Below are 144,179 nucleotides of genomic sequence, written 5' to 3'. Positions count from 1 at the left end.
ATTTGCAACATAGAGTTTTGAGAACAGGTACTAAAATCACACTCGCACCTTACCAAGGGAAATAAAGTTTCAGATTTTTATTAGAATATATTTCCCGGCAATAATAAGATTTATTCTTTGGTGCAAAGTAAGACCCAGACATATAAAGACGGTATGTACATATACAGTAGCTACAAATATGGATGAGCAGAAAATTTGGTCTCGTATAGGGGTTCTCAACTGGTCAGTACAGATCCAAAACTGGGTCCATTTCCAGTGGACCGCAGGCATGTACGTCCACTTTGTCAAAGCAATTAAATGTTTTCCCTGCTATTTTCCTGATGTACCCATAACACCTAGTAGCATTTCATTGCTTTTTTTAGATAAAACAAGATTTTGGAAGCTCAGGAAATTAGTTGCTGGTTGTTTCTATTTGTTTTTTAAATTGGACTTTCAGCCCTTATTGCACGGTTTGTTTTATATTTTTAACCTCGAACAAAATCATTGTTGATATTTGCACCATTGGTTTTGTGAAGTAAATTGGATGGATGTCCTAAATGGATGTTAGAAGTCCTTAATTTGGTTTGGCTTGTGACTTAATGACTGATGACAAATCTGGATCCTGAGGTTGTATCAGTTGCTCGAGTAGAAATTATTTTAAATAGTTTTGAGTGTGTCAAAGATACAAAGAAAGTACAAAATCTAGTGCAAAAACATACAAAAAGCCATGGGGTCAAGAAAAGTATATTAGAATGAATTACATTGATCACTAATCAATTAATAGTTAATGCCTAATTATTCATGAATTAATGATAACTGCTCTAAAAATCCATCCAAATGGTTTATTTGAAGTCAGATAACAAGCATGTGGGAATGTTACATTATCACCACAATACAGTATAAACACAAAAAAACAATACATTACATTAAATTGAACATTCAATTAAACTTATATCTGTAACTTAAATTCTGGCATTTTTTTAACCTAACTCTAACCTAACTGTGTAGGCAATCGTGCTTGCCGAAGATCGTGGTCGTGATTGCCCCATTGTCCTAGGTATTCAGGAGTCGGCTGAAGTTATTCTCTCGGTACTGAATCAATTCAAAAGTTTGGGTTGACTACTAATGACTACAAAAAATAAAGTTTCGCTTAAAAATAGCAAACTTTTCCTTTAACCTTTCATGTGACATAAGCAAATGAGCCAGCTTTTTCACACACATTTTAGATAAGTGAGCTTTGGATGTACACAGTTCTACTGTGTCTGCCAAATTTTGAAATGAAGTACCATGAGACAGATGACAGGTATTATAAATGTCCTTCTAAGCAACATCACTCAGCCTCACAACCCATACCTGTACTTGCGATTTTCAAATTCCCTACCGCTACTCCCTTGGGGAGATGAGCAACGAGAAAGTTGCAGTGTTCAATCGGGACGTGATAACTTTCACGTCAAGCTGTCTGTCCTGTCCTTCAGCCAATCAAATTTGTCACGCACCATTCTGAGTAAATGCACTGTTATAATCTGCTCCGTACAAACAGGGAACACATTTACATTTGTGAGCGAGCACCCTTCGAGCCGAGACGGCGGCGTCAGAAGTGGATGAAAGTCCTGGATTTTTTCACTGGAAAAACATTTCCAAAATCCTCCTGGCACGGCTGATTTGGCGGGGGGTATAAGCGGCCTCTCTTATCTCCCGCAGAATTTAGGTAGAACATCCCTAGTGGAGTGGTAGCGGTTGCGCTGACTTTCAAGGGGGTTTGGACAAAAGCCTTGGTCCTGATCTCCTCCTCAGACTCTGAGTACTGTAATTCGCTACATAGATTTTTTGGGGGGAAAAAAACCCTCTGTTCCTATCCGTACAAGACCATCAATATTTGACAGACAAGTGAGACAGAAACAAATGGAGGTGTTCATTTTAGCTCTGAAGGGTAAGGGCTGAACAATTAATCAAATTCAAACAGACATAGCATTTTAATAGAATGCAATTTAAAAATCGCACAGGGTGTGATTAAAAAAAGTTGCTGTTTTTTTCATGTTACACAATCCAACCAAATTGGGCTGTCAACATTGGCCAAATACCCAGTTTGAATATTTCTTCTGAAAAAAACACATAGGTTTGACTATATTAAAATATCTATATATAATATCTAACACATTTCATTTTAAAAAGCTAACATTTTTTGGGCGGTGACCACTACCTCTGCCTGCGCCTCCTCCAAATGAGACCCGGTGCTTGGTCCAGCAGCGCGGTGCGCTGTGCAGGGCATGTGCTGCTGGCAGAGCACAGAACACCAATAAAGTCCAGACGGAGCCTCTTCTAGAATAGTGTTTTTTTTTTTGTTGTTTTTCAAATGTAATGAGCATAAAGCTGTCCCAGAGTGCACGCAGTGGCATGTGGATGTATGCGACCAACATTTTTATAATTCATAATACATCTCTGCTAAAACACTGAACATCAAATGTTTTAATTTTCAGATTTGAACAATTACAAGGCTTGAAGTCAAATCAATCAGTTAATATTCTACTGTGATTGAAGGTTTTTCTTTTTACAATTCAATAGTTAAATAAAGATACGTTATTCATATCAATTAATTTATCAATTCACATTGTTTTATTATAACACGTAGACCTTGCCTACAGGAAAGAGCAGTTTGTATCCAATGTAGTGTTTGTCAATATTGTAGAATGATTTATTGCTTGTGTTTAGTGAATAATACAGAAGATAAGGAACAAAAATAAATTGCTTACTAAATCACACAATATAAACCAATTTTAAAATTTCAATTTTCTTTGGACAACTTTTGGTCAACTCAGCTTAAGAATCTTAACATTTTGAAAGGTCGGCAAAAGTGCGTGAATCTGTCCCTTCAATATGATAAGATGAATATGAAGTAAAAGTGCAAAAGCAATGCCCCTGTACCTCCTTTCCCCTCTTTACTCCTCCTTCTTACCCCTGCTGTCGGCATGCGGTTTTCATACTTTAGCCCTCCATTTCCCTTCCGGTCTTTCAGGTTTCCTGTTGCCATTTCGGCGCAGGGTCCCGGGCTATCAGACACGCATACCAAGTGGAAATCGGGGTCCCAGATGGAACACCAGCAGGGCATCCAGCACTTCCATCAGCCTCCGGAGCCAAGACCTATTCTCCAGACCCCCCACCGGAGAGAGAGCGCTGCAACCTCTACAGGGGCCCCGTCCGCCAAGCCCCCAGGTGGCCTACACAGGGGCGCGGGGGGCAATTCCGTCACAGCTTAGTCATCCAGGAACCTACCTCCTCTGAGACTTTAATCATTATTTCCTATTTTTGCCTGATCGCGGGGATTGTCCCAGTGCTCCTTGAGAGAGAAACCCCTCTGATTGGAGTGGCTGCTGGCAAAGAGGATGGCCTTGGCGCAAGGGTTCTTAAGGTAATCATCCGCGGCGCTCACACACCTGGGCTGGAAATCACTTGAGACATCGGGTTTTGCAGCTGAGGTCATGCGTCGCACGTTTGCCGGTTTCATCTATCTGTCTAAAAAGAAAAAGAAGAAAACTGAACAAAGATTGAAAGAAAGAAAAGCTCTTTGGTTTTCTGAGGTGAAAATACAACCTGATTAACTGCTAGCTAGCTAACCTGAACAGGAACAGAGCATGGAAAACAGCTAATGGCTAAGACACCCGAGATCTATGGTTTAAGATTATTATACGGACAGTTCTAGGAATTGCCGTTACAGTGACAGGCCACGGTATCACATGTTTTTGTGCTTATAGTCAGCCAATGGGGTCCCCAAAGCAGGGGACTATCCTTAAAATGTAGCCCAAATTGGTGCCCCCGATGCAGGCCTTTCCTGTGGACCAATATCGTCAACCAAGACACTGTTGGAATCAGCTTCATCTTATTTAAATTTAAATTAAAAAATTTTTTTTACCCATTTTACAATAAAAATGATCTATTAACTATCTCAGTTTTTTTAACACACACACACACACACACACACACACAAGATCCCCATTTGTTACATTTTACATGCCGCACTGGCTGATGGGTATTTTCAAATAATCTTCATACCCATACTTTGAAATTATAGATTCTAATAACTACTAGAGGCTGCAAAATGTATTGGTTTAAATTTTATTCTGTGTAACACGAAAAAAGTCAGACAATCGTGCTCCTGGACACGATTCAATAGATACATTTTCGTGACAAGGAGCATGAAAACGCATGATACCGCATGATACGCATGATTACACGAAAGTTGAGAGTAAAATACCAGTTGTTCACCACAATGCAACACAACGAAACTGACCTGTTACCGCTCTCCCAAACAGAGTGTCGCTGGCTGGCAAGAGTGGAGGCGGATACAATATTTCGATGTAATGAGATAATTAGTTAATCGAAACATCTGGTAGGGGCAGCGCTGGCCATTAACAAACGCACTCAGCTGAGCTACAAGGCGGGACTGGGCTCTTTCCAGTGCGTTAAATCGCAGGTGGGAGAATTGGCGGAGAGAGAGGGGCAGAGGACGGGGGGCAGGGGGGGGGGGGGGGGGCATTTGGCAATTAACAGAACTAAATACAGATTTTTAAATGCAAATGACTTGCTAAAACTACATTTATTAGCAGTGGTTGAACTGTGACTGCAAATTGCCATTGTCGTCAGCAAATTATAACAAGTAGCATCAGAAGAGTCAGCCAGGAAAAAGAAAAGATAGATAGACAGACAGACAGACAGACGGACTCATAGATTTTATAGAAATAGAAATCCATTGAAATTTCAACCCCGGAGAGAAAATGTTGAATACAGTATGTTGAATATTTAACGGTATAGCAACCTTGTTTAAAACAAAGTGTCTTACTTATCTATTTATTTAGTTAGTTTTGGCCCTATCTGTTTGTTATGGCCTTGCCTTCACAAACTTACCATCAATTAAAGCGGAATTGCATGAAATTGTCCATGTCGGGTGATAGTCCCAGAATTCCATTTGAAACTACTAAAGGATAGGAAGGATACGTAGGAGCATTCATATATGCAGTGAAATGTCATTGCAACGAACCTGGAGATTTTGCACAATAAGTACTAAATGGTCAATAACTAACTGGCACAATAACCCGCTAATTAACTAACTAAACTTACTAAACTAACTGAACTAACTTGATTCCTCAATTGTAATTCAGTAAGTAAATAGAATAAGAGTAAAAAGGTAATATACTGAATGGGAATACAGTATAAAAATAAGAGGAATAGACTGAATATACAGTAAAGTGCAGTAAAGTGGCATGTGACTAAAGTGAGTGTGTGTGTTGAGATATACAGGACAGTTTTACAACAGTACGGCACAGCAATATAGTAACAGTACAGAATGCAGTATACTATGCAAAATATGGTACAGTAAGGCAGTGAGGCCTGTGTGTGTCTCAGTGAGGGCCCCTGGTGAGTTCAGCATTGACAATCCTTATGGCTTGCGGGAAGAAAACTCCGTCTCAGTTTTTCTGTTCTCACTGTGTGACTGCGGAGGCGCTTGCCCGACCACAGCAGCTGGAACAGTCCGTTTTTGGTGTGGTGAGGATTGTGAGAGAAAAATGCAGATGATCAATTCTTTGAATGATGTTTCAAATGTTTTATTTAGGACAATAGCCTTTTTGTATGTTATGTAGCTTTTAAAACACATTGCCTTGGGGTTTAATTAGTCTCTCAAAGCTCATATGAAGATATACTGTTCTTTCATGATGCTATACTGTATTGTAAAGACCAGAACACATTCGATCTTCACTCAACATTGTTTTAAGATAAGGATAACCCCAGGGGGCTTGACAGAGCATTGTGGTTTGTTTTATAGCACAGTAAGATTGTATCTGTGACTGGAGTTTGACTGTTAAATCCTTGTATGAGAGAAACGCCCGGGGATATGATTGGGGGCCATAATCTTGTAAATAACAACTGACCAATGGTACACAACCTTTCATCGGTGTAGGGCCCTCTTCAACAGAAGTAGGGGCAGACTGATTATACCACTGTTTTGAAGCATGGTTGTGTCTTTCTCTTTATTCTGCACAATAAATATCTTGAGGCGATGAGATTCTCTGATTGACTCTGATGGACCTGCGTCCAGTTTGAGTGCACAACGGCAGTAAAGAGTCGTCTGGAAGTGAAGGCACATCCAGAAAAGGCAACATGAGATCCTGAGCAAATTAAATGTGAGGACTTACTGAGATATTGTACCGATCAGGGATGATCATGGGAAAAAGCTTTGAGTGACCTTAGATATTGTGCCGATCAGAGACGATCGAAAGAAATAGCTTTGAGTAAACTTCAAGATTTTATCGATCTAGAGGATCGTTGAAGAAGCTTGTGTTAAGCTTAGAAACCCCGGAGGACCGTGGACGAATTGGCCAATTTGGCATCGATCAAGAGAGACTGTGTTTTTTGTTTGTTAATGTTAATCAATAACAAAGTCGACATTATTGAATACATAATTATTAAACTATAGTGTTGGTGAGGAACTTCTGGTGTTGTCAGAATAAAAGAAAATCAATAAAAAACTAAATTAAAATTGATAATAATAATAATAAATAAAGCCACCTGTCGGTCATGCAGTGTAATGGGGCACAGGTTTGGAAATAAAGACAACACTGTCATGTGATTAAAAAGGAAAAAAAAATACTGATAAAATAAATACATATACACACACACACACACACACATATATATATATACACACACACACACACACACACACACACACACACACACACACACACACACACACACACACACACACACACAGACACACACACGTATATATATATATATATATATATATATATATATATATATCCTTTTTAATTTTTTATTGATTCTTTTTCTTTTTTGTGGTACTGGTAGTCCAGCTATGCGACTTACTTTCTAACTAGTTTTAGTAAGTTTTGAATAGTTAGGGAAAGGACGGAGTTCAAAGGCCCATTGTGTGGTTGGCTTTTGTATTTATTCTATTTGCAGTGATACACTTCACATGAATCCTGGGTGATCTCATTGGTGTCTGGGGTGTGTGACTACCTGGCCAATGGATCACACTGGAGCACATATAGATGACATAATTTCAGAGTGATTTTATTTGTGTCTTGGGGTATGTTTGCTACCTGGCTGATAAAATTCTCGATGAAACGAGCGAATGCATATACACAAGATAAGCGTGTGTGTCAATAAACTCAAGATAAGCATGGTATGTGTGTTGTACATAACATGTTAAAGTAGTTTCACACGTCCTTGGTGTAACAGTAGCGTTATAATTTTAAAAATCTGGTGGGATTGCTGGAAAGGATTCTGCAAGGCTTTCAATTAATTTGAAAAAAAAAATCTAACAAGGCAAGAAAGAGCTGTAAAGTTAGTGGACAGACTGAAAGGATTATGGAAGTTGGTGAGAAGGAAGAAAAGTTAGCACATGATGCATTTGGGATTCTTTGTATAGGATAGAGGTTGGAGCAAAGAGAGTTGGAAAAGTCATTTTAGTAAGATATTGGTTCAGCAGAGGAAGCTGCAGGACTGGATGATTTAACTAATAGTCAAATGGAGCACTGCATGATTATGATTAACTAATGGTGTTTAGCAGATTAAATGAAAATCAAATTGAATTTAAGTGCATTTTAACAACAGGAGTCGAAACAGTTTGAACTGTTGGATTGTGTTTAGAGGATGATTGTGATGTTGATCATTTTGGTGTGGTGAGTTGTAGCAGATATTAAGTTGCTGGAAAAAAAGTGTCTGTTGGTTCACTAATGCAACTTTGGTAAAGGTGTATGATGAGTGTTTGTTTTCAGAACTGGGAACTTTTGTTCGTTTGTGATTTGTTAATAGATTTATCGCTGATCTATATTGATCAATATAAATTGGGAAAAATTGCTTACAAAATATGTTTTTGTGGCGTCACGGAGAGCAGATATGATGCATAACAGCAGCAGAATTGCATTAGTTTTGGTTTATGAAGTTTGAGTAATTTATTTTCTCTTTGAGTTTTTTTTTGTTTTGTGTTGTGTCTTGTGTCAAAGTGATCTGCTGGTGGAGATAAGATAATCCTTTATCTATCCCACAGTGGGATAGTTTGCAGTGGTACAGAAGCAACTGGTTGGAACAAATAGGATGAAGTATTAGTAAATTGGTAATTCTAAATGAAAGGATATGATAAATAAGTAAACAGTATAGATTAGACACTATACATAAAATAGTAATACTGTATGAGTGAATTGAGTTTTGGTGTGATATACAGTAGTGTTTGTTGTGGTCACTTTTTTTCGGTAAGGATGGTAATTGTCTAAGTATAATTGAACAGCATTATTATTTTTATTTTTTATTCTAGAAGGGATCTCGATTTGACATTGAAGAAGGTAGCTGTTGATATACAGTATAAAACTTCGCAAGTAGATTAACAAAGAGGAATAATTTTTTTGTACATTAGAGGGGTAATGGAATGTGTACATTGGTTACTAAAAATTGAATAACTAAGGTAAATGTCAAATACATTGGCCGTTTCAATAGCTTTTAATTTAGGCATTCCATAATTTTAAGTTTGAATTTGAAAATAAATGGTGAATCGATCAATGTTGTAATTGTGTTTTGATGAATATTATCCCGTCGATTCAGTGTTCTATTCCTGCAGTTTTAAGCACTTGATCAGGAATGGACTGCAGTTTGACCAGTGTCAATGTGACTGCGTCTGATTGGGAAGACCTAAAGGATTGACAACAGGACTGATCAAAGAGAATTGCTCTACAATTGAGTAAGGCCATAACATGTCCAACATTCAAAGGTCCTTGTAAATTGTTGATATTATTGCTTTTTGTATTGAACTGATTTGCAAATACGATTACTTAATAGGTTCAATTGGAATTATTGTGAGATGAAATGCATGCAAAAATATAAATGGAAAGACCTTGATTGAATTTAGTTCATATGGATGGAGAATATTGAGCTCCATCATTAAAATTATTGTCAGCTGAGAGAGTGCCCTGTAGAACCAGAATCATTTTGATTTGTTCTTATTTAAATGTGAAACTCCCCGAAATTTACCTCGTTGTTGAAGCAAAGTTCAGTAGCCGAGTTATTGATTGTGTTATCACTCTGGGACACTTATCAGAGAACCCTGGAGTGATTGTCTTTATGACACTGCCCATTACTGTGGTAGACCTCTTCTCCATCACCCCATCACCATGGGGGTTGCTTCTGTGTGTGTTCGCAGCTGTTGTTTTATCAATCTGTCTATCCTCATAGTACACAGATTAAATGACCTCTAAGAAAAACTACATTGTAGTATTGGCAAATTTAAATGAAATAATTTTCCAAATTTTAACAAATGGTAAGAATAGTAAGTAAATTGAATGATTAAGTAGAAACAGAATTAGGCACAGATTATAGACGAAAGTGATTGCTTCATTGATTATGTTTTCTACAATAATAATAGCTCTTCTAGGTTTTAGATGGTCTCAATTTTAATGCTGGCTATGTCACTGTCATATATCTTTTTTAAAGTAATGAAGTTAACTTGAATGGAAATGCCAAATAACCTTTACATTTTTCTCTAACCAGACTGCAGAATGATGTGATTTATAGTTGTATACTCCCTGGCCAACAGCTAAGACTAGCAGTTCAAAGTTTAACACATAACTCATGTGATATTTTAGGAGTTAGATAACATAATTTGACCATGAGAGAATGGGTAGTTGATCAAATGTTATTGATCAATGCCAGTCAGGCTTCTATTAGCTTGATGACTGCTGAGATCTTAGGCTTATTGTTTGCAGTTATAAGTTGTACCTTTAAGGGTATAAGTAAAAATTATATAAATTAATTAGGAATATAGTATTGCACGCTCTATTTTAAGTGAGAATTCTCCATCAGGATCCTTCATGAGTGTGCAGGTGTAACTCCAATTAGTCTACGAGCTAGCCGTGTTGTTGCCAGCCTCAAACCACACATAAAATTAGTTCAGTTCATTGGCGCGTAGTTAGTAATAGTCCCCTGCCACAAGCCTCTGGTTTCCGGTTGCTTCATCTGTAGCTCCACTGTGTCCCTTTATGTCTGTCTGGCATCCTTCACCGCCCTCCGCAGTTTGTATGACGCTGCTTTGTAATTGTCCATATTTCCGGATACAAGACCTTCGTCGTAAGCGGCCGTGTGAGCATTCAGAGTGCCGCGGCTGGATGCGGAGCTGCTGGCTGCAGCAACACTCCCACACACTGAACCCCACACCGGAGCATCACAGCACTGCAGCGTGTCAGCAGTGATGCGGCCTCCCCCACAACCTTGGGCTCCCGCCACCTGTCGCAGTGCATGCTAAGCATGCGTAGCATCCCGGTTGTATTTTGACTATTGTTTATGTGTTATTACGGAAAGTTTTGCACTCCGAGTTGAGCTGATTGCAGTACGCCAGACTTGTATCTTGCACACGGACTTTTGGATTTAAATAATTAAAAAAATACACACACACACACACACACACACACACACACACACACACACACACACACACACACACACACACACAATTTTGTTGGACAGTAATTATATATTATATAAATGGCGATATATGGAAAATGGCGATAGTGGCGTCGCCCCCTGCGGTCGCCTACACCGGCGCTCCGGTCGTATTACATTTCACTGCATATATGTATGAAAGTATGTATATGTATGTGACGAATAAACCTCTTGAATCTTGAATCTTGAATCTTATATATTCTTTAGAATTTGTGATTTATTATTTCATTATTGTTAGATTATTATGTAATTTGTTACATAACATTATACAATACATATTTTTCTTTAGCTGTAGATATTAGATTTAACATTTAGATTTAACATTTTGATATAACATTTGTGTTTTACATATAAACTTATTGTTAACAATTACATATAACATGTAACATGTTTTACATACATTTCTGTCTCAAATGTGAGGGAAATGAGCGATATGTGAGGAAAGTGACCAACATTTTCAAAATATATTATATATTTATATTATATTTATTTTAAATATATATAGAAAATTGTAACCAAATTCTACATTCCACACCTCATAAACATTACTATACATGTGTCTAAATGCCTGCTTCCGAGCTGTGGGGGCCACATTGTTATTAAACACAAGGTTGCGTACTCGGGAGAGACTCCAACAGTGGACTCTCAGAGCTCGTAGCAAAATATATAAAGATATTTTTAATCTGATTAAAAAAACAAAAAACAAAAAAAACAAAACAGAAATTGTTGCTTGTGTATCCCAAACTAGTCTTTAGGGCTTGTTTGATTTTTCCTAAACAAACAACAAACCGTTTGTTATTCCTTTCCTCTCTATTAATCAAAAGGCAAGTAAGTACTGAATACACAGGAGAGACTTCCTGTGTATTCAGTACTTGTCATCTCTGGGCCACCTTAAATAAAGCAAAAGAAAAGGTTGCTGGTAATTAACGCAAGGCTCGGTTCCAAACACTTGTGCTCACACATAGGTTGAATAGTCAATCAGGTTAAATTGCTTAATTTTTTTCATCACGGGTTATCCGCCTACTTTCCACTATCACCATCACAAGCCTCTCTCAACTCTCTGAGCGATCGCCAGGGGATTTTGTGGCATCGTGCCGATTCCGAGTCGGGGAGCGATCCATTCGCATCGAACAAAGGTTTTGAAATGACAGGGGAGTCGGGGGTCGTCTATTAACAAACGGAAAATAATTACCCGGTAATTGATATTGAATGCAACTATTTTACCTTGCACTTCTACTGCATTCCATAGGAAGTCCTCCCTATGGAATGTCGGGAAATGGAACGACTGTTTTCGCTCAAATGACTCGTCATGAACTGAATCGCAGAAAAGAGTCGAAAGTTTCATCGCTGTAAATTGTTTTCACTTTCAGAGTGAAATTCGAGCTCGTTCTGATGAGCACAGATCTGCTATTCCAGATGGAGGGGATGAATTAGACGAAATTACTGCAGTCTTGCAATTTTGGTCTTGCGCCACAAAAATGCCCATTTCCATTATTTTATTCATTTTTAAGTGGAATTGGAAAAAGTTTCCATGACGCACCTGTCCTTCTGAGAGGGTTTTCCTCAGGGGCGAGTAAACAACATACACTCGCTGTTGTTGGCGGAGCCGTCGCAAACGAGATGTCAGGCAAAAAGGAAGAAGAAGAAGAATCCTCCTCCCACCTCGCTTTGTCCCGCAGGCAAAGCCTCTTCCCCAACGACTTGCGGCTGCTCTGATTTATGACACGCTCTATATGAAACCTGAGGAGATGAAACAACAACAACAACAACAACTGAGCAGTCTCTCACTCTCTCTCTCCCTCCATCATTCTGATCTGTTCTTTCCCGAGCGGGAGGCAGCTAGTTAGCCCAGAGCGAAGGCGGAACGTACTTCCGACGCTTTCGAGTGCGAGAGAAAGAACAGATTTTTTTTACCCCGTCTTCATTTCTTCTTCCCTCTATGTCCCATTTATAGAGCGATGAATAATGGATGTAGGAACCACGAGAGCTTAAGTACAGAATGACAGGGAGTGACACCTGGCTTAAAAAGTACTGCATCGATACAAACCGCTCATTGCACTTAATGCTAAATTATGTTGTAATGACACGATAATAACGCAGTAATAGTTATGACAACCACAACTTCCTGCTTTTGAGTGTGAATTGTTGATGCAGAGGTTTGTCGCATATTCCCAAAAGCTTCTTGCTTGGTTTTTATTGCTTATTTTTCAATTTAGTTTCGTTAATTCTATGATGCAGATTTTTCTCAAGTTTTCTTGAATGTTTACTTCATTTTTAGGTATATTGTATATTGTCATTTGTATGTTAGGGATTTTTTTTTTTTTATTGGTTAAAGTCGATTTCCATTTTACTTAGGTAAGGTTTATTGTATATTGACAATTATTCAACATGGGTTACTGTTTTGGATTTTTTTGGCATATTGCAATTGTTTTTCTTGTTTTCCTGTTCATTTTTAGTTTTATCGCCATTTTTAATTGTTATTTAGGTTTGTTGTAAGTTGCATTTTTTCTCGTGTCTTTTAACCTAATTTTTTGTTGTTATTAAGTTTGTTCTTAATTACCAATCATTACATTTTTTGGTTAATCTGCATATTGCAATTTCTTGTCTATTTTTATACCTATTACTTTATTATTATCGCCTATTGCTTTGATGTGAGCTGCTGTTACACCACAATTTTACTCCTCCGGGGTTGAATCTCTCTCTCTCTCTCTGGGGAAAAATCTTTCACACAACCCTCCATCCCTCTCCCTTTTTCACCTCCCCCCTGCCTCCCCCCCCCTCAGAGTGAAGCAGATGAAGAGTGAGGGAGGGTGGGCTGACAACCCATCACTCCGTCGGAACAATGTCAAAATCCCGGGCCCATCGCAATTTCCTCTCCTTTTTGTTTGTTTATTTACCTCCTTTGATTCTTTTAACAAAATCTTGACAAAATCATCGTCAATGGGGGGGGTGTATGCAGTGTCTGACATTATTTTCCCTTTGCCATCAATATTTCCCTGGGGTTTTTTGCTCTTTTTTAGAAACAGCAGCGATGCAATCATTAAAGTGTGAATCCATAACATTTGTCTCTGTTTGGTGAATTCCACTCAAAACCGGAAATCTTGGTTTACCCTCTCAGATGGTCAACTTCCTTGTTCCTAAATTTTTGGGATTGTTAGATTTCTTTGGTTTTCTTTGTCACTTCAGATGGTGGGGACAAAGGACAAAAGTGGAAACAGCATATGAAGGAGCACATAACACAAATACATTGAATGGCTGATTATTACGAAGTGCCAGCTAAATTAAGTATCAAATATGGGATCTTTTAATTCTTACGGATTATTGCTTTTAACCTGCAAAAATGTGTCAGTTACTGAGCAATCCTTTAAGTATAAATCCACAAGATCATTAGTGTTGGGTGGATTGCACTACATTTCCCAGAACTCCATCCAAAACTTTGTTTTGTGTTTACCCTTGTCTTCATCTAAAAGGGTAAACCTTGTCACTTGAGGTGGTGGGGATAAGGCTGAGAACGCAGATCCCGCCACCAACAATGGAAACAGTATATCGAGGAGCACATGCAATAACACAAATACATTGAATGGCTGATTCTTACATAGTGCCAGTTAAAACGGCAGCCGTTTCTCAATACCGAGTATGCGAAGTCCGGACTTGCGGACTTGGTAGTTCAGACTTGGCGAGTTGGACTCGGGAGTCCAGACTCCTGGGGATGGGAGGAGGCAGGACGGTCATTCTGCGACATGCATTCTGGGATACTTGGCTGTCCCAAGTCCACACAAGTCACCACCGAGGCATCCTGGATAAAATGGGCAGAGCAAGTCCACATCCGGGCGTTTGGACTGGACTTGGCTTGATGCGGACTTTGAATTGGAACAGTACTTGGGCTGCGACTGATGACGTTTCACAAGTCCACAAGAACACCAGTACGGACAAGAACGCCAATTGAGAAAGGGCCAATATTGATTTTCAAGATTTCCAAGCATGCTTTGTTTGTGTGTTTTGGGGTTGTCGGGGATGGGATTGTTTGATGTAATGTGAATTGTTATGCTGTTGTTTGTGTTAGTTAGCCATGTTACATCTGTTATGATAGATTGTTATTACTTTCATGTGTTAAGATTGTTACACCAGGAGTGAGAGTGTGTGTGCCATTAGTAACACGCCACCCATGATCACACCATGGTGAATGAATGTAGAGTGCTCTCAGTGGTAAACATTATGCTTGGTTGCAAAATTAAATCGCTTGCTTGCTATAATATCAAATATGGGACTTTTGGAAAAAAAATAAAATAAATCTTACAGTGCATCAATTTAAGTCACTGAGTTCACAGCTTTTCAGAGGTCCAACTCAGTGTGGGCCGGCGCTTCAGGGAGCAGGTTTGAAATGGGGAACTGCAACACTGTCCATTAGCCAAGGACAAAGAGAGAGGATGTAAATTCTAGGGCAGCAACGCCCGACAGTTTGGAGTGTGATCGCTCAAGGGTTTGGTTTGCACTTTCGAAACACTTTTGTGTTGTTTTCCAATAACGTTCATCAGCATTACATGGAGAGCCATTTTGAAGACGGGATCCGCAGAAATCCACAGAGGGAAACATTTCGCCCACGCAGTTTTTTGTTTTTCTCAATCCCGCAGCTAGAGGCTTTGGCTGATAAGCGCACGGCACCATTTCCCTGGCACTTATCAAACGTTTAGTGTTAGCGTTAGCCGTCAGCAACGTTCCCCGACATCAACCGGAGGAAGGACAAAAGTTAATGTGATTACTTCTACACATAAACTGTGCTTATTATTACGGCCTACCGATAGACCATAATAGGGTAATGGAAGAGTCGCAAAACAATTCATTCGTAGCAAACAAATCTTTTAAATGAGCCAGGAGAATGGAGTTACTCTGGTGAGAGCGTGATTTTCAACCCACAAACTGAAAGTAATCACATAACAAAAGAAGGACATGGCGTTTAACGTGATTCATAATATATGTGAACGATTTACACGTTGCAGTCCACCGAAATAAAACGTATTTTGACAATGATTGTTGCCGAATTCCATTCGCAACTCGGAGACAAATCGACTCTTCTGACTGCCCTCCATGATTCTGTGGTCGAAAACAATTAACAAGCCTTTTATTATTTCAAGTTCAAGCATTTCGTTGGCTTACTGATGTGCTGAGTCCTTTGTCGGAGAATGCTGATGCTGCGTTTCATTGGAACTTGGAAATTGGTGATTCAGTGGAAAACACTTTGGGCAATTTTGGATTTTCGACGGCTGGTGATGAACGCCAGCCACGTTCAGTCAGCCGTCCTTGAATTTTTGATGACCCTCTTTTTTTTTTTTGGAAGAGTCACAGCAAGTTTGGTTTGAATGGCGAATCAAAAGGAAAAGCATAAATTCCTTGTAAATAAATCATAAATAAATCCTTGGTGAGCTCTTCTTTGCGAGTGATATCAGCCACTCCAAAGAAAATCATTGTGAGCACTGTCAAAAATGTGGATATTGGAGAAGAAAGTAAAACTGTAATAACTATGCAATATATTGTAATAACACTGTAATAAGTTAGAGTAACACTATAATGAAACTTTAATAAAACTGTAATTAGTTAGATTAATACCATTGTAATAACTCTGTAATTAGTTCGTCTAATAACACTGTAATAAAACTATAATTTATTTATTACTATTTACTATTTATTATTATTATTTATTTTAATTATAATATTACCACTGTAATAACTCTGTGATAACACTGTAATAACACTGTTATTAGTTAGACTTTTTCTTCTTCTTCTTTCGGCTGCTTAGGGGTTGCCACAGCGGATCATCTGCCTCCAATACCTTCTGTTCTGCGCATCTTCCTCCCTTACACCAACCGCCTGCATGTCCTCCCTCACCACATCCATAAACCTTCTCTTTGGCCTTCCTCTTTTCCTCTTGCCTGGCAGCTCCATCCTCAGCATCCTTCTCCCAATGTAACGCTCATCTCTCCTACACACAGTCCCTCCTCTCTCACTTTTCCACCAAACTGTCCAACCTGAGCTGTCCCTCTAATGTACTCATTCTTAATCCTGTCCATTCTTGTCACTCCCAATGAAAATCTCAACATCTTCAACTCTGCCACCTCCAGTTCAGCCACCTGCCTTTTTGTCAGTGCCACCGCCTCTAAACCCTCTGGATCCACTATCCCCACATCATCCACTCTTCCCTCCCTCTCATTTTCTTCATTCATCAACTCCTCAAATACTCCTTCCACCTTCTCAACACACTCTCCTCACTAGTCAGCACATTCCCATCATTATCCTCCATCACCCTAACCTTCCCAGCTTGGTCCCTTTGTCTTGCCAGTCGGTACAAGACCTTTTCTCCTTCCTTACTGCCCAACCTCTAATACAACTCGTCGTATGCCTTTCCTTTGCCTTTGCCACTTCTTTTTTCGCCTTGCGCCGCATCAGTTTGTACTTCTGTCTACTTTCTTCATCTCTCTGACTATCCCATTTCTCCTTCGCCAATGTTTTCTGCTCTATGCTCTCCTGTACTTCCTCATTCCACCACCAAGAGTCCTTGTCTTTCTTCCTCTTCCCGAATGATACACAGAGTACCTTCTTGGCCGTCTCCCTCACCACTTCTGCAGTTGTTTCCCAGTCATCTGGTAACCCGTTCATTCCCACTGCCTTAGCTCTTCCCTAAATTGCATGCAACACTCCTACTACTTTTTTAACTTCCACCATTTTATCTTTGGCTCTTCTTTAACTCTCTTCCTCTTCTTGGCCCCCAGCGTCATCCTACAGACCACCATCCGATGCTGCCTTGCAACACACTCCCCTACCACCACTTTGCAGTCACTAATCTCTTTCAGATCGCACCTGCATAAGATGTGGTCCAACTGTGTGCACCTTCCTCCACTCTTGTACGTCACCCTGTGTTCCTCCCTCTTCTTGACATATGTATTCAAAGCAGCCAATTCCATCCTTTTGGCGAAATCCACCACCATCTGTCCTTCCACATTCCTCTCCTTGACACCATACCTACCCATCACCTTCTCATCACCTATGTCTCTGATCCCTTCGCCGACATGCCCATTGAGATCTGCTCCAACTACCTCTCTCTCTGTCCCTGGGGACGCTCTCCACCACTACATCCAACTCAATAATGAATTCTTCTTTCTCTTCCATCTCACACCCAACTTGGGGAGCATATGCACTGACCACCTCACATATTCTTCCTTCAAGACTATCCCTACCCCATTTCTCCTGCCATCCACTCCATGGTAGAACAGTTTGTACCCAGCTCCGATACTCCTGGCCTTACTCCCCTTCCACCTGGTTTCTTGTACACATAATACATCTACCTTCCTTCTCTCCATCATGTCAGCCAGCTCTCTCTCTTTACCCTTCATTGTGACAACGTTCAAAGTTCCTACTCTTCTTCCTCTCCTGCTGGCTAACAGCACCAGTGGCCGTCGTTGTTAACCCGGGCCTCCACCGATCCGGTATGGAAATCAGATTTGATGTCCGCATGTTTGATTTGGCATGGTTTTTACACCGGCTGCCCTTCCTGTGGGAACCCTCTCTATTCCTCCGGGCTTGGGACCGGCACTGATGCTACACTGGCTTGTGCACCCCAGTGGCTAGATTCACTAATACCATTGTAATAACTCTGTAATTAGTTAGACTGATAACACTGTAATAATTTAGACTAATAACACCGTAATAAAACAATAACAAACCTGTAATAACAATGTTTTAACACTTTCATAACACTAATAAGTCAGACTGATAACACTGTAATAACACTGTAATAACACTGTAATAAGTGAGAGTAATAACACTGAAATTATATTGTAGTAATTTAGACCAACACATCCGTTATCAGCCATGTCCATATTGTACATATCATGTACAGAAATATCCTGCTTCATTCATATTTATATTCATAGCAAGTACTTGCATCCTAGGTGACACGTTTGCCATCCAATATTGTTAAAATGTTTTTATGAGTTGTTGCGTTATAATTAAAATGCTAGATCAATGCTCTAGCTAACTATTTGGGAACTTTTAATGTGCTAAACACATACTCTATTTGTGACCCACCACATGCTGTCCCGGCGCATTTCAGGGCAGCCTACTTTTGGCGAGACATCAAAAACATCGGAAATTCCTTTTTCATTGAAACTCGGAAATTGGTGATTCAGTGGAAAACTTTTTTGGCAATTTTGGATTTTCGACAGCTGGTGATGAGCGCCAGCAACGTTCAGTCGGCCGCCTTGGGATTACAGCTGAATAATATTCCTAAAGTGGTTTTCTATCTCTAAATGTTATTTCAAAACTGAGTTTGATTTCTAAATATTAGATAAATATTAGATGGCTGAGGCTACCTGATCCACCATCACTTATTTCACAGGGAAAAAAAGTAACTCACTAACTTGCTGAACAGTGCAAACGGCGATCTTACGGTTCCCTTTGATGCAAACATGCAGATCATTATCATCCTTCCATATTCAGTGTGATGTCAAGTCAGAATGTGAAACCGTTTTGATAAAATAAGGTTATAAATGAACCCGGGTCTTCTTTGTGTGATAAAAATATGTTGCACTGCAACGCCTCAGAGGACACAAAGAAGAAGACCTGACATCACTTCAGTAAACAATGTTTTAAAGAAGCAACGACAAATAAACGCCAGAAGCCAGAAATGTCATGGGCTGCTCCCATGCAAATGGCTGGGAGGACCCCGTCATCTGCATTCTGTGAATTGTTGTCTGGTGGTAGGTTTGCATGTACACGATCTATAACAGGCCACTTTCTTAAGACATATCATTCTTATTAAACAATAAATTCAGGAAATGGGAATCTTTTGAAGTTACATACTGTAATATTAGAGGGGTCAAGCTAGGGGTCATGTTCACTATGAGCATGAACGTAGAATGAAAAAACAAATTAAAATTAAAATTAAAGGATTAAGTTAAATTGTGCATTTTCCAATATTTTTATAAATGACTGATTCAAATATTATTTCAGAAAAACTAATTCAACATTATCTCATCAAAGGAGAACAGCACTATCTAAATGTAACCACTTAAAACACTAATTGCGTTTCTAAATGTGTATTGCAAAAGTAAAAGTAACGTTAAATTTTTTTCTTAATCTTAATCTCTACTCAAAAAAGTCACACAGTAGCTTCCAAAATATTTGCTTCATTCCCACAAGTGATACCTTGTTTGAAGTCTTGATTCTAGACTTTCATATTATCTGAAAAACAAAAATGTCAAATTTCAAAATGTGTCCCTAAAATATGTGGTGTGTCACGTTTGCTTTGTCAAGTTAATTTCCTTGCTTCGAGCGGTGGCTCTGAACATGAGGTCCGGGGATCCCCTGGGGGTCCAAAAGGTTCCAGGGGGTCCCCAGCAAAAATTTGAATAGTTGTAATCAGCGGGGGGGCACATCAATTCACAGTTTTTAAAGACAGAGAAATGTGGAATTCAACAACTAAAGGCAAGCAAAGAACAAGCAATGAAAAGATTCAGGACCTCCTGAATACAATTGACAATTAATTCACTGACCCTCATTTCCTGCGGCGCATGCTTTAGGATGTAAGAAGCTTAACAGCGCTAAGCTCGGCGTCGCAACATGGAAGGTCTATATACTCCATGTTTATGTTGCGATGCATTCCAAATATGCAATAATAATATAAAATAAATAATTTAGACAGAATTAAATGATTCTTGAGATTCTTATTCTTGAGAGAATTCCATTCCTACTCAACAGCGCAGCGACTCTTCTGAGTTACACCAATTGAATCAAATGAACGAGGAGTCGGGAAAAGTCGAGCGACTCTTTTCAACGAGTGCAGGCCAAGAACTGAATCTGAAAGCTTTTCATCAATAGCTCTGGGTGGGATCCATTTGTGAAGCTACCTTGGTGCCTTGAAAATAGTGGTAATGTCACAGACTATTGCTATCTATTGAGTCTGATAATGAATGGTTATGTTAGTGAAGTTAGAGGAAGCGACAACTATACACTTGGATGAAGAGATATTTTTGCCAACTTCCGCTACATGTGTTTTTCGGCTAACGTTGCTCACATGGATTTCCCCATTTAAAGTAACTTTTAATTCCTGCTCTGCTGGCTAACTGTTGGGTGCCAGATTCCGTGCCCTCTGAAAAGGACAGGAAGGAGCTTTAAAGGTGTCGGGTAATGCTTTTGGTCTTATTAGCGGGACCGTCGGCTCCTCGGCTCAGACCCCATCTCATCTCAGACCCTTATAATGCTCCAGCTTTCTTTGAGAAATTTAGTCAGAGCAACATTTCGGAGAGGATTCATTACGAGAGGCCACCTTCCACAAGCAGCAACATAGTAACATAAAACTGATCCCACACAGTCACCTACCTTGAAATACATGCAGTATTCTTAGAATTAAGTATATATTGTGAAACACTGAATTTATACCTTCTTTTGTCACTATGCTACCAACTGTAAAAAGCTATAGGACATACTCTACTTACACAAATGTCTACCATTTATTATCTATGTTATTATCTATGAATAGCAGGGTGACGAGTATATTGTATCAAATGAAGATTGCTGTCCATTTACACTACAAGGGCTGTTCAACCAGTGGCTGTTCGACCCTAACCCTAACTAACCCTAACTCTAAAAAAGGGTTATTTCATTTTGGAAAATTAAAGCATTTTTCAAAAGTTCATCAGATAACACACATTTTTAGTTTACCTCCTCACTTCGCTGTCATTTGTACTTTAATTCTCAAACCACCTTTTTCCATCTCAGATTAAATAAATGAAAACGAGCCGGAACAAAACGTGAATGATTCACGGGGGCCTGATCGCAGCTTGTCGCACGATGTCTGGTTTGGCCTCGGTATACTAATTGAATTGTATTTATTCTTGCCTAAGCTACGTTGTCAACGGGATGCTCACGATGTGGGGAAAAGTATAGATTTTCTGGAGTTGATAGAGACATAATGTGCTTGCTTGATGTGATGTAATTTAACCCAGAGTGATCCTTTAGTGGAGTGTTTCCCAAACTTTTCTCTGCCACTGCAAACTTTTTACAATTAAATCATCCCACAGCGCTATACTATCCTCCACTAAAAAATGTTAAAGACATTGATCTGTGCTTATTGTGACCCACTAATAGTTAGCGATGCAAGACTGGCGAACGATTCGTTTGTAGCGAACAAATATTTTGAATGACTCAGGAGTTCGGTCACTTTGCATTCCACCAAAATAAATAATTTGGACAAAATTAAATAATTCTTGTGAGAACTCCATTCACAACTCAGAGCTGAACCGACTCTGACTCTTGTTCACCAGTTCTTGTTTACAGGAAGTCTTCCCTTGCTCACCGTGTGTTACGCCAACTGAACCAAACGATCAAAGTCAGAAAATTGATCGATTTTACTTGCCTGACTCTTAAAGAACGATTCTCAATAATGAGTCGAACCTTACATCACTGCTAATATTAGTTATGTTCAATGTGAAACTGGAGCTTGTTCTGATGAACACAGAGCCACTGTCCTGCTGAAACTAATGAATTAACCTTCTTGCAATTTGGATCTTGCAACACAAGAGATAATTGCCATTACTCTATGTATTTTAAGTTGGATTTAAATAATTTTCAGGGCACGCCTGGCAAGCTCTCACTGTTACAACCAGGGCTAGGAGGGACTCAAACGCACCACACAGAGGCAGCTGGTAAACAAAGGAGTTTTATTAAGAGTCACTGGGGTGACGACGGGAGAGATCCGGTCAGGCGAGAGGACAGGGACAGTGTGGACGGGAAAGGAGGGATCCAGGTTCTTTAATCTAAGATGGTTCGAGAATTAAAGTACAAATGACAGCGAAGTGAGGAGGAAAACTTGAAGATCCAAAACATAATTTGGTCACTTTCAATCAATCATCAGTCTTCAATAATGCCCGGTGACCGTGCCTAGAAGACTGGATCTCCACTTCGGCGGTCGCTTCTCATCTTTTGACTGCCCGCCTGAGCGTAACTAAACAAAAGGCAAAGACGAATGGCTCGCCGGGGTCAGCTCTGATGAAATCGCGATGCCGCATCTCAGCTCTTTTATTTTTCTGACTTCGGAAGGGAGGGAGGGCTGGAACAGTAAGCCTGGGAAAACAAACAGACCCCACCCCTATCCCCAAACCATGAAAGCCTACCTATTATACCTGCAGAACACCCAGTGACAGATGCTGCGATAACGGACGTTCATGGCCGGTGACATAGGGAAACACAGGCTGATACTGAAAATGCGTCCAATCCACATTCCTCCATTCTTTGTGTTTGTGTAACCACAAGAAAAAAACACCAAACCAAAAACGTCAAAAGCTTGGCGGGTCAATATGCTCTCTCTCGAGCTGATGTGTATATCAGGGCGCGCTTGTCTCTGAGCCAAACTCCGAAATCAATATAGCAATTAGCGCATCCTGGAGCCCACACACCCAAACTCTCAGCCAGGAAGATTTATTGGCTGCGACAGGAGCCACACGGGGGGGACCTCATGGGTTCCAGCGACGAAGATTGGGTCTTCATCAGTAACCCCCAACTTGCCATACATCTGACAGATTCGTTCAGATTCGAAACTGATTACACAGACAAGACTTAAGATAGAGCTTTGACTAAATCTGTAAATATACATGCATTTTCAGCTTTAAGACGGCCTGAAACCATTTCAGGATATAGTTCTAACACGTATTCTTCAAGCCCACTTGTAGTGATACCTAAACAGCTTAAAATGTAGTGCAAGCAACACGTTTACCAAGATGCACTATTTGAAACCAATATTTACACTTACTGTGCACTTTTTATTGTTATGAATTAACCTTTCACTACACATGTCTTTCCAGTTTTAAAATGCCAATTTACTAAAAGTAGTGATAACTTCAAAAATACAAGTTGGAACTATCTAAAACTGTGGTGCAAACAACACTTACTGACACTCAGCACGTTTACATGCACTTCAATAAGCCAATCACAGTCGGCTGAAGGGAACATTCTGAATATTGAAACTTTCATTTAAAAACCTTACCCAGATTATCTTAAACAAGTGAAACCCAAATGGGTGCAAGCACGACCCGATTAATAGACCTGGATTTCTCCTCAACCATTCCATTTATGGTGGTATGAAAACAACTTAACCCTGCGGGGCGTGGGTGGGCATGGGGGTCCTGACGTCTTGTGCCTGCACTTGGGGGTGGGTTGTATATGTGCGCCCCTGGGGGCACAAATAAATAAATAAAATTAAAGAAAACAACTTAACCTGGATATGTTCAGTGCTTCCAAACTGTGCGTGCGCCCCAAACCCAGAAATTCTACCACATTGATTTGACTCGGAAAGAGTTGTTCGGGCAGATAGACAATGGACGCTGTGGAGCTGCCAGTAAACACACACACTTTTGGATGTAAAGTGAGATTGTTCTTGTGTTGAGTTTGATGAGAGAGGCAAATATATTCAGATATTTGGCGCAAGAACTCAAATGGGGACGTACTCAAGAAAGTGTCCAAGTACGAGGTTTTTTCTGGAGGCCGAGCAAGTATTTCCCGTCAATAACCCGACCAGGCTACTCAAGTAGTGGAGTGATTTCGATAAGGGAGGGCCCATCTCTGGATTTTTTCCGCAGTGGCTTCCTGTACACTCTTTCCAGTGCTGTTTTCCTCTGGGTGCCGCGTGCAGGGCTGTTGACCGGGGGCATCATTGAACACAGGGGACACAAAGGGGAAGATAAAATGAGCAAAGGCACGAGATTCAAAGGCAAAGTCAAGGAGACCCCCCCCCCCCCCCCCCCCCGCACCCATCCTCCCCACCCCACCCTCCTTACAGAGAGAACTTAGAGGCTGACGCGAGTGCTTACTGGAATTCCAAAAAGCTGCCATTGAAGTATTTATTTCTCCCAAGAGAGCAACGTACGGGCCTGGGTTGCGACTGTATGCCTAGCTTTAAGGAAACCTCCACCCACCCCCCACCCCAGCCCTCCAAAAAAAAAACCTCCATCCTCCACCTCCACCTCCACCGTTCGCCCCCCCGTGGTGGTGGTGTCAGTTGGCACCTGAGGATTGTTTAATGGATGATACAATTAATATGTATCACCATTACCGACTTCTCTGAGAAAATGGCCAATAATACCGCGCGGCACGTCGGGAATCTTTAATTAAGGCCACCGGAATAAATAACATGTGTTTGTGGCTGACCACCCACCCCCAGAGAGAGAGAGAAAGCTATTTATACCATCCCATGCACATTCAAGGTCTTTGTGTTTAAATTGTGGCTTAATTCCTTTTTCATTAATGTCACTCACCCAGGTGGTGGTAGAATTTATGCTATGGGTGGAAGATTTATTTTTTAAATGGATGGGGAAAAAAAATATTATTTGAAACAAATCAAACCTTAATTAATCTCCTCCATGGCGTCCATCCGCATGTGAACCACTACATGAACTTAATTAATTACTTAATTAATTAAAAAAGATAAATAAATAAAACAATTAATGACAAAGTAAAGACGGTATACACTTACTACTTACTTACTTACTTACTTACTTAAATACATACAATACATAAATACATAATTAAATAACACAATAAATATACAATATATACATAACATACATAGATCAGTAGATAATAGATAAACAAGTAAATTAATAGATAAATAAATCAATAAATAGGTAGATAAATAAAGAGATACATAAAAGAGCACTAATAAATAAATACATAAATAACTAACTAAATGTTGACTCGAGAACTGAACAAATAATTAAATAAATTGATAAAATTGATTATTAATGAGATACATAAATGAGCAGATATTAAATAGATAGAATAATAAATGACAAAATACATTTATAAGTAAATAATTTACTTACGTACTCAAAAGCCATGCTTGAGTAAAAGTAGAGGTATCTGATATTTAATGTACTTGAGTATCAAAGGTAAAACTAAAAGTAAATACTGTCGATGAAAAAAGTCTAACATTTTCCTGCAGATTGCCCATTGTTCTGACGTGAAGTTTGGGTAAAAGATTAGAGATGGTAAAATTTAAGTATAATGTCAGAGATGGTTAAGTTATGTATAATGTGAGAGACTATTAAGTTAACGTAGTTATAAGGTTAGAGGTGTTAAAGTTTAGATATAGTTTAGAAATGGTAAAGTTTTGGTATGTTGTTAGAGATGGTTAAGTTTACGTATAAGGTAAGAGATGGTAATGTTTAGGTATAAAGTTAGAGATGGTAAAGTTTAGGTACAAGGTTAGAGATGGTGAAGAAATCGTTAAGTTTAGCTATAATGTTAAAGATGAATAAGTTTAGGTATAGGATGAGAGATGGTAAAGTTGAGGTATAATGTTAGAGATGGATAAGTTTAAGTATAATGATAGCTGTGAATAAGTTTGGGTATAAGGTGAGAGATGGTAAAGTTTAGGTATAATGGTAGAGATGGTAAAATTTAGGCATAAGGTTAGAAAGGGGAAAGTTTCGATATAACGTAAGAGTCGGTAAAGTTAAGGTATAATGTCAGAGATTAATAAGTTTAGGTCGTAGGTTAGAGATGGTAAAGTTTAGGTATAAGCTTGGAGATGGTTAAGTTTAGGTATATGGTTAGAGATGGTAAAGTTTAGAAATAATGTTCAAGATGGTTCTGTTTAGGTATAATGTTAGAGATGGATAAGTTTAGGTGTAAGTTTAGAGATGTTTAAGTTTAGGTATAAGGTTTAGAGATGGTAAAGTTTAGGTATGATGTCAGAGATGGTTAAGTTTAGGTATAAGGTTAGAGATGGTTAAGTTAAGGTATAAGGTTAGAGATGGTTATGTTTAGGTATAAGGTTAGAGATGGTTACGTTTAGGTATAAGGTTAGAGATGGTTACGTTTAGGTATAAGGTTAGAGATGGTTAAGTTTAGGTATAAGGTTAGAGATGGTTACGTTTAGGTATAAGGTCAAGGATGGTTATGTTTAGGTATAAGGGTAGAGATGGTTATGTTTAGGTATAAGGTTAGAGATGGTTACGTTTAGGTATAAGGTTAGAGATGGTTATGTTTAGGTATAAGGTTAGAGATGATTATGTTTAGGTATAAGGTTAGAGATGGTTACGTTTAGGTATAAGGTTAGAGATGGTTAAGTTTAGGTATAAGGTTAGAGATGGTTATGTTTAGGTATAAGGTTAGAGATGGTTATGTTTAGGTATAAGGTTAGAGATGGTTAAGTTAAGGTATAAGGTTAGAGATGGTTAAGTTTAGGTATAAGGTTAGACATGGTTATGTTTAGGTATAAGGTTAGAGATGGTTATGTTTAGGTATAAGGTTAGAGATGGTTAAGTTTAGGTATAAGGTTAGAGATGATTATGTTTAGGTATAAGGTTAGAGATGATTATGTTTAGGTATAAGGTTAGAGATGATTATGTTTAGGTATAAGGTTAGAGATGGTTACGTTTAGGTATAAGGTTAGAGATGGTTACGTTTAGGTAAGAGGTCAGAGATGATTTTGTTTAGGTATAAGGTTAGAGATGGTTAAGTTAAGGTATAAGGTTAGAGATGGTTATGTTTAGGTATAAGGGTAGAGATGGTTATGTTTAGATGGTCTAACCTGTCGCAATGTAGCTGAATGTTATTCTCCCTTGTAAGTCGCTTTGGATAAAAGCGTCTGCCAAATGACTAAATGTAAATGTAAATGTTAGGTATAAGGTTAGAGATGGTTACGTTTAGGTATAAGGTTAGAGATGGTTACGTTTAGGTATAAGGTTAGAGATGGTTACGTTTAGGTAAGAGGTCAGAGATGATTATGTTTAGGTATAAGGTTAGAGATGGTTAAGTTAAGGTATAAGGTTAGAGATGGTTACGTTTAGGTATAAGGTTAGAGATGGTTACGTTTAGGTATAAGGTTAGAGATGGTTACGTTTAGGTATAAGGTTAGAGATGGTTACGTTTAGGTATAAGGTTAGAGATGGTTATGTTTAGGTATAAGGATAGAGATGGTTATGTTTAGGTATAAGGTTAGAGATGGTTAAGTTTAGGTATAAGGTTAGAGATGATTATGTTTAGGTATAAGGTTAGAGATGATTATGTTTAGGTATAAGGTTAGAGATGATTATGTTTAGGTATAAGGTTAGAGATGGTTACGTTTAGGTAAGAGGTCAGAGATGATTATGTTTAGGTATAAGGTTAGAGATGGTTAAGTTAAGGTATAAGGTTAGAGATGGTTATGTTTAGGTATAAGGATAGAGATGGTTATGTTTAGGTATAAGGTTAGAGATGGTTAAGTTTAGGTATAAGGTTAGAGATGATTATGTTTAGGTATAAGGTTAGAGATGATTATGTTTAGGTATAAGGTTAGAGATGATTATGTTTAGGTATAAGGTTAGAGATGGTTACGTTTAGGTAAGAGGTCAGAGATGATTATGTTTAGGTATAAGGTTAGAGATGGTTAAGTTAAGGTATAAGGTTAGAGATGGTTATGTTTAGGTATAAGGATAGAGATGGTTATGTTTAGGTATAAGGTTAGAGATGGTTAAGTTTAGGTATAAGGTTAGAGATGATTATGTTTAGGTATAAGGTTAGAGATGATTATGTTTAGGTATAAGGTTAGAGATGGTTACGTTTAGGTAAAATGGGAGAGATGAATAATAAGGTATGATGTTAGAGATGGTAAAGTTTTGGTTTAAGGTTAGAGATGGATAATTTTAGGTATAATGGTAGGGATGAATAAGTTTAGGTATAAGGTTTAGAGATGGTAAAGTTTAGGTATGATGTCAGAGATGGTTAAGTTTAGGTATAAGGTTAGAGATGAATAAGTTTAGGTATAATGTTAGGAATTAATAAGTTTAGGTGAAAGGTTAGAGATGGTAAAGTTTAGGCATCAGGTTAGGGATGGTAATGTTTATGTTCAAGTTTAGAGATGGTTAAGTTTAGGTATAATGTTAGGGATTAAAACCTTTAGGTATAAGGTTAGAGATGGTAAAGTTTAGGTATGATGTCAGAGATGGTTAAGTTAAGGTATAAGGTTAGAGATGGTTATGTTAAGGTATAAGGTTAGAGATGGTTATGTTTAGGTATAAGGTTAGAGATGGTTATGTTTAGGTATAAGGTTAGATATGGTTAAGTTTAGGTATAAGGTTAGGGCTATACTACATTTAGGTGTAAGGTTAGAGATGGTAAAGTTTAGGTATGATGTCAGAGATGGTTTAGTTTAGGTAAAAGGATAGAGATGCTTAAGTTTAGGTTTAAGGTTAGAGGTGGTTAAAGGTACTACCCTGGGAACATAGGAATAACCGTGATTCACAGCTCTGGATAGAGTCCTCCGCTCTGCTGGGTTTGCTCTTCCAGCCCCTTCCCAGTTGGACACCGGAGCTCATTTGTTTGCCAGCCATCCATGGCCAGCCCGCTTTTCTTGTACAAAAATGACATGATTGAATATAAAATATTGAATTGAGTTGCAGTTGATCCTTTGGTCTGTGTGGATTGAAAATGTCTGCTGCAAGACACGCAAAGAATGAGCAACCGAAAAAAAACCCAGACTAATTATAAAACTTTATTGATCTAGATTGATGAATGGATGATAGATAGATAGATAGATAGATAGATAGATAGATAGATAGATAGATAGATAGATAGATAGATAGATAGATAGATAGATAGATAGATAGATAGATGGATAGATAGATAGATAGACAGATAGATAGATAGATAGATAGATAGATAGACAGATAGATAGATAGATAGATAGATAGATAGATAGATAGATAGATAGATAGATAGAGAGATAGATAGATAGACAGATAGATAGATAGATAGATAGATAGATAGATAGATAGATAGATAGATAGATAGATAGATAGATAGATAGATAGATAGATAGATAGATAGATAGATAGATAGATAGATAGATAGATAGAAAGATAGGTGTACGCAGATAGATAGATAATCATTCTATGCATATGACATAATAATCCACAAATAATTTTATTGCTATGCAGACAATGCACAGAACAATGTTTCTATGCTAACTGTGTGATAACGCACATATCATTTTCTTTTGATGCAGGTCGCCCTAATAATGCACAATAATATTTCTTCGCAAATACTATTTTGAACACTTGTGGTCTGTTGCCAATTTTGGTTTGGAAAAGCGTCTATTGGGTGGATCAAAAAGAAATCCAGCTGGACATTTTGGGATTTGTGGGCAACAGTATTTCAACTTAAAGAAAAGCAGATAACTTTTATCTGACGGGGGAGCACCAAACTACTGGCAAGGGTCAGCGGATGATGACGGAGAAAAAGAGCACTTAGCCTCTTGACAGGGGGAGCAGCCACGTTATCCATAATTGGGGCATCGCCAGAGTTTTTGTCATTTTTCTCAGCTTTCCTCAGAAGCCGAAGGAGGCAGAAAGTGACACCTCGGACATTCCTCTTCTGTCAGGTTTTGGTTCTCATTACACTCAACCTCTACCTTCTTCCCAGTCCTTCCATATAGCCCACCTCGATAAGATGATGATAAAGTAATGCCTGTAAATTAGCGTCAGCTTTCATCCTATTATCCTCCATCTGGCTTCCTTCCTGTCTTTGCGTTAGGGTAAGGCGTAACCTTTCTCAAGCCAAACTTGATTAAAGAGGTTTCAAGGTGCGCTGGAGAAATCTAGGGTTTAATCGACCCATGATTCCTGACATTTGCCTTGCTTTGCGCTGTCATAAAAATAAATGGAGACATTGCATGAAAAATAACGACCTTGTAGTTAAGGGTGTTGCCATTTTGGGAAGTGGTATTTCAACAGGAACACTTTAAAAAGGTTAGACTGGTCTTCAGATCTACACCATGGCCATTACTTTCTTCACTGTGCCTGGGATATCCAGGGATTGATCAGATCGCATGTCTCAACGAGTGTAAAACTAGTATACTAGTATAACGCTTTGTACAGTATATTGGACTTAAGAAGTTAGCTGCCTCCCGCTCACATTCCGTCTTATCCTATTGATAAGAAGGAACGCTAACGTGTCATTTTCATTTTTCAAATGCCGCCGAACCTCCCTTTGGAAAGTCGTACTTTCAACAACCGCTGACCAAACTATTGTGTCCTCTGCGAGTCCAACAAGGGTTCTTTTCTATCACTTTGCCAGAGATGAATGGAAGGGTCCGGGCGCGTGCCAGAGTCCTTATGCCAAGGAGGACTCGGGAGGAGAACTGCCTCGCAAAGTGTAAAATCAATAGCACCACATTATGTGCGCACAGAGATCAGAGTCAATCCATCAAACCGAGCAATCCATCCGGAGCGTTTGACCGTCACTGTCTCCGAGTGAGTGAGAAAGACTGAGGTTCGAGTTTATATTAGAAGAAAAACTCCTTGGCCTTGAGACCACTTTCCACCCTCTCTATCACAGGCTCTACAATGGATTTACCTATGTGAAAAGGTGCAATTTGGGCTAACAGTCTGTGTTACATAAGGTCTGATTTGCGAAGGCAACAACTAATTGGGCAATCACTTAATTCGACCACCTTCCAGTCGCATTTTCGCTTAGAAGGTAGAATTTGTGCAACGTGAAGGCCTACACTATCTCTGGAACAAAAGGAAAAACTGAATTGTTGCAATGTATTATTTATTTAACCTATATTTTATGGGTATGTCTGATCATGACTCAGAATCTATTTTACAAGAGAGACCATGCCAGGAAGGTGTCAGTCAATGTTACTGAATATAAAACATAAAAACACTCAAAAGGCAAAGCAGTGCAGTAAAACACTACATTCACACTTTGAAACATAGTAATCTAGTCTAATCTATGGTAATCTCTCCTACTTCATCAGAGTTTTAACCCTCGTTTGGAATATACTGTATTCAAAGAGACAATCACGTTCAGTATTAGGGATATAATGTTAAAGTTATGAGGAATATAAGTACTGTAAGTTAAATAAGTTAATACTGGCAGATGAAGTTAGAGAGCGCCGAAACCATTTGGATTGGAAAGCTCGATAATTAAATGCATTAGGAGCCTCTGGATAGCATGAAAAAGAGATGGCATGACATGAAGAGAGACAAAAACCAAGGGCCTGATGGGGCCCGTTGTCCCCGTGGCTGGTCGCTGTAGTTTGGGGCCCTCGGGAACGGGAGGTGGGTCTGCTATGCCGTGGTCGGGTCCGGGGGAGGTTCCGGGTGGCCGGTCCCCGGTCGCTGCGCCCCTGCGTTGCAATGCAATTGCTGTTTGAGTTTTCCTGGACCTAATTACCTCTGTTTTTTCAATACATGTTGTCGTCCAATGTTTATGTTTTTCCGTGTAAATGTTGTTTGGTTCTTTATTTATTTGTCTCGCCCGTGGTGATTCTCCCCCTGTTGGAGTAGTGATTAGTTGTTTATAGATGCAAACAAAGTAAAACTGTTCACCAAAGAGGGGGATTGGTGGTGGTTCTGTGTAACAGAAAACTGTGCTCTTGTCATCCTACAGGTCATCCACAGGACAGAGTGATTGCAGCAGTTCTTGATGATTCAAGAATTAATAAAGAGTTGCACTGCACAGGTTGAGAAGTTGAACAGCACTTGCAGACTAACTCTGTCCTACATACAAAAGCATACAAATACTCTGTGTTGTATGCCCAGCATGCTGACAGCACAGGTAAAAAAAAAGAAGAAGAAGAAGAAGAAGAGAGACAAAAAACAGAAACGGTTACTCATAATAAAATACCGACCAGAGCAACTGGTGTCTCCACAAGAGACAGTTTATTTCCATAGCTCTTAATCGCAGTACAATCTCAAAGGGCTTCACAGGCTTCACGTTTCAAATGGAAATCAACGGCATCCCCTCCTCTTGAACCCCCAGCCAGGCAAGGAGAAAGCCTTTAAGGAAAAAAAGGGAGAAAACTCGAGGAGGGGTCACAGAAGGAGGAATACTCCTTCCGGAATGACCAGGCTGAAGTGGGTGCTGAGTGGGCAACATTAATAGCATAATATGAGAAATATTGGAAAGAGCAGACCCAGACCTAACGAGTCAACCAGAGGACGCTCGTATCAGAGCAGATGGAGATGAATCCCCAGGAAATCACTGCCTTATAGAAAGTCATCCCCATCACAAGTGCCCTTCATTTTACCTGTGCTACATCGAGATTTGAGACTCCGATTTGAGTCTTTGATATTCAAGGAATTTGTCGTGGTGATGATTGGTGTGTTGCTGTACAGACAAAGCAGTCTGGAAAAAAAAAATATATATCAGTATACAAAGAAATTCCCAAAAGTTAAGAAATTTTTTAAAATAAATTGCCCCCCAAAAAAATACAAATAAAAAACGGAAAAAATGCTGAATATACAATAAATAGCCAAAGAGAAGAGATTGTGAATTGTACAAATGTCGAAAAAGACTAGCTCAATCCGTAGTCGGTATCATCACATCACCTTATCACATGGTATCTAATCCGGTTAGCTGCGCGGTCCTCCATTAAATGAGCAATCAAAGTAGAGCGGTGCACTTTGCGATAACAGTCGTTATCGTGTTCGGTAAATTCCAAGCGTGTTTCACGGAGTGATGCAAGACTTGTGAATGATTTGTTCATCCTAATTAATCTTTTAAATGACTCGGGAGTGTGGAGTCACTCCGCCAAAAGAGTCATTGGCTTGTGACTCTGTACCTGCAACATGGCACACAGGCGTTCACTGAGAGTGGACTCTCAAATGAAATGAATGTGAAAAAAGGGTGAAGGCTTTTGGCATGATTCATATTGAATGTGACTGATTTACACTTTGCATTTGACCCAAATAAATAATTTTCCATTCCATTCACAACTCAGAGCAGAACCCACTCATCTGACTGTCCTTACACTGGCCGAATTGAACGAACGAAGAGTCGGAAGAAACGAATGACCGAGTCGCTCGTCAAGAGCCAAATCTCCAAAAAGGGATAAACCTTTCATTTCTAGTTTCATGGCATCTAAATGTGTTAAGCCGCCTGTTGTCATCGTCGTTGCTTGCCTTTGGACTCCCTCTATTTGAATTTAAGATTTCAAAGATATCCTATTGCAGTCTGGTGAAGAGCAGCATTTTGAGGCCGACCAAAGGAAAGAAGGTTCTGCATTGATGTCGTTCTCCGCCACTGTGTCAAGTTGGAGGACGAGTCTAATCCTTTTGCAACAGAACCTTGGATTTCACAGCTCCCCCTTCGCTCGAGACAGTGGTTTCCAGCGAGCGCCAGAGCCTAATGGAAGCGTAATGGACTGGAAGGGCCTTGCCTGTGCCAGCGTCCACAAAGCATGAAGATGAATAATGGGGAAGGGGGAATGTGGCGTGTGGCTAGCGTGAATTGTCACCCAGACCCGGCAGTGCGACGCAGGGGCCAAATCTGTCCGTCCTGGGGGAGGCAGAAAGAGAGAGGCTTTTAATCGTTTAACCCTCTGTCAAAAATGGTGCGACCCCGCTCCACTTCCATTCCGTTGGTTCTGTTTCATGGCTCGATTACATAAACATTGAGTGAAGTGTCACATTCAAAATCCATATTTTGGTTGGGGGAAGAAATTATTTGGGTTCTGCTCGGAAACAAAATGGACTCCTGGGAAATTTGGCGACTCCAAAAACCGGCTCCAAACAAATTCACTGCGTTTGAAACACCTGGGTGGTTCGGAACGGACTGAACGCAACGAACTGAAGAAATCTGGGTTTAAGCGGAACCAAATAGCCATGTCATTACGCCGGGGCACTTTTTCCTGGCTAAGACCCCTCCACCGCTCATCCCTCCATCATCCTGGTTTTCCTGCTTCTGAACGCGTTCTCCACCTGTCACTCCCCGCAGGCCAGGGATCTAATTTAATGGATGTATTCACATATGAATATATATTTTTTCACCAGCGATGAGAGGGGGGAATGCAGCCATGTAAAGGAAAAGGAAGGTACCCCTGCTTCATCTTAATGAAGATCCGCTGGGTTCCTTTGGGTGTAGTGGGGAATTGGGGGTTGGTGTGAAAGGGGTGGAGGTCACAGGCCTACAGATATCGCCTCAAGCTGCTTTGGTGGGATCCACCAGCACTTAATAAGAAAAGATGTTGAAGATCTCATATCAAGGGGTTATGCATTTATACTAGTGCTGGAGACACAGATGTGTGTTTATACAGTTATATGTGGTTACAAATACACTTTCGTTGTATAGGAAGAATGTTTTAATTTTGATTTAAACATTTCTTTGGGTTTGGTTTTCTTCAGTATTTCTATTTTGTTGTATTCTAATTTAATTTAGTAGTTATTTTATATGTATATGTATATACACATATGTTTATGTGTGTATATGTGTGTATCTGTATATATGTATATATGTGTGTATGTGTATGTGTATATATGTATGTATATATGTATATTTGTGTGTGTGTATATACAATATATAGTAATTAATTCAAAAACAACATGTGTTTTTTTTAATTATGTGTCTTTTGTCTTGTATGTAATTGCTGCACTGCAATTTCCCTTTGGGGATTAATAAAGTATCTTTATCTTTATCTTGAATTTATTGTATTCAATTTTATTTATTTTGATCCAATTGTATTGTATTGTACTGTATTTAATTTTGAATCCTTGTATTTACTTTTTTTTATTTTATTAACTACACTGAATAAATAGACAGATCTTCCTTTCATAGTAAAATTGACGAAAAATACAAGCTTCACTTAGAGGGAGAAAAAGCCATTCACAATCCTAATAATGACCCCAAAAATCCCCAAATCTGCTTTTATGTGTTGGATAAAAACATGGACAATTTTTGGTAACGCTTTTTATTAAGTGTTAGTTAATAGTTACAAAGGTCCTTATTAGATGGTTATTAACATTATTATTGTATTAATGACACTTTATAAGTGTTAATAATAACATTTATCATGTTAACACTTATTAACAGTTAACTATGCACTTATTTACAGTAAACTTTGCATTAATTAAGTGGAAATAAAAGTTTTTAAAAAAGTGTTAATTGCGGCATTTATTAGCAGTTAACTATGCAGTTAACTATGCTTACTATGCAGCACCAGATCAAAAGCGAGAACAGTGCCTTATTAAGGTTAATACATTTTTTTTATTATTATTTTTTTTTAACTTATTTTTATTTTATAACTTTATCATGCACTTATTAGCAGCTAACTATGCTTTTCACAGCTCCCACATCTGCAATGAGCAGGTTGATAAAATATCAATTAAAAAAAAAATATATATATATATATATATATATATATATATATTTAAATGCAATATTTTAGCACTGAAGCACAACAGCACATTTTAAGACAGCTCTTTTGAGATGTTTTTATGTTTTCATCACTGTCATGTAAATTGCAGCCACACATTTCCACAAAGAGAAATGTTCTATAAAACATAGCCTCAAGCAGGCCCTTGAATAACAATAGTACAATAATATTACAATTAATAGTACAATTACAGAATCTTTCAACATTGAGGTAAATTGTATATTGTAAAAGATATTCTGAAAATGTCAAAACAACACTAATCACATCAACACAAGTTGGAACAAGCAACCAACAACCAGTTCGATATGATAATAATAATAATAATAATAATAATAATAAGAAGAAGAAGAAGAAGAAGAAGAAGAAGAAGAATAGTTTAATAAAGGCATCCGCTATCCTGTTTTTTTTCCACAGAGCCCAGTGTGTTGGACGGGGCTTCACTTCTGCGATGTGCAGCATCAGCGACAGCGACGCCTCTTTGGCAAAGAATATTTTGGTCCAAAAATAACTGCTGGAACCATTCCTCTAATTGCCTAAACAAGCCCTGAAGTTTAAAACACTGGAGAAAAAGATGCTGAATCGTTTCCCTGACTTAGCAGAAAGGACATCCATCCCCAGTGCTTGGATATTGCTGGATATCGAAATTGTAGCTATTGCTCCGTGTAAAATATTCCTCTTGAGGTCAACCGTCCATTTATCAACGGGTGGCTTGTACAGGCACCGCCAGCTGCCTTTCGGTGAAGAGCCTAGACCAAAATACTCAGTCCACTTGGATGCCTTCATCCCTGCCGGAGAGCGGAAGTGTGACACTTTAATGCAGGTGTACTGACTCCGAATGACTGCAACTCCCCAAGCACTGGCGTTGTGAGGGAAAGATACAACCAGCCTGGAGCAGGCTTGACCTCAGGCTTGACCAAAGTCTGAGATATGATGAATGTGTTGAAAAACAACGGTTCTTCAAACAGCCACATTCCTGCTGTTGCAACAGGATCCTGGTGGATCTTAAAGACCTGCCAGGCCTTCAAGACTGAAAGATTAAAAAAAAAAGTGTCAAGCCTGTAAAGTCCACCTCTTGAGGCTGCAGAAGGAAGTGTTTATCTAGAGCAAGATGTCCAGCTTTCCTCAACAGAAGATGAGCTGTATCCTGCCGGCGTCTATGAGGCCTTCTCCTTCTTCTTCCACTGACAGGTACAGAGCAGATGTCTTGATCCAGACCAGAAAAAATCAACAATTGTCCTCTGAATATCCTTGGTGAGGCCCCTAAGTGGAGGTAGTATTATCAGTCTGTGCCACATAAACGGGGCAAGTTGTTGGCAAAACTCTCCACCTCTATGACAACTGGGGCAACAAAAATTTCCATTTAGTGAATCAGGCACACACCTTCTCCGCTACACCCTCCCAGTTCTTCATTTAAAATTCATCACAAGGACTCTCAACCATTCCCTCCCCCGCCTGAGACCACCTGTCAGACTAGGAGCTGCCCTGACCTGCCATCGTGCTATCAAAAAACAGTTGTTGCGGTCAACATGATCTAAAGCCTTTTCTTGGTCCAAAGACCAAACACCAACATCTAATTTATATCCATTACAATTTTCTATTAAATCTCAAATTAAAAACAAATTGTCCATCATTGATCTATCTGGGAGGCATGATTGAGGCATGATTTGGCATGATTTGTCCGTTTTAATTAAAATCCCCAAGTTATCTTTATGTCTGCTGGCCAGGACCTTGGACAGCAACTTGTAGTCTGCACATAGCAGGACCACTGGTCTCCAGTTCTTAATGAGAGCCAAATCTCCCTTCTTGGGCAGAAGATAGAGGACCGCAAGCCGGCAGTGAACCCGTCTCACCACACTCCAGCAGCACGTCTAACAGGTCAGACCCCGAACAGCTCCAGAAGTGCTTAAAAAGGTCTTCAGATAAGCCGTCTATGCCTGGCGATTTCCCTGGTATTGGTTGCATTAGTGCAACTGTTAACTCCTCCATGGTGATGGGAGCATCCATGGCCAGACCCTCTTCCCTGGTCAGTTAAGGCCTTGAAGCAGCACATTCCTCATCATACTCCTCCGCCCGTAGAGGGTGGTGTATAAATTTGCTGCGTGCCTCCTCATCTGAGCTGGGATGGTCATTACAGTCCCATCTGGCAGGGGTCTGTGTCTGTTTCCTCTCAGACACAGTCCTCTCCAGATTAAAAAAGGAGGAGCTAGGTGCATCCACATCTTTAATACTTAAAAACCCTGCCCTCACCATTGCACCCTTTACCCTCTCATTTTAAATTAAACTTAACTCCTGTCTTTTGTCCTTCAGTTTGTCATTGTCAGTCACAATTCACATTTAGTTTATTCTCAATGTCCCTTATTTTCTGCTCTGGATTATGAATGGTTTCCCTAACCCTGGCGGTGGAGTGAGCAGTATACTGCTGGCAGAAAAGTCGAATTTGAGTCTTCCCTGGCTCCCTCCATTGGCTCACAGAAATAAAAGCCCCTTTCCTCCCTTTCCCAACCTGCCAGAAATACATAAATTTATCACAGAAGACCTTGTCCTGCTGCCACTTTGTCTTAAAATGCGAGTTTTAAAATGTACTTTGTGCTCGGTGAGAGATATACATTTACGGTGACTGAAAATCCTACCGAAAAATATAAATCCTGTCTAATCTGGCCACACTGACCCTGCCAGCCAAAACTTTGACCCATGTGTGTTGCCTGGTATTTTTTTTACCCTCCATGCATCAATATCTCAGTGAGTTATTCATTTGGATTTAATAAAACAAAAAATGACATTATTCATCTCAGCCCTCACTGTGTATAACCTGGCTTCCACTAACTCCCTGCTGGGTAAGATGGGAACATCGAACCCTGGAGAGAACAGAATGATGGTCCCTGCCCCAAAGTTGGTCCCATGACTAAGGGAAAATTTCCCCTTCTATCACAAACCCCAGTCTACCTCATTTGCTGTGTCACTGTGCGTTTCTTGTAGAAAGACCATCTTAATTTTTTTTAGACCGCATAATTCAGATACTACAGCCCTCTTGTGCATATCCCTCCCACCATTGATATTAAGAGTCTCAACATTCAAACTGTGCATGAAGATTGGAAACAAACCACCGGAAAGAAGTTACAGAAAGAGAAAAAACACCCAGTGAAACTAATTTCAGTCACTTATTTATTTTTTGCATTTTCCATTCTTGAATATTTCTGACACACCTGCTTTTCTGAGACATGTTTCCTTAACTAATACTTTACCAACAGATTTTCCAAAAGTTTCATCACAAAAGTTCTTAACCTCCTCTAACCTGGAGAGATCTCCGCTCACAGGTTGTGAGTCTGTTAGTGACAAGTCATCTGAATCAGAATCATAATCCATATAATGGTCATGTTCAGGGACTTGGCGCTGGGGAACCGGTGGTGTTCTCACCGCCTCCTGGCCGCCCGCCTGCTCCTCTGCGTCAAGGTTCTGTCTCCGCTCCGCCCCGCTGATCAGAAGCATCCTTCTCCACACTCACACCGCTCGGACTGGCCTCGTTTTCACTTGTTTTATTATTATCAGCGTCCTCGTCACTTCTGATCACCTGGGAGTTAGATCGCGGTGTCTGATTTCTGAGGCCACCGCATTCAAAACATTTGAAACTTCCAGGATTCACATACACCATACAGTATGATACCCCTCCCCGTGTTAAACCCGAAATGACACCCCCCGTGACTGTTCTCGACTCTGCAGCCCAGCCCCACTGTGCGGATCGGACCGGCCAACTCCCAGAAGAGCTGCAGCTCTCACTCCAGCGCCTCTTTGGGGATGAACGGGGGGAGACCTTAGATCGTGACTCGGGTGGAAGACACGGCGAGGGGGGAAACGGGCAAATAAACATCGTGTTGAAAAACACTGTTCTCGATCAGCTGAGATACGAATCGTTCTTCCTTCGGAGAAGCCACATCCGCTTTGTTCATCCTCGCTGCGAATGATAGGTTGCTGTGTCCGACCCACGGCCAGGGGAACCTCCTCCACCGTGACTCATGGGTCTGGTTTGACTCCCAGAGAGATTGACGGCGCCTGACACCATCCCCTCCACCACCCGACAACAAACACAAAAACTACAAACAAATACAACAACAACAACTAGATATAAACGGTACTACATACAGTATAACACACACACACACACACACACACACACACACAAACGGTGATAAGAGCAGAAAGCAGAAACTGTTTGTTGGGGGGTAAAAACAGTATGGCTCTCAGCAGCCAAACGCCCTCACCACACACTCTCTGACACACCCAACACCTAGTGTGCACCGAGAGAGAGAGAGAGAGAGAGAGAAAGAGAGCGAGAGGGATAGAGCAATCACCTTTCCCCTTCATTAAAGCCTCACACCTTTCCCGCAGGAATGGGGTGATAACAGTCTCTTTCAACACGGTGCTCACCGTAATTATGATGCTGTCATTTCAGCTCCAGTCAGGAGTCCGACAGTGACAATCGCTAAGCTCGGCCGTGAGGTGGTGGACTATGCCTGACATCTCTGATTCCACGGTCCATCGGCGATTCAAAGCAAAGAGAGAGATTGTGTGGCGTGTCACATGCTAAATCCATATTTTTTGGAGGGAGGGAATAATTTGGGTGTTGCTCAAAAACAAAACGGACTCCTGGGAAATTTGGAGACTCCAAAAACCGGCTCCAAAGAAATAGACTGCGTCCGAAACACATGGGTGGCTCGGAACGGACTGAATGGAACGAACTGAAGAAATCTGGGTTAAAGCGGAACCAAATAGCCATGTCATTACGCCGGGGATGGTTTTCCTGGCTGAACACCCTCAACCGCCCATCCCTCCATCATCCTGGTTTTCCTGGTTCTGAGCACGTTCTCCACCTGTCACTCGCAGCAGGCCAGGGAGCCAATTTAATGGATGTATTCACACATGAATATATCTTTTTTCGCCAGCGACGAGATGGGGGAATGCAGCCATGTAAAGGAAAAGGAAGGTACCCCTGCTTCATCTTAATGAAGATCCGCTGGGTTCCTTTAGGTGTAGTGGGGAATTCGGGGTTGGTGTGGAAAGGGTGGAGGTCACAGGCCTACAGATATCGCTGCAAGATGCTTTGGTGGGATCCGCCAGAATTTAATAAGGAAAGATGTTGAAGATCTCATATCAAGGGGTTATGCATTTATGCTAGTGCTGGAGACACAGATGTATGTTTATACAGTAATATGTGGTTACACTTTTGCTGTATAGGAAGAATGTTCTTATTTTGATTGAAACATTTCTTTGGGTTTGATTTTTATTTAGAAAAGTATAATTTTAGAACAATAATTAAGTATTTTTTTGTATTTTAATTTAATGAATTGTATTCTATTTTATTTATTTTCATTTCATTGCATTGCATTGTACTTTATTTAATTTAAAATCATTGCATTTACTTTATTTTGTTTTATTAACTACATTGAATAAATATACAGATCATAAAAAGATTTTCATTGTAAAATCAACAATAAAAAGCTTCACTTATGGGTAGAAAAAGCCATTCACAATCCTAATAGTGTTGTTTTTTTTTTACAGTTTTCTAACAAATGCGTAATTTTTTTAACATATATTTTTTCATTTTTAATACTGCTACTTTTTAACAAAATCATGGCTCTGCGTTTTGTATATAGTTACTTTACAAAACAAATATGTGTCATCGAGGAGGTGTCGTCTGAGATATAGTAACTAGGAGAGAGAGAGAGAAAGAGAGAGAAAGAGAGAGCGAGAGAGAAAGAGCAATCACCTTTCCCCTTCATTACAGCCTCCTTTTTTCTGTAGGAATGGGGTGATTACAGTCTCTTTCAGCATGGTGCTCAGAGGTAATAATGATGCTGTCATTTCAGCTCCACAGACAGTGACAATTGCTAAGCTCACGGTGAGGTGGTGGACTATGCAAGAAATCTCTCCTTCCACGGTCCATCAGCGATTAGATGTGACAGGGCGAGTTCAGGGACCCTTTTGAGACGTTTCTTTCTTTTCTTTACTGAGTCAGCCAATTTGACAAATGAAAAAATATGACTGTCAAATGTAGGATGCTGCTCCCAGATAATCGCTTGGTTGACCCCCACGAATGAAAAGCTCTCTCTTTATTTCCAGTTGTGGTGTTGGGGTGGTGTGGTTTAAGCAGCCACACCTGTCTTGGGCCCAAGAGAAGGTGGTGGTGGCTGTTTGCCCGTTGCTCCTCAGAGCAATCAACGAGCAGCAGGTAAATCCCCCCATCTCCCCACACACACAGGGAGAGCCCCTGTCATGACATGTGTCCATCTGCTCCTGGCTTGTTACATCTTGTCAACTCTCGACAATATACTGGTGTGTTTGTAACATCTCGGATGGTCTCGTATCTCGGCCGGGCCTCAAAACACCACTCAGGTAGCGCATGGTAGGCGCAACTGCCGCACCTGTAAATACGTTTTTTATTTTTTGTTGTTTTTTTTTTTTAAACCTGTACAGCAAAGGCTAGAGCAACAAAATGACAAATGTTTTGCTACCTACGCTGGAGCTGCTCTGATTGCTGGTTGTTCATCCACTTCTTATCAACAGTGAAACAGCGAATCACCGGAGCACCTTCTGTTGGGTGCATCCCAAATATCCTAAAAATGAATTCTACTACCGACGCTTCAGATGTCGTCCACTGACACATGCTCAATAATCCCGTAGGTGATGAGAGGAGTGGCAGGTGGCCAACAGCCAAGGCGTCCTCAGCGTAGGATACAGGAAGTGATTTTTGTTTTCCAGCGACATCATTGGATTTATGCTCAGAAACAAAGGCTCTTCTGGCGTCACCGCAAAAAAAAAATGGTTAATACCAACAAAATGGAAAATACGCAGACATTTGAGCATGGAGGCGCCAACTCACACACTCAACCAAGTTACCCTTTGAGTATTACTCAGAATGTCCGTGGCCAGCTAATGTGATTGGCTGGGGGCCTTGGCGCAGCTTCTCAGGCTCTTACTCTCAGAACCTCAACCACAGAGCTCCTCGTTTGAGATGCGGTCCTGCCGCTTGACACCAAGGGCTGCCCGCAGCATCCGCGTCTAGCATCCGTCCAACGTTTCCGTAGCATGTAGGGAGAGTCCAGAACTCTCAACCACAACAAAACGGACTCAACTGTGGCGAAGAAGAAGCTGAACCGCGCCCTTCTAGACAGTTTGATGGCGGCCCCACCTCAATGCTGCTACTTTCCTAACCTCTACTGATGCTACCTCCACTCCCTCAAGGATCTGAGGGGGTAGAGGTAGCGATCACGACCCTACAGTCTTCCTCAAGCCATGACGTTAAAACGCATCTTAAAGCATCAGCGCCACAATGCACACATTCAGTGATGAAAATCTCAGCTTCTTTTGGAGCCGCGGCTCTCAACAAGTGACTTAGTCAAACGTTTTTGTTTTTTTTCATTTTTCAGATTCGCTTGATTCCGTCGGTGTAACAAGGGTTAGAAGAGACGGTTCGGCTCTGAGTTGTGAATGGAAGAATAATCCTCACAGGAATCCTTAATTCTGTCAAAATGATCAATTTAAGTGGAGTGCCACGTGTAAATCAGTTGTATTAAACATGAGTCTTTTGGCAGAGGGACTCCCGACGCCCGACTCATTTAAAAGATTTGTTTCGCTACGACAAATCGCTCACAAGTTTTGCAGCACTACATTGCAGCAGCATCACATTTTTCGTGTTTTTCTCTTGTTCCACAACTGACAACAATAATGGACAGATTTCAACAACGTCTTCATGTCACTTGAATGTCTGCTAGCTCTGCTGGCATGGACGCACGTCTTGAGATTGATCCTTTTTGCTGAGTAACGCTACATACAGACACACTACAGAGACGGAAAAAAGCCTTTTCAGACAGTTCAGCGTCTTCTCCTTTGCTTTTTCTCCCCGCTTCTTTTCCTTTTCCTGTGTTTGACCTCTCTCTGAGAGATTTGAGCCACCTTGTCGTTTCAATGATTGAGGAGATATGAAAGATTAAGGGGAGAACGAAAATCCGTGTTTGGCGAACACCTTGAAACGAGGCTGTTACCTGAGCAGCTTCTTTTTTTTTTTTTTTTTTTTTTTTTTCAATCCGTTTTGTTTTGTTGTATTCTAACAACCGATCGAGGCTGTAGAGCTGAAGTATGGCTTCATTAAAAGCGAAGGATGATCCATTCCGGCACAAAGGCAAAGTCATCGCGTTGTAGATTTGACACATTACTCAAATATTGTGTCTAAGTTTGGACATTATTAAGCCGGCTCATTTAAACCTCGACAATGGCTCATTTGAAACATTTGTTAGTCTGGAAGTAAGTAATGCGGTTGTCATAACATAACATAAGATTTCTCGGAATGCCGCCACCGCTTATGGGCAAACGCGGTTGGAAACAATAGAGTGGATTATCATTTTAGAGTTACGCTTTTGAAATGGCTCAATATGTGTTTTTCGGCCTTGGGACATTCTCCAGCTCTCTCTCTCTCTCCCTCCCTCGATCTGTCCCTCTCGCTCTCCCCCTCTCTCTCTCTCTCTCTCTCTCTCTCTTTCTCTCTCTCTATCTGTTGTTTTATGGATAGACAGTGGTAGAGCACAATTTAAACCAACGTGGATTTTTCTATTAACCTTTTTGTTCGGCTGTTTATTTCAGGAACACACGTACTTTTGAAATCGATGGTTTCTGCCACAGCTAACGCGCTTTCATTGGCGTAACCGCAATGATTGCCGAGAAACATTCATATCCGTGCCGGAGCTCTTCGGGTAATTACTCGTCGACACCCCTGTACACGATAATCCGCAAAACAATTTAAAGAAAGGCTTGATTTGTTCTCAACAAATAATCGTTTTCAAAGATGGAGTTGTTGCACAGCTGCTCCGCAATCTTACAGTTGAATCAGTTCAGAAGAATCAGAATGTGTTTATTTCAGCAAGTACATTTCTTTATATGTGAGGAATTTGTCGTGGTGAGGATTGGTGCATTGCTCAACAGACAGCATGAAAAAGGGAAAGCAAAAATGTCCAATATATAAAATATACAGAATACACAAAATGTGACTCTACGCAGAAGAACAATTCAGTTAAATGCTATGACTAAGGACTTAGTGGTAATATGGTTGCTACTATTGGCTGTGGGTATTATATATGTGTGTGTGTGTGTGTGTGTGTGTGTGTGTGTGTGTGTGTGTGTGTGTGTGTGGGTGTGTGTGGGTGTGGGTATATATATAAATATAGATGATATAACGTACAGGACGAATATGAATACAATGATTATAGCATGGATAACAATGGATAATAAATAGTGAGTTATTACTATGTTATTACTAAGTTATTACAGTGTTGTAAAATATTGCATAGTTATTGCACAAGGATGAAATAACTGTGCAATGTAGTGCAGTGCAGTTGAACTCTCTGATGCAGCTCTGAACTACATCTGGAATATATATCTGGGTGAGGGTGAAATCGGATATTAGTATAAGACTTTTGCCGGCTCGGAACGACCGTGGAGGTCGTTCCGAGCCGGCAAAAGAGTGGGTTGTTTGTCTTGTTTGCGACTGGATAACTGCAGCCAGGCAACACGGGCCTTTACTTGGACCCGAACCTTGAATCGTGGGCAAAACGAGCAACGTTCCCAAACAAGCTCCTTGACTTTCAATACAGCGTGGGCGAATGTAACTGATTTATACTTTGCATTCAACCAAAAAAAAAGGATTTTGACAGAAGTAAATTACTTTTCCAATTCACACGTTTCATTTCTGTGGCATACATACAATTTTAGAAGAATGAGGCAAAACAATTTTTGACACTTTGACACTTCCTTTGCATTCTTCCGCATAATTCAAACATTTTGACCGGAGTATTATTATTTTTTGCGAACATTCCGACTTAGACACATGACTCTAGAACTGAATCAAACAAACTGAATGAAGCGAACAAAGAGAAGGTAAATCTAATGACTCTATTTACCGAGTGACTTACCTGGAACCAAATCTAAAAGTAGAGGTCGAACCTTTGCGTCGGATAATTCATACTGGATCTTCCTGAAGTCATCAGGTTGAGAGTCTGCCTTTTATCCGTTAAGCATTAAGAAGGTTAAGAGAAAGTCATCTACTGTATATATGTAAGGGTCCAGCTTTCAACGACCCATCCGAGACGATGGATGAACACCGTAGCCAGGCTTCCTGACCCTGTGTTAATTATCCATCTGGCATTAATTTAAGTGACATACCCCCCACCCCCCACCACCCCCTGGCCCTTCTTTAATGGTGCCATGATCTTAATGTGCCTCGATTTTCATAATAGCTATAACCGCTTCAGGGAAGCCCCTTTGCCGGAGCGTTCTCCCGTTGCTTCAACCCATTAGGGCCCCAATAAACATACGGCCCTCTGAAGACACATCACTTACAAACCCCAAACCTGTTTACACGGAGCCAATGTGCCATGCATCTTGTTAACTGCGATGCCCCGCGGGTACCAAAGCCGCATCTTCACCAGCATTACCCGCGCTTCTCATTAGTCACCACAACAGCTCATGTTTGTGTTTTATTTTGCGGGGTGTTTTTTTTTTTCCACGCATTGCGCGTTAAAAGGCATCCGTTTGGTTTCTCGCCGCGCCTCGTCTTCTTTGCATACTTCACACGAGGGCTTTGAAGCGTGAAGTCTCTCAACACGAGAACAGACCGGTCCCGTTTACATCGAGAGGAGGTTCTTCTTCCATCCAAAAAAAAAACAAAACAAAAGGCAACAGCCGTTTGAAAAAAAGTCCTCAAAGACGATGGGAAGTCAGGATAAGGGAGGAGCCTGGCAATTACCGCCGCTGCGGGTTGCAGGTTTTGACGGGTTCTCGTCTTGGAGTCTAGTGGTCTTTTTTCCACAAAATTAATTATGGCGGAAAACGAGCTTGCTTGACATTACAATGTTTTTTTGAAGGTCTGCTTTCCCGGGATGGTTGACCTCTCTGGAACTCTCTCTATCCTTTCCTTGACAAGTCGCTAATTACTAGATGTATTTTCGTAAACTCAGAGTTCGGTCTGAACAATATCAATATTTTGAGCCGAATGGAGACAAAAGAGAACAACAGTCGACCATCGACAATGGCCTCTTTCTGGCCGCATGACTTCCTTCAGGGAAATGTCAAAGCCGTCCAATTATACAAGTAGCAAAAATTAATTTGGCAACTGGGATATGCCGCGTTGAAATAAAACTCCATCATGAGAGCCCGCGCAAGTTGGGGACACAGCTTTTCAGTGTGAGTTCAGCCCCATACAAAGCATCCATTTATTCTCAATGTGGGTTACGGGGATCGACAGGGGTCCTCCCAGCGGTTCCAGGGGGTCTCCAGCAAAGTTCCCTATTTCATCTAATAGAAGAAGCAGAACAGAAGAACAATCTTTAATCGTCACACAGCACTACAACACATGCACGCAGACACACGCTTTGGATGGTGGCCGGTGAAATGAGGCCTCTGCATTTAATCCATCCTGGCTTGTCCTTCCTCCAGGGGCACAGCCAGGAGCAGTGGGCAGCATTCGTGGACGCGCCCGGGGACCTGGTGACGAGTGTCCAACGCTGGTCAGACGATGATGTGTGCATGTTTTTGGGGGTGGGGTCCTTACTGACGTTAGGTGGAGGAAACCCCATGTGAGCACGGGGAGAACATGCAAACTCCACACAGAAAGGCTCCTATTTGGGAGTGCAATGCACTGCGCCACCGTTCCACGTAATAGACGTTAGCGCCCTTAGAGAGCATACAGTTAGGACCGTCTTGATCACAGTTTCAGCGTGACTTGCTATAGGATGTACAGTACAGGTGGGAAAGTTTGGAGTAAAACACATCTATCAATAAAAATCATCTTCTCAGATTTGCGGTCCCAGAGACAAAATCATATCAAATGGGGTCTTTGGCCTGATGCGTATCAAATGGAGGGCATTAGTCACATCGCCGAGTCAGCCGTTTGAGAAGTTCCACTTTTCACAGTGTGCAATACTTCTGCTTCAAAACTCCCAGCCATCATTACCAAAACCGTATAAATGCGATCACTTTCATCTCCGGTGACGCAAAGTCGTAGCAGAACCCCCAAAATATGCACCGCGGCAAACCCGCCTCGATGCACCTTCCACAACAACAGCAGCGGTGGCACCGCTGTCCAAACTGCGGCGGGGGAGAAAAAAAAGCCCCGCGCGCGCCCATGTGTGACCAGCCGAGACCTTAACAGAGCGCTGTAATAATCATGAGTGTGTGAGCACCGGCAGGAACCCCAACCGCCGCGGTAACGGTGTGTGAAGAGAGCCGGGGACGGGCTTGGCAGCGGGGCGGCGGCCTCGGCGCAGTCAGTGTCAAGAGAGATTTCAAGCTCCGTGAAACATGCACAGACAAGATTTACTGGCAGGCGGATAGCGCGGACACACGAACACGCCCGCCCACTAGCGGCGAAACGCTCTGACCTTTTGTTTGAAACCCCAGCGGCTCAGTCGAGAAGGTTTGTTTGAATCTTCCTTTTTTTTTATTCAGCTGGTGTAATAGATGGGGCTAACGAGGGGGAGGAGGACTTACTGTTGAACGTTGATAGAGAGCCGGAAGAGTCGGGCGGTTGATTCGTGAGCGAAACGATGGGATGACTCATTTGAAAGCCTTGCATTTTTGGCCGGGGCGGGAGAAGGAACCATATGAGATTCAGATTATGCGAAGGAAAATCACATTTTCATCTGCAAAATGAATGTTTTATGAACTTTGGAAATCTGTGTTCATAAAGTGATCTTATTACCCCTCAGGACCCCACCCCAAATGTTTTCCATATTTCATAAGAAATCGTTATTTTTGTAAAGCCATTGACACCCTAGGTGAAACTGACGTTAGTGGGCAATTAGCCAGCTGCATTATTATTAGCTTATGAGCTCATTGGCTAATTGATCAGCAGCTGCCGTCTTCGAAAAATGTGCTTTTGCTTCGCTTTTCACAAACCTGTCCATACTTACGACTTACGTATGACTTTGACTTTAACTTCTGAAGTTACAACGCTAACAAGCTACCTAGCTCGCCCGGCAAACTCAGCCAAGCTCCACATAAATACATACGGCTATATCACCAGTATACATTTCATTTCACATGTTGAAGAGTTCCAGAGCATTGCATATATAGCTGTTGTTGAATGCTAGACATTTAGAATGTACATTTATAGACCAGTATTGTACAGTATTCAATACGGTTTTCAACTATTTAAGCTTCCTCCACCTGTGATGTCATCAGGTCCACTGGCTTTTTTTTAACATTTACAAACTTCTCTAATTTTAACAGATTTCCATGTAATTATATACACAGAAAGCGATTGATAATGCTCTCTAGATATAGTCAAATTTGTATATATATATCAAGGCATCCGTTATCTGTTGCTTATTACACGGCCCTGTGGGATACTCCATTCTGAATGGTCAATAGCGGCAATCAGCGGTCAGTTATTTCGTAATAATGACCGTTGTCATGGACAACCACTTCTCTCTCTGCCTTAAGGGCAAGACAAGGAGGGGGCATCTTACAGTTGTTACAGACAAAAATTAAATGCCATTAACCGAATCTCCAGAAAGAAAGCGGAAAGTTGAAAAAGTGCTCAAATGAAACGCATCCGAAACAAAGTCTCACTGTGAAATTCCAAAAATGAACCCGGGAGAGGTAAGGATGGAGGAGGGGTGGATGTCATTGTCTTCCATTCAAAATGATTGCCTGCCAAGACCGAAAATGGAACTCCGCGGCCTTTGTTGACAGACACCATTGAAGGGGGGAGAGAGAGAGAGAGAGAGAGAGAGAGAGAGAGATGAATCTGCCTTTACTCCGGTAAGGCAGATACAGAGCAGGCTTTCATGCCAAAGTTTGGGCGCCGTTGCATGGCGTCGGTTTTATCACAGTTCCCCCTCGCTCGAAGTTCGGGTAGAAGAGGAATAAGAATAAGCTAAGGTCCCCGGGGACGGAACAACCTGAGTCTCAGGCAATTTGAAGCCTTGTCAAACCACCTGGAAATAAACCTGTGCAGGCTTTTCTGCCCAGTCTGACGTGTTTTCACACCGAGAACACCCAAATCCATTTGCAAATTCCAAAAAGGAAAGCGGCACGACGACTCTGCACTTGGGAAATGATGCTGTGATTTGTGTTCTTATGGTTTTCACGTGTCTCCTCTGGGTTCTGACTCTTCTGGAATCTGGTCAATGCCATTAACTCCACCTATATGCCGATGATGTGACGGATCAATTGTGCGATAGAAAAGGCAGAGAGTGGTCTTTCTACGGTCTCACTTTGATGTGACTGAATTAAAGCACGACCGTCATCTTTGAGCCGCTTACATGGAAAACGGTTTGGGTGCAGCGGCGCTGCAGTCAAAACAGGCAAATTGAAGCCTCGACTTGAGGGACATTCAAACTGAACGACAAAAGAGGAACATTCAGTGACGGTGATTGGTTCAGACGTAAGTCCACGGTGATTGGTCGAAAAACATGAAATGTTGACGTGAAAAGATTACGGAAACTCGGAAAAGTGTACCTCACAACTAAACTGGATCATGTGTATTGCTGCCTGCAGCTGTATTTACTATTGTTATTAATAACAAAAGATATGTTTTATATATAAAAATATAATAATAATAATAATAATAATAATAATAATAATAATAATAATATAATCGACATTCACTTTCACAAGACGATATTTTTTAATTGATGCGTTCTGAACATTAAAAGTTCCGTTCTACAGCTTTCCAAACTCATTCATAAGCTCTCGGAGAATATGAATAACAACCAATGTGCCAGGAGTCATAAAGTGCTAGCTTTTAACAGGACTAGATTTCCCCACATAATGGTTCAGTCCACAAATTATAAAACTGAAGTAATACATTTGTTCTCATGTTATGGATGTTACAGAGCTCTGTTCCACCATCGTTACTTCATTCAAAATCCTACATTTAGATCAGTATTGATGATCTGTTTTTGTAATTTTTTTTCCCATCAATAACTGTTGACTTTTTACTTACTTTGTTGACACAGAACTTCATTTAATCAAAGAATTGAATAAATCATTTCATCTAATTGTTTAGTTATGTGATTACTGTGCACTCGTCAATTTAACGAAGAGGATGGTTTATTTGATTATTTAAATTAACTAACACATTTGGATGCGTACGACGCGTTGGGGCTTGAGGGTTGTGTATTGTAGAACTCGGTAAGTAGGAGAAGAGGAGACGGAAAGGTGGGAACCACAGGATGACTGAAAAAGGGTGTGACTGGAGTCACACAGGCTTTCACTGGGAATCTTCAGCTTGCAAACAATACGATTTCTGAGATCCACACAAAAAAATGTTTTGGGGAGGATTTCCAAAGAGGAAAGTACAGACTCTCAGAAAATAGTCAAACCTTTCATCACCACTAATAATGAAACTTTTTGGTATTCTGGCTGAAATTGAATGGATGATTAAGTGCAACCTTGCAATTTTGATCTTGCAACACAAGAGCTAATTTCCATCATTTATGTTTGCCGATGTCTCATGTCGGTTGAAAAAAGTTTGATTAGTGCAGAAATAAAACTACGATAATTAACTACTTCATTAAAGTAGAATTTAATACCATAAGTGTTGGTGATGGTTCGGCAATGGCGCCTTGATAAATAAAAAAGGCTGACTTGGGGGACGAATGTTCGCTGGCATCTATGAAAAGAAAAAATTCATGAATAAAGAAAGAAAAATTCTCATTCATTTGTTTTTATTCCGCGGGGAGAACATCCAGCGCAGGTTTTTTCCTTCCAGCTGCTGCGGTGAAAGAAAGAAAGAAAGAAGACTCAGGAGGATAAACAAGATCAGATTGCACAGCCAGACGGTGGGTTGAGACGTTACCATGGCAACACCCCCCCCCCCCCCCCCACCCACCCCCGAAGAATAAAAACCGCCAAGACAAGACCCTGTGGTGACAGCCGAGGCAGCCCGCTGGCCGGTGGTAGTATTGCGAATTAAAATCTACCTTTTCAGTATAATTTTTAACAGCACCAGAGGTGGATGGACAGTCTAGGACACTCTACATCAGGGGTGGGCAAACTTTTTGGCTCAAGGGCCACATTTACTTTTAAAATTTGACAGGCGGGCCGGGTCAGCACAAGATGCATACATATCAAACATAAACAGAAAAAAAGCATTACAGTGTTAATACACTTACCTTTTAGTGGGAACAGTGTTGTTGATCACCCATTTTTGCCAGCGCATCCAAGTCTGGTGTTAGTTTTGTTGTGGCAATTCTCAGAACAGATCTGAGGTGTTCATCACTCATCTGGGATCTGTGGGGTGCTTTGTTGGTGTTCATCACACTAAAAGTCTGTTCACACACATACGTAGGGCCCAACAACACCAGCATCCTCTGTGCCATCTTCTGGATGCTTGGAAATTTGGCTGCGCTTAATGAAGCATAAAACTCATCCAGTTTAAGAGGGTTGAACTTCTCCTTTAAGACGGTGTCACAATGGAGATCAATCAGTTCCAACTGCCACTCCTGTGGCGCCGTTTCAGGGTCGCGTGAGAAGGGACATGACACCAGTTGAAGTGACTTGTCAATTTTTCCAAAATCAGAGAACCGACAGCAGAATTCTTCATGCAGGTCATCCAGTGATTTCCTGTATTTTTTCACATGTTACTTTTCACTCTTTCAACGTAGCCAGTGTGGGGAAATGAGCGGATGACTTGTTTGGCATTTGCTTTGAGAGTAAAGCTGGCTTGGTTTTGAAGGCTCTGACGTTTGTATGCATTTCATGCACAAACTGGTCTTTCCCTTGTAGCTTCACGTTCAGCTCATTCACGTGTGTCAGTATGTCCACAGCAAAAGCGAAATCACAAATCCAATCTGTGTCACTCAGCTCAGGAAACTTGTCAGCGTTCTCAAGTAGCTCCAAAAATGAGATAATCTCCTGTTTGAGCTCCCACACTCGTTGACATACTTTCCCCAAACTTAACCAGCGGACATTAGAATGGTAGAGCAAGTCCCTGTGATCAGCGTCAGTTTCACTGTCATACAAGTCCTCTCCCCGTGTTTTCCCTTTTAGGGATTCCATGGGCAAAAACTCCTCCGTTTTCTCGAAATTGTCATTAATCCCTCTGATAAAAATTAAAAGCTGAGCGGTGTCCTTTATGTTCGTCCAGTGTCAAAGAATATAATGTAAATGACCCCGCTTTTTTGTTGATCTTGCTAGCTAAGTCTTCATCAATTAATTCAACACGGCGAGTCACCGTCCTGCGTGATAAGCTAATTTTTTCAAATTTGTTCTTGCTCCCAGGACCCAAGGTACCGGCTGTCTCTACCATGCACTCTTTGAGAAACTCCCCTTCGGAGAAAGGCTTGCTGGCTTTTGCTAATTTGAATGCCAGCAAATAACTTGCCTTTGTGCTTGATTCTTGGGTGTCACTTTGTCAGATAAAGGTGTTTAGCTGAGCCTGCAAGCCAGCTGCCAACCTCTGAGCAGTAGCCGTCCGTTATGCGTTGATTGGTTGTTAGCGTAATTAGCACGCTTGGTGGAAAAGTGAGGGCTGATGTATTCCTTTAAAACCGCAATCATTTCTTGGCAAATAAGACATACAGCCTTTGACCAGACTTAGGTAAAAAAGTATTTAGTTGTCCATTCCTTATTAAACACTCGGCACTCACTGTCGACTTTTCTTTTCTTTGGCCCACTCATTGTTGCAGATGGGTTCAGAGTAGTAGCAGAGTAATAACAGAGAGTAGCTCGGGCTCCGCAAAATGAAGTCACTGCACCTAATGTGCCACCTGGTGAAACGCCAGGCATTACAGGTCAAGGTGAAATGAATGCATTCATAATTATGAATTCTGTACCAATCTTTGGCGGGCCGGATTAAAAAGACCAACGGGCCTGATGTGGCCCACGGGCTGTAGTTTTCCCACTCCTGGTCTAGATGGACAAAGTTCCAATGGAAATATTTATTTTGGTGGACTGTGAAAGTGTCAATCAGTCACATTCAATATGAATTATGGCAAATGCCTTGGACTTTTTTCGCCTTTAATTTAGTCATCAGTCTTTCGCGGGGTCGAAGATCCGCGAAAAACAATTTGTTTACTACGAACCATTTGTTCGCTATGAACGATTCTTTTGCGAGTCTTGCATCAATAGAGTGCATCTGGATCTCTTTTTCGAGATTTGGATTCTTTACGAGTCACCCAGTACAGAGAGAAGAATGGTTACGTTTTCGGAATCTTCATTTGTCCCCGAGTTGAGTTGCGGTGGGATGTGCCGGATTGGTTTGCTCTGAACGATTTGTCCGATAAGCACGATTCGTTTAGAGATACAATACGATACGAGTCTTGCATCACTGGAGTGCATCTGCATCTCCTTTTTAAGATTCAGTTCTGATGAGTCACTCACTAAAGAGAAAAGAGTTGTTCATAGAGAATGCTGGGTGGCGTACGTGTGTTGGTTGGGGGCGGGGGGTGTGGGTCGTTGGTTCGGGTCTTGGCCCTGTGGTTGGCGGGTCAGCGTGCCGCTGGGGAGGTGGCTGTGCTTGTGTGCCCTTCTGCGTCCCGTGGGGGGGGGGGGGGGGGGGGGGGGGGGGGGGGCGTCGTTCCGTCTGCCCCCCCCCGTGTTCCGTCTGGTCCTGAACCTGGCTGGCTGTGCTAGGCGTGGGGCTCAGCATGTGACCTCCTTCGGTGGGGGGCGGTCTCCTGTCGTCACACCGAGCTGCCAGTCTACCTGTCCTCTGACGCTCTTGGTGCGCGGGGCACTCGTTGCTGGGGGGTCGGGCTGCGGGTGGTGGGGCCGTCTGCCGCCCTCTGTTCTGTGGTCCGCATGCTTGGCGGCTGGGGTGTGACCAGGGGCCTTATGGGGGCGCAGAGCTGCCCGGCATGGCGGAGGCGCATGGCCGACCGCTCTGCGCGCGTGGCTGATCGCTGTAGGTTGGCTGCCACCAAGTACGGGAGGTGGGCGCCCTGGGGCGCGGTTGGGTCCGGGGGGACGGCGTCCACGTGGTTGCTCCCCGACCTGGTGCGCCCCTGGATCGATCCGGTCCCGATTTGCATATCTCTCAGAGTGCCATAACTCAGCACATACACCCCACAATAGACCGAGGCCTTGCGGGATGGGCGGGGTGCAAGCTATGTGGGTGGGGATGCGGCAGGCAGCTGCCATCTTGCCTGTCACTCTTCTGCCGAAGCGTGCTTCTCGTCCGTCCCGAAATTTTAATCCCACTCATATTAGTTTAGAACACATACACTAGCACACCAATCTTAATCTGAACAACACTCCACTGGACCAGGGTCTGCGGGGAAGGAGGGGTGCGAATGACTGGGGTTCGACTTGTCTGGAGGACTCGAACCCCCAACCCCACAATTTTAACAGCAATTTCCAACAGCACACATTAAGCACTGGGGTTTTCCAGGGTGGATGGTCGCTGGCGGGTCAGTGTGGAGGCGTGGTTGGCGGGGGGCGGGCTGGGCTGGAGTCCTGGTGGCTTGCACCTGGTGGCTTAGGATGTGCTGCGACCTGACGAGGCTGCGGAGAGCGCCGCCGGGTGCCTTCCAGGGCCCCTGGGGGGATTGCTTGCCGTTGTGGGTGTGGGTCGGGGTGTGGGGGGTGGCTGTTGGCCTTTTGCTTCTGCTGCGCAGCTTCTGCTGCGCAGCTTCTGCTGCGCGGCTTCTCTGCGGCGGGCACCCCGGGTGCTGGGGGTGGTGGAGGGCCTGTATATCTGGCGGCCTGCTTGCATCGGCAGGGGTGGTAACATTGAGGTGCCTCGAACTGGGCACACGCTGCTACGCTGATGGGCACTTGGCACTCACAGGTGGGGCGTCTGGTCGGTTGAAGTGGGGCGGGCCTCCCCCTTGCGCAGGCCATGGGTGGGCATGGGAGTCCTGCCAGCTCGCCCGTGGGGCGGGCGGCTTGGGCGGGGTGTCGGTCTGTCGCCGTGGGCCCGGGATCCGGTCCTGTGGTCCGTGCCTTGGCCCGCGGCCCGGATTCTGTGCCTGTGGTTGCGTCTTTTGCCTGCACCTGGGGGTTGGTTGTATGTGTGTGCCCCTGGGGTGCGGGGTCTCCTTGTGCTCCCTGGGACTGGGTCATGATCCTCGGGGCTGGGCGTGGGGGTTATTCCACAGCCCTCTGGCTTCTCTGGGGGCCCGTGGGTCTTCTGTGGCCGCAGGGCAGGGTACTCAGGGCTTTCCTGCAGCCGTAGGGTGTCCACAGGACTGCGGAGTTCGGGGGGCTTCGGGGCCCTTTCCACTGCTTGGAGGTGCTGCGACATAATACTGATCTTCTACACCATTACCAATGGGGATAAGTCATGTACACTCACTGGTGGACAACACACACACACACACACACACACACACACACACACACACAAACACATACAGGCAGTCCCATCACACACACCTGCTTCAAGTGCACCCCAGCACCCTCCTGGTTGTATTCCTCTCCTTTCCTCCCTCATTTACTGTCATAACTATGACAGGAAGAGGCCACGTGACCAGTTGTAGTTCCAGTTTTCCTGGACCTAATTCACTGTTTTTCAACACATGTTGTCGTCCAATGTTTATGTTTTTGTGTAAATGTTGTTTGTTTCTGTGTTTATTTGTCTCAACCGTGGTGATTCTCCCCCTCTTGGAGTAGTGATCAGTTGTTTATAGACCCAAAAATGATAAATAGTTTTCCAAAGAGGGGGGTTGATGGTGGTTCTCTATAACCAAAAGCTGTGCTCTTGTCATTCTACAGGTCGTCCACAGGACAGAGTTATTGCAGCAGTTCCTGATGATTTAAGAATTAATAAAGAGTTGCATTTCAGGTTGAGAACTTGAACTCCACTTGCAGATTAACTCTGTCCAAATGCAATGGCATACAAATACTATGTGTTGTATGCCCAGCATGCTGACAGCACAGGTTAAAAAAAAAAAAGAGAATTTCAGCTGCCCTCCGCGCTAGTCTGCGCCTACACGCTACCGATTATCCTTCAATCCAGTCAGACACTTTCACTAGATCCTCCTCTGGCTGGGAACCCGCGGCCCCTTCCACCTCTCATGATATTACTGTATGTGAGTCCAGCGGATCTCTATCATCCCCGCCCTCCCCATCACGCATACCCAGGCGATCCTCTTGCCGCACAACTTTCCGCTCAAAACTAAACTTCCCCCCAGATCGGCAGGGCTCTTCTTCTGCCGTCTCCTCTGACAATCCACCTTGATCTGCTTCCTAACCGAGAGTGAAATCTGCAGCACTACCAGCTGCTAAGGTGGCTGACATCCTGGACAAGATCCCCTGCCTCCTGGCGAACCACACCAGAGCTCGTAATGTTATCATCCATATAGGCTGCAATGACATCTCCAACTAAACCTTGGAAATTTTTAAACAGGATTTTAGCAGGCTCTTTCACTCGCTTAATTACTCCGCCAAGCGTATTTTTATCTACAGACCCATCCCTCCACTTGCTCGAGGCGTCACTTGTTTTTGCCAGGTCCTTAGCCTCCATGCATGGCTCCAGTTTGTCTGTACAGTGCACAGCATGGTTTTTATTGATAATTTTAACTTCTTCTGGAATCGTCCATCCTTTTTTCTGAGGGATAGTTTCCATCCTAGCAGACTGGGTGCCCATATTTAAACACACACACAACATATTTTATTGACCATTTAATACTCCTATAGTCTGAATATCCCCTGCCTGTCCAGACAGCCAAGAAGGCTCGACATCAGTCACTTCCGGTCTCCAATTGCAAGCCGACTTCTTCCCCACCCCGCTGCCATCATCTCATTCAGGCATAGACTAACAGCTAACCCTTGTACCCAGATGCGCTCAATGCCCATAATTCCAATTATTAGTCAGAAATCACAGAATAGGACAAGATTGCGCAGACAGAATAGTCCAAGAAACCCAAATAATATTACTGCTGTATCTCGCCAAATGTAGCCGGTTATTATAAATCCAAATCCTACTTTTGGCCTCTCTTTTAACATTGGTCTGCTTAACATAAGGTCCCAAATCATCTCTAAAATAATTGACTTTTTTTATGATATCAAAAACCTGGCAAACCTGGCTATTGGTGACTCTGTCCCCATAATAGAACCCCCCCCCCCCCCCCACTCTGTTGTAATGGCAAACTATGACAGAGCTCTGATTGTAGGATATTTTAACATACATGTTTGCTGTCCTGATAATCATTTAGCCATGGAGTTTTGAAACATAGTTGAATCTTTTAACTTACATCTGGTACATCTGTCACAGGGCCTACTCACAACAAGGGCCACACCCTTGATCTTGTCCTTTCACATGGTATTACAATAGGCAAGATGCTAGTGTCTCTGACCACAAATGCATAATGTTCACATCTGTGATCTAACATATTCTGTCCAATAATAAGCCAAACCCTGTATGCTTTCGCATTTTTAATACTTGCTCCGCAGTAAAATTCACAGATGCTCACCTGTCTTCCTCAGTTGACATTGGCTCATGTCAAGATGTTGATACAGTCCCAAATAATTTTAATAATATTTGCACCCAGATCTTGGACCAAATTGCACCATTTAAACAAAAAAAACCTCAAAAGTTTCCCTGCCATGGATAACTGACACCATACGTCGTAAGGCAGAGCGAATGTGGAAAGCTTCAAAACTAACACTGCACCTTGACACTTTGAAAGACTCTATCACAAATTATAATACAGAGATTTAAAATGCCGGAGCACGGTATTTTTTGGACCTTATCAAAATGAACCGGCTCAACTTTGGACTTTGCTCAAGGTAATTAACCGTGCCACAGGGGCTCCTCCAAAAGTCAATATGCACTTCTCCCCTGAGAAATGGGACTTTTGAAACCTTTTTCATCCATAAAGTCTCGAGCATCACAATAAACATTCCCCCTTCTGCTCCGGAAACAATGATTTATTTTAAAACTACTGCACTCATTGAGTCCTTTGATACAATATCTACTGACAATCTCATTGAGGTTGTCATTAAGATGAAGCTATCTTCGTGTGCTCTTGACATCCTGCCTGTGAGATTTCTAAAAGAAGTCTATGGATCTGTTTGCCTATCTATTCCCTCCATGATTCACATATCTCTACTGTCTGGTTATGTCCCTGCTTATTTTAAGAATGCAATTGTTCAACCCCTTCTGAAAAAAACCTCTTTAAACCCCAACTCCCTGGATAACTTGAGACCAATTTCCAAGGTTTTAGAAAAAGTTGTTGCTGAACAATTGATTGCTTTTTTAAACAGGGACTCTTTGAGACATTCAGTCAGGACTTAAACCACAGGATGGAGACTGCGCTCCTTAAAGTGATGAATGATCTGCTGGTTGCCTGTGATGGAAAATCTTCAGTTTTAGTTCTGCTAGATCTAAGTGCTGCATTTGACACTGTTGATCACCATATTTTACAAGATAGATTTTTAAGTGTATCCTTTGGCCAGTCACGGTCATTCTCTGTGAAGATGACCTGCGGGGTACCTCAGGGGTCTGTTCTTGGACCACTCCTGTTCTCTCTCTACATGTTACCCCAGGGGCATGTCATCTGCAGGCATAAGGAGAGCTTCCATTCCTATGCGGATGACACTCAACTGTACCTCTCTTTTAACCCCAATGATTTTTATCAAATTAATACACTCAACGACTGTATCCTTGACCTCAAATGCTTGATGGCCCAGAACTTTCTACAGCAAAATATTGATTAAACTGAGGTAATTATTATCGTCCCAGGTACAGCTTATTCTTATACTTCAAAACATCTGGGCTATCTGTCCCAAAACATAGGCCAAAACTGTCACCTTTGATAATCATCTCAGCTTGAACATGCATATCAACACAGTTGTCCAGTCTTGTTTTTTGCAACTCAGGAGACTCTCCAGGATCAGTTAAATTTTATCCAGTGGAAATCTAGAGACTGTCATACATGCTTTTCTTTCCTCTCGTTTGGACTATTATAACTCTCTCTACACATGTCTGAGCCAAAAGTCATATACACCAAAACCAAAAAAAAGAGAGCACATTACGCCTATTTTAGCTTCTATTTTGACTTCCAGTAAATTTTGCAATTGATTTTAAGATACTACCCAAGCACATCTCAGATCTTCTCACACCATACGTGCCCGGTCGCAACCTGAGGTCCCCTGCCAAGTCTTTGCTAACCATTCCACAACCTTGGCTGAGGACCAAGGGTGACAGGGCCTTTTCTGTTAGGGCCCCGACTCTCTTAAACTATGTGAGCTCCTTATCCTCTTTAAATCCCTCTCGTATTTTTATATGTGTGCTTTCTCAATTCATAAGGCTCACAGGCTGGTAGCCCCTCAAGGCTACCGTTCCTCCTCACCGGATTGTTTGGTGTCCTGCCACTGTTAAGCTGTGGATTATCCCGTGGATACTCCTGGGGTGCACATCGCTTCTCTTTCCCCAGACACCCAGCTCTTGGTCACAAGCTAATACTAGCACCAGACCATGCCCCCGTGGTACTCCACCTCAGATCTTCATAATCTCAATAATCGCCTGCTTCCGTGATAACCTTTCGCAAAGCAACGTCACGTGAAACTGGCTTTGCTCAACACTCCCTCACTCAACAATAAAATGTATTAAAAAGATTTCCTCTGCCTCACTTAACCCTGGCACAAACCCCTGGACTAATTCTCATTCAACAAGACCACTCTCACAGGATTCACATACATTGATAAACCTTGTCTTGAGGGAGGGGAGGTGATGTTGCTGCTGTTTACAGGAAGAACATTAAAATAAACACCATTTCCATTCCTGCCGCTCAATCTTTCAAACACATCACCTTCAAACTCTCTGGTCTCACTCATTTTTGGTCACTGCTGTTATCTACCGTGCCCCCAAGCCAAATCACTCCTTTCTCTCTGACTCCTCTGATTTTCTGACCCAGCTTTGTGCCATCTCACCTTCCGCTCTCCTCCTGGGTGATTTTAATATCCACATTTATGAAACTGACTGTAAATGTGCCATAGAATTCCTGGAACCACTACAATGCTTAAATTCCACACAACATATCAACTTCCCCACTCACAGCTGTGGTCAAATCCTGGATTTGGTCTGCTCCACTGGTCTTACAATACATCAAGTCTCCAGCCTCAACCTCAATATCTCTGATCACATGGCAATCACTATGATTGGTGACATCCCCATCCCGATCCCAAAAGAAAATGCAAAATATCCTTCTGAAATCTCATATCTATCTCCCCCTCAGCTCAGCTAAGCGCCGGCTTGAAAGTCTCTGCCAGAAAGCTGATTTAACAGTACATCTCCAAGCCTACACAGACTACCTCCAACAATACAAAGACGCTCTCATCACAGCCACCTTCACCATCTTCTTACACCTCACACACTCCGGCTCGACCAACCCCAAAGACTCTCTTTCCACAATAAACTCATTTCTCAAACCCAGTGACAATGCCTCCAAATCCTTCAAAGTTAACAAGTGCAATTATTTCCTTTCATTTTCAACAATTATTGATTCCATCGACAGCACCTGACTTCCTCGTCCGCCCTCTCAACCTCACAACCTGCCCCCCCCTCCCTTTAACACTCTCTGTCTCAGTTCTTTCCTGTGTCCCCAATGGCGCTGTCCAACTTCATGGTAGGAACGAAAAGCTCCACTTGTGTTCTGGATCCCAACCCATCCAATCTTGTTCAGGACTGTCTCCCATCTCTTCACTCATCACAGAAATTATTAACTCCTCTTCAGCTCTTGCTCAGTCCCACAAACACTGATATTATTATTATTATTATTATTATTATTATTATTATTATTATATATCTGCATAATATTATGAGCAATTTCCGGCCCATCTCCGATCTCCCCATTCTGTCAAAAATACTGGAACGTATTGTCACCTCCCATCTCAAAGGCCACGTCATCGCCAACGTCCTGTTTGAACAATTTCAATCTGGTTTCCATTCACAGCACAGCACAGAAATGGCCCTCCTCAAAGTCACTAACGATCCCCTCTCCTCAGACTCTGGTCACCTCAGCATTCTCATCCTCCTCGACTTCACTGTAGCATTCTTCTCTCCCACTTCAAATCCTCCCTCAACATCACTGTTACTGCCCTCCCCTGGCAAAAGTCATATCTCACAAACGGACAACATGTTCATCAACAACAACCCTCAGGGTTCGGTGCTTGGTCCTCTCCTGTTCATCCTCTACATGCTCCCTCTTGGCAACATCAAATGTCGTCATGGTCTCCACTTCCACTGCTCTGCCGATGACATGCAGCTCTATATCTCCACTAAATCCATCACTACTGCAACTCACTCCACTCTGACCAACTCCCTCACTGAAATTTAATTATGGATGCAAGCCAACTTCCTCAAACTAAAATGTGACAGATCAAACCAAACCATCATCAGTCCCAAATCCCTCACCAAAACCACTCACAACTTCTGTCTCGTCATCGATTACTCCACTCCGTATCCCTCCTCACACAGCCGCAACCTCTGAGTTATTTTCATAGCAACCTCTCTAAACACCACGTCAGTCAAATCACCAGAACTGCCTTTTTCACCTAAAAAAAACGTAGCTTGTCTCAGCCCATCGCTCTCCTTCTCTACTGCCGAAACTTTGATCCAAGCCTGGAATTGGACTACTGCAACAGCATCCTTTATGGCACATCATCTAGAGTGTTAAATCAACTTCAGTCCACGCAGAACTCTGCTGCTAGCCTGCTCACCCACTCCCGCTCCTGTAACCACAGCAGAGGTCGTCCGGAACCTCCACTGGCTCCCTGTCCCACAACGGATCCAATTCATAGTCCTTCTCACTCTTAAAGCCCTACATAACCAAGCCCCCTCCTACCTCACCGACCTGCTCCACCACCACACTCCTTCGCGCAGCCTTTGCTCCTCTGACGCCAACCTCCTGTCTCCACCACTTCGGAACCAAGCACTGGGCCTGGGGCAACAGAGCCCTTCACCATAGGTGCCCACTCCCTCTGGAACTCTCTCCCCAAACATATCCTCAAATCACAAATCAAAATTAACCCCTTCAGAACTGCATTTAGTGTGTGTTGCGTTTTGCATTTGGGTTACTGCAAATGTTGCGTGTTATACGTTTTAAGTGTGTTACTTTCTATGATCATTTAAACTTTTGAAAAAATGTCTTTGAGTACCCTCTATAAATAAAATGTATTATTATTATAATTATTATTAGTAGTAGTAGTATTATTGTCATCGTTACATTTTTGGCATATTCTGTATTTGGTGGCACGTTGGGCGAAGGAGGACTTCCTGAACTATGAACGAGAGTCAGTCGTGAATGCAATTGTCACTAGAATCGTTTCATTCTGTCACAATTATTTATTTTGGTGGACCATGAAAATGTAAATCAGTCACATTCATTATGAATTACAGCAAATGCCCTGGTCTTGTATTTTTTTGCCTTGGACTTTCAATGAATCCTTAGCAATTATTTAAAATTTTCAGGCCGTGGAGTCAGCGATTCACACCCTCATCCACTCTTTTACCAGTGACTCCCTCACTCCGGTCACTTAAAAGATTTGTTTGACACGAATGAGTCGTTCACAAGTGTTGCATCACGAATATTCGTAGGCCATAATAATAATTACAGTTCTACCTGTTTGTGGCGTTTTTAGTTAACAGGATAGTCTTCCTCCCCTTCACAGATAGTGCCGTGGGATGATTTCATCATAAGAAGTGTGTCATGGTAGGAAAGAGGTTGCAGAACACTGACGTAGTAGGTTTGGGTAAAAGACGATAAAACGTCCCGAAATGCCGATGCACAGATATACGTGCACTGTACATCGGGCTCACTATATGTCTATGTCTCTCTCTCTCCTTAACACACACACATACACATACACAAACACACACACACACACACACACACACACACACACACACACAAAACTCCATCTTCTGTGGTGCCGTAATTGGGCGAGGCACTGGCCTTCCCTCTAATTGAGTTGTGTGATACATATCCATGTTCCAAAAAAGAAAAAAAGAAAAAAAACAACAACAGTGACAATTCAGTCTTCATTCAGGCTTCATTAAGTTCCATTCTTTTGTTACACACACACACGCACACACACACACACACACACTGAAACACACACAAAGAAACGCAGCACTATCACACAGCTGCCTTTAAAGACAGCTTATCTGTGGCCCAGCAGCGTAGGGCCCTATCAGGAAAGGATTTCATATTAACAAATAATGTCGATGCTGCCTGCACTCGGGAACGAACGTCGGAGTAATTTATGTAATTCTATTACGCCGGGAGACGCGAGGGCCATGGCGACGCCGGAGCGCGCATCTACCGCATTGACAAGGGGAATTATGGGATTTCAGTTGGATGCAATTACAACAACTCCCCCCGCCCCCCGAGTGCGAGTACTGGCCGTGGAAAATTAATGAGTTGTGCGTACCGATACTGTCGCGGATTTCAAGGGCAAATTCTGTGTTGCAAGTACCAATCCGGTCCATTGTTTTTAAGGGAAGTTGACAACTGGGGCTCATTTGAACGAAATGGTTGATCTTCTACATGAGCTGAGTACATTTTCATAGACAAGGAATTTGTCGTGGTAAGGAATGGTCCATTACTATACAGAAAAACTGAATATTAATAAAATTGCCAAATATACGAAAACAGCCAAATAAATAATGAAAATATAAAAACAGCCAAACATATACAAATATACAGAATGTACAAAATGAGATTCTATGCATTGGATAAATCAAGTGAAATAAGGCAAGTTAAGTCAAATTAAGCTGTGGCTCTTGGATTTCTTTGTATTTAAACATATTCTCCGGTTCCAATTTCCCTATTCCGACAAAGAGTCAGAAAGGCCCTTTTTACTGAGTTACCCGTCAAGAACCGAGTCAAGCCTTCCATCCCGACGAACAGTTTTCACTTTCAGCGTGAAACTTGTTCTGATGAACACAGAGCTGCCATTCTGGCTGGAACTGATTCATTAGATGAATCAGTGCGGCCTTGCCAACCTTAGTTGCAATTTGTATCTTGCAACACGGTTACGCCAGTTTCCATTACTTCTGTAGTATAAGTGGAATTTGTAACATTTTTCGCGAGCTGTCAAGGGCACAGTTGGGAATAAGAGATCTTCTACCTCCACAACTTCTGACTAGATGCGAGCCCCGGCCGTTTGTTACCCTGACGGCCTACGGCGTTGCAGTGGAAGCATCATCTGTCAAACCCTCCTGCGGGGCACAAGAAGAGAAAAGGGAGAGCGGGGATGGAAGAAGGAGGACCCTCTGACAGGAGCGCAGGAAGGTGGGGGGCGGGGGGGGGGGGGGGGGGGGGGCTTCCGGGGATGCAGCCCCCCCTAGTGGTGGCTGCGGCCCCTGCATCTTTCACTCAGCAATAAACCTTAAACTTTGAGAATCAAAAAGAGAAAAAAAAAAAACTGTTTTGGAATCATGGGTAGAATGTGTTCAAAAATGTGTCCGTGTGTCAGATCAAAAACAGATGGAGGGGAGTCCCCTTCAAGCCTCCACCTATTTTGGATCTGACACATGGACCCGTTCACAAATTATTGTTCTCCAAATAATGAAGATGGAGGGGAAAACAAGGAACACCCCCCCCCCGCCCGTGTGGAAATACAAAGGTAGGAGCGCTTCACATCCCTCCATCCGAGAGTTGGCGGGTGTCTGAGAGTTTGAATGTCGTGACTTGTTTTCCTTGACAGGCTGTGAGGGACGCGCTTGATGCAGCGATGTGCAGATGCGTTGCACAGTGGAGTTAAAACCCAGTTGAGTTTGGAGCGTGTGTTCCCTTTCCATCCGAACAAAGCTTCCGGCAGAGCGAGATGCTGAGTAGCGCAGATGAGTCTGAGTCCATCCACGCCCTGACGGACGTCCAAGACACCCTGACGGCACCTGAGATCTGACTCCGGTCTGACTCTCTGGTCTGGTCTGACTCTCAGCTGCCACAAAGGTGCAGCATGTGCTCGCTGAAATGAGTTTACTATCAATATCCCCATACCGTCCTCCCTGCCTCCTTATCCATCACCACGAAGCGGCAGCCTTTATTGAAATGCACCCAACCAGCGACGTAATGCAATGAGCAGTCAGGATCTCCCAGCCTAAATCTCCATATGACAGTAATTTATGGGTTGGTTGATGAGATTGATTCATATGTCAGTTTTCTGTTGGGTTTGGGAAAACAAAAACGCTTTTTTTTTTTTTTTAATTAAGCTGCTACCCACCAGAGCTGCAAGTCTCATGCTTGGACCGTACAGACTCATGCATATCAACCAGTTCATACACTCACGGACCAGACCTTGTATTTCTCACGCCGGGACTCCCAAAACACGTAAAACAGCTTTTTTTTTTCTCCATATATATTTCTTCCTTTCTTCCTAATCTCACTCCAAACTTTGGGCAGCCATGCTGTCCACTGATTACTATCCACCACAGTCCACCAATCAGAGGAGAGATTATTGGACAGATCCGATCAGCTTCGAGCCATGTGCAGCTTTTGGATTGCGTTGACGCTTTAGACCAACGTGATAGTTGCAAAGAATTGTCTAAGGCCAAGTGGAGATGGACATAGGAGACTTTCTCCATCAGCGCAAAACATATATATATATATAAACACAAATATATCCACAATCGCCAGTTGTTGGGCTGACGGTGGACGGTAGGAAAATTTGGACATATCGCCCAACCCTAGAGTACAGCAGCTATTTCTCACAAATGTAAAAAGTCTGATTCCGATTCGACGTGCGGAGCCTCCTCGCCATTTCTCCTCCTCAGTTCCTCTCTAGTTCAAGCATTCCGAGGAGCGGCCCTGCTTCTGTGTTATTAGGGGATATTTTCTACCAAGCGGCACGGCAACGCAGAACATGAATGCTAATTGTCGACCGAGCGGGATGGCGTATCGTTTATGTTTTCACTACGTCTACGTTCCTTGTTTGGTTTGAACAGTATAGGGTGCGGCTGGAGGGACGTAATCGGCTTTTTAACACATTCACCTTCAGGGCTCGTCAATTTCCTGAACCTGAAGAAGTTGAGTCGACTCACTGAGTCCCCCTTTCCCCCTGTGGAAGTGGTGCTTTTCCCCTTGTGGAAGTGGTGAACGCATACTCTGTAACTTTGCTTTATCCTATATTGTTGATTGTGATCGATCCAGCATAAGCCGTTGATAGTTAAACCAATGTAGGCTGTCGAAACGATTAAAATATTTGAAACGCGTGATATTGGCATCGTTAATCGCGATTAATCGCAATTTTTGAGTGTTTGACCTGAAAGTACGCATTTCTATCATTTTGCCGAGGACCCCCTGCGGTTTTAATTACGGGGGTCCGTTTAATAGAAGTCCAATAGAAATTCATAGTGTAAGTGTCGAGGGCCACGGAAAGTTTGTGGAGGTTAATTTCATTCTTTCCCTCCTTCCTTTTCTGGCAGCACCAGCGCTATCTCTTCTTGCACACTTTAAAGGAGGAGTAATTGAATCATTTGTGTGGCAAAGGCATTTGAAGGCCAGAAATGTAACGAAGCAAGAGAGCATGGAAACTTCAGAGGAAGACACTGGGAATTCATTTAAGCGTTTTGACAGTGGGCCGCATTTAAGCGGGGGGTGGGTGGTAGATTAATTGAGCTTTGATTTGGTGCCTGTGTGTGTGTGTGTGTGTGTGTGTGTGTGTGTGTGTGTGTGTGTGTGTGTGTGTGTGTGTGTGTGTGTGTGTGTGTGTGTGTGTGTGTGTGTGTGTGTGTGTGTGTGTGTGTGTGTGTGTGTGTGTGTGTGTGTGTGTGTGTGTGGAGTAATGGCAACTGGCAGGCAAAGCCCCAACATCACCCGAGTGCTATCTTGCCTTCAGTCGTAGTATCCAACCACGAAAACGTATTGTAGGAATTTATTTGCCTCTTCTATTTTTTGAAGCCGGGTTGCCGTACAAAAAAAAAGGAAATGTCATTAAATTCATGACATGATATTGGTCAAATTGGCAATCAACTCTTTTAGAACGTTCCTTTATCAAGCGATACTCTATTTTTGGCGAGGAAATTCATCCGGGCGGGTGGATAACACACATGCGACAAAAAAAGGTTTCAGAATGTGGCTTATTTTTACTTACCATAAAGACACAAGACGTATGACTTAAAGGGGCATTGGACAACTTTTTTGCTGTTACTTATCATCATGAAGTTAATGTTGATTGCACAGTGTAATGGTTATAGAATAATCACACCAATGACAGCGTTTAGATTGCTTCCCTATAAGCCTCTATATCTCTATGCACTCGGACTTCCACCGGGTACGATCTCCCGGGAAAATGATGGATTTACGGCAGTGCGTGACAGAAAGTGCGTCAACCAATGCACAAGCATTAGTGGAAACGGCGGACGGAGAAATCTACTCCATGCAGATCATAAACCCTTGAATATAAAAAGTACTCACCGAAATCGACTGAGAAATATAAACGTTACAGGACGTTCCAATATGGCGGCGACGTTGACGTACCACAGCGACGAGCTGAAGCAGTCAATGCAGCGTCTGCGTGAACATGTCTATGATTGCGCAACAAGAAGAAAGGAAATCAAACTCATTGTTGAAATGTTGTCATTTTGCCCCGTTAAATAACTCATCTTTTGAGATGCTGGAAGGCTGTACTTCCCTAATTTGACTGGAGCTGCGCTACTCGATTCCCTCTGCTGCCATGCATTGAGCGAACACAGTGAGCATGCAGCCCATCAATATCTCAGTCCTGGGCACACAGGGATGAATTATTGTAAGAATTACTTTTTTTTTCTAGCGAGGTTGCCATGTTGCCATACAAAAATAATATGTCATCAAAGACATATCATAACATTTTTCACAAATTTTGTCATTGCAGCTGCATGTCAAATTTTACCTCAGCAAATCACCTCTAGTGGGTTCCTTTAAAGATTTTTGGGCAGGAAATTCAAATGAATTGGTAACCTCACGCCAAACAACTGAGATCTCATTATTATGAGATTCATTTTTAGTCATTGTTAAGACTCAGCTTTTGAGATGCTTGAGGGCTGCATTCCCCTAATTTCAGAGGAGCTGTTCTAGTCGATTCCCTCCGCGGCCCCGCGTCGAGCTAACAGAGTTAGCACGGAGGCCGCCATTATCTCAGCTCTGGACACGCAGGAATAAAATTGGTATCGACTTTCTTGTCTGATTCAGGGTGAGATGGAGAAAAATACAGAGGAAAATTTCCTTTAACAGTGAGCGTAGGTAACACGTATATGGAATAACCGACAAACCGTGACCCGTGAATGTCTAATCGAATATTTGTAGCGAGGTTGGTGAACAAATGTCCAATATCTATAAGAGTAGGACATTGTGAGTAATGACATCCATGCGAAATTACAACTAAATCTGTGTCTCTCAATTCAACGGAACAAAATGTGTCCCACTGGATGAGGCGTTGGGTATGGATAGTTAATGGAGTATCAATCCCGATTTAAACCCTTAAATCGACGCCATTATTAGCGGTGTAGCATCTCAAGTCCCAAAATATTGACATGACATATCCACCTATTTACCATTCATTCGACATGAACAAGCATCAATCCGAACCCCAAACCAACCCAACGTTTACCTCCTTACATGCACAGTCTATACAGTATGTCCGATGCGTCATGTCAGTGCAGTGAGGAGGCCGTGTAAAGACGGGCAGGCGAAGGAGAACTACACGCAGCGAGGCGTCCTTGACAAGAGCTCGGCGAACCGACGATCGAGGCCGACGCTCGTTCACTATGGGGTGGGTTGTTTTTTTTGTTGCTTCATTTCGGAAAAGAAATATCTGCCGGCGGAAGATGTGTTTGCCTCCTGCCACTTGCCGCCCGCGTCTCCCGAAAGCACGGCATTGTCGAACGACGAGAGGGAGTTTGTGCTGACGTCTCCTTTGTTGGAGATGAAAGATGGAAATAAAGGTTAACGATGTCCCGGCAAGCTGGAGCTCTCGTGGGTTTCAAAACTTTGTAACAGGTGGACGAAAAACATACTAGTACAAAGTAAATACAAAGAACAAAGGCCGTAAGTAAGTAAGTAACTAAGTAAGTAAGTAAGTACACAAAGGCCCATGGTACTATTTTGTCAAAAATGAAGGTGAAATTCCAAAAATAAAAATAATAACTAGAAAATCCCTCCGGAAATTCTGGAAAGTGAGTGGAGTGCAGAGCAGTTTGAGGCACCATTTTGTCCAAATCGAGCAATTATTGAGGAAATTACATCCACTTCCTGCCTGCCCACCTGGCCCCTCCTCTTCCTGTCCACACCTGTCAGTCACCGAGAACATCCACCCCAAAGGCTCTTTTAACAGCCACTCATATCAATTCATGTATATACAGTGAATATACTTTTTTTTAAATAAAATAATTATTATCGTGAATATTTTTTTATTGTCATTATTATTGTTATTATATTTATGTAATTATGCATCCCACACCACTCACCGATAAAAACAATTTATATAATGTATTGTTCGCCTTAAAACCTTGCTATCTCTACGATGAAAATATAACCAATTCAGACAAAAGTGAACCGCTAGTGAATGCATGAAACACAAAGAATAAATGTATTGTGTCATTTATATGTAGGGGTCTCGGAGGACAGAAGGTTGGGAACCCCTGGGAAGAATGAACCATTCAAACTGTACGACTCGCAAGGAGCACTTACCTTGAGCCAGTCGTCCCCAGCTCTGCTATCTGAACTCATGATCATTAATGTTTAACTGGTTTGAAGATGTTAGATATGCAGGTTATCTAGCAAAGGAAAAACAAAAAAGGGATATCAGAGGGAGTTGTTCCCTTTACTGGACTTACTGGCCACTGGTTGTGGTTGCCAGTTGTGCACCATCGAAGAGTCCTCCCTGTTAGTCGGTCAGTGGTATTTCCACGACTCCGACGTGTTGTGACAATTTTCTTCTCGGGAAAACGTGTCTGACGGGGACGCAGACGTGATGGAGCGGTGTCATAAACTCTGTGCAGACGAGCAGACGCACAGAGCCGATCAAAGACGTCGGAGTCTTCCCCGTGAGACTCAAACAAGCTTCAAATTGTCATAGACTTCACCCAGGGAGATTTTTCTGGCAACGAATCACAGATGTTGTTGTAGTTTGTTTGTTTCATTTTATTTATTTTTTGTCCTGTTCAGGACAGTTGCTGTTTGTCAGGACGCTCCCATGTGCCCTGGGAAGGCAAATGTAACCAGGTCTCAGCTGTTCGTGGCGTAAAATGGGGCGGAATCGGCGACATTGATCGAACAGGAACAGGTGCACGGTGACGGCTGGTCGCCCATAATAACTGTTTGACTCCATTTATTTCCATATTTTGAGTCGTTGTCAGTTTTACAAAGTCACAATTATTTGCTTGGATGCTCAAATGATACGCACACATGCCTAAAAAAAATACATACATAATCAAATAAAACCGAAAATGTGTGTAACTATAATGTAACTAATGTTTTTAAATGTATACTGTATATGCATTCCAAATAATAATCAAAATAACTAAATAAAAATTAATAAATATATACTGAAATAAATATAACATAAGGAATAAATGCAAAACAAATGACAAACTATACAGGATATACATTGTAAAATGACTAAGTGAATAAATGCAAAATGAAATAATACGAGCAATACTTAAAAGTGAAGAACGAGCTGATCATCTTGAACAGAACACAACACTTCTTGTAGAGGCAGAGAGAGGGGGAGAAAGGGGAGAGAGAGAGAGAGAGAGAGAGGGGGAGAGGGAGTAGGAGAAAGAGGGGGATAGAGAGGGAGAGAGGGGGTGGAGGGAGGGGGAGAGAGAGGGAGAGTGGGGAGGGGAGAGAGAGAGAGAGAGAGAGGGAGAGAGACAGATAGAAGGAAAGACAGACGGGGGGGGGGGAGACAGACAGACCACCACCCCCCCACCTCTCTCACTCTCTTCCCCTCCTGCTCCCCTCTCTCTCAAAGTGCATTCAATTTCCAGGAGTCATTAAATGGAGGGATGACTATGTGAGGGAGGAGAGGGGGAGGGAGGAGGGATGTAAGGGCTTATCATATCAATGCCATGATCTCAAATTCTGCCACTTCTTGATATGAACATATCACGACCAAAAGAATCCCATCTATTACTTATGAGAAGATGCTGATGGGATTTTATTTTTGTTGGTATTATTATTATTATTATTATTATTATTATTATTATTATTATTATTATTAGGCATGCCATTCATATCCACAGGTATGAAATGCAATCCATTAGGAGGCTGCCTTGCTTGACAACCAATAAAGAACAACAAAAATAATATATAAATATATATTTATTTAAACATATTAAAGCTGCATCTCAGTGTTGATCAGGGGAGTGTTTTGATATACAGTGTTTATATATATATATATACACTGACATATATATATATGAAACGCTTAATAGACATTTGTCTGCAGCACAACACTGCCATCTAAAGGATTGAGGAGGATTTTGGAAAGTTAATCCAGTGTGGAGTTAACCTATACAGTAATTATAAAAATTAATATAAAAAAAAAAAAAAAAGGGAGTTTTGTCATAGCAGTGTGTGATGGTCGTCCAAAATCCAGGGAAGGAATATTACTGCAACAGTATAAGGCTTACTGCAATAACCATTGAAAGTAGTGGTCACGCGTTGAAAATAATATTTATATTTATGCATACACACATACAATTCCTGCCTGAATTGAATTGTTGATACAGAGCTTTGCTCGTTTACTGTGCATTCTTTATTTTCAGTTTTATTGATTTTTTTCCTTTCCAACATTTTTTCCGCCCAAATAATTTTTTTATGGGTGAATAAAGCAAGTATCTGTCAGGATCCTGCCTTGCCTTGGCGTTCTCTGTCTCTCCCTGTCTCCTTCTAGCCCCCTCTGGCTCCCTCTGCCTGTATCTGGTGTCACATCCCTGTCACTGCACACCTGTCCCCAGTCGGTAACCACCTGTCTTCATCTTCCTCGTCACTCCATTTGTTTTTAACCTGGTCCCCATTCACTCTGTCGGTGTCCGATTGTCGCATGTGTTCCTGCATGTGTTTCTTGAACTCTCGGTCCTGTCTAAAAGCCTCATTCCTTTTTCCGGACTCTCTGCCTGATCCTGTTCCTGGTCCTGGTCCCGAGTCCCTGCCTGTTCCTGGTCATGAGTCCCTGCCTGTTCCTGATCCCCCAGCTGTTTGCTGTTCTTGATTCCCTGTCTGTCTGCACACTAAAACCCTGTACCTACTCCCAAAACTGTGTGTGTCCTGCGTTTGGGTTCACCTGACCGTATTCCTAACAGTATCTGTCTGTCTACCCATGAAAAAAAGTAAACATATTTATATTTATATTATGCATAGATAAATATCAATATATTATTGAGAATACATATATATGAATATATTATTTTTATTACACTTTTGATTTACCTTATATCGGATTCCATCAATTTTACTGTTAGTCGAGTATCTGCACCGCATACATGCATACACTAACATGTACAGTAACATCAACTGAAGGAGCCTGGATGTTCCTCCTCTTTTCTCCCTTTTCCACCCTCTCAATCCAATCCCCCGAAAGGAACGTATGATTTATTGATCACAGCCTTTCTAACGATCCGCTCATTAATCTCCGTGAAACCCTGCGAAGGCGACGCATGAACCATCACATCCCATATCTGCAGCCATTCATCTTTCCTCTGATATCATCTCTTCATATTGCTCATTAGACATCTCTGCAGCACCATAATACTTTGAGAATATCAGTCAAAAAAAAAAAACAAAAAAAAAAACCTCTGGGAAGTCATCAACTCAAGTTGATTTTCCGAGTAGTACGGATGTTCCAACCGCTCTACATATGCGATTCTTTTGAGAAGTAAAGCCACCGCATCGTGTAAATGTTTTTATGACGGTTCCCGGAACTGCTCATTTCGGGATGATTTTCCCCCGAAATAGAGCGAGAGAGAGAGGGAGGGAGAGAGCGAGAGAGAGAGACTTAAATTAAAGCCAAACGCCGGAAAGATGAGATTGTGGCGGTGCATGTTAAGGCCTTTTCCAATCAATCATTTATGGGATTTATTTTTTTTTGTTTGTTTTTGTTTTTTGGAATTACACCTTTCTCCACCGGGCTGAGAAGCGTGGCTGTCGAGGAAGTAAAAAACGGTTTCCGCCGCCGGAGAAAAGGAAATTGGCTCCGCGTTAGAGGAGGTTAATGTGATCGCTGAAACAAACAAAACAAGCTGGGAAAAAAATCGAAGGGAATTGTCTTGGAGGTATCCAACAGGCGGCAAGACAAAATAACAAAATAACAAAAACGGCGGCGGTGTTTCCGGAACTTTGATGTTAACCACTTAAAACTGTCCTTGTTATTATGGCAGACTAACAGTTAGTGATGCAGGACTCACAAACGATTCAGTCGCGGCGAACAACTGTTGTAAATGAGAAGAAGAAGAATCTTTAATCGTCACACAGCACACCACACTACAACAAATGCACACACACACACACACACATGTGCATGCTTTGGATGGTGGCCGGTGAAATGAGGCCTCTGCATTTAACCCATCCTGGCTTGTCCTTCCTCCGGGGCCACAGCCAGGAGCAGTGGGCAGCATTTGTGGACGCGCCCGGGGACCTGGTGACGAGTGTCCATCGCTGGTCAGACGATGATGTGTGCATGTTTTTTGGGGGATGTCCTTACTGACGTGAGGTGGAGGAAACCCCATGTGAGCAAGGGGAGAACATGCAAACTCCACACAGAAAGGCTCCTATTTGGGAGATACCCCGCCCGGAGCACAGTGCCAACAGCGCCCCAGACGGAAATCGAACCCAGGACCTTCTTGCTGTGAGGCAGCAGTGCAATGCACTGCGCCATGCCAAGAGCCCAACGAAAGAGTGACTCTCCGATTCACAAACCGAAAATTCGGGAAAAACTCACCTTCATCATTCTCTGGAGGTCCTCCCTAACCCGCCGTGGGATAAAAAAAACCAACTGTGTCGAACGAACAAAGAGTCTGAAAACGGAACGACTCTTTTTACCGAGTGAGTCGTAAAGAACTGAAACTCAAAAAAAAAAAAAAAAAAAAAAAAAAAATCAAACCTTTGATTGCTACAAGTCCCTTTCAGAGTGAAAGCAGTTCTGGAGAACACAGAGCTGCCACTCTGGCTGGAACTGATGAAATACATGAGTGAGTGCTGCCTTGCACTTTTGATCTTGCAGCGCCAGAGACTCAGGATACTTTCTCAAAAATGGACTCCGGCTCCCCAGCCCGATTGCAAGAACTATAAAAGGGGAAGTGTACGTCTTCGCGCAGCTTGCTCATCTGGCATGCAGAGCGGACGCGCGCTGTAATTAATTTGCCAGGAAGGCAGAATGGATGTCGCCTGAATCATGCAGACAACGGAGCTCTAATTGCCCCTGGCATCGCTCTTGCAGCTTCGCCACATTATTGAAACAGATGCCAGTTTAGCAAAGCTCCTGCAGGCAGTCAGGTGTGTGGAGCAGATCAGGTCGCTGTAATAATAATAATAATAGCAATAATAATAAATATAGCTGCAGGCAGCAATACACGTGGTCCAGCAGATTTGTTTTAGTTAGGTCTTAAAGTTTTAATGATTTTTCGCTGCAATGAATCACAATTTACTTAACGTGCAAACATCAAACATTGTGGAGCAACGTCGTGTAGTTACATACATAGAATATTTTATGAGAATTTTGTAACTGACCCTCAGACTGACCTGGACATGTAAACATAATGTAGTTACGTCCATGGAATTGGATGAATGTAACATTTATGGCCTCACGTATGAGAAAGATCCAGTTCATCATTTAAATGTATGATTTTGACATAGATGTATGAGGAAGGCCCTTTGTAATTGTTTGTAATTGCAAAATAGATTAATAAATTAATAATTAACAACAAAAGACAAAACAAGTCAGATAATTGTTTTATTAAACAGTTGTCCAAAACAGCTGGAAAAAAGTAAACAAATATCACAGTATTTATTGAGATCACATGTAGTATTGCAGTACTTTTTTTTTTATATTGTGACTGACCTTGATGACTGGAATTTTGAACAATGGCTTCTTTATTGTCTGAGATTTTCCGTTATTTTTCGGCATCTGTAAGAATAACAGAAAGAATTTTTGTAATTACTTTTCCTAACAATAACAACAAATACATTTCATTTTAAAAATATATAAATACATACACAATTATTTGCAATTATTACTTTATTGTACATTTTATGTTAGTAAAATTCTGTTTGATAGATTATTTGTCTATATTGTAATTTAGACAACTTTTATAATATTTAAACATTCATTTGTAATTAGAATTATTATGAAATAATTTGTCAAGATCACAAACTTTCTGCCTTTTCATTACAGTTTGTTAAGTGTAGTTAGAGGACAATGTTTATACATGACGTTTATTACCAGAACAATACTTTTAATTTTATTTTTAATTATATGTTTTCATTGTTAAAATTTACCTTGTTGCATTGAAGTACATCCAGAGTTTCTGTGATGGTGTATGTTATGTGTCATATACATAAATTATGACTTATTTACATCGATTTACAATAGCAGTGTAATCTACGATTTTTTTTTTTGTAAAGTTGAGTTCAACTTTTTTACTTGGATTACAATTCAGTAAGTTCCGTTTCTATGAAATACGACAAATGTTGTGATATTTCTGTGGGTATTTATCGTTGCACGGCTTCTATTTTTCCGACATCTCGCTGGAGCTGGAACTCATCATTGAGTCGGACATTTCAGTGTTTTCGAGGGACACTCAGACGACATTGAAAGGATTATTTTCTATTCTATTTTTCATTCATCTGGCAAAGTAATGTGACCACGGATTTAAAATATTAATCGAACAGAACTACGGACATCTACCAGGTAAGAAGCTATAATAATATATAATAATAGTAATAATAATAATATAAATACACACAAAACACCACAAAGTGACCGATTCAATGCCGCACATTGGACACAGTCCAACCGCACATTCTCATTTGGAATCTGTACATTTATCGTAAATAATATGATGACGTCATAAAGCATCTTACTGTAAATCTCATCTCATTCATTTTGGAATGAGACGTGTGACGTGTGCATAGCAGTTTAAACTACACCGCAACCGTGTTTGGAGCTTATTCTGTATGTTAAGTACTGTAATGTGTTCCAGATAGTTTTAGCCAGGTTGGACATTTCAGCATCAGACGTACTGGCTTGCTGTCTTAAAGTTGCTGATATCTGCTCCTTATGTGGATTGCTTTGGATTAAACTTAAACCACAAGGTCTTTGTGACAGCATGGATCAATCAAGACATAAACCGTGTGATGCTGAAGTTGGTTTTCCAGATAGTTTCAAAATTCAGAGAATTTTACCTCTTACCATAACAATAAGAGGCTGCTGAACAATTACACCTAGGGCTGGATCACAAATAATAATAATAATAATAATAATAATAATAATAATAATAATAATATAATAAGAGAACCAGAGTTCCCCAATGTGAGGCAAGGGACATGATGTGTTTAAAATGGAACTTGATGATGGGTTTTATGAACACACCAACAAGGCTTTGTTTTGAAAGAGCTTTAAAATTGAATGATTCGGTGGACTTCAAATGATGTAAAAAGCAAGAAATGATTTTACTTCCAGGCAATATATGTAAAGAAAACAGGAAAAAAAAGGGATAACAGGCCAGGTCATTATCGCAAAATAACCCCCACGAGGCTTATTTTGTGATAATGTCCACCTGACTGCACATTAGCTCATTACAGGGCTACTCACTAAATAAAATGAATACATTTAGACGGAATATTGATTTGAATTGATTGCATAACTATTATCATCATCAGTTGTCAAGTAGCAACTAAACTATTTATTGTCTAACCTGTTTTATCTATTTCTAACCCATATCCACATTCATGCCTCCAAGTCTTCCACTGAAGTTTCTATGTAAGGCCACAGGAGGGCGCCACAAGCTAGTGTTCGAGCAGCACGTAGGCAAAATTAAACGCGGGAGCCGAATACAGGCAGGAAAGAAGTGATGGCCCTTGACAGCGGCCGCTATTCAGAAATAACTGGCAGGAGAATCGAGGACTCCGCGGAGCCGCGCAATAACTCTCCCTTCACAACCTTGACCCGTTGGGAGGCCGTACCGTACATCTCATCTCGAATCGCGTCGATGACATTATTCCCCTGACCTACCCCGCCTTGGAGTTCGCCCATGTTAGCGCATGCATTCTTTATGAGCCTTAACACGGGAAACGGAGCAAGGACCTCGGGCGGGGGGGGACCAGAGACAGGGGGAGCATTCGAATTGAGGCACGTGCACAGGCCTGCCGGTCCATCCCTGGAGAGAGTCACGTCCGTGGGAACAGTCATAACTGTAAAACAGGGCCGGTGCTTAAGAGTTGCAAGTTATAGAGGTTAGAGCAAAAATGAAGTTATGGAAAAAACTGAAAGTTATCAAAGTCACCATTCAGCCTCACGTACTCTAAAAAGGCCATTGAAGAGAAACAAAATGACTAAGAAATGTACACTAACACTACAAATTTTTCCATTCTTGCATTTTAATTTTTCAAGTATATGTTTGGATACTAGTATTTTTGGAGTACTGGTTGAATAAATGTCATAAAAAGAGAAAATCATGCTCTGTTACAGGAAAGGCACTGCCCCATACCAGCCTTCTACAACACTCTAATATCATCAAATAGAAACAGATTTTGGGATAGGATTGAATATTGATTTGGAGGAAATTACTTCTCGCACTGAACGAGCCGGAGCTTCCCGACCCGCGTTCTGAGGACTTTTCTATAAATCGAATGTCCTCGTCGGGCGAAGATGAGAACATCTGATTTGATACACGTTGGAGAAATCCATCGTGTCCCTCTACAGTGTAACATGGTAATCGACAAACCTGAAAAAACGGAAACAGCCAAAAAGTGTCCATCATGAAATGTGTTCATGTCGTCAGTGTTTTGAATTCGAAGTTGGGTCAAAAAGTAGAAGTGTCGTTTACGATGCACGTCGTCTTCCAACATCTCAGCTTCACTATAAACTCACTTTTGATGTTATGAAAACCTGCCATCTTGCGAAATTTGTTTTAATTGCGCATTTTAGGTTCATTCTCATCGTTTATCATTAGTTTGGATGTATATTGCCGAATTGTCTGATTATTTTGAGTTTACTTCTCTGGTTTATTGTTCATTTTTCGGCTTATTGAAGATTCATCCAAGACCAGCCTGTGACAGAAATTAAAGGGTCACTTCAATCTGCAGTTTGTCAGTCGGTTGTTTTAAATGAGGAGGCAGACAGACGTTGGTTTTAGCTTGTACAAGGGCCCGGATCAGAGATGTGCTCAAGAGCAGCTGTTCCGAGAGAACGAAAGCAACGACAGCCGGCGGCAGGAGTCCAAGGCTGACCGCAAGCACCAACACGTGTGTGTGAGAATTAACACAGTGCGCTGAAATAAAGGTATGTGGCTGAGGCTATAGGAGGTTGTGTTCATCATTATGTGTGTGCATATATGTTTCTGTGATAACATCGATTTAGATATATTGTTAGAAGCCAACGATCAGTCCCAGAATCACCCAAACTCTGCCCAAAATCAGTCCGAGAATTGTCGAAGCTCAGTCCAAGCTCGGTTGACGATCAGTCCAGGATTATTCCCGTGAATCGTTCGAGCTCTTTCCAAGAAACATCCCAGCTTAGTCCAAGCTTGGTGGTCAGTGCAAGTTAATCTACAACTGAGGAAAACGCACAGTATATACTTTATAGTTTTTGCTTTTTGATGTGTTCCTTTATGACACTGTCTTCCTGAGCCATTATTTCCTACACAAGACATTAGCCCTATTAGAGGATGTACAATATTAACTGATTTGATCCTAGTTTCACCGTTATTTCCTGAAATATAGTATAGCCCACTATGGAAGTTCATAATACTCTTAAGACTTGTGTATTGTATGAACGAAAAAAAAATCCATAGAAATCAATAAAATAAAGACACTTAGAAGGAAAATATTTATTTACTTATTCCTCTGACTTGCCCTTCATTTTGGAAGTTACAAAACTTAACTAAAGTCATTACAATAATAAACAATACTGAAAAAGTGGGAAGTACTCAAATGTTTCTTTTATCCATCAGTCCATTTCTTCCATCTGTTGGGAGAGAGGGTGAAAGAGAGAGAGGGTGTCATTCTCCTTGGCTTTACTAAATAGTATAGAATTGGTGACAAGAATCGAGGTCCACGACCTTTCTGCTTCATTGAGTTTAGACTTTTGCAAGTCCCAAGGACTGCCATCACTTAAAAAGTAAGTACTTTTCACTAACTGTCCATAGTTCACAGCTCTGCAAGTCACACAGAGGATTCTAGTGTTTTTGTACTGTAGCATGACGAACTGGGAAGTACTTGGATGGGATCTCACAGAACACTATGGATTATCCACCAGTTTGACGGATCACATATACCAGTGCCAAATTGAGTTTTAGCCGTTATACTTGTTGCAACACATTTTATATTACCTCTGACCATTCCTTATGTTAGATCCGAGGTTCAGATTTAGTATTTATTTTTTAATAGTGTCTATATTCACCTTTCTAACACATTATAACTGAGAGATGTTGAAAAACTCACTCACGCTTTCATTACGAGCCATTTAGACATTTTAATTCCCTTTTTACTGGATTTCCCAGAAAGCCTATAAGAAAGTTTCCTAATGGGCTATTAAGGAACAGCTAGTTCAGAACTGCAGCCAGAGTCGTAACTAAAATAAAGAAAATCGATCACATTACCCCACTGCTTAAGACACTGCATTGACTAGCTGTATCTTTAAGAATTGATTAAAAAAATGTTTCATTTATAAAGCTTTAAATGACCCTGCCCATCTCTATATCAGAGATTTTCTCTTATTTTATGCTCCAGCCGGATCACTAAGGTCTTCCGCTGATTTTCTTTTAAATGTTCCTTATGTATCCCATAAAAGAGCTGGTGAGTTTGCCTTCTGTTTTTATGCCCCTAAACTGTGGAACTCACTGCCTCATGATATTAGAATGGCACGCGCTAACTGTATTTTTAAAATAAATTAAAGACCTATCATTTTAATGTGGCTTTTAACTTGAAGTAATGTATGCCTTGGTTTTTAAGTTCCAATCATTGTTTTTTACATAATTTGTATCCATGGTGTATTTTATTCTATACATATATCACCAGTGATGATGATCAGTGATGTGTATTAAAAAACTCAATTTCACACCGGTCCTGTAAAATTAAGGTCCTGTAATGACCATCCCTCGCCACTAGGGCAGCGCATCACATCTTCTTCTGCCGCTTCCTGGGCCTCTGGTTGAAGACGGGTGAGGCGCCCATCAGTGAGTCGGGTGAGTGCGAGGCGTAGCTGGCGTCCGACGCACCGCCGGCCGGGGACGGGGCGATGGCTCCGCCCGACTCGCTCATGGCCGACATGGGCCCGCCGCCCCCCTCCTCAAACACGTCGCCCCCCAGGACAGCGTGGTGCTGGTGGTGGTGGTGCGGGTGGTGGTGGTGATGACCCGCGCCCTGGCCCTCGTCCCCGTCCTGAGGCTCCATTTTCACCTGCGGCCACAGGGGGGGGCTGCTGCCTCCGCCACTCCCTGCAGTGGGCAGCAAATAGATTATAGGATTACTGTGCTGTCGAGGTATTTTCCATGACTGTCCACTGAGGACACTAATTCCTTTGTGTGTCTTGGTTAGAGATCAGTCATTAATTGATTATTCAATCGTTTGCCATGATGACAAAAAATATATTTTGGGGCAATGACTTTTGTGTGGGTAGTTTCCACTGAAAATAAACATTTTATTAATTTTATTTAATGTAAAAAAGTATTTTGTTTCAAGTATTTGTGTTCATTTCTGATCCTGTTGGCCCATCTGAAGAAGCAATTACTCGCACAACCCGCCGATTAATCGACCATGAAAAAATACTGCAAAGTTGACGGAACTGGTGCTAAAGCTATGAGTAGTTGTCTTGCTGTCTGTTTTTGCGTAAAAATGTATTTTCCCCGGCAGTGCAGAATTAATAATAATAAAGAAATACTATGCTTTGTCACAGCTAATATAATAGCTAATAAGGTATAGTAGCAAACCACTCATGTAATGGCTTGCAATATTAACGACTATTTTGGTTGCTTTGCCGCGACTTTGCATTTTAAAGTTTACTCAGGTTGAACCCTGTGCTAAAAACGACGCAATGACTTCACCTCCCAAAATCCACAAATTGCGATAATTGCAAAGAAAATAATTTCATTTGGTGTAAAATATCGCTGGTGTGACTAGGGACTTAATCATCATCATCATCAGGACATGGGTTTGTATGTCATTCTATCAATTTGTGTTCTGGACAGATTGACAGCATGAATAAATTATTGCATTAAAAAGAGCTTTTGATTGAAGTGCTTCACAGTCATTTACAGCTGTGAAATCCTCATTTCACTAGAGAGAAGACTATAGTCTTGTGTTTGTTTTTGCTGGTTTCACTGTTTTACAAACAAACAAAAAATAATTATTGTTCGTTGTTTTCTTACACGTCTGTCAGTTTCCATGTTATTGTGTATAATAAAGTCACACCCCTCCCCCACCTTGGTCAGTCCGATCACATTTCTCTGTTTCTCACGCCAAAATACTCCCCTCGCATTAAACGTGTAAAATAAACAACAAAGACCGTTGAAGTCTGGATGGAAGATGCAGATCCCACTCTCCAAGACCAGCTCCAACACACTGACTGGAAATGGGTTTTTTTGCTGATGCCACCAGGGACTCTCATACCAACATTCGCACAGTAGCCAAATCTGTCATGGATTACCTCAACGAGTGTGCAGAGGGAGTGACGACACATAAAACAGTGAAATTATTCCCTAACCAGAAAACCCTGGATGAACAAAGAAGTTCGCCTTCTCCTGAAGGCCAAGGACGCAGCCTTCAGGAGGAGCCATAAAACCAATTTTAAGGAGCCTTCGTCAGGAGACCAAGAGGCCTACAGCTCTGCCAGATCCAATCTGAGGAAAGGAATACCCAGGGCCAAACACAACTACAAGCAAAGGATTGAAGAGCACTTCAACTCCTCCGGCCCACGGCGCATGTGGCAAGGCCTACATACACTCACCAACAAATCCCCATGCAGCTCTCCCCCACCCTCCTCCACTTCCCTCCCAGATGAGCTGAACCACTTCTACGCTCGATTTGAGCGGGAAAACAAGGAGGCGACCTTCAAGTCACCTGTTTCAGCCCGAGGACACACTCCGATTCTCCACCTCAGAGGTCGGCGACATCCTGAGCAGGGTGAACGCTCGGAAAGCTGCTGGCCCTGATGGCGCCCCCGGACGTGTGATGCGAGCCTGAGCAGAGCAGTTGGCCGGTGTCTTCACTGACATCTTCAACATGTCACTAGCCCAATCAACTCAATCTGCCACAATTGTTCCGGTGCCTAAACACTCTACAGCCAAGGAACTGAACGATTTCCGCTCTGTTGCACTGACACCCATCATTGCAAAATGTCTTGAGAGGCTGCTCCACTCACATCTGAAAGCCTGCCTGCCCCCTTCACTGAACCCGTACCAATTCGCCTACCGACGCAACCGACCAACAGAGGATGCTATCTCCACAGTGCTCCATCTAGCACTCCCCCACCTGGACAGCCCCAAAACATATGTTAGAATGCTGTTTATTGACTTTAGTTCTGCATTCAACACTGTGATCCCCTCCAAGCTGATCTCCAAGCTCAGCCAGCTTGGTATCAGCAACTCACTCTGCAACTGGATTATGGACTTCCTTACTAACAGACCCCAGGCTGATAAATTGGGGAGTCTCTCCTCCTCCACTATGACCCTGAACACTGGCGTGCCGCAGGGTTGTGTGTTGAGCCCTCTGCTCCTCTCTCTCTTCACTCACGACTGCGCCGCTGTTAATGGCTCCAATGCCATAATCAAGATGACACCACTGTGGTGGGCCTGATCAGAGATGAGGATGAAACAGCATATAGGGATGAGGTTCAACATCTAACTACGTGGTGTAAAAACAATAACCTGGAACTCAACACCAAGAAGACCAAGGAGATCATTGTGGACTTCAGGAGAACCAGGAGCAGGGCACACACCCCCCTCCATATCAGCGGTGCTGAGGTGGAGCGTGTGTCTAGCTTTAAGTTCCTTGGGGTCCACATCACAGAAAATCTCTCTTGGTATCAGCGCCTTCACTTCCTACGGACCCTTAAGAAAGCACAGCTTTGTCCTAGGATTCTATCGGACTTCTACCGCTGTACCACTGAGAGCATACTTACAAACTGCATCTCTGTCTGGTACGGTAACTGCAACGTTGCCGACCGCAAGGCATTACAAAGAGTAGAGAACTCTGCCCAGAGGACTATTGGCTGTATACTCCCCCCCCATCCACAACACATACCATGACCGCTGCTTAAACAAAGCCAAATCCATTGTCAAGGATGACACTCACCCTAACCATGGACTTTTCACCCTTCTCCCATCTGGCAAGCGATACAGGAGCCTGCGCTCCCGCACCAGCAGGCTCAAGTACAGCTTCTTTCCAAAGGCTGTAACACTGTTGAATAAACCCCACCCCCCCTCTAGCACTGGACTTTTAAATGGTTACCTGCTTACCTGTTGTTACCTGCTTACCTGTTGCATCTTTCTGCAATGTTCACCTGTTTACATCTACTGCCTTGCACTGTATAACTGTTTACACTCATTACTGCACTGTCTAGCACTGGACCTTTAAATGGCTACCTGCTTACCTGTTGTTACCTGCTTACCTGTTGTTACCTGCTTACCTGTTGCATTTCACTCTCTGCAATGTCTACCTGTTTACATTTACTGCTTTGCACTGTATTACTGTTTACACTCATTACTGAACTGTTTCATCAATTGCCCTTGCACTGCTATCACCTAAATACTTTTTTTTTATATTCCATAACCTGACCAAAACCTGCACAATATACATAGATATACTACATGTATATATATAGTATTTATATAAAATGTCTATTTATACTCTCTGTACATAATCCCCCCTATACTCCTGACAAACCTGTATTTATAACCTTACACTGTTATACATAATACATCTCTTTTGCTACATTACTGCAGAGACACTGTACTCAAATAGCATTACATTACATTACATTTAGCAGACGCTTTTATCCAAAGCGACTTACAATTATTCAACCACCGACGGACGCAGCCATCAGGAGCAATTAGGGGTTAAGTGTCTTGCTCAAGGACACTACAGCATGCAAGCAGGAGGAGCCTGGGATCAAACCAGCGACCTTTAGATCACTAGACCACCAGCTCTACCTCCTGAGCTACCATCTACCTGTACCATGTACCTGTACTCTGCTAGTGACAATAAAGTTGAATCTAATCTAATCTAATCTAATGTTGACTCCTGGAAGACTAGCTGGTCGCCTTGTGGGCTAATGCTAATGGGAATCTAAAAATAAGCAACTAAACATATATAAAAGTTATATGCATATATGTACGACTGTATGTGTATGTATGTGACAAATAATCTCTTGAACTTGAATTATATTTAAAGTTATAAATACACAAACAAACACAAAATTTATACGGTTCAAGTACCAGGCTGACCTGCGGCATGTGGGGAGTGGTCCCCATCCAGCCTCTCTCCATGGGCCCCCAGGACCCCCATGGGCAGGGTCTGGTCCCCAGAGGCCGGGTCGGCCTCGGGCTCATCGCTGACGGGGAAGGAGATGTCGCTCATGGGCTCCTCCTTGATGCGGAGCGGCTTGGAGTCCTCCAGAGCCTTCTCCGGGTTCACCAGCCGCTCGTACTCCTCCGACAGCTCCCTGCTCACCTGGAGGGGAGAGGTTCGTAAAGGATAAGGAAACAAGAGTCAAGTTGGTTTTTTTTTAAACACACGCTATTCATCCTTCTCATAGGGGGAAATATGGACGATCACAGAACGCATTTGTAGGGGATTTATCATGTTTGTTTTTTCCTAATAGACTAGTTCAAACCACTTCAATATTATAGATTTTTTTTCTTTCAACAACTTATCTTTTTGAGTTTTAAAAAGTTCAGAAAAGACGTTTAAATGTGGTATTTGAAGTAATTATATAGTGTATTTATTGTAGAATAGGGTGCTTGGATAATGACATTATTTCATATTACATTACGTCATTTTACGAGGCTTTTGTCCAAAATGACTTATAATTAGTACATTTTAGCAGATAACACATATTCATGTTGTCATTCTATTTGAGTATTTGATTGCCTTATTTTACAAATAAATGTTATTATTGTTAAAAAATAAAGGTTATTATTCATATATATGTATATATTCTGTCATATGAAACTAATATGAAAAAAATCCTTTCTGGTCATGGATCTGTCCTGCTTTGTTCTTTGTTCTAGCTTAAGAGAAAGCAAGAAAGAAAGAAAGAAAGCTTCATCTGGACATTCTCAGAGTCTACGAAATTAAAAATAAGGACAAACATTTGAGAGCAAAAAAAAAAAAAAATTCCACATTTCTAATCTAGCTTCAAAACAGAATCTGGCTTAATTGGCCAAGTACACTCACACACACGAGGAATCTGTCTCGTACAGAACTCGTATTTCGTACAGAACATACAGTAAAAAGTGTACAAAATGAAAAAACTATAAGAATGAGAGCAACAATATAAGCAAAAATATGTCCCTAAACTAAGCAGGCCATATTAAACAGTAAGATACTTCTAATTTGACAGTGTTTTTTATTATTACTATTATTATTATTATTATTATTATTATTATTATTATTTTAAGTTATACATTTTATTTGTATAGCACTATTCAAGGTACTCAAAGACACTTCACAACACATAAACAAAAATAAATCACATAGTAAAATACAGCAATGCATAAAAATAAGATTACAGGAAAAGGTGAAAGTAAAAGTAGAGATGTGTTTTTTTTCTATAGTGCATACAGAACAGAACCAAGCCTCCTCACCTGCAGCATGTAGCTGTGGTAGTCCTTGATGCGGAGCTGCCAGAAGCGCTGCAGCGCCAGCACGCTGCCGACGCCCACCTCGTGGAACACCTGCTCCACCACGTCGGGGAAGGGGGAGGCACCCACGCGTGCCTCCCGGTCGGCTGCCACACGCAGCAGCCGGCTGAGGCGTAGGTAGTGCTCATGCACCAGGTCAGTCAGTGTCTCCAGCACGCTCTCCTGCGCCGTCTCGAAGCCGGCATGCGCCAGAACCGTGGCCACCGACTGGTAGAGGAGCTGCCGGCACGAGGGCCAGCTCAGCTCAGTGACCGGCTCGCCTTTACCCCTGAGAGGGGGAAGGGGAAATGAACCAGTATGAAGAGTAAAGCAATAAGGAACGATAGATAGACAGAGCGACAGACAGACAATAAAGCAGTGGAATAAAAAAATATAAACAAAGAAAATGGCAATATATGGAAAAATACAACAAAACCCAAAGGTTAAAAACAGCAAAAAACAGTACAGTCGAAAAAAAGATACAAAGAAATAAAACATCTGAGTAACTCAACAAATAAACACATCTTTTAAAAGAGAAACAAATGAATACCAACTGTCGGTGAAGAAACTGCAGACAATTGAAATGTAAGTATTTAAAAAATAATTCTGCTGTGCGTTTCTTTCTATATATATAGTGATGCGGTAGATAGACTGTAGGCTGCAGCACGTGATCCACTGTGCACTTCTCCAAACAAAACCAATTTTAAAAAGTGTGTTTTTATTTGGTGTGTTTTTATTTGTGTGGTGTCCCGGTGCGGTGTCCGTGTGCCCCACAAGTTTGGAGAACGGCAACAAAAGTTGGAACTAACCTTTAAATTCGGTATTGTAGATCTAATAAGAGTGAAGATTTAGCAACTTGATTGCTTATTTCTCGTCCTCCGAGGTGTTCAGAAACAACAGATTTTGGTGGACTGATAAGGTGAAATCAGTGAAACGTTTACATACTAAATGCAATGGTTGCCCTATTGGCTCACAGAACCCAGAACTTGTGCTCAAACCCCATTGGCTCACAGAACTAGGGGCCTCAGGAGGGTGGCTCCACCCAGAAAAAACAGCCCGTTTTGGAAAACAATGGTTTAATGGTCCCCATTAAAATGACTCAGGAGTCATAGTCAATCAGGCAAAATAACTTGTTCGCGAACAAGGATCATCGTGAGTCATCAGTCGAAGTTACACCGACTAATACGAACGCCTCACCAGAACAACTCCAAAAATTTTTACCAAGTCACTTGTAGAGTCGAATCTCTGAAGAGTCAAACTAGTCATCACTCACATGAAGTAGCGCCATGCGAACTAGTAGCACCATGCTAACAAGGGACAAATGATAGTGAGCGATCTTGATGATATGTATCACATAGGGCTGTACCCGACCCAGAATTTTGTCACTTAGTCAAAAATGCCTGTTCGGAACTGGCTGCATGTGGACATAAGTGACTCAGTCGCAGAGCCCGGGAGCCCCGGCCCACTGTTGCACTGGCTCACTGTTTTGCGAAGCCCCGCCCTGCAAGCTGAGTGGCTCGCCGTTCGCTTGTTTATTCAAAGTTAATTAATATAACGCATGCCGCGTGTCCAAATTGTACCAAATTCTACACTGCTCATCCTTGGGGTCCCTAGCAGTACACCTGCTAAGTGTGAAATAGATCGAATGAACAGCTGTCGAGATAATCGAAGGAAACACAGACAAAGATTCCATCCTTTTATCGTATTTTTACTTCACTTCATGTGATATTTTAGTTATGTATATTTTTCAGACAGTTTTTCCCCATATGTAATTGTACACAAATTAAAAAAACAATTCTGATTCTGAAAAAAGAGCGTTGTGCTAAATCACTCAAGTCTACCCATATAATTGGCTTTGTACCAGAGCTTACTAAAATAAATCAATATTACAGGTTTGGACTGAAGCAAGCTGTGCTTCTGTTTCAAACCCTCCGTGGGTTAATAAACTGTGATCTCCTCTTATCTCTTCTTAAATGCTACGAGGAACTTACTTGTAAAAGTCGCTCTCGGGGTCACTGTGGCGGAGCTGAAAGGGCTGCCGGGGGGCTTTGCTGTCCTGGGGCAGCAGGTCGTCTGGCATGGCGGGCGGAGTGGGGGGCCGCAGGGGAAGGGTGGAGTCGGCCTCCTCCAGCTTGGCGCCCCCCTCGGAGGCCGCGGCGGCCTGACCTTGGGACTGGGCGGCGGCCAGCAGGCCTCGGAGGCGGCGGGCGTGCTGGCAGAGCTGCACTGTGTGGATGGTGAGGCTGCAGGGCTCGGAGGGGATGTCCAGCATGGTGGTAGGCCGCGGGCGCTGGGCGGAGGGCTGGTGCAGCGGCGGGTCCTGCACCTCCACAGAGCGGAACTCCCGTTGGAGCAGGTCGAAGGAGCTGCGGCTGGGAGGGGCCCCTGCCGGGCCGGGGATCTCACCCCAGTAACGCATCATGGCGGCTGGGCACAGAGGCGGGGGGGTGGGGGGGATTCAGGGTTCATTTTGGCATTACAAAATGACATTTAAGGACTTTTTAAAGCACAATTTTGGCATTTTCAAGGGCGCAAACATTTTCAATGTCATCTTTACTAATTGAGTTATAATATCGTGTTTGGTTTGTTAATTCAGTTTTTTTGTGACAATTCCGGGGGCTTGTACCCCAAAAAAGAGCTCATGAACATCAGGGCTACAACCCCTGTGGATTTATTTCCCCACTTTCATCACCACATCTGTGGAATTCCTGAACATTCTGGTCAAAGGTGCGCTCACCTTTGTGCACGCAGTGAAACGCCGGAGGAGAGGGGGAAGCGCCGGTGCACTTGTGCGCCTCCGCCGACGCGGACATCACACACCGTTACCCGGAATATTTCTCTCTAACGCTTCCAACTCTTCAGAGCGGATCGGCACACAGAGCTCTCCGGCGGCAAAACAAGAGGTGGAGGTTTATGTTTGTACACAAGCAGTAGCTGGTGTAATGATGAGTGACTGTGACCTTTCAGCACTGTTCTCCTGATCTGGAATCTTTCTTCATGAACTACAAACCCTTCTATTCTGCCCTATGGAGTTTGTTTTAAATTCATACTGGTCGGTGTTTACATACCTCCGCAAGCCAACATGCATACGGTGCACATGCAACATACGGTGTGTGGAAAGGACAAACCTGGACTCCTTGGTTATTGTCCTTCGCGACTTCAAAAAAGAAAATCTCAGCCATGAACTCCCCAAATATAGACAGTTATATTATACATAATTAAATGTTCCACCAGAGAGGAGAACACTTTGGACCACTGCTAAACCACAGTAAGCAGTGCCTATCACACCGTCCCCCGAGCTGCACTGGGACACTCTGACCACGTCATGGTCCACCCGATGCTTGCATACAGGCAAAAATTAAAGCTGTGTAAACCTGTGGTGAGGACATCTAAGAAGTGGACCGGTGAAGCTGTGGAGGACCTTCAGGCGTGCTTGGACTGCACCGACTGGGATGTTTTCCGGACCGCTACCAACTGCCTGGATGAGTTATAACAACGACAAGCCCTACAGCTAAACTCAGACAGGTAAGGTCAGAGAAGAAAGAGGCGTTTAGGAGTGGGGACAGAGACATGTTTAAAGTGGCTAAGTACAGGTTTAGCAAAGAGGTGCGAGTTGCTAAACGACTGTACTCAAAGAGACTCCAACACCAGTTCTCAGCCAATGACTCTGCTTCAGTCTGGAAAGGGTTCAGACAAATCACGAACCTCAAACCAAAAACACCTCACTCCATGAACAACTCATGTCTGTCCAACGACCTGAACAACTTCTACTGCTGCTTTGAAAGACAATGGGACAGTCCTGACACCATCCCCTGTGACACCTTCCACCAGCCCCAGCCTACCAGCTCCAGAGACTGGACCTCTTCACAACTACTTACGTTAGAGCCCCCCCTCCTCCCCCACCACAGTGACTTTTCAAGAGGCAGAACCCCCGCAAAGCAGCCGGACCAGACTCCGTCTCTTCGTCCACCCTGAAGAACTGTGCTGATCAGCTGTCTCCGGTGTTCAGACAATTTCAACACCTCTCTGGAGACATGCCATGTACCAGCCTGCTTTAAATCTTCCACCATCATCCCGGTCCCAAAAATGTCAAGGACCACAGGACTCAATGATTACAGACCCGCCGCCCTGACCTCTGTGGTGATGAAGTCTTTTGAACGCCTTGTGATTTCCCACCTCAAATCCATCACAGACCCTCTCCTGGACCCCCTTCAGTTCGCCTACAGAGCCAACAGGTCTGTAGACAATGCAGTAAACTTGGCCCTACACTTCATCCTCCAGCACCTGGACTCCTCCGGAACCTACACCAGGATCCTGTTTGTGGATTTATCTTCGCCTTCAACACAATCATCCTGGCTCTTCTGCAGGACAAGCTCTCCCAGCTGAGCATGCCTGACTCCACCTGGAGGTGGATCACAGACTTCCCGTCTGACAGGAAGCAGCACGTGAAGCTGGGTAAACAGTTCTCTGACTCCCAGACCATCAGCACCGGTTCCCCACAAGGCTGCGTTCTTTCTCCTCTGCTCTTCTCCCTGTACACCAACAGGTGCACCTCCAGCCACCAGTCTGTCAAGCCCCTGAAATTTGCAATGACACCACCCTTATTGGGCTGATCTCAGGTGGAAGCTTGACCATCTGGTGAGGTGGTGCAGCCAGAACAACATGGAGCTCAACAATGTGAAGACAGTGGAGATGGTTGTGGACTTCGGGAACAACACAGCCCCACTCACCCCCATCACCCTGTGTGACAAAAACATGCACACATCATCGTCTGACCAGCGATGGACACTCGTCACCAGGTCCCCGGGCGCGTCCACGTGTGCTGTGTGACAATTAAAGATTCTTCTACCATCTCCCCAGGACCTCTACGCCTCCAGGACCCTGAGGCGGGCAGGTGAGATTGTGGCTGACCCCTTCCACCCCGGGCACAAACTGTTTGTGACACTTCCCTCTGGCAGGAGGCTGCGGTCCAACAAGGCCAAAACCTCTCACCACAAGAACAGTTTCTTCCCGTCTGCAACTGGCCTCATCAACAAGCCCCCCCCTCCACCCCCATAGACACTACACGGTCCTGTACGCCCTAAATTGTTGTTGTTGTTGTATGTTAATGCACTACATTAACGCACATTCCTCATTTTCTGGACTCTTATCCGTGAACATTGCACATGCTGCTACAATTTAGACAAAACATTTGCACATTCCTGCACAAACTGTACAGCTTTATTTAAAAAAAGAATTAAAAAAACATCCTTATTTTACATATTCTTATATATTTTAGATATTCTTTTACATTTATGTTTCATGTAGTCACCGCACACCAAGACAAATTCCTTGTACGCGTGAACTTAGTTGGCAATAAAGACGATTCTGATTCCAGGTCTCATATATATATATATATATATATATATATATATAATCTCATTGTCATCAACTATTACATCTACTAAGAGTCTATTTCCAACCGTGCTGAATTAAATTGACCTTTCCCTGGCATGATTTATGTCGTAAAAGCCATTCTGGAACACTCTCTCAAGGACTTTTCAAGCACCTCAGCACAAAAGGGGCTATTTTCAAGGTATTTCAGTACTTACATTTCTGTGGACGAAATTCAAGAACTTTGAAGCACCTCAGGGCCCTGGTAAGAACCCTGTGGATTTCAGGCTCTCATACTGGGATGGACAAATGACACAACAGAATGACGTTAATAAAGTTGAGTTGTTTTAATAACTTGTCACTGATCACTACGAAGTGATGTGTTCCAGGCTATGAACACCATGCTACTAAATAAGGCAACGAGTGTAGCTTGTCACCACACGGAAGAGATACTATATTTGTTTTGTTAGATTATTCCAATAACTAACACAACTAACTACAGTCAATGAATAATAGCACTCACGTTTTAAACTTTGGATCTAATCTCTTCTGGAAATTGAGAAGCGACACAAACCCGAGGACGTCAGTGTTGTAGGAAAAAAAGCTCCAGGTGAAACATTACATCTGCATTAGTTCCGCCACAATAACGAAATCAATCTAAACTGTTTAAATATCCTAGAATTTTGTAAATCATAATAATTTCTAAAATATATATATAAATGTTTCATTAATAGTTCGATTTTATACGATGTTTTTACGATTATAAAAATAATCCCGTTCGTCATTTTTCCCCCGCTTTAGAGACCCGGACCACTTTTACCGCCGGACCAAATAAACATGGCGGCCCCCCCGCAGGCAGAAGTGCGTGACAAAGATACAGACGAAGAAATGACGCACTCTGCTATGGAGACGGGTGAGTGTGCTCGTAGCGAGAACTCAGGGGATGGCCAAACGAAAGACGGCGCTGAGAACGAACAAAAACCCGACGACCCTTTCAAGAAACCGGCCCTTTTGTCTGCGCCTTCGTTCGCCGTCAAACGCGGCTCCGCGGCGGCTCCGTCCAAACCGGCGCAGGAAAATTACAAACTCGAGGCGGAACCTGGCGATGGTTGTGACGCTAGTTCGGGTTCTGCTAAGGAGGAAAACGAACCTTCAGAAAAGGAAGACCAGCGAGGAGAGAAAACCTCTGAAAAGGAGACGGAGAAGGCTATGGCGCCTGTCAAACCCAGACAAGAAGCCAGGGTCCACTCGCAGCTCTCTGTCAGAGCGCCCCCTGCCGCTAAGTACAAGGCCCAGCCGCCTCTCTCCTACTCGGAACCCGCCTGGGGTGGGGTGGCCGAGGCCCCCTACGAACTGGAGATCCTAAAGAACGGAACCATCGTCGACAAGCTGCCTCTCACGCAGAAGAGCTACTTCGTGGTGGGACGCCTGCCCGTGTGCGACGTCTCCCTGGAGCATCCCTCCATCTCAAGGTACCATGCTGTGGTGCAGTACAGAGGAGGAGGAGAACAAGAGGAAGAGGAGGATGGTGGTGGCTCTGCGGGGGAGGAGAGGGGGTTCTACGTCTACGATCTGGGGAGCACTCACGGCACCGTGGTGAACAAAAACAAGATCCCGCCGAAGACTTACATCAGGTTGCATGTTGGGCACGTCCTGAAGTTCGGCGGAAGCACCAGGCTCTTCATCCTGCAGGTGGATAGCAACAAATGGCCAACGTTGTGTCCGTCTTCGGTGCTCTCAAATTAATCTGTCTCGATTTTCCAGGGTCCTGAATTCGACGAGGAAAAGGAGTCAGAGTTGACGGTGACGGAGCTGCGGGAGCACGCCCGCAAGCAGAGGGCGGAGCTGGAGAAGAGGATGATGGGAGAAGAAGGCTCCAACGACGACGATGGTGGCGATAAGGAAGAGACGGACGGAGAAGGCGGGAGGGACAAGGACCCAAGGAAAAGTTCCAAAGAGGAGTCGGGCTGTTCCTGGGGGATGGGTAAGAAAGTTAGAAAACAAACAAACACAGAGCTCTGAACTTCTTCTCTTCCTTCTCTCAATAAAAATGTCTATCCTACAATCCACACTGCAGCAGAGGAGGCAGCACCAGAAGAAGATGAGAATGAGGAGAACCCCTTCGCCACGGAGTTCCAGGAGGACCAGGAGGCGGCCTACCTGAAGGACCCCAAGAAGGCCCTGCAGGGCTTCTATGACCGAGAAGGTGAGGGTGGAGGGGTGGGGGCTCAAGGGTCGATGGCTTCGAGAACTGGGATGAGCGAGACAGATTGGCCCATATGCTTTGGGACCTGTACGTATTTCCTCCAACATATTGCCCTATCCAACTTGGCAACGAAGGCGTCGTGGCTCAAGTGAAAGAGAGCTGACGCATCATCAGCAAATTACAAAGATAAGACTGAACTCATGACTTCCCCCGTTGCTTTCTTGTCGCCCAACACAATTACGTACGTTTGTTTTCTTCAAGACAGCGTGTATCCAAAGGAACACTGTCACCTAGTATTCTGGTGGCGTACTGCAGCCAGTGCACCAAACTACCGCAGAACTATGAAAAGCGCACCCACCACCTGCTGCCGTAGACGCCGTAGGGGAAAAACCACCGTAGTTAAAGGCTGGATCATACTTCTCTGTCTGCACCGGTGTCATTTGGAGACATTGCCGTGGCTGTTTTCTTTTATACTTGTACGGCTTTTGTGTATAATGTTATGTGTCCACTGCGTGGCATTTAGTGAACCACAATGTACAGAAAACCAAAGAAATCTTTTTTTTTTTTTTTACTTTAGAACTCAAAAATTTGGATATACAAATATTAATCAATTTTCCCGCTTCTATCTGCTTCATTTTCTTTTCCGTTTTGAACCCGCCTCCCGACAGGATGTTAGACAATTAAACAAATCAGTGTGTTTGACTCGCGGGTCGGCAACCTGCGTCTCCCGAGCGGCATGCCCCTCTTTAGCCCCTCCCCAGTGGCTCCCTCTGGCTTTGACAAAAAATTATATAGAAATGAATAATGGTAATTTTTCGACATTTTTATTTTCATTTATTATTGTTGTAGGCCTAAAGTGATTCTTACATTCTTCAATGGTAAATATGTGTAGCCTATATACCGTATAAAAAAAAAAAAGTTTTAACATTTCAGTCAACTAAAATGTGCATCGGTAGGTTTAGGTTTTCTGAGTTCCAGCTTTGATGGAATGCATCTGCTTGTTAGCACGCCACAGGAACGTGTGGAGGCGGGGTCTTCACGTGTCGAGCAACCAATCAAAATCGGGTATTCGGCCCCGCGCACATGCAGACATTCCAGCCAATGGTAGAGCAGACAGCTGGGAGTGGATACTGGATTGCAGCAGCACGCACTCTCCGGGAACGCTCTCCTCTTATTTGGAACTATTTCGCCAGCAATACAGTAGCTATGCATTCCAAATCCCAAAACAGAAAGGTCTCGGAGGAAAATAAAGAATTTAAGTGTGTGGACCGATATGTTTGCTTTCACCGCCAAAGCTGCTGGCTTACAGCTAAGCTTGATTTGCAGCGAGAAATTAGCAAACAAAAAAGGTCATATTGAAAGACATTTCCAGAACATACACACTGCATTTGTTGAAAAGTATCTGGCTGGGGATGATAGAGAGTGATTTCAGAACTGCTGTGGAATTTAAGAATTTCCAACATAAATTTATGCAGCAAAGGCACATATTGGTGTATAAAAATTAAACAGAATGTGTTTTAGAAGTGTTTTACACTCAAAAGGGAGGACACCAATTCTCCCCGCTTAATGTGCCCCCCCCCCCCCCCCCCCCCCCAATGTTCAAACAAAACCTAGGCCTCTGCTCCCGCCGGCGGGAGCTTCCAGCCAAATCACCTGAGACATCTCTTCAGTGTCCTGCCTCTCATTTGCACTTGACTGCATTCAAAAAAATATATATTCATGAATTCTGAATTAGATTAATGTTGTTAGGCCAATTTAGATTTAATAGGCTGTGTTACCTTCATTATAAGGCTACAGGCTGTTTTGTGCCTGCAGATCGATTTTCTTTTTTCTTTTTTTTTCCCAAAAGTGGCTCTTTTGACAGTAAAGGTTCCTGACCCCTGCCCTAGAGGACTAAATACAAATACTGCTAGCCAAACTACACAACTGAAGAAGCAACAGTTTAAAAATAGAAATGGCAATATGTTCCAGCATGTGCATAATCTCGTGCACGAGCACGCAAACAACAAGAGGCATTACATTTTATTAGTTGACCTTCCAGTCCATGGCCGTCAGCTTGAACTTATTAAGTTGAATTAAGTTATTTAATACATTTATTTTTTGGTTTTATTTTCCATTATTGTCGTATTTAATGGATGTACTGACTATTTTCTCTTTTGATTGAGAATATACAAAACGATACATTCCTCTTCGCTAGCCAATTTAAAATACCCTGCTCTATGCTTCCTCCGACCAAATTAGTGATGTTGCCGCCCCTTGTGAATTAGCCGTTTATGACCTAGGCAAGGCCCCAAAACGTGTGTATGGTAGGGTTGCCGCAGTTAACATTACTTGCATTACAACACCATTGTTTTGACTTTTTTTTTTTTTTTATAGAAATAAAACCCATTTAGTTAATTTGTCACATATCAGCGCCAACGTTGAACAAATAAAAAAAAAATCGAATTTGTAAAATGCTAAGCATGTTATCAAGACTTTACAAAATTGAAAGTGGCTGCTTGTGCGCGCAGCATACTCACAGCAGTCTGCTTATCACGGGAAGAGAGAAGGCTATTGGAGACCTTAGATCAGGTATAGATCGGGACCTTTCTCCCTCCATCTGTAATTAACGGCCGTGCCGTACACATAAAAATGTGTAATAAAATTAATTCATCTTCGAAAAAAAAATATATTTTTTACTTTATTTTTATTTTTATTATTATTATTTATTTAGTAGTTCCCTGCCCAAAGCGATGCAACTCGACCAGGCAGACTGTCCAGGGGGCGATGGACCGTGCACTTACGTCACTGAAGGTTCCTCTTGTGCTGGCTTGTCTCTGCCCTGGAGTAGGAGCTAAAAACAAAAGCCCCTCAAAATGGAGCTCTAAGAACTACGATCGTTCCTAGTTCCTGCAGTGTGAACACAAAAAAGGGAGGGTTCCTCCAAAAGTTCTTGCGGTGAGAAAACGCCTACTGAGCACTTTATTAGGAACACTAAACTCTTACTGGGTAGGTCTTCTCTTCGCTTTCCAAACAGCCTTAATTCTTAGGCATGGATTCCACAAGATGTTGGAAACATTGCTTTGAGATTCTGGGCCATATTCTTCGTAGTGTTGGGCCTTGAACATGTTGGTAGGAATACCCTCTGCCTCTGTTGAGTGTATATTTTAAGCACTCATTTGACATGACTAATTCAATTTCAGGAAATATGTTTATTTTAGGTCTGTATCTGAATATATTGACAAACGCAAAAATCTGTGCAGGTTGAAGACTGTCATGTTGACTCCTCTTTTTTATTTGCATGACAGACTATTTAAGGTCGAAATGTAAGAATAGAAGCTTTTTAAAATGTTTTCTCTCCTATTTCATACTATTCTGATATCCCAAACCATATTCATGTATTGTTCTCTTACACATCGGCAGATTTCCATTCAGAGTAATTGTTAATTTCCGCAGATGGTCGATTGTCTTATTTTTCGTATTTTCCAGGGGAAGAGCTGGAGTTTGAATATGAAGACCAAAGCCACGGGACGTGGCTCTGCAGGATAAAGTAAGACGTGCAACTCGTGATATGTAGTTTTAATACTTAAAGGAAAACTGGTTTAAACAGGACCTTATTTGATGTTCGATGGGTCAATTTAATAGAGTCTGATGCTCATCACTTTGGCTGACTCCCAGTGATTGAAAAATGTCTCTATTACCATATATTAAATACCGGAGTTCTCCTTTAACCTTGATGCTTTGTACTGATAATGTGCACTCAGGGCTCCGGACCAACTTTTTCCATTAGTAACACTGGTCCTCCCGACTAAAATTTTAGGAGCACCAGCACAAAATAGTAGTACCACTCAAATCGACATGCAACGCAACACATTCATATTTTTTCCATCCTAACTGTATTACTTATAAATGCTTTGGTAATAAATACAAAATTTACAGAAATAACAATGTGCTATTTTATTTTAAAGGAAAGGTCTCAAAGTGAAGTAGGGCTTTAACAGAAAAAAAACATTAAGTTAAATAGTACCAAATAATAAATGAACACATGTAAACATAAGGTTTGTGGTCAGTACATTACTGTCATTTACAACCACAACAAAAGAAGTAAACAAGCAACTCCCTCCGATATGCCTCCCCTTCCCCACCCTTAGAGCACATCCCCCTGAGGGCTATTAGGGCTAGGCCCCTCTGAAGGCCAATTCTTCAGGTTGGGCCTTCTATTTCTTTTACCCTGACTGAACCACATCTGTACAGACTCCTTGGCATCAAACTCCTCCAAGCTAGTTACTCGAAGACTTATTCTAATCGAGTCCTCCACTATTAAAATTGTATAAAAAAAAATAAATAAAAAAAAAAAAGACATTTTAAAACGAAAATTAACATTCAGGAAAAAAATGCAGTGTTTCAGCAGGAATAGCCTAACAATAGCTTAATTAGCGCTTTTTTTTCTAGTCTAAATATTCTAAAAATCCTTTTTAGTTTAAATAGTGAGTTGGAGGTCAGATCCCCACATTGTTATCTTTCAAAATAGTTATTAAAATAAAAACAAAATTTTCAAATTCCATAAATTCACGTCATGTTTATTGACTTCCAGGCTGCCGGTGGACAATGCCGCGGGGAAGCAGCTGGTTGCCGAGGTGACGCACACGGGGAAGAAGAAGGAGGCGGCCGTGCAGTGCTGCCTGGAGGCCTGTCGCATCCTGGAGGCCAGGGGGCTGCTGCGGCAGGAGGCTGGTGAGCGGAACATTCGTACAAGCAGAACATTCCCGAGCCGGACACCGACCCTTGGAGCTCTGTTGATTCCTGCATTTTCCCTTCCGCCCTCCAGTGTCCCGCAAGCGCAAAAAGAAGAACTGGGAGGACGAGGACTACTATGACAGCGACGACGACACCTTCCTGGATCGGACCGGTGCCGTGGAGAGGAAGAGGCAGGGCCGCATGAAGAAGGCCGGGAAGATCGAAGAGCGTCCGGACACATACGGCTCCCTGGTACCGGCCTACACGTCTCCCCCCTTTTAAAACTGTTGCATCCGACGGTCGAATCTAAGGGTGTCACAATTTTCCAAATCCATGATTCGATTTGTCTGTCGATTTTAAGGTCACTATTGGATTTTCGATTTAAACATATGTATTTATTTATTTTTCAGCACTGACGTCTATGCCATTGTTAAGCCCGTTTCACACATAGTTCCCAGATAACCTTTCCGGCACCGTTAGAGAGTTTCACTATTCACACACGCAGCAACATTCTGGAACATTTCCGTCTTGCGCCTTTACATGCCATGATAATGCGGGAAAAGATGGGGCAAGGGACAGTCCAGCAGAAGTCACCCGGTCCGCACCTCCTGCGCTGAAGAGCGACAGACGGAGCAGCAGCGCACGTTCCTCTTTCACAACAAATACGCCTGTGAAATAAATCCTTAAATAAATAAACGAGGCAATAAATATATAAATTAATATTTAAATGAGTGAATATACACCCGATGGACCGGGTGGAGGTGGTGGTGCGCCCGTGTGCCGGCCAAGGTCGGGGGGGGGTCTTTTATTCCAATTCATAGGATCTTTCATCACTTTCATTGCGCCGCAGGATTTTGTGAGATCCTCTGAATCTAAAGTTGCCATTTTCAAGCACGCAAAGTGAGAGCACTAAAGTCCTGCAGCTCACACCGCAACAAACCACATTTCAGGAAGATCGGTTGGGAGCCAGGGGAGCCGCTCACAGTGCATACTGCAATTGTTTACCGGCAGTTGACCGCCCCAATATGGTGACCATGTCGGACAATATTACCCACAAAAAATACAGGGGAGAATCGCGAACATGTTGTGATTTCCAAGTTCGAAATCGAATGCTCGTTATTATCGATTTTTGATTTTGAATTGGAATCGTGGCACCTCACTGAATGACAGGGCGTTAAAAAAACACCTTTGTTATAGTGTTTGAAAAGAGCTCCAAAAACTTTATGTACATTGTTTTTGATCTTTTCTTTATATCTCATAGCAGTTTTTTTTAATGGTAAATATGGAAACACACAATGTTGATTTATATACAAAGCCGGTCGAAGGAGTTGTTTGTGCTTCAATGTGAAGACTTTTTTTTATTTGTGTTTAATTTAGGTGTCCAAACTGGCAGATGTGGAGAAGGAGCTGGCAGAGTGCCAGAGAAAGCTCCGTGCTGATGGGAATGGTTAGTGAAGTTCAGCTTGTCATAACCATTTTGTTTACACCCATCTACAGATTTTATTCTATATACAGTGGGGCAAAAAAGTATTAAGTCAGCCACCAATTGTGCAAGTTCTCCCACTTAAAATGATGAGAGAGGCCTGTTATTTTCATCATAGGTATACCTCAACTATGAGAGACAAAATGAGAAAAAAAAAAAAAAATCCAGAAAATCACATTGTCTGATTTTTAAAGAATTTATTTGCAAATTATGGTGGAAATAAGTATTTGGTCAATAACAAAAGTTCATCTCAATACTTTGTTTACATACCCTTTGTTTGCAATGACAGAGGTCAAAGTTTTCTGTAAGTCTTCACAAGGTTTTCACACACTGTTGCTGGTATTTTGGCCCATTCCTCCATGCAGATCTCCTCTAGAGCAGTGATGTTTTGGGGCTGTCGCTGGGCAACACGGACTTTCAACTCCCTCCAAAGATTTTCTATGGGGTTGAGAACTGGAGACTGGCTTGGCCACTCCAGGACCTTGAAATGCTTCATACGAAGCCACACCTTCGTTGCCCGGGCGGTGTGTTTGGGATCATTGTCATGCTGAAAGACCCAGCCACGTTTCATCTTCAATGCCCTTGCTGATGGAAGGAGGTTTTCACTCAAAATCTCACGATACATGTCCCCATTGATTCTTTCCTTTACACGGATCAGTCGTCCTGGTCCCTTTGCAGAAAAACAGCCCCAAAGCATGATGTTTCCACCCCCATGCTTCACAGTAGGTATGGTGTTCTTTGGATGCAACTCAGCTTTCTTTCTCCTCCAAACACGACAAGTTGAGTTTTTACTAAAAAGTTCTATTTTGGTTTCATCTGACCATATGACATTCTCCCAATCCTCTTCTGGATCATCCAAATGCTCTCTAGTAAACTTCAGACGGGCCTGGACATGTACTGGCTTAAGCAGGGGGACACGTCTGGCACTGCAGGATTTGAGTCCCTGGCGGCGTAGTGTGTTACTGATGGTAGCCTTTGTTACTTTGGTCCCAGCTCTCTGCAGGTCATTCACTAGGTCCCCCCGTGTGCTTCTGGGATGTTTGCTCACCGTTCTTGTGATCATTTTGACCCCACGGGGTGAGATCTTGCGTGGAGCCCCAGATGGAGATTCAAGATTCAAGATTTTTTTTTTTATTTGTCACATACATATACATACTTCCATACATATATGCAGTGAAATGTAATGGAGGGAGATTATCAGTGGTCTTGTATGTCTTCCATTTTCTAAAAATTGCTCCCACAGTTGATTTCTTCACAACAAGCTGCTTACCTATTGCAGATTCAGTCTTCCCAGCCTGGTGCAGGTCTACAGTTTTGTTTCTGGTGTCCTTTGACAGCTCTTTGGTCTTGGCCATAGTGGAGTTTGGAGTGTGACTGTTTGAGGTTGTGGACAGGTGTCTTTTATACTGATAACGAGTTCAAACAGGTGCCATTAATACAGGTAAGGAGTGGAGGACATGAGGAGCCTCTTAAAGAAAAAGTTACAGGTCTGTGAAAGCCAGAAATCTTGCTTGTTTGTAGGTGACCAAAGACTTATTTTACCGAGGAATTTACCAATGAATTCATTAAAAATCCTACAATGTGATTTCCTGGATTTTTTCCCCCCATTCTGTCTCTCATAGTCGAAGTGAACCTATGATGAAAATTACAGGCCTCTCTCATCTTTTTAAGTGGGAGAACTTGCACAATTGGTGGCTGTCTAAATACTTTTTTGCCCCACTGTATATTTAGGCGAAATGGCACAACTGTCGCAATGTGAATTGTTCATACAAAGGTGTGTTGTTTATGGTATTTTATGTTTGCGATTTTTTTTATTGTTCATTTGTCTGTGTATTTTTTTGTTTGTTATGATTAGGTTTATTATATTTATTTTTCTGGTTTAATTTTCAAACTTCTAGTCAACTTTTGGGTTTATTGTATTATGCTGAATTGTTGTTGTTTATTTTTTTGTTTTATTTTGATGGGTTTTGTCTTTATCATGTACTTATTTATCATTAGGTTTATTGAATATTTACCAAATAAAATTTTATTTTTTAGGTCTTTTACTGGTTTATTATTTAGCGTTATGCTTGTTTTTCTTGTTTCTTGTATATTGCCAAATTGTTGTTGTTTATCTATCTAATATCTATCTACTGTATCTCTCCTCTCTCGCTCTCTCTCTCTCTAATCCCGCCCTCTCTCTCTAATCCCGCCCTCTCAGACTCCTCGGGTGCGTCTACCGAGGACTCCCTGGACGCCTTCATGATCACGGTGCGCAGCGAGGCGGCCATGGACGCCGTTGAGCGGCGGAAGCTTCACGTGCACGTGGCCAACCTGCGCAAGGAGGCGCAGCGGCTTCAGAAGCTGGTGGAACTCACCCGGCCCACCCAGATGCCCTCGCTGCAGCCCATGTGAGACACCACACAGTTTTACCCAGCAATGTATATTTAAAAAATCTAATTCAACATATAAACGTATGACCGTATGTATACGTATGCGACCAATAACCTCTTGAATCTTGAACTGTAATTGTTGAGTATCCGTAATGATTGACACGTAAATTGTGAAACATTACAGCTGGATTTGACCTAGATGTTAAGATGAGGTGTAGAGGAAAGTATAAAACTATAGAACTACTTCTAAAGTATAGAACTATGTCAAAAGTACAGAACTATAGAATTTATAAGGTAAAAAACTATTTCTAACGCATAGAAAAATTCTAAGCCAACTACAGCACTCTCTCTAAGGTGAATAACTATAGAACTCTATTTAAGGTATATACATTTCTAAGTTATAGAGCTCTATAGGTATAGAGCTCTCAAGGTATGGAACTATTTAAGTCTTTCTGAGTTATATAACTTCTTTTAAGTTGTAGCTATTTTTAAGTTATAACTTTTTAAGTTATAGAACTCTTTCTAAGGTATAGAACGCTTTCCAAGTTATAGAATTAGAGAACTATAGAATTTCTTTGAAGGTATATAACTATTTAAGTTATGTAACTGTAGAACTCTTTCCAAGGCATAGAACTCCTTCTGAGGTATAGAACGATAGAATTTCCCCCTGATTTCAAGAGGGAAACTCTGGAGACACCACTGTTAACATTATATTCAGATTATTTGGAGCAACTTACCAATTGACATTTGTGATGTGCGTAGGTCTCCCACTGGAACCTCAGAAGCACAGAAGCCGAAGAAGGCCTTGCCGCTGTTTGGGGCCATGAAGGGAGGCAGCAAGTTCAAACTGAAGACCGGTACTATTGGGGTACGTTTTTCTCTTTTCAATTACCTTTATTACTTTCCTTACTACTGCCTATTGCTTTGCTGTGGTAAACCGCATCACATTTTCTCTGCCGCTACCCCCTCTCCTCTCTTGCAGAAGTTGCCCCCGAAACGCACAGCCTTGCCAGAAGAGCTCTTCAACATGAAAGGTGGAGGGGAAGGAGAAGAGGAGGAGGAAGAAGAGGAGGTAGAGAAAAGCGAAGAGAGCATCGATATAGACTATGATAATGAGCGTGTCTCTCATGATGGTGAGCCTCGAGAAGACAGCGAATCACACTCTCAAGACGACGAACAGCCACTGTCCCTCCACTCCGAAGGTTAGGAATCAATGGGAAATGATAACTAAAAATATAATAATGCTACTACAGTACTGTCTAATATGATATTGAAGCCGATTCTGAGATAGAATTAAACACATGTCACAATATCTGCATGTGCTTTTGCTTTTCTCAGGATATGTCTTGAGGTCTTGAAAAAAGTCTTAAAATGTATTATATTTTACAAATATAATACATTTTATTGCCTATAAGTATTTTTTGGGGTTTGATTTCTTCATATATTTCTTTTTGTCAAAATAAGTGAAGTTCTTCTCCATCAGTCAACATTTCTGATGTTATGAAACCCTAAGCCTACCGCTAAACCTAAGAACTACTTATATGTACCTGATATATAGCACTTACACTAATACTTGCCTGCAATACTGTACTTTATTGAATAAGAGAGAGATATTTTGTCCAGAACTTAGTCTTTAACTTCAATTACAACTTGTGAAATTAATTTACATGTGTTTTAAAAAGTAGTAGAATTTACTTTCTTATACCTGCGGACGCCCTGATTCTATTACATTCCTCGAAATGCCACTAGGTGGCAGTAGTTCCATAATGTAGACAGAAGCTATACATTTGTTTAGCTGTCTTTTGTACAGCCAGCCTCTTTCCTGACCTTTTGAGGGGGAAAAAAATAATAATGGGGGGAAAAAACACATTTGGATACATTTTAATTATAAAATGTCAAACTTGTTCTGCTTTGTGTTTATGGTAGCTTGTGGCTGGCAAAATACTCACTATTGTTTTGCATAATGTCCTGACAGAGCAGAAACCCAACATGAGGAACGATGAAAGTTCGGCTGAGGGAGTGAAGCAGGGACCTTCAAAAAGCAGCAGAAAGACTCCAAAAGCACCAAGTCCAAGTAAATACTGTCATTTGGATTAAAAAAAATAAATAAATGTACTATTCAATATTTACGCTTGTGTATTTATCTTGTTTGGGCGTCCCGATGTTTAAATTGGCATAGACCCCGAAGTGGAAGAAACGCCGTCAGTCGATCCCAGTCCCAGGGGGAGCAGGAAGAGGAAACCGATCGGTCCCAGCCGGGTGAGAACCTCACACGCTCTCAACATCGTGAGATTATTGGGGAAAAAATTGTGACTTTACCAAAATTACCATTACCTTACCAAAAACGTTCTCTCCACAGCCTCCGGTGCCTCTTTCAGGACAGTATCCAAAGGACGACCCGGACTATTGTGTCTGGGTGCCGCCTTCAGGTACAAGCAGCCCTGCTGATTATAGTATTCAAATCATTAATCATTAGATTTTCACTTTATGTCCGTGTAACTGAGGACACGTCATCCTTTGGCCACGTGTTCATGTCCATTTGCAGTAATCGGGCAAACGTCATCCCTATTTTCATATCCTTCTGCCATACACAACTATTTACTCCTGCGATCCATCCGGAATCGCACGCTTGCATGCTATTAACTACATTGGATTTGTACGTAAACATTTTAAGTACGTTTCCTATGTAACCATAGTATGCATTAAATAGTATGCAAAAAGATACTACCTCTGGTCATGACACTGAAAGATGGATACATCTTAAATACATACACACAGTAAATACATACATAGCCAATAATAATAATAAAGCAAGAGGGGGAAAGAATTAGAACGTGCAATCACTGCGAAATAAGCTAATTTGGCAAATACAGTGAACTTAATAACCTAAACAAAAACCTAAACCTAAACAAAAAAACCACACATAGGCTAGTAAACTAATCTCACAATGCATTGTGATAATACTACTTTGGAACGACGACAATCAACAATGGCGGAGATGGGGTTGCGGCAGACGCCACGTTTTCCTTGCATAGTAAATGACCCTTGACCCATAGTAAATGACACAGGACTTGTAGGCTTACTCGAGTTAGGTTAATCCAAAGTCACGTATTACTGTTGGCACTATTAGTAATGTTTTTTGTCATTGTCAATGCTAAACAAAGCAGACTCCCACCAACATGGGGCTCCTAGCTAGCAGCAATAACTGAGGGTGAGGGGGAACTCGTGGCGCCCTCTGGAGGATCTTTGGACACGACCACTGAGTCGCTCGATAGACTTGCCGTTGGAAAGCTTGTAAACGCTCAGCGGCAGAAAGTGCAAAGAATTTATTTTAAGCCGCTATCAGTCCGATGGCCGACATCAAAGAAACAAACCCTTAGTGACGAGACCAGGTGTTGCTTTGACTATTGGGACCCCGAATGAAATAGAGAATAATGTGCTTTTATGGTGTCTGCAGCGCTCTCCTCCATCCTCGGCCGCAGAACGCACATCAAAGTCGCTCTTTTTCCAACAATAAGATAATCACCAAAAAAATGTGGAAATGACGCAAATGCCAAGTGCAGCTTGGACGGACCCTGAACCGCACGGCGCTCTGGCCTTCACTCAGTACCGCAATTGATGTAACGACCGGGTTCCCGTGCCACTTAAGTCGACAAAGTCGAATGAAATTTGGCATATACAGTAGGATTAACCTTTCTGAAAACCGATTATGGAAAACCACCAAACGTGTCTCTCTGCGTCCCACAGGGCAGAGTGGCGACGGCCGCACCCACCTGAACGACAAGTACGGCTACTAGAAGGAAGAGGATCGTTTCGAAACGGACAGGAAAGATCACTCCCTTGGCTTTCGTCCCAAACCACCTTCCGTAGAGCACTGGATCGAAAAGCCCAAGGCGTGGGATTTGTACATACTGGATCAGGGTTTTGGGGAACGTTGATCATGGATTGACGTTATTGGACATAATTGATAAGCACAGATCAAGCCGGTCAGCACTACTACCCTCGGCGTCCCCAGAAGCAGGTGATGGACGGGCAGGGGAACGGTGCACTTCAGTGCAGCGCAGCCGCACGCCCCGGAGGCACCACACTGGCACCACTCGTCCCTGGAAATACCAGGAATGGGCGGCGCCGGCAGAATATTTCTGTCCTACATTGCGCTCCAGCTCTCTGGTAAGAGCGGGGAGCGAAATACAACGTTGACTGATCTCTGTTCACAGCCTTCATCGGCTGGTGCCACCTGACGTCCAATCCCGTAGGTTGATATCTGGCATCACCTTTTCTGCTTCTTCTTTTTCGCCCCCAAAGTAGAGTTAATAGAGGAGAGAGAGAGAGAGAGGGAGGAAGGGAGGGAGAGAGAGAGGGAGGGAGGGAGGGAGGGAGAGCATTGAAGCAGCTTTTCTGACCATCTGGACACTTGGATAGCTTACTAGATGAAACGCAAGCTGATAATGAGTCAAGCTAAGTGTGTGTGTGTGTGTGTGTGTGTGTGTGTGTGTGTGTGTGTGTGTGTGTGTGTGTGTGTGTGTGTGTGTGTGTGTGTGTGTGTGTGTGTGTGTGTGTGTGTGTGTGTGTGTGTGTGTGGTCAGTCTCTATTCAGAGTTCTCTCTTTAACAGGATTGTCTTTAGCAGTGAGTCAGCCATGGGAAGTGTGTGCGCTGATGTTCCGTTGGTCCGCTGCCACGTTCTTCGGGTTTTCCGCTCTTCCTCCTTTCTCTTCGCTCATCTCACAGCCCTCTTCTTGAACTCTCAGATGATCTTTGCGTATATTGTTGCATAAATGTATAATAAAAAAATGTCTGTTTATTAGATTTCCCTTTGGGATTCGTTTCCCTCTTTTTGAAACACCTTTTAAACGCACGCGGCCGCCTCCCCCTCGACCCATGTTTCAAATTCGACCCAATTGAATCTTGACTGGATAATGAAGCCTCCTTTGGGTTCAGTTGTAGTGACTGCTTCTTTTCCTCTCTCAAGCATTCGCACGCCCGCGCACGTACGCCAATCAGCCCTCACATTATGACCACCACTAATATTACGTAGGTCCCCGTCGTGCACCAGACGACAGGTGGGATGTGCTGGAACAACAAGCCCGATCCATGGAGGCCCCAGCTCGCAACTTAACAGGACTTAAAGGATCTGCTGCTAACGTCTTGGTGCCAGATACCACGGGGCACCTTCAGAGGTCTGGTGGAGGCCATGCCTCCACGGGTCAGAGCTGTTTGGCCACACGAGGGGGATCCAGGGGTACACAACATACAACATTAGGCCGGTGGTTTTACTGTTGTGGCTGATCGGTGTATGATCTGAAAACTTGGGCATTCAAGTTTAAAAAATAGACTTATGTTCAATTTCTTTCACTGTTTATACTTATTGATACTTTTCTTTCCGTGTTATGATTGCAATTGAGTCACAACCCTCAACATGGGGTTTTGAATGTCAAGATTTATGGATTATCAATATGGTCTAATTGGAAATCTTTACGGTCCAGTTGTGATAAGTTCACCCAAGCTTGCATAAAAACGAGAGAAGGGGAGAAGCTGCAGCGAAGGGGAACAAGTGCGTAACTCCTTCCTTGCTCTGGTTAGAGGTAAAGTTTCTGCACCATTCCCCTTTCAACAGCAGCTTTGAGGTCCAGAACACTCCCAATAAGCAAACCTAGTGTGTCGTCAATGAAATAACAAAACACCTTGCGTCCTAAACAAGAGGCCACAGGACTTTTATTGGTTCATTTTTTTTTTTTTTTTATGTAACAGGACGGAGACGTGTCACAATGTTACATTCACTCCGGCGACTCTGGGTTACAGTGCAGTGGTGACATTGTGTTTGATCAGCACAGCCAACAAGGGGATACATTCATATGCACTTTTATTGTGTGACGCCGGCTAAATTGTTCTCTCTCTCTCTCTCTCTCTCTCTCGTACCCTACTCCCGTGACCCCACCCGACTTTCAAGTCCCAAAATGATTACAATCCAACATGGCAGGAATGTCGTTTTCAAGGCATTGAGAAAAATAGAATAACCTACGGTTGTCGCATCTACCTAGGGAGGGAAGATGAGGTTGAACGTGGCACGCTACGAAAGAGCAGATTCGACTTAATGTTTTGCGCAGCAAACTAATTCTGATTCTTCCTCATTCTCCTTCCGCAAAGAAACAGTGGAATTCATGCGGGAAGAGAAGAGACCAAGTATTAGATTTTTATATCCAGTCTAAAAACTCACGATCCATTAATGAGGGTACATCATCATCAACAGGTCAAATGTTAACTATTTAACTACAGTTATAATTATTATTTTTTTGCGATATAGCTCATCTGCGACCCTGCGTATTCCAAGTAATACACTGAATATAAAGAAGCTCCTTGCAGGCTGATACCAAGCATTCAGAGTGACCAAGAACCTCACGAGGCCCAAATCACATCCATGGAATAAATCTCGGGAGCCATTTCTGATTGTCTCACATGCGTTTCCCTTAAAATAATCCAAACGCGGAAACCGTTTCTGCGAATGAAAATAGCCGCCAACGTGTCCCTCGGCGCCATCTCTAGTCTGCGGTTCTCAGCCGTTCTTAGTCCTCTTGACAGGGGTGTGTTCCGACCGTACTATACCTGAAGTACCCTTTTAAAAAGAAAAAATTATCCTCAAAAATGGTACCCTGTTGATTCTCGGACCGAGACGGCAGCATAACAGTGTCGGGGGGGGAGGTGGGATTACCTGAGTGTGCAATATCGTTTTGACCGTCAAAAAAAAAAGTGTCAAGGTTTGTCTTTGTTTTGCGGCTGCTCTCGTCCCCATCTCGGAATAAGGGAAAGAAGGGGAGCGGGGGAACGAGGGGGAAGAGGAACCAGAAAGCCACAGTCCCTCACATGCAGGGGGGGTCCTCGGACGGCGTCAAGGGGCTGCAGGGGGGCGCCGTGCTCAGCGAGCGGAAAGCGAAGATGGAGGGGTCATAGGCGTACCTGGGCAGCGGGCGAGCGCCGGTCAGACTCTGAGGATGAGAGAGAGAGAGAGAGAGAGGTCAGCTTGAGTTCAGGACAATGGACAGCAGTCGTTTGTTTGGGTTAATCCTACTTTTGAGAGACTTTAACAGACAGAAATAGCAGGGCCTCACAGGTGTATCTGCATGGTGGCAGAATTGTTCAGTGGCAGCACCGGTCTGTAAACCAAGAACCACTTGACTCCTCTTGCCATGTTTGTATGACCAACCAAGAAGAACCACTAGACTTTTCTAGCCATACATATATATAACCAAACAAAGAAGAATCTCTCGACTGCTTTTAGCACCGACACAGTGGTTTTATAGTCAATCCAACCTGGACTACAGCATAACTGACCAGAGCAAACGGCCCAGAAACCTTTGCATCATCCACAGATGTAGGTTTTCTTCCCTTTGACGGACTACACATTTTGGACACTACGTACAAGTTTGAAAATGATAAACAACAGCGGGGCCGAAAGATCTCACTCCCAACGTTTTCCCGCTAGCTTTCTCATTCACGGTGCAGCTTGAACACTTTTCCACTCGGTGGTCCAGTCTCTCTCTCTCTGTCTCTCGTTGCAGAAGAACCTCGCTCTTTGCTGCTAAAATTAGCTCCCGGTCATTTTCCTCCCCACAGGAAACGACAGGAAATGGCTTTGTGTGATTTGGCGATGAGGCAGTACTTTCTCCAGGCCCCTGTTGGTGGGGGTCTAGAGGGGGCGGGGGAGGTGGGCTGAGGAGAGACCAGGACCACAAGATAAATGGTCTATAACTAATCAGGAACTGACCACGGGTTTGAGGGCAAACTGTGTGTGTACGTATGAGAAATGGAGGTTTGTGGTGTGTAAGGGCTGTTGGATGTGGTTGCTTCTACAGTCATACAGTCACTGCCAAGTGACGGAGGGCCAACCTCCGCTTGGTTATCTATGTACAAACTGCGTCACAGTCAGTGCACAGACTGGTGTTCCACCAAGTTGGGAAGGGGAAATTGGAAAACTACCTGGTGACATCATCCCTGGTAAAACAGACACTTGTTGCCTCCGCACATGAGGTTGCCGGGGTGTTGCTATGATTTCGGTCCAAATCTTTGGGGATTCGACACTGACAACTGGGTCGCTGAAGCTTGGCAACCACTCTCAATACCACTTATCGGTGTTCCACCCTGCCCAGATAGTCACGCGCAGGTAAACGGAACATTTTTCAGCGATTAATCATTCGAGCCGCTGCAGAGAAGGGGGAAGGAAACGGCCGCGCAGGGAGAAATTTGGTTCCACTTCCAAAGTTGGCTGTGTTAAGATGTTCCCCATATGGAGGCTGTAAGTTAACCCTGCAACAGGGGGTCATGCCTTGAGGAGAAGCCCCTCGCTGCATCTATGGCCTGACTGTGTCCGCTCTCCCCGTGGAAGTCTCGCGGCTTCTCTTCTTCACTATGATGAAATGCTTAAAGCACGGACGGGTCAAACTAAGGTTAAGTCCTTTGGATCTTTGTGGATCAAACAGTCATGCACAAAGCCTCGCCATGCGCCCAAAGGGAACGTTTCAGAGAACACGGAGCGGGAGTACAATGAGCTTCGAACATCCGGTCGTCGCCGCAAACACGGACAAAACAAGCAGCTTGACTTCTATGAACTTATGCCAAGGAGGTGACTGGAGGTGACTGGAGTTCACTTAATGACGGGGACAAAAAAAAGTGAAAAGTGCATCTCGGTGCCAGAGGGGGGAGGAGTAACGATTGTATATAAAAAAAAAAAAAACCCACCAGGGTTAGAGAATAACTGAGTATATGTGTTGGCGTGAAGAAATGACATTACGAAATAATGGTAAGTTTAATCAGATACAGTTCCACAGCAAAGTTATGACTAAGTGCTGCAGGTCATATTCAAGCGTATTCCATCATGTGGCTTTACTGGTGGAGTTTTCTTGGCGCTAACAGGTTGTCTGTGTTTGATTAGGACTTCACTTGCTGTGTTTCCTGCTACACATGCACCCTCCTCGTACAAGTCAAAGGGTTTTGGAAGGAAACATCTTTGTACACTCACTAACGTGTTTGTTTAAAAAGTCATGAAAAAGTAATTGGGTGGCAGTCCTAAAGGAGTGTCCTGCCATGCTCCAGTCACCACGGTGTGTGTGTGTGTGTGTGTGTGTGTGTGTGTGTGTGTGTGTGTGTGTGTGTGTGTGTGTGTGTGTGTGTGTGGTAGGTTGACTGTACTTCATGCAGCATGCGAGCCGCTCCACGTTGCTCCATACAAAACCGTAGCTGTATTTACGATGTTTCTGTAATTGAATGAAACAAAGCCCCAAGCTCCGCTGCCTGCCGCGCTGCTCTAGACACCACAGTGAAAGTCGGAACAAACTTTTAAATTTGTTCTTGTAGCTCTAATATGAGTGAAGATTCAGCAACTGGTTTGCTTATTTCTCGCCTCAAATTTGTTCACAAACAGATTTTAAGGGACCAAGTTGAAATCAGTGAAAGTTTACAGACGAAATTCAACAGAATCCGGAGTAAAGCGCAAACCCCACTGGCTCACAGAAGCCGGAACTTCTGCTCAAATCCCATTGGCTCACAGAACTAGGGGCCTCAGGAGGTTAGACAGTTAAGAGCACTTCAACAGCCCCTTTTCAGACATGGATTTCAGGGTGGATTGGACGCATGTTATTATGGCTCGAATGCATAATCTGACTGGTATTTTCAAAAAAAAAAAACTTTAAAAACATGTTTTGGGGACCTCAGAGACCATATATTAACTTGGTGAAAAGGACCATAATAGGTCCTCTTTAGGCTTCCATGGCATTAAAACTGGGACAATCAAAACTTTCCTTTCACGTAGAGGTTCTTATTACTTTGGACTTTAAGCAGCACCTACGGTTTTTCGGTGTTCTCGCGCTCCCTCTCTCATACCTACACCTAAAATCATCACCACTCTCCTCAGCCCTCCTCATTTTAAGGTCCTCTAGAAAAGGCCTCCCATTTTCAACCCGGCCTCGGATCTGGTGTCTCCCCTGGACCCCAGCCAGGAAAATAAGGTTTGAATTGTTTAAAAAAAAAAAAAAAGGGCCAGCGGGGCAGGGCTGCTGAAAGGGAAGGTACTGTCGCTCCAAAACTCCTCCATTTCCTCAAACCTACTGAGCCAAGACGCGTCTCGGCTAGAATTGAACTACCTCAATATCGATAATTTGCCAATATTTTAGGGCATGACTATTAGGGCTGAACTACTAATCGAACGGGCCATCCCGGGGAGGAGGCGCATTTTGCACACCTGTTTCCCTCTCCGACGGTACCGGCGATGCGCGCTCCAGAACAGTGTGTTTTTATTTGACGTCTCCTAATGGAACGAAACGAAGTGTCCCCATTACGAAGTGCGTAATGGGGACTTTTTCTCTGTGCCCCTCGATTGTTTTAACCCTCCGCGCTGCCCCCGGTGAGACCCGGCGCGTGCTGCTGGCAGAGCCCCGGACACCTGGAGAGTCCAGACGGAGCCTCTTTCAGAATAATTTGTCCGTTTGTTTTTTGACTTTTTTTGTTTTTTTACTTTAATGAGCATAAATCTGTCCCTGAACACACAGAGCAGCGCAACATTTTTATAAAAAAAAAAAAAAATTAATTTCTGCTGAAACACTGCATATTTTTCCAATGTTTATTTTCAGATTCTAAAAATTACAAGGCTTGAAGTTAAATCACAGTCAATATTGTACTGTACTACTATTGTACTTCAATAGTCAAATAAAGATATGTTATTCATATCAATTCATGCGTCAACTCATATCATTTCATCACAACACGTAAGCGCCGCCTACAGGAAAGAGCAGTTTGTGTTGACTGTATCCTATGTTGTGTTGGTCATACCATAGAACGATTTATTGCTTGTGTTTAGTGAATAATACAGACGATAAGGAACTTATTGTTAGGAATTTGCATACTAAATCACAATCGCAATATTGGTCTAAAATATTCGCAATTCCATTATCTTCTGAACTCGTTCAGCCCTAACGACTATCGGTGCTTTCACAAGATACCTGAGAAACAGCGATCAGCAAAGTGCATTGGCTGAACATCTAGAACGGTCTACAAAGTTCAGAACATGGCAGTATTTTCTGTGATGCAGCCGTAACGACGACATATCACGATGTTCCTATTATCCAAAGCCCAGGCGGTTTGAATCACATCTCGTATCACGATATCAATGTATTCCACTGGCGCTATCGGCAGCTCCTGAGAAATCTGAGTGTCGGCGGAGCGAAGGCGCCCAGCAGCCGGACGGCTATAAATGGAGGATGACTTCATCCCTGCTAATAAACCACAAGTGGAAGGCGTGCAACACTCTGCTTCCTCTTCTTCATCTCTTTGTTGGAGTTTCTCTTCCGCTGCCACACATTGAGGGATTTGTCTCGTTTTGTAAAAAAAAAAAAAAAAAAAAAAAAACGAACAAGTTTTGTCTTTCTCAGACATGGATAGGGCGGGCATGGTTCCCTCCAAGACATCAGAATCAGAATCTGTTTGTTCAGCTAAATAAAAAGATTTTCATATTGGGTTGGCGCATTAGCTTGACAGTCCGAAAAAAAAGTCTTAAAAGTGTGATTCTATGCACAGGGTAAATTATAGGTGTGATACGGTATCATATCATAAATGACATTTATTACTATGTAATTTCATTTAATAAAAGTTATTACAGTGTATTATGAGGTTATGGTTCTATGTGACACAGTGGCGTAGTACTTGCCTTGCTGCATCACAGCAAGAAGGTTTGGGTTAGATTCCCGCCTGAGGCGCGGTTGGCACCGTGCTCAGGGGGGTAATCTCCCGTTAGGGGCCTTTCTGTGTGGAGTTTGCATGTTCTCCCCGTGCTCACATGGGTCTCCTGACACAAAAGAAGTGAGGGCTGCCCGTTGGAGGAAGGACAGCTGGGATGGGAGAAACGCAGAGGCTGATTTTCTCCACCACCACTCCCTGTGTGTGTGTGTGTGTGTGTGTGTGTGTGTGTGTGTGTGTGGTCGTCACCACTCCCCGCATTTGTGCGTGTGCTAAGTGCATTCGCACCTGTGAGATGAATAAACAGATTCTTCTTCTTCATCATCTATGGAGGAGGAGTGGAGTACCCTGGACGTACATAATAGCGCGTGTGCGTGGATAAACGAGTGCGTCACAGGCTTGGATCGACACCGTCCCACGCAACGTGACGAGAGCGTCACTTTTCTCACCACACTGCGCATCCTTCTGGAGCGCCCCGCGCTCTGCCAGGAGGTTCTTGCTTTCCGGCCTCTTTTCCGACCGACAGTTATCCCCAAGACGCTTCCCCCCATGCCGCGAATGTAACCACGACCGCAAACGTCACCGAAAAACAAGTTGTCGAAAAATATACAGCACTTAGTAGTTAAGTAGTAGTTCAGAGTCATTTGTCACATGCACACCAACACTTCTACATGTAAAATAGCAGTGAAATGGGATTTTTCATGCATGTACCCCCTGACCATATTTTATCATATTTAATAGTAAATATATGCATAATAAATTATACATATTAGTATATAATATATACAGTAATAGTAAATAATGTATGATATATGCAGAAAATAAATATACATAAAAATACCACTGAACCAAACCAATACGCTTAGAGAGAAGTAAAAATAATAAAAATAGTCAAAATACTAAAACACACGCACGCACACACACACACAGCATAATACTTTGTCGCTTCGTGGGGTGGGGGCTACGGGGACCAACACTGCAGCCAGATGCCATCCCAGCATGCACTTGGAGGCACATCAAGGCGTTTGCGCCCGGACAAGACGAGGCCGTTCGCAACCTCATCACCGGCCGCAGCGGACACCTTTATCTGGACGGCGTGTGGAGGAGATCCATCCTTTCTAAAGTTATGCATCTCAACAATATTTTGTTTGTTAACTTCTGGAAAGGTGGCTGACAATGGACTCACCCGGATCTTGATCGCCCGGGTCTTCCCTCCGCAGTTCTTTTTCAGCAGCATTTTCTGCGGACGACAAACAGGAAACACTGTCACGGATACCTTTTCCCCCCAGTCATTACAGGAAAAAAAAAAAAAACCTTTCTACCCGAATGATTTGGCATTATTTGGAGACAATAGTAAAATTAGTTTGGGATTTATGTTGATGTGAAACTCAATTTTTTTACCAAATAAGGTAAAATGACACTTGAACTCTTATGCCATTGTATTGTCATCTCCGACCATGTCACCACCATCTTTTTCTGACATTACACAAAAAAATAAATAATATTTATAATAACGTTCCATTAGAATATTTAATTCATGCTTCTATTGTTTTTCATTCTAAGCACTTCGTTTAACCATCATGGCACAGTTTAGCTTGTTTACTTTTAGTGTACTGATCATGGTTACTGTAATGAGATTATTTTTTATAGATTATTATTTTTTGTCTATTATTTTAGATTATATCTATTGTTGACAGTGCAAAATGTTCATCATAGCGGTTTGAATCTTGAATAATAGTCTGGGAATTGTCCCCTGGGATCTGGGAGAAATAGTTGTGTTGTCGCATGAGTTATTTAAACCCTAAAGTCCGAATCAAAGCACGATTTTTTTTTTCACAGTATTCATTTATCTCTTTTCAGAGAGTGTATTTGATTATGAAACGAGCCGAACGAACCGAATCGTCGGTGGCCGATCAAGGCTGCGAACCGGACGTATCCCCCTAGTGTCCGATGGGGGGGCGCGGCAGGGGGTTGGTCTTATGCAACCAGCCTCCACCTTCCACACTGGGTGGGGGCGGGATCTCACAATCACAATCTGCAAATTGTCTTGGGAATGGGGAAGTCGCTTCTAAAAAGGGGGCAAGGGGAGGGAGCCAAGGCGAAGAATGGAAACAAGACTCCTGCTGCTGGGGGAGTCGGGCGGGTCCGGTCCCCACCACCATCCCCCATTTCTTCTATAACAATGATAGTACAGTCTGTTTTTGGGGGGCAAAAGTTTGGCGGGCCTCATTGAATAAACCATTGTACAGGTCGGCAGATGTACTGGACAATTAAAAAATGATTATGATCGTATTTCAAACCGAGAACGACAGGGGAGCTTTTTGTACAAACACATTTTCGCAAAGGTCAGGCCTATTTTTCTTGCTTTTTTTTTTAAACAGACATCTGCCACACAAACTGTTGTTTGTCCCGCCGCCAAAATCGGTCGGGGCCCGGCGAACAATGGCCGTGCCACATCTGAGCAACTGGGAGAGGATTAGCATGCACGATGGCTTAGCCGAGGTTGAAAGAAAGGCAACCTGCTGACCCTTTAACCCCGCCCCTTAAGTATATTATCAGATAAATAATCACCTGGTGGTTGGGAGCACACAAGGTGGAAGGTGCTTATGCCCTGAGGATGGTGTCGTAGGCAGATGACACCATGTTTTCTGGCAGAATAAACTAAGAGTTCTATAGCAAAGTGTTGTTTCATTCTTTTGCCGAATAAGAGAGAAAGGGTGAGGACGGTTCTGTTTATAGGTTTCCCGGTTGAACCCACTGATAGATTTCCACCTACACAGCATACAGAAATACAGTCAATGCAACGAAAATCTTCTTCTCTGAAGAGGGAGAAGATTTCCTTCTTCCCTTTCTATCTCCTGTGAGATCCGGTGAAGTCAAGGGGAAAGCACCAGGTTGCAACACCTGTTGCAGGACTCATGACATGCAAAAGTCAAAAGGGATAGAAGTAGTTTTTTCTCCTCCAACCGCTATGTTAAGAAGAAAATCCTCGGGCGTTTGGTTTGTAAAGTGCGTGAAAAGCACCGTAACACGGGACAAACGTGGAGGGTTTTCGGGGGGCAGATGTTGTGGCATAAGCCGAGGCGGGGTCTGGTAGAGCTAAAGGAGGCTGCCCGGCTAAAGGGTTAATGGCAGAGGGGAGCAGAGTCTGCCAGAACCTCCATAGGCCCCCTATTGTATCCACCCTCCTTGTATTCCACTTGACTGGACGTGCATGCACTGTCACAATGAGACACTCACCCACTGACACTGCACTAGAGAGAGGGAGAGTAAGATAGATAAAGAGAGTGAGATAGATAGAGAGGGAGAGGGAGAGAAAGGGGGAGAGCGTAAGAGCGATATATAGAAAGAGAGAGGGATGGTAAGAGACCGACAGACAGAAGGCAGACACACAGACAACCTCGACACAAAAAGACCCGACTCCCGGAAACGAACAGACTCGATCGACTCTAATCGTTAGGGTTTTCTCCTTTTCTTCCCCATTCGGTCCATCTCCCTGCTGCCCGCTGTCTTTTCCCTCTAAAAACCAATTTGGGGACATATGGTCCATCCACAGCCCATCTCCACCACCACCACCACCAGCAGCACACAGGCACCGGTTTCCCCCCCTTTTTTTTTCCATCCCATCTATTCTTCCCCCCGGTGTGGGCCAACAAGTCTATTGGATTTTAATGATCAGCAGACCGGGCGACTCATTAAGCCGGCCGCTGTTTTTTTTGTTTTTTTTTGTAGTTTATTTAATCCTCTCCTTCTGCCTACACACACCCCACTCTGTCGTTTCCCTAGCGCTCAGCAGCTTTTGTGAGAAAAACCAGGGCGGACATCTGCCATCCGTGCCTCCCCTCTCTCTCCCTTCATCTCTCTCCAGCCAGACCACCATGGTGGCAAGCGTCCGGCTATGGATCGGGTAGGGTGTGTGTGTGTGTGTGTGTGTGTGTGTGTGTGTGTGTGTGTGTGTGTGTGTGTGTGTGTGTGTGTGTGTGTGTGTCACTCAGAGGAGAGTCTGGTGGGCTTGGAAGACTTCGGGGGACATCGCGCCTCTTGGATCAGGTCCTGAGCTCTGAGGAATGAAGGCTCCTCCCCCACTTTATGATTGTATTTTTATTTTTTAATCTATTTACTGTCTTTATTATTTTGGCAGGATGAAGGGTTTTGGGATTGTTTTCTTACTGAATATGTACTTCAAGTCATGCTTAAAAAGGGGTTAAAAGAATGATTTGAAGAATAGATTTTAGGGTTAGGACTGGGCGATGTATCCCCATAATATCAATATCGTGATATGAGACTATATATCGTCTGGGATTCTGGCTATGGTGATATCGCAATATGGTTAAATGCTGTTTTCAGGGCTGCGTTAAAGTAATGCCGTTTTTTTGATGTTCGAAATGTCTCAATTGTCCCAAAAGTCAGGGCTGCACAATACATCGATATAGTATCGACATCGTGATACGAGAACAGATATTGTTTTGTGATTATCGGAAAATCGCAATATAGTTAAATGTTGCTTTAAGTAGCGTTACAGTAAAGTAAATGACCTTATTTATTGGGTGTAAATATTTAATGAAAGTTCAAGTGCAAGAGATTATTTCAGCCAAAATATTGATATAGAGTAAAATATTGTGAAATTAGATTCTGTCAATATTGCCCCCAGGCCTTTCTTCTTGTCTTTATGGTATTTAAAGAAATACTTTAAATCATAGATAAATAAAAGGAGATATAACATATCCAGGCTAACAGAGGTCGCTATCACTAGCACTCGCTAACCTGTTGCATTTTCTCCAGGTCCAGGCTCGGCCTCCCTGGCTCGCCACTGTAGCTGTGCCGGTACCTCCGGTACGGTGCCGCCGACTGGTCAAAGTGGCTGAGAATTATGGGCCGCGCCACCGGCTGCACCACCTGGAGCTGGAAGCGCATGGCGGACGGTGGTGGCATCGGCGGCTTGAGACTGCGCGGGGGGCTGGCGCTGAAGAGGACGGGGCTAGGAGAGGCCACCAGGCGGGACCCGGGCTCCACCCCCGCCGGCGGTGGTGGTGGTCTGGGCGAGCCACGGGCCAGCCCGCCACACAGGTCTCGCACCTCCTCGTCGCTGGAGGCACTGCTGTGGTGCGGGTCGCCGTGGCGATGGTGCAGCGCCTGCGCCCACTTCCGGCCGTCGCCGCGGCTGATGCGCTCCAGCTCCTCCTCGGACGAGTGGCGGTCCAGGGCGGGGTCCAGCAGGAAGCGCAGCCGGCGCAGGCGGGCTGGGGACAGCGGGCCCTGGTTGTGCTGCTGGCTGGTGGCCAGCGGGGTGAGGGCGCAGTTACGACGCCGCTCTGGGGAGGTAGGAGAAAAATCCACAAGCTGAAGGGAAAGGTCAAAGGAGATGTGAGGGGAGATTGTTGGTTTGACATAATAAGTCATAATAAATAGGGATGGGCCCATAGCACTTTTCAGAGTCAGAATCTATTTATTGGGCCTAAGTATAAGGATTTTCAACACAAAGTTAAGTTAAGATAAAGGGAAGATAAAATAAAGACAAGATAAAGTTAAGCTAAGATAAAGTTAAGAAAAGATTCTGTTAAGTGACTGGGGATGACATACCTCTGTCTATCTGTGCAAGTTCCTGGTTCTCTCCCTCAGAGTCATCGCTCTCGTATCCCTCCTCACTGCCATGGTAGGAAATCTGGAAAAGTCATTGGTTCAGTATTTTTCGGTCACATATTAAAGCAACCAGGAAACCCTTTATTGTCAAAATGCAAAGCAAAAGGGAAAAGAAGACTTCTGGTATTTTAATCATTTACAATTGAGCGTTAAGCCAATTAAGGCAACAAGCCGCTCATGGTCTCTTCCCAACATCTCTAGCCTGGATATTGACATACAGTTCACATATTCAAAATCCCACCCGAGTGGGACCCGACGTCGTTAGGCCTTAAATAAACAAAAGGGTGAACCAATTAGCCTGAAGGCCTTTTCCTTTTGCATTCTGATGATCATTACCTAACCATGCGACGCCCATATGTAATATGGGCGTCGCATTAACGCAACTCTTTAGAGCTGGTCCTCACTACGTAGGTTATTTTCTTTCCCATTTCCCCCCTAAACCTATACTCGACTGTCTCTTTAAAGATGGGGGGGAAAAAAAATCAATTCCTTGTCCCTACAGAGGCGGCAACAATGCCGAAACCCCAGAAACAGCAGATTGCGACGCTAAGAGTTAAGTAATGCGCCTCACACTCAGTAATTACCGCACTGAGGCCCGGATGAGCAGCTGCCGTCTGGGGGCGGGTGTGGGTGTGGGTGTGTGCGTGCGTGCGTGTGTGTGTGTGTGCGCGTGTGTGTGTGTGTGCGCTCCCTTCCACTCTCCAACACACACTTACACGCGTCTTCTTCCCTTCTGAGGCACTTAAAAAATAAATAAAAAGAAAGAGAGAAAGGCCAGAAAGGAGCCGGGGCCTCAAGGTTGGACTGCATTCACTCCGCTCCACACAAAGGAATGGAATTCCTGCATGTTCCGCCACACGTTATCGCTGCCGAGCTGGTTTTTTTTTAACAACCTTAAAAAAAAAACAATTTACGCAGCTGTCGGTCCGCTTTTTATAATATCGCTTATGTAAACATCCCCAAACCCCCATCGTCTTACAAGTGTCTTCATATTTTGCTTGAACGGCAACTTTCAAACAGCAACCTACTTTACATGGTTTGAGCCCGTCCTCAAGGAAGGAACTCAAACCACACAAAACAGTCTCATAGTGACCAAAAAATAGATTTAAATCCTTTAAATTGGAAGTTAGTGTTCGTGATTCAAGGCCAAAGTTCATAGATGAATGGGGAACATGATCACATCATTTTATATTGGTTCATCATCAATATAATCCTGCACCCTGCGTATCGGCTGGCCGTGCATTTATTTTGCTTTCAAAATGAACTAGAGGACTGTTGGTGTCAAGAAAGGTAATAAACATGTGATATGAAAAAGAAAGCATGCAGCCAGCCAGTCATTATTGCAAACTAACCCTCAACGGTGGGATCAGGACACTGACTACTGCCACTCATAAGGGAGTTATCTTGCGAAAATGACTGTCTAGCTGCACATTATCCTGCTAATTACAAGACTACTCACTTAAATAATATATTGAGACACAAAATTGATTTGAAAAGATTAAATCAACTAGCCTAGTTTAACAGCTAAGAAAAGTAGTCCACAACAACGCAGCTAACACTGCAACAATGTAGTGAACTATTCGCCCTACAAAGAAAAAGACTTCAGTTATTAATGTGAAACTGGACAAATCCGCATTCATCTATTCAAGTCTTCCACCGTAGGTTCTATGTAGCGTAGGGATGCCACGGTGAGGAATTTTCCCCACCGGTTAATAAACCTATGACAACACCGGTGTTACCGGTAACACCGGACATTTTATAACGAGGGAGGGGGGAGCGAAAAGTCGAGAAGCTACGCGCATGATGCAGCCACTTTCACTATCGGTTTTGTAGAGTCCGACTAAGTATTGATAACACGCTTAGTATTTTACTATTTTTTTTTATTTGATGAACGTCAGCGCTGATATGCAAAAATGAACAAGATGGGTTTCATGTCTATATAATAAATACATGAATAAATAAGTTGAACGACGGTGGGCAAGTGATGTAATCGGTGTACACTAGCTAGTGTTAGCATTAGCGTGTAGGCAGCAAAAACGAGGCAGGTGAATCATGTGGTTGTGCATAACAGTCATTATGAACAGACAGCGGTTTTTATTCAGAAATAACCGACCGCTGGTTTCTGCTGTGGACCAATCAGAATGGAGTATTCCACAGAGCCATACATTAAAGACGAGCTATTATGCTCCTTTTCAAAAATTTAATATAGCTCTCTATTTTTTGCTGATAATACCACTCAGATTATGCATTCTATTCATTCTAACGTGCCTCTATAACCGTCCTGTTCCAGGACGTCTGCTTCAGTGGGTGGTGCCACCCTCCTGAGGCCCCGAGTTCTGTGAGCCAATGTGGATTGAGCTTTACTGTGGGTTCTGTTGTATTTAGTCTGTAAACTTTCACTGATTTCACCTTGTCAGTCCACTAAAATCTGTTTCTAAACTAATTTAAGGTGTGGAACAAGCAATCCAGTTGCTGAATCTTCACTCACATTAGCTCTAAAGGGCCAAATTAAGAGCGGACTATGATAACTGTTCTCCAAGCTTGTTATTCTCCAGCCGTGGGTGGAGCTACTCAGATGGGGGGGCGGTTGTAATTCTACTGAGGCACCATGGGATGAGTGAAGGGATGGCATATCTGAGCGGCTTGTTGGATCACATTTTGTGAAACAGACAGCTCAATAAACTGACTGACTTGCCTTATTTCACAGTTTGTGTGTTCGTAGACTCATCAGCAACCCAAGTGTATGTGCACAAGCACTGAAAAAGTGAGTTTTTCATAATAGCTCCCCTTTAAACAAATACAGTTTTCTGAGCTCCATAGCTTGTTCGAGCTTTTCTTATCAAGGCTCTACTTACCTCACAATATCCACATTACTAATGGTTGTTTCTTGGGTGTTGTTATCTAACGAGAGAACCAATAGCCACCCACAATATATTGGCATATCAATATTGAGAAATCAGTCAACCCTAAGTTGTCTCATAATGAAATTATGCTGGACTGTGATGCGCTGGTTGTTGAGGTAGCCTAGCTTAAATGGTTATGTAACACATCCGTCTAGAAGCCAAATGCAAATGGCTTTATCGCACAAAATGCTCACATCTACTGTATGACCCTGTTAGCGCACACTAGCACGTGTTCTAAAAGAAAATGCTGTGGTTTGACAGGCTGGTGTTGACAGGCTGAGGCTAACGATTTGTTCACTTTGAGTGTGGAAGCGGCAACTACTTAAAGCTAAAGTAGCAGATTTCTAAGCACGCCGTCAAAATGTTCTGTAAACTCTGTCACACAAGACATGACGTGGCGACAAACACACGGAATGGAGCCACCAACTCTAAGTAAGCCACAAAGCATTTCCAGTGTCTGAGTCATACAACAAGCCTTCAGTTGTGGGTGATGTTTACCAGCTTGGCAGGTACGCACACAGTCCTGTTGTGGAGGTAATACTACATGCCGGCCTGAGGGCGGATGATTTTAAGAAGCAGTTAACCTCGTCGGGTGCATTTCAAAGGCGCAAGAAACTTCCCAGTGATAATGTGAAAGCTAGGCTTGGGCAATCGTGCCAAATTCCCATTACGATATATGATTTTATCAGGGGGGTTTAAGCGTGAATGGGTATCGGGGGAGAGGATTGTCTGGGCGAGATATATTCATGAGGAGGACAGAGCCAATCGCAGAGAGACAATTTAATCATGAGTCTGCCCAAGCCTTGTAAAAGCGACGAAAATAACAGAAAAAAGGTTCTTGAATTCGTTGTTCTGGATATGCAACTCCTGACAGTCGTTGAAAACGAAGGCTTCCGTCACCTGATTGAACACTTGGAACCACGGTGCAGTTTGCCATCACAGAAATATTTTTCGGAGACCGCTCTACCTGAACTCTACAAGAAAGTGTGCAAACACTTATCAAAAGAGTTAAAAGATGTACCAGCGATGAGCTTCACCACATATGCAGTATATGGAGCTCCGCCTTGTGGCCATTTTCACATTTAAGTTTAACAGTCCGCTGGTTGGACACGAGTCGTACATCTCACGGTGCAGAGCTACAAGCAAAAAACTTCCACAGACCACACATCAGCCAGCGACTTGATTTCGACTGCCATAAAGGAAATGCTTGATCAGTGGCATATTCCGGTGAAAGAACATGTCATTTTGCGGTACAATGCGTGCAACGTGAAAAAAAAAAAAAAAAAAAACAGACAAGTTCGGAGTGCACAGCTTGCACAAACAATGCAGCTGGTCGTCAACGAGAGGCTACTGTCACAGCGGAGTGTGAATGATGCCATTGCAAGTTGTAGACAGATTGTGGGGCATTTTACTTTTTTTTTTCCCCCCGCTTGCATATCCACGCCTACAAGATGTTCAGATCGAGGTGCAAATGCCACCTAAACGCCTGCAACAAGACGTCAAGGCAAGGTGGAATAGCACTTATTTTATGATCGAGAGTCTTCTGGAACACAAACGAGCCCTTTGTGCCTATGTGGCTGACCATAATCTGCCAACGACACTGACAGCCAACCAGTGGGCCTTGCTACCACCATTTGAAGAGCTAACCAGGAAGGTAAGCTCATCCACCTCCTTCACCGCTGATGTTATTCCAGCTGTCACAGTTCTCAAATGTCTCATCCATTTTACGATTTAAAACAACGCAACCATTTGAGTGAAGACGTGATGTGATTTTTTTACTTCTACGATGTATTACTTTTGATCGGCCTATAGTTGAACCGATGTCTTATTTTTGTTTCAGATACTTACAAGCGCAGGCTATAGATGCACCGATCATGATTTTTTTGTGGCCGATTCCGATAGCCGTTTTTTTACAAGCAAATGGGCTGATTCTGATTGGCGATTTATTTCATTTTTTAAGCAAACAATGTATGAACAAGATGTTTGTTTCCCCCCTAACAGACTAATCTGGCCTTAAACTTAAAAATATCTGTAGCCACGTGAAATTAGAGGCAACAACTGCATTAAAGAGGCCCTATTATTATTAGTGAATAAGGTTTGTCCGTGCGCCGCTCTCTGCGCTCCCCAGCGACCCCACCGATCCGTGAGCGTCTCGACATGCCCTGCACTCGGTAGACATCTGCTATTTAGTAAAGCTGTATCGCTTAAATTACTTTACATTCAGTCACAATTTTTACAAACCGTAGTTTCAAATGTTAGTTTCATATACATTTGCTTTCAATTCCGCTTGAATCTACTTTTTTTAAGTACTTGTTCGTGTTCGGTGCCCCCGAGCGTGGGTTTGTGAAATGTGGGTTTGTGAAGCCCTTTGACACTGTATTGTGATTAAGGGCTACATAAATAAACTTGACTGATGGATGAAAAAACTGCCGCAAAAAAATAAATAAATAGACGGCCGAAATAAACAAAAACAGCCAGTCGCCGATGGCATGTTAGGAGCAAAGATCCGACCGGTTCCGATTGATGGCCGGTCGACCGGTGCATCTCTAGCGCAGACGCTGTCAAGCGTGCAAAAGATGCACTGACGCAGGAACTTGAGGAAGAATTGAGGAGAACCACAGCTGGCGCATCAGAGGCTTCAGAGCTACCAGGAAAAGGCCTCACTTGTGGAAGTAGCAGCAGAAGAACCACCGAGCACAAAATGCAAGAGCAGCTTTACGAAAGAATTTGACGAAATTCTGGAGGAGCGCAAGGATCCGGGTGCAGCACGCAGCTCAAGCACTCTTGTCCAGTGCAGGCATATTTGACGGAGAAAACAATTCCTGCCTCAGACAACCCATTCCAGTACTGGGGAGTCAACAGACTTTGGTTTCCTGGCCTTGCTGCCAGTGCCTCAAAATTCCTCTCTGCCCCCTGCACTAGAGTAGAAAGGCACACGGTTCAGCACAGTCTCCAACATCGTGGATGAAAAGAGAAACAGACTAACAGCACAGAGAGCAGAATTGCTTGTTTTCATGGGAAAGTACCCGCCATTGCTGCTTAAGTGAGCATTCTGAGCAACAACAAGTCACTCATACTCTCTCTTACTGATATGAGTCTGTCTCACATCAGCTGCTATATTATATTATATTGGAATTTAAATTCCTATTTGCGCTAAACGTTAATAAGAATTTTGATGTTTATTTTGAATGGGTTTTTTTAACCAAGTAACTTGTTTATACTACTTGTGTGAATTGTGATTGAATTTATCAATGTTTTTTTGCACTAGTTTGTGACAATTATAAATGTTTACATTTGTTCTCATTTGATGCATTTGTATTGTTTGTCAGGAATTAAAATTCTACAATACTATGGTGCTGCATTAAAAGGTTTACACTTGAATTGTAATTCCTGTTTATTTTGAAGATTTTTTACCAAGTTGCTGGTGCACGATGATTTATTATTTTAGTCATACATAACAATTCAGTAAATTTATATATGTATGATACATTTTGCTTTTCTTTATTTTCTTTAATATATATAAATAAATATAATGTGGGATGGTCATATTAGACGTGGCCAAAGTGTCAAATAATGAGGGAAACTAATGACAAGGAAATCTCTGTGAACAAAACACTCAGGCTTCCGACAGTTCTGAGCGCTTGGTTTTCAAAGGTTTTTTCTGCTCTCTGCACAAGCTGATGTCAGCTGGTCACGGATTTCTTTATATGGTCATCTGCTCCATCCAATCCGCTGTGCGTTTCTCCAAACAAAACCAATAAAAATTGTGTTTTGATTGTAGATGTATTTATTTTTTTATTTTCCGACATTTACAGTAAACAAAAAATCCCTGCATCCGCGTTGTCTGTCTCCCACAAGCTTGGAGCACGGCAACCAAAGTTGGAACTAACTTTTAAATGAGGCCTTGTAGATCAAATATAAGTGTAATAAATCAGCAACTGGATTGCTTATTTCTCACCTCAAATTTGTTCACAAACTGATTTTGGTGGACCGACAAGGTGAAATCAGTGAAAGTTACGGAGTAAATACAACAAAACCCCGGAAGCCATGCTCAAACCCCATTGGCTCACGGAACTTGGGGCCTCGGGAGGGTGGCTCCTCCCACAAAAAACAGCTCATTTTGGAACAAGAGGGTTATAGAGGAACGTTAGAAAGGCTAGAATGCATAGGCTGCGTGGTATTTTCAGTTAAACTCCAAAGACATGTTTTGGGAACTTGTATTAACTTGTGTAAAAGGCATCATAATACGTCCCCTTTAAGTCAAGCCTGAGGTTGCTTTACATATAAAATAACGATTCCCAGTCTCTTCCTCACAGTGAGGAATACAGCTTTTTTAATTTAACATGGGTATCGGATTGGTGATTAGAAAGGCATTTGGTCTCATCAAGCATCACCGAAGTGCTGGAGAACTTCAATTATCGCACATTGTTATGTTAACGTGAACCCCTGTGTGTAAAATAAAAGGTTTTGTTGAACAAATTAATCAATCAGGGAACCTGGAGTACCATAATCAGAGCAGCAAATATTTTATGAAATTTTACCGGAAACTTTGAAAGAAAGTGCTGAGATGGCATTAATTAACAGAAAGAAGAGCTTGGTCCACAGATGCTGAGACAGAGAGAGTGTGTGTGTGTGTGTGTGTGTCCAGAGAGGCTGAATGGAATCCTTGTCACACACACTTGCCCCAGCGAGCCTCTCCCTCTCTGGCTAAGCTGGATCAACGGCAATCCCGGAGCGTGCCATGTCACCGTGTACGCATGCCACCCAATTCTGTCACGAGAGAGATAGAGAGATAGAGAGAGAGAGAGCGAGAGCGCGCGAGAGAGAGATCCACGGCTCAGGGTCAGACCAGCTTGTTTTCCTTTTCCTGGCTCTGAAATGGATCTCCCTCAGCAGCCCTAGTGTAAATAGTCTTGATTAGCTTAAGCCAAACCAGCGGCGGCCGTGTAACGGGGGCCAACACAGCCCCTAAGTCCCCCTCGCCAACCACTTGCGGTGGCCATTAACTCTTCCACGTCCCCATCATTAACCCTTCCATGCCCCCATCGTAAACCCTTCCATGTCCCGCCATGGGTCGAGGGAAAAGGCCCTTAAGCCCGCTACACACTGAATACGGCCAACGACAAGAACGAGTGGAGTCCATTCATGGAGTCATAAAGTAAGTAAAATAATGCACGTAGATAAAATACTGACATTATTAATGCTCACCTGGGATGTCAGCATATTCACTATCAATACATGTATATTTATATAAGTGAATTAACTTTGTTTTTATAAAGGAAATTTCAAACTCTCATTCATAGAACAGGGCAAATGTCCAGCTGGGCAAACAACTCGCTGTTGTACCTACTATTTTGTGAAGCAAAACTCAGACAGAAGGGACCCACGTCCGCTATATTCTGTAGAAATGTGCTTATTATCAAGTCAAAGAGAATCAATTACTACTACTTACTTTGGAGATCCCCGACATCAATACACTAGTCAGCATTGCGGCTTCCATGCCTCTATTTCTATTGTGGTCTCCTTTCTGCGTGTTGCGTTAAAATACATGGATATCCTTTTGGTATTTGATAATAAAATACAGAAGAAAAAAAAAAAACCTGTTTATTAGCTGTTCCCGCACCATTCCCTCCACCGAGGTTAGGCTGCAGACCTCGGGGATTAAGGAGGAAAGGGGAAAGAAACTGCACAGTCAACTGGCCCACGAAATATCATGTCAGAGGACAAACGTTACGACACACCTTGCACAAACACTATTGGCTTTTGTTCTGTCCGTAGTTTGACTTCTACACATTACCAGAAGGTAAGATTATCACTATTATGATCGTTAGGATTAAGCGAGGATGTGCCATGCATCAAAGTCAGTTAAATGCCATCATATTTATTTTAGATGGGCTTCCAGCTATGCAAAGCACCTTTGAGTGGCACGTTGTGTGTGGATGATAGTATGGCAACAAAGGTTAATGTTATGACATTTTTATTATCGTTTGTTTTTTTTAACCGACTCACCTTCAGCTGAAAGGGGTGCACTTCGTTGAGGGAGTGTCTTCTTAGTTTCTTCGTCAAAGTCTTCAGCATGTTTCCCCCTCCAGGTTGGCAGTTTGGGCGCTTTATTCTACTTTCCACGGCGCTGTGTGTTGATTGGGCCGTTAATTGTCGGGGCGTCGTCACGTGACAACGCAAGTCGGCACATTAGAAGGCACGTGCGGGACTTTCAACTGGAACAACAACAACAACAACAACAACAACACTCACAACACACACAACACTAACAACACAAACGACACAGACGACAACCGTCAGCGAGGGCGGACTCCGCTCCACCGGGCGAGAAGGAACGCGTGATACCGGAGCGTCGTGACACCGAACTATCGCGATAGTACATCGTTTAAAACTGCGTGAAACTAACCCCAAAACTCCGTCCGACGCTCCTCCGCCTACTGATGGAGCAAACCATTCACGTAGACGAGGAAGAAAACACCGACAGGAGCGGAGCAACTTCACGCACGCACGCACGCACCCCCCCCCCACACACACACACACACACACACGCACACACACACACGCACACACTCGCACGTACGCGCAACAACAAGCCCGAATGCAGCTCCTCCGCGGGAGGAGCGCGCACAGTGCCCCCACGGCTCGCTCGCCGATTGGCTGCGCCGCCGAGTGACGTCGTCCGGCTCCCAGGAGGAGGGGTGCGCGTTAAAGCCGAAGGGAAAGCGACGCGAAGAGCTCTGCAGGGGGCGAAGGGGGTTGACGTGCTTTATTTATCTGCAACTTTTCTTTTTTTTTTTTGTTACTTTTTTGGACATTTTATTTATTTTAGTTATGATTCATGACTTATTTGCTACTGTACACACGTACTCTGCCGTACACTGTACACCCATTCATATACAGACATATATTTTTCGCTATACATTATTTTCTTATATCAATGATTTGCTTATTTTTTTATGAAAAACAACTTCACTTGTATATATTTTTTCTTATTTATTTATATATATATATATATATATATTTCTTTTTTTATTATTACTCAATTTCCTCCTTTTGCACAGCCTTCGGAGTTTCCCTTTCATCATTTTACTGCACCGCCCCATCCTTGTATGATGTGTGTGACAATTGAATAGTATCAAGTATCAAGTATCTCGATTCTTTAATCCTACATTTTATTTTTAATTCCGTTAATATCGTGATGTTATGCTGATCCCAACCCCGTGTTCATTGTGGCTGTAAACGGACGGCTACTGATTTAAATGGTGTGCTTCAAGACCACGATATGGTCGGATGAGGTAATATTATCACGAATATGAAGTTATCCAGGAATAAAGTTTGGATGTTTTTCTCCCCAAACTGTTCAGTCCAATCGCAAACAAAATAAAATAAAATAATTCCTGATTTGAAATTGAGAAATTGTTTTTTTCTATATTTCCGTAGCTGGGAGATGGATTTTTATGACAGGTTCATATTTATATTAATATTTATATATATTTGTATTAATTTATATTTTTAATTAATATTTTACTAATGATATTTGAATTTATTTATTGTTATTAATATGATTTATTCATTATTTTTTTTTCCAAGTGAAGAGCAACACACAATAGCAGCAGATACAGAAATCAAACTGACCCCACTCAGGTGGTGGTTGACCCTCCTCAGGAAGTGGTTGATGACTACATAGCTGTCAACATACTGCACTGCAGAAATGGACAAAATGGAGAAAAAAAAACTCCAGATGTTGTGAATCGGCACCAAAACCAGAATCCTCACAGACAAGCAGACACCCAGGTGATGACAAAGAGCCCAGGCTGTTGCAAAATAGCAACAGAAAGAGAGATGGAGAGATGGGAAGGAGGGGAGGCAGTCAGGTGTAATTGGAGCGAGTGAGGCATCCAATTTCAATGATGTCATTCTCTGCAACAATCTACTGGACTCCAGGACTGGTGGAGAGGTGTGTGTGTGTGTGTGTGTATATGTATGTATATATATATATATATATATATATCCAATACATTTTTAGCATAACATTTAAATAATAATATAATAATGATAAATGAATAAATACATAGATGATGATGATGATAATAATGATGATGATGATGCTGATGATGATGGCGAAGATAACAACAACAACAACAACAACAACAACAGCAATAATAATAATAATAATAATAATAATGAATTAAAAAATACATATAAATATAAATATTTTTATATATATATATATATATATAAGTATGTAATAATAATAATTATTATTATAGAACATAACTAATCATAACTAACACAACATTGTTTATGTCAAGCACTACTTTCAGTCATCAGTCCAGTGATGTTCTCTTTGCGGCTCTTCAAGATTCAAGATTCAAGATTTTTATTTGTCACATACATATACATACTTCCATACATATATGCAGTGAAATGTAATGCAACGCACCCGGTGATAGCACACAATAAGTCCTAGGAAAAAGTACAAACATCAAATAAAATAAAAAGTAGAAAATGCCTTTCTAATAGACCGACTGACTGACTCCTAAAACGTAATACAGTAAGTGGAATACTTATAGAATAAGATAAAAAATATATAGAATAAAATACAATAAAAAATAAATTGAAATAAAATGGAATAGGTAGAAGGAAGGAAGGAAGGAAGGAAGGGCTCTTGCTTTTTTCCAAGGCTGAGGTCAGTGACTTGGGAAGACCGTCTGAGGACTCTGCTCCAGGTCGCACCTTCAGTCAGGCCACCATGCTGCTGTCAAGGGCCCCGTCGCTGCTCATGGGCCCCTGTGCGTTATTTGTGTTACTTGGATACAGTGCTCCGTGACAAATAGTTTTTCATTGTAATTATTTTTTGACATTTTTGTCAATGTCTATCACAACCAACCCCACAGTTGGTTATTTGACATTTCTGAGTCATATCAACTCAAAATGATTTCAGTATTACAAAGTTGTTGGAGGATATTTAATGCTCTTGTTCATGAAAACGTGTTTTGGGTGTGGCCACCAGGGGGCAGCGCCTGCACATTTTCAGAGTCGAGGGAGAAAGCCTTTACAAGAATGATAGAATAAAATAAAATAAAATAAAATAAAATAAAATAAAATAAAATAATAAAATACGTATTTATTTACACATTTGATAAATTATAACGTCATTCCTGTTACTCTCGGTTTTGCGTGTTCTTTTTGGTAAGTCTTATTCCAATGGGAATAATGGAACCAGAAAGGGAGTAATCATGCCCCACATTCAGGAATAAGTCTTTCCCCGTAAGAAGCCAACACACTACGACTGCCCTTGACATTCAAACAATCACTGGCTTTTTTTTTTTTTAGATTATCCAGTGAATCTGATATGCAGCCAGATACTGACTCTGTGGTGATATTCAGATAATAATCACATTGCATGTAGATTAGAACCAGCATGGATACTGTATACTATAGTGTTTAGCTATTGGAGTAGTATGCTCCCTCCTGGCGATTCACTGGTACTGCAGGCATAATTCACCGTGGCTCATAAGTCAGTTTTGGTCACTTTTAGTGTCAAGCAATGGCACTAAAGTGTGGATTTGAGTTATTTCTTGACAGTAAATAAGGTCCACGCGTTTTCACGGAGATGTCCTCGAACAAGTGTGTGCAACAGCAAAACCCACCACCACCACCCCGCAGAAAAACACCTAATCTGCCTACAGGCCTAACAAACTGCGATGTGCATTTCACTTAAACTGACAAAAGATCAGTTCTCGCAACAAAAAAATTGTATCTTAGCAGAATTGAATACAGTAATAATATATATATATATATATATATATATATATATATATATATATATATATATATATATATATATATATATATATATATATATATCTACGTACTTGTAGCTACGTGCTTAATAGCTACGTTAGCGGACAGCATTGTTTCCACGGTGTAAGTTTGGATATTTCTGAACTAGAAACCATGGGTCGATAAATCCATCCGCGGCGCTCTGAATGCTCGCACAGCTGCTTACAAATAAATATGGATATAAATATGGACAATTACAAAGCTGCGTCGTACAATCTGCGGAGGTCGGTGGAGGATGCTTAACAGACGTACAAGGACAGAGTGGAGCGACAGATGGAGCAACGGGACACCAGACACTTGTGGCAGGGGTTGGGGACAGTTACCAACTACGACAGCAGCTCCTCCCCGGCCAGGAGTGTGGATGCCTCCCTAGCCAACGAACTAAACTCCTTTTTTGCGCAGTTTGAGTCTGGCAACAACACCGCTAGCTCGCCAGCTAATTGGAATTACACCGCTGGGGATAAGCGCGCAAGTTTCTGAGCATGACGTCAGGGGGGCTCTGATGTGTGTGAACACCAGGAAAGCTACGGGCCCAGATGGCATATCTGGGCGAGTACTGAAGACCTGTGCTTACCAGCTAGCCTCGGAATTCACTAGGATATTCAACACCTCCCTGGCTGAGTCGGTGGTGCCGCCCTGCTTCAAGAGGTCCACCATCATCCCTGTGCCAAAGATGGCCTCTCCAGCCTGCTTGAATGACTACCATCCATTTGCCCTCATCGCGGTGTTCATGAAGTGCTTCGAGAGGCTGATTAGGGATTACATCTGCGCCTTCCTCCTCCGCACCTTGGACTCGCTGCAGTTCGTGTACCGGCCGAACAGATCCACTGAAGACATGGTCTCCCAGGTACTCCACACCACACTCATGCACCTGAATCGCCGGAAGGGGAGCTATGTGAGATTGCTGTTCATCAACTATAGTTCAGCTTTTTATACCATCATCCCCACCAGACTGGCTGTCAAGCTGCAGGAGCTAAGACTGGACACTCGACTGTGCGCCTGGATCCTGGACTTCCTCACAGCCCGGCCCCAGGTGGTCAAGGTGGGGAGGCACATGTCCAGCTCCCTCACCCTGAACACAGGATCCCCCCAGGGCTGCGTCCTCAGCCCACTACTGTACTCCCTGTACACACATGACTGTGTGGCCAGGTCCAGCTCCAACACCATCATCAAGTTTGCTGACGACTATCACCATCTAATCACAGACGACGAGAAGGCCTACCGTGAGGAGGTGGCTGACCTGTCACTCTGGTGCCAGGACAACAACCTCCTCCTGAACGTCAGCAAAACTAAGGAGCTGATTGTGGACTTTAGGACGGGATGACAACCGAGGACGCACGCGCCGCTGGTGATAACTGGGACTTCTGTCGACAGGGTGAGCAGCTTTTAGTACCTGGGAGTCCACATCACGGAGGATTTAACGTGGGCTACACACAGACACTCTGGTGAGAAAGGCAAGGCAGCGTCTTTACCACCTAAGGCAGCTGAGGAAATTCCGGGTCTCGGTGAGGATCCTCAAGTCCTTCTACTCTGGAGCAGTGGAGAGCATCCTGACAGGCAACATCACTGCCTGGTTTGGGAACTGTACTGCCCAGGACAGGCGGGCCCTGCAGAGGGTGATGCGTTCAGCCCAATGTAACACTGGAACTACCCTCCCCTCCCTGCAGGACTTCTACACCAGGAGGTGTAGTAGCAGAGCCCGCAGGATCATGAAGGATCCTCACAACCCCGACAACAGACTGTTCCAGCTTCTGCGGTCAGGCAAGCGCTCCGCAGTCACACAGCGAGGACGGAGAGACTGAGACAGAGTTTCTTCCCGCAAGCCATAAGAACTGTCAACGCTGAACTCACCAGGGGTCCTCACTGAGACACACACATATGTCCCACTGCCTTACTGTACTGTATGTAGCATACTGTACTGCAAGTTACTGTATCACTGTTCTGGGTTACTGCATACTGCGCTGTATTGTTGTTGCTCGGTGTTACTGTATTGCTGTGTCATACTGTTGTATACTGTACTGTATATCTCCATAATCACTTTATTCACATGCACTTTACTGCGCATATCTGTATATACAAATAGCCTATCCCATATACATAACTGTATTCCCTTCAATTTTGTACCCCCACTCTATATTATCTTTTTGAGTGTTATTTTATTTTTATTTTATTTCATTTATATTATTCTGTTCAGTAACTACATTAAGTTTTAAGGATCAGTTTGTTTCGGTTAGTTGCTAGGTAGGAATTAGGTTAGCTATTATGTTAGGTTTACTAACTATTGTGCATAATCTCCGGGTGCATTGCAAAGACATTTCACTGCATATAGGTATGAACGTATGTATATGTACAGTATGTGACGAATAAACCTCTTGAATCTTGAATATATATTGTATATACTATATATACACACTATGCTATTAACTGTATTCAACTATATATATATATACATACAGTATATACTGTATAGATAGATGTATACACTATGCTATTTACTATATTCAACTCTGCTTAGATGATAATTACATATATATATATATATATATTGTATATTATAGTCAAATATCAAAACCTGTAACAATAAAATAAACAAAATAATGCAATTATTAATTTGCTGGGGACCCTACGCAGCTCCTTCGAGGACTCATGTGAGTGCCTGCCTATTTTTAGAGGACTTTTTATCTCTGTCTCGTTATCCCCCAAATTCCACTAAAGCCTTACTAGTAACTAATTTGTTTCTTGTGGTTTTATTTTTTATTTATTTTTATGTGTTTGTGTATTTATGTATTTATTTAAAGAACCATATTGAGCTACATTGAGTCTGCGGTATATATTTTTTCTTATCTAGAATGGATGATAGAACCTTGAGGTGAGTGTGTGTGTGTGTGTGTGTGTGTGTGTGTGTGTGTGTGTGTGTGTGTGTGTGTGTGTGTGTGTGTGTGTGTGTGTGTGTGTGTGTGTGTGGCACAACTGTTTTCGTCGTTATCTCTGGTTTTTCTAGCTCTTAAACAGACCATTTGTGTAAACACTCAATGTATGCTTTCTCAGCACCAATAGTGTTCAATGTTTTTGTTTGCTAAAACAGTTCTCAGCTGTTACTGAAGGCAACAGCGAACCACACGGCTAGTCTCAGAAAAGGCACAACCTTTTCTCTGTATGTAAGCTGTTTTCTTCCTCTGTAAAAACTAGACTGATCACACTGTACGCTGTTTTGAAGCATGGTTGTATCTTTCTCTTTTTCCGCAGAGTAATTATCTTTAGTACTCTCCGTTTGTTTTCCTGTAGCGGGCAGATTAACCTCACCGACCCCGCAGTGAGAATTCTCCAACAACTTGGCGACGATGATGAGATTCTCTGCTTGGCTCTGTTGGACCTCTTTTGCGTCCAGGTTGGGTGCACAATGGCAGTCAGGACGGACCGTAACACGAGATCCCAAACAAATTAAAAGGGAGGACTTATTAGAGATATTGTGCCGTTCAGGGAAGATCGAAGGAAATAGCTTTGGGTAAGCTTAAAAATTGCATTGATCTAGAGGGTGGTTGAAGAAACTTTGTCAAGCTTAGAAATACCCCCCCGGACAGACATGTCCCCAACTGTGTGCTGCGCCGGCTAGGAAGGGCGGTGGATATATCGGTCTGGAGGACCGTGGATAAAGTGGCCAATTTTGCATCGATCAAGAGTGATCATGGTTGGGGGCCCCCAGTGGCTCACTGGGTACAGCACCTAATATACAAGGCTGAGTACTTACCGCAGCAGCCCGGGTTTGATTCCAGCACAAGGCCATTTGCTGCATGTCATCCCCACACTGTCACTATCAAATAAAGCATGAAAATGCCTAAATATAGAGAGAGAGATCATGGTTTTAGTTTGTTTGTATTGTATATATTTTTTATGTTAATCAATAATAAAGTTGACATAATTTAATACATAATTATTAAACTATAGGTATATAGATTGCTCTTGACGCCTCTGTAGCAAAGCTTTGAGGGCACGAAAGCAGAATTGTACTCTTGTTCCCTCTGTGTTAAGGGAATTAAGTCAACCTCCACCATGTCACGCATTCGGTTTTGCTCAAACCCAATAAGGACCCAACCCTCACCCCTAATTATAGACCCATTTGTCATATCTATTGCAATCTAAAGATCATTAGTTAAACACTAACCAACAGAATTGAAAAAGTAATTCCATTTATAATTCACCCAGACCAAACAGGCTTAGTCAAGGGCAGACACTCATCCAGCAACATGCGCCGTTTATTCAGTCTGATCAGCATATCTCAAAGGAACAACTTAAATACTGTTATTGCCTCTTGCCGAAAAAGCATTTGACAGAGTTAATTGGACATCTCTTTTCAACCCTCTACATATTTGACTTTGGAGAGTCACTCATTCAATGGATCAGAATCCTCTTCAACTCCCCATCTGCTTCTGTCATCACCAATGGTTACACTTCACAGCGTTTCACTCTACAACCCAGCACAAGACAAGGATGTCCGCTCTCCCCTTAACTATTCGCCATCTTTATTAAACCCCTCACAGCGGCCATCTTTGAAAACAGTAATATTGTTGGCATACAAACAGGAAACTCTGTTCACAAAATCAGTTTGTATGCAGACGATTTTTTTGTTGTAGTTACGGAACCAAATATCATCCCGACCGGAAGTGTTCAATCTTATCTATCTAAATTAGATATCTAAATTCTCAGCTATTTCAGACTATTCAATAAAATTGAGTAAAACCACAGTCTCACCCCCACTGAGTTGCTACCCCGTCCATCTCCACGTCCTCCGCTAATTGGGCCACGTCCTCATCGGAGGAGGGACCCCCAGGGTCGACATCCTCCGCCTCTGAAACATGGCTGAAGGACGCAGACAAGAGGGGTGGTGGGGTCTTCCGTTGGGAGGGTTGACCCGGTCTGGAGGGCTGGTCAGGATGGCGCTGACGGAACTTCCTGATGAGGGTGTGGTCCAGAATGTGCCTCGCAGGGACCCAGGACCTCTCCTCCGGGCCGTAACCCTCCCAAGCCACCAGGTACTGCAGGCCTCTCCCACGCCGGCAGGAACGTAGGAGACGGCGGACAGAAAAGGCCCCCCGTCAATGAAGCGCGGAGGAGGCGCCAAGGGAACCAAAGCACTCTCCCGGACCGGCTTAACTTTGGACACATGGAAGGTGGGATGGACGCGCATGGACCTGGGGAGCTTGAGCCGCACTGCCACTGGGTTGACGACCTTCTCGATCATAAACGGGCCGATGAACCGAGGAGCCAGCTTTTTGGATTCCACCTTAAGGGGGAGGTCCCGGGTGGAGAGCCAGACCTTCTGGCCCGGCTCCGGGGCCTGGGAGCGGCGACGGTTGGCGGCAGAGGCGTTGCGACCAGCGGCTCGGAGGAGGGCGGCCCGGGCCTGGGTCCAGGTCCTGCGGCAGCGGCGAATGAAGGCCTGGACGGACGGGCAGGAAGCCTCCCTCTCAAGGGCCGGGAACAGAGGTGGTTGGAAGCCGTAGACGCACTGGAAGGGGGACAGGCCTGTGGCCGAACTGGTCAGGGTGTTGTGGGCATATTCCACCCACAAAAGTGCTCAGACCAGGACGACGGGTGTTGTGATGTCATGCAGCGAAGGGCTGTCTCCATCTCCTGGTTCTTCCGCTCCGTTTGGCCGTTGGACTGGGGGTGGTACCCTGAAGATAGGCTGACGGTGGCCCCCAGGAGCGCACAGAACTCCCTCCAGAAGACCGGGGCGAACTGGGGACCCCGGTCGGATACAACATCTACCGGGATGCCGTGGAGGCGGACGACGTGGTACAATAATAGCTTGGCGGTGCCCTTGGCCGACGGGAGCTTTGGTAGAGGCACGAAGTGAGCCATCTTGCTAAACCGGTCCACCACGGTCAGGATTGTAGTGTTGCCGCTAGACGGTGGCAGACCGGTGAAGAAGTCCACGGAGATGTGAGACCAGGGGCGATGAGGAACCGGCAGTAGGTGTAGGAGACCACCAGGAGCAAGAAGAGAGGGTTTGTGCTGGTTACAGGTGGGGCAGGCATTGATGAACCCTCGGATGTCCTCACCCAGGGAGGGCCACCAGAAGCGACGCTGGACGACCTCCTTTGTCCACTGGATCCCCGGGTGGCAGGTGAGTCGGGAGTTGCCGGCCCACTGGAGAACCTCGGACCGGAGGTCAGGCAGGACGAACAGATGGTCGGGCGGACATTTTCTGGGTCCAGGTTGGTCCTGTGTGTCAGGGTCAGCAGCGTCTTCCTCCTCCTCCTGGAATTGACGGGACAGGGCGTCAGGTTTGATATTGCGTGACCCGGCCAATAGGAGAGGGGGAAATTGAACCTTGTTAGGAAGAGTGCCCAACGGGCCTGACGGGAGTTCAGTCTCCTGGCGGACTGGATATACTCCAGGTTCTTGTGGTCGGTCCACACCAGGAACGGCAGCTGGGTTCTCTCTAGCCAGTGTCGCCACTCCTCCAGGGCCAATTTGACGGCGATAAGCTCCCTATTCCCGATGTCGCAGTTCCTCTCGGCCGGGTTAAACGCCTACAGAAGAAGGCGCAGGGATGAAGCTTCTGGTCGGAGGTGGTTCTCTGGGACAGAACAGCTCCGACTCCCACGTCGGAGGCATCCACTTCAACCACGAACTGCCGTTCGCGGTCAGGCAATACCAGAATGGGGGCTGAAGTGAACCGTGCCTTCAGGGCCAGGAAGGCGTCGTTGGCGGCGGCGGACCCCCGAAGGAAGTTAGGGCTGTGAGGGGGGCAGCCACCGTGCTGTAGCCTCGGATGAACCTCCAATAGAAGTTGGCAAAACCGAGGAAGCGCTGGAGTTGTTTGCGGGTGTCCGGGGCGGGCCAGGTGGTGAAGGCGGAGACCTTAGTGGAGTCCATCTGGATGGTCCCCCTCCCTACAACGTACCCCAGGAAGGAGACGGACGGGACGTGAAACTCACACTTCTCCGCCTTCAAAGACTGAGTTCTCCAGGAGGCGCTGCAGGACCGTCTGGACGTGGTGGACGTGCTCAGCTTGGAATCGGGAGAAGATCAGGATGTCGTCGAGGTACACAAAGACGAATTTGTTGAGCATGTCCCTGAGCACGTCATTGACCAGGGCCTGGAAGACGGCGGGGGTGTTGGTGAGACCAAAGGGCATCACCAGATATTCGTAGTGACCGGAGGGAGTGTTGAACACCGTCTTCCATTCGTCCCCCTCTCGAACCCGGACCAAATGGTAGGCGTTGCGTAGGTCGAGCTTGGTGGACACTGTGGCCCCCTCCAGGAGTTCGAAGGTTGATGAGATGAGGGGCAGGGGATAGCCATTCTTGACTGTAATGTCGTTGAGACCGCGATAGTCAATACAGGGGCGAAGCGACTTGTCCTTCTTCTCCAAGAAGAAGCCCGCCCCCGCCGGGGATGAGGAGGGACGGATGATGCCCGCCGCCAGGGCATCGTTAATATAGGTGTCCATGGCCTCTCTCTCCGTCGCCTTGTCCTTGCTGAAGACCTCCCTGAAGTCGAGGTACTCGGCGGGGACCCCCAACATGTCGGGTGCGGAGCTGGAGCTGTTGGGTGGCTGAGGTGTGGCGGCTTGCTTCAGGCAGACCTGATGGCACGCAGGACTCCATCCCTGAATAGCCCCTGTGGTCCAGTTGAGGTGTGGGTTGTGACGCCGGAGCCAGGGGAACCCCAGGAGGAGAGGGTGACGAGGTGAGTGCAGGATGCAGAACTGTATCGTCTCGTGGTGGTTGCCGGACAGGAGCATGCGGATGGGCACTGTCTGATGGGTGACTGTCCCCAGGAGGCGGCCATACAGGGCAGTGGCAGGAACCGGAGAAGGCAGGAGAACTCGACCAACACCCAGCTGCCGTGCTAGGTTATCGTCGATGATGTTAAGATCGGATCCAGAGTCAATAAGTATGGCGAGGGAATGTGAGCCTTGGGGCAGGAGGAGCCGCCGAGCCTGGCAGAGGGGGCGTAGGTTGGAGGGGGATTTGGAGGTGTGGCTCACCAGGACCTCCTCCCTCACTGGCGAGCCAGGCCCTTTTACCGGACACCCGGAAATGTAGTGTCCAGCTAGACCGCAGTAGAGGCAAAGGTTCCCCACCCGGCGTCTCTCCTTCTCCTCTGGGGTGAGGCTGGACCGGCCAACCCGCATGGGAGAGGCCTCACTCGTGGGTTGATGGGCCGGAAGAGCTGGCGGCCCAGAGGAACCTGGAAGACGGGTTGCTGGGCGGCGCTCCACTTGCCTCTGACGCCTCTCTCGCTGCCGGGCCTGGATGCGTCAGTCGATACGGGAAGCAAGCTCAATGATGCCATCGAGAGAGGTAGGCAGGTCGTGGGAAACTAGCTCATCCTTCACGTACTCTGCTAATCCCATCAGGAATGCATCAATCTGGGCTGCCGGGTTCCACTCGCTCAGTCGAGCATGGGTGCGGAAGTCGATCGCGTAATTGACCACGGAGCGGGACCCTTGACTGAGACCCAGGAGACCACCAGCAGCATCGGGACCTTGTGATGTCACCCCGAACACCTTGCGGAGCTCGACGGCGAAGGCGTGGAAGGAGGAGCAGGCTAGTGTGTGTCATTCCCACTCGGCCGTTCCCCATAGCCGAGCACGGCCCGTCAGGTGATTTACGGTGAACGGTGAACTTCCTCGGAGGGGAAGGTGTGGGGCTGCAGAGCGAAGAGGATGGAACAGTTCGTAATGAACGGACTACAGCCGTCTGCGTCTCCGGCGTAGCGTTCCGGAACCCCCACCCGGGGCTCCAGGGAGTACCCAGGCTGGGCCGGTGCAGGTGGGTCCGGGGAAGCAGGCGGCGGGATGAACTGACCAAGAGCGATGGCGAGCTGCTGGACCTGGGCAGCTAGCGTGGCGAGCCCTTGCTCCTGGCTAGCCGCTGCTAGCCGAACGTCCGCTGCGGTGGAGGCTCGGACAGCCTCCTGGCGTTGGAGCTGTGACTCCACCCTTCCCAGGCGTGCCAGCAACTCGGGGTTGTGTGCTGGGTCCATTGTTGGCCAGATTGAACTGTAACGGGTGTGGTTAGGACCCAATTGCAGCACAAAGACAGGCAGGAATATTTGGTAATGTCTTTTATTTGTAGAGCAGACAGAAGACAGGCAGGGGGCAGGCAGGATACATCGTCGGGGACAGGCAGGTTCAATAACGAGGAGTGCAGACAGAAGACAGGCGGGGGGGCAGGCAGGATACGTGGTTGGAGCGAGGCAGAGTCGGTAGCAGGGAATCAGTCTGGAGAACGCTGGAGATTCTGGTGCAAGCATCGAAGACAATCTGGCAATGGGCGACTGGTGAGAGAGGCATATATAGTGGTTAGATTGCAGATCTGGAACAGCTGTGTGCGCAGGTGAATGGAGTTGGACTAATGGGACAGGTAAGGAGAGGGAGGGGAAAGTAGAAGAAGGTGGAGATCATGACAGTTCAAGAGGATATTTGTCACATACATATACATACAGTCATACATATATGCAGTGAAATGTCATGACACCCGGTGATTACGCACAATAAGCTCTATAAGCTCTAAAAATACTAAAATGTGCATAACCGACACGAAGTGCTCGTGCAGGCGGCCGCAAGGGGCGGCGCCACAATCACGATTCTGGGTTCTATAATTATATATTTGAATTAATTCATATTACATGTCGGGTAAATAGAACATCAATAGATTATTTTTTGATTTCCAGTTTTACGAGACCAACATCACACAAGAAGAAACCCTTCCAAGTAGAGATCAACAACTACCAGGCCGGCAGCATTCTGCTGATGGGAGACCTGAATGCCAGAACAGGACGTGAGCCTGATATGGTGGATGCTACTGGCAACAGTCACATCTTCAGACAGCCTTCACTGTACCTCAACCCCACCGCTCCCCAGGGAAACAACCCTGTGGAACAACCTAACCATCTCACTAATAGGTAGGATAGCAGCAGTGAGAATGAATACACTACGAAAAATAAACTAAATATTTTCAATGACCCCAGTACAACCAACAGTACGTTGATTTAATACTCATTACATTACATTTTATTGGAAATACAAGAAACCAAGAATTAAATCAGCAACACTACAGAAAAAACAAACACCTGTGGACACCTTGCAGCCCCAAACTTCAGATACTACTACATAGCAAACCATCTTCAATTTATTATTAAATGGTTACAACCTGAGCATCAATTGGGCCATGGATGGCGAAACATTGAACAAACAGAATGTCAGGAGTTATCATTATCCGATCTCCCATTTTTTACTGAATCAAGAAGGAAACATAATTGCTTCAAAAACCCATTCATCACAACAAATCTGTTAGCCTGGTGGAAATTCCTCAAACTCAGTGGTCACACTCTATCTCCAAACAAATTTGAGCCAATCTGGCACAACCCAGATTTGCTGGTTAAAAACCAACCAATAATCTTCAGGTCTTGGAAAAGACAAGGAATTACTCATCTGGAACACATTTCTGCAAACAATTTGTTTATATCCTTCCCAACCTTAACCCAAAGGTATAATATCGGTGGCCACAGGGGGCTCCTGGGGAGTGCCTGCAGCTGGCATCCGTGTGTTGGTTTGAGGCCTGGTTCCAGGTTTGGGCTCAGGTTGGGGATGGATGTTGCGGGGTACAGGTTTGGGTCTTGGCCGGTCGGTGGGTCAGCGCTCCACTGGACCCGCCCCGCCGTGTCCTTCTGCGTCCCGTGTTGGGAGGGGAGGTGGCCTGTCATGCCAGGGCTGGTTAGGCGTTCCATCTGGTGCGGTGACCTGAGGGCCTGAACCTGGCCAGGTGTGCTCAGCGCGGGGCTCACATTATGGCCTCCTTTGGTGGGGGCGGACTCCTGTCGTCACACCTGGCTGTCGGGGTACCTGTCCTGTGGCGTTCTTGGAGTGCAGGGCGCTCGTCGCTGGGGGGTGGGCTTTGAGTGGGCTGTCATCTGCAGCCCTCTCTTCTGTTGTCTGCACTGGGGTTTTCCATGGTGGCGGGTCGCTGGCGGGTTGGTGTGGGAGCGCGTATCGAACCGATCGAGAAATTTATCGACCCGGGGCATCGGGTAGGTGTCGAACTTTGACAATGCGTTCACCCTTCGGTAGTCTACGCAGAACCCGACCAACCCATTGGGCTTACCCTACAGCACGATGGGACTAGACCAGTCACCCGTGGACTCCTCTACTACGCCCATGTCCAGCATGGCCTCTAATTCCACCTGCACGATTTTGCGTTTGTGTTAGGGCAGGCGATACGGCCGAGAATGCATCTTCACCCCCGGGGTCATCTCC

The 144,179-nt window shown here is 43.3% G+C and overlaps 3 protein-coding genes across 5 annotated transcripts; 1 reads left to right on the top strand and 2 right to left on the bottom strand.

Moving 5' to 3' along the window:
- Positions 1-79,625: 79,625 nt before the first annotated feature.
- supt7l (SPT7 like, STAGA complex subunit gamma) lies at positions 79,626-92,608 on the bottom strand. 3 transcript variants are annotated; one of them, XM_080012272.1, is made up of 7 exons: positions 92,542-92,608; positions 92,237-92,314; positions 88,637-89,072; positions 86,610-86,934; positions 85,248-85,473; positions 80,898-81,242; positions 79,626-79,771 (listed from the first exon to the last, which is right to left on the bottom strand). In XM_080012272.1, the coding sequence occupies exons 3-6, from the start codon at positions 89,065-89,067 to the stop codon at positions 80,923-80,925; spliced, it is 1,302 nt and encodes a 433-aa protein (XP_079868398.1). In that variant the 5' UTR covers positions 89,068-89,072; positions 92,237-92,314; positions 92,542-92,608; the 3' UTR covers positions 79,626-79,771; positions 80,898-80,922. The 3 variants fall into 3 exon arrangements, with proteins under 3 accessions (XP_079868398.1, XP_079868397.1, XP_079868399.1); XM_080012271.1 differs by having other exon boundaries at positions 79,626-81,242; XM_080012273.1 differs by lacking the exons at positions 92,237-92,314; positions 92,542-92,608 and adding an exon at positions 91,376-91,506 and having other exon boundaries at positions 79,626-81,242.
- Positions 92,609-92,893: 285 nt separating this feature from the next.
- On the top strand, positions 92,894-107,116 carry slc4a1ap (solute carrier family 4 member 1 adaptor protein). The gene is made up of 14 exons (XM_080012430.1): positions 92,894-93,710; positions 93,783-94,002; positions 94,096-94,224; positions 97,693-97,753; positions 98,798-98,937; positions 99,032-99,192; positions 100,318-100,387; positions 102,624-102,813; positions 103,558-103,663; positions 103,778-103,997; positions 104,771-104,869; positions 104,975-105,054; positions 105,155-105,224; positions 106,543-107,116. Exons 1-14 carry the CDS (start codon positions 92,907-92,909, stop codon positions 106,590-106,592), a joined length of 2,400 nt encoding a protein of 799 aa, XP_079868556.1. The 5' UTR covers positions 92,894-92,906; the 3' UTR covers positions 106,593-107,116.
- A 1,386-nt stretch (positions 107,117-108,502) lies between these two features.
- LOC307239602 (uncharacterized protein) lies at positions 108,503-129,611 on the bottom strand. The gene is made up of 6 exons (XM_080013079.1): positions 129,468-129,611; positions 129,068-129,326; positions 120,096-120,177; positions 119,280-119,827; positions 115,702-115,755; positions 108,503-109,777 (listed from the first exon to the last, which is right to left on the bottom strand). Exons 2-6 carry the CDS (start codon positions 129,134-129,136, stop codon positions 109,652-109,654), a joined length of 879 nt encoding a protein of 292 aa, XP_079869205.1. The 5' UTR covers positions 129,137-129,326; positions 129,468-129,611; the 3' UTR covers positions 108,503-109,651.
- Positions 129,612-144,179: the final 14,568 nt, after the last annotated feature.

This window comes from Zeus faber, assembly GCF_960531495.2.
Source record: "Zeus faber genome assembly, chromosome: 13".
Classification (NCBI taxonomy): domain Eukaryota; kingdom Metazoa; phylum Chordata; class Actinopteri; order Zeiformes; family Zeidae; genus Zeus; species Zeus faber.
The sequence above is the reverse complement of the archived record's forward strand: the minus strand, read 5'-3'. Positions and strand labels throughout refer to the sequence as shown.

Bases quoted from the DNA above. Each gene is read 5' to 3' on its own strand.
- LOC307239602 (XM_080013079.1), bottom strand. From the start codon at position 129,136: ATGCTGAAGACTTTGACGAAGAAACTAAGAAGACACTCCCTCAACGAA. The intron at 115,756-119,279 runs GTTAGCGAGTGC...TGTCGTCCGCAG, and splicing joins ACCTGGAGAAAATGCAACAG to AAAATGCTGCTGAAAAAGAA. The intron at 109,778-115,701 runs GTGAGTCCATTG...TCTCATCCTCAG, and splicing joins CCCGGGCGATCAAGATCCGG to AGTCTGACCGGCGCTCGCCC.
- supt7l (XM_080012271.1), bottom strand. From the start codon at position 89,067: ATGATGCGTTACTGGGGTGAGATCCCCGGCCCGGCAGGGGCCCCTCCC. The intron at 86,935-88,636 runs GTAAGTTCCTCG...TCCCCCTCTCAG, and splicing joins CCCGAGAGCGACTTTTACAA to GGGTAAAGGCGAGCCGGTCA. The intron at 85,474-86,609 runs GTGAGGAGGCTT...TCTCCCCTCCAG, and splicing joins ACCACAGCTACATGCTGCAG to GTGAGCAGGGAGCTGTCGGA.
- slc4a1ap (XM_080012430.1), top strand. From the start codon at position 92,907: ATGACGCACTCTGCTATGGAGACGGGTGAGTGTGCTCGTAGCGAGAAC. The intron at 97,754-98,797 runs GTAAGACGTGCA...ATTGACTTCCAG, and splicing joins ACGTGGCTCTGCAGGATAAA to GCTGCCGGTGGACAATGCCG. The intron at 100,388-102,623 runs GTTAGTGAAGTT...CCGCCCTCTCAG, and splicing joins GCTCCGTGCTGATGGGAATG to ACTCCTCGGGTGCGTCTACC.